Here is a 133,311-nt window from a genome sequence, read left to right as displayed (position 1 = left end):
TGGGCTAAACATGCCCAGTTCTTTCAGTCTCTCCTCATAAGGCTTTGTTTCCAGTGCCCTGATCATCTTTGTTGCCCTCCTCTGAACCTGTTTCAGCTTGTCTGCATCCTTCTTGAAGTGCAGAGACCAGAACTGGACGCAGCACTCAAGATGAGGCCTAACCAGTGCTGAATAGAGGGGAACTCGGGTAGAGCATCTGCTTTGTATGCAGACAGGCCCAAGTTCAATACTTGCAATCTCCAGGTCGGGCTGAGAAGTCTCCTGCCTGAAATCCTGAAAAGCCACTGCCAGTCAGTGCAGACAATACTGAGCTAGATGGACCAGCTGATCTGAGTCGGTATAAGGCGGCTCCCAATGTTCCTGTTTGGGAAAGGCCATCATAGATCAGTGGTGAGCATCTGGCTTGCATGCAGAAGGTCCCAGGTGCAATCAGGAGGTCCATTCTGCACAACATAGGAAGTGGACCTTAAGTGTGGCGGCACCAACCCTGTGGAATTCCCTCCCCTTAAATATTAGGTAGGCCGGCACCATCTCTGTTATCTTTTTGGCGTCTATTGAAGACTTTCCTCTTTCAACAAGCCTTTTAGTAGACACCTTATCCCAGTCTGCATAGGTGCTGGAATTGCTTTTAATATGTTTTTTAAAAACCTTTTCCCCTAAACAATATGTTTTTTAACCCTTTTTATTTAAGATGTTTTTAAAGCTTTTTTAAACTGTTTTTAAAGTTGTTTTGTTTTAATGTATTTTAAGGTCTGTTTTTATGATGTTTAAAGTGTCTTTAGTGCTTGTGTTTGCATTCCTGGGCGCCTGGTGGGAGGAAGGGCAGGATAGAAATCCAATGATAAATAATCCCCAAGAGCATCTCCAGGCAGGGCTGGGAGAGACTCCCTGTCTGAAAACCTGGAGAGCCCCTGCCAGTCAGTGCAAACAGTAATGAGTTGGGTGAACCAATTGGTCTGATGCAGCTTAAGGTAGCTTCTGTGTTCCTAACTAAGGCTTGCTTTCCAACTTCATCTCATTCTAGAAATGAGCTATTAAGAATTCTTCCCCCACCAAGAAGAATGGCTGCACAGGTTTCACAGGGTACATTTCCAGTGGATGAGAGAAAACACAGATGTAAGGTGTCCTTGTAATAATCATGTATTCTTCCTATTACGTATTTTTCTAAGTTGCTGTCACGCTGTAGGTCGCAGCCCCATCCACCAACTACAGCGTCATGACAGCCTTCTCTGGGCTGCTGGGCCATTGCAGCGGTGGAGGAGGGAGGTGGTGGGTGTCCTAGGCAAGCCATGGAGGAACAGTCATGACAGGTTGGGGCAGCTCCTCAGCAACAGTCCCGCTCTGCTATGCTGTTGTCTCCCTCACCAATGAGCCAAAAAGGTCCCGTCCCCTGGTCTAATGAGTTAGTGGGGGTTAGGGAGTTGGCGAGGTCTGGGGGTAGAGGTATTGGTGAAGGGTGGGGGTTTGGGTAGGGAGCAGGGTTGGTAAGCAATGTGAGCAGGCGCAGAGCCCCTAGTATCCTGTTATCAGGAAACTCATTCTCAGAATGTGGGTCTTCATGTAGCTGAAATGGCACCAGCCACAGCACCACAGGGTGGTATCAGTAGGTTTAAGGAAATGCTTGTTTGAAACATTTTTATACCACCCTTTAAAGAAAACCCTGGGTGCTTGACAACAATACAAACACAACTTAAGAAAGCCAATACAGTAAAACAAGGTAAACAAGGCACATCTAAGAAACAGACTCAAATACAAAGGAGCTAGACAATCTCTCAAGGCTTGCTATTAACAAACTGCCCAAACCCTGGCCAAAGAAATGTGCTTCCAGGAGGCACCAGAGACCTAATGAAATTGGCGCCTGCCTTATTTCTGGGGGAGAAATGGTTGTATGGACCAAGGATTGCAAGAGGACAGGCTCTGTCCTTTGGTTGCTGCCAGATGGACTTTGCTAGGCTCCACCACAACTAGCAGGGCCACCCTGAGATCTTGGGGCTCCTCTAGAGGGAAGGGTGTTTGCAAGTGTTTGTTCGCAACATGTTCTTGACACAGTAGCAGTGCATTTGTGGTGGATTTCTTTTGCTTTGGCTTCTTCTGTGATGCTTCCTCAATGCTACCACTTTATTGCTGTCCGGAGAGGCTACAGAACAACAAATTTCGGAGAAAAAACAACAACCCAGAACAGTTTTGGTATGAAAAGTTATGGGATTTCAGCAGGAAATTGCAGAATATGCCTTGATTGGCAGAGCTTGGAAAAGTTTTTTTTTTTTGAACTACAACTCCCATCAGCCCAATCCAGTGGCCATGCTGCCTGGGGCTGTTGGGAGTTGTAGTTCAAAAAAGTAACTTTTCCAAGCTCTGCTAATTGGAAATGAAGAAACATATCCGCCCCAAGGTTTTGCAGGTGCAAACAGCATTAAAAGTGGGAATGTGTATAACCGACCTGATAGCACAGCTAATCATGAATACACAATAAAAAAGATAGTCAGACAGGTGTGAATGGGGCAAGTTATTCCTTCAGTAATCAGAATGCTGGCTGGCTTGTGGGTGGCTGGGAGGCAGGAACGGACAACTGGGTGAAAACGGAACAGAGTATCTTGGAAGAGGGTATGGCTGGCTTGCTGGAACCCTGAACTGGAGCACGTTTTGTTTCAGGTCTGTCCCAGTTGACTGTTTCATCTCCAATCTACAGGTTAACCATGGAGGCTGGTCCATCTGGGTGAATCTCAGTCCGCCCTGGGTCAGCCTCCCTCTGCCCTCTCTTCCTACTTACTTCCAGTCCAGGTGGTGGCCCTGCCTGCCAGCTCCCTCCTCCTCCTCAGTGTCAGGGCTGCCATTGTAGAGCTCAGTGGGGGGGGGGGGATGACAAAACTAGAATTAGCTGGCACCGCCTGCCATTGGTTCTGGCTCCATGTCCGTCTGGAAGAACAGGCTGCACCTCCTTGCCTTCTGGCGTTCCGCTCCTGCACCTTTTGCTGATGGAAAGTCACTGGGATGATTTGATGGAACACCAGCTTTCCTTGCCAAGTGGCACCCAGCCCAGCAGGGGCAAAGAGGAGGGAGCAGAGGGAGGAAGACTCCAGTGTCCAAAAATGGTTTTATATCAGACCTCCTATGGAGCAATGTAGCATTAGCCTTAGTAGGAAGTTAACAAAGTGAGACGAGAGACTTGGCTCCCCAGATTTCCATGTTGGCATCTCTGCAGTGCTTCTCAGCTGGACCATCAGACAGGAGACATTCCCTGCCCTACCCGGAGGTGCCTGGGATTGAACCTGGGGCCTTCTGCATGCACAGCAGGTGTTCTGTACCACTGAGCATGGCCCTTCCCAAATAGGAAGATATGAAACTGTCTAATACAGTACTGAGTCAGACCAATTGGTCCATCTAGCTCAGTGTCGTCTCACTACAGTCAGTGACCACAGAGCGATGCCAGCCAGTGTTTGTTGAGACTCATGGTGGCCAATGACAGCTGTCCATTTAGGGTGGCTGCTTATGTATCATTTGCACACACACAAAGACAACAGAAGACACCGATTTGCTTCTGCTACTGTACATGAATAGACGCGAGTTTAGAAACAATGACTGCAATGTAAAATGGAACTACAATGCATTTCAGAGTAGCAGGGAAGACAGGAGTGGGGCACCTGTGCGCGCTGGCTGAGTCTGCTGTCCAGGTGTTTACTGTTAGGCAACTTCCAGGCCGCTGCAGCTATCCCTCCTTATGGATCTTTACCCTGGATTTAAACCAGGCACCCCTTCAAGCAAAGGATACCTTCAAGCAAATGGATGTCCACCGCAGAGTAGGCTACATGGCCACCCTATTTCAATTCATTTCTGGCCATTCAAGCTGTGATGGGGCATTTTGGTCTGTAATTCTTTTTCTCCTTAGAGGCAGGAAACTCCCAGGATGCCTTCCAGCTGCTGAGGCCTCCCTGACTGGTTGGTGCTTGCTTCTCTTCCCCCTCTCCTTCTTTTTTCTAAGGTCACCTGGAGGAGCCTTGCCCTGCTGTGTGGTGCACCCCCAGTGGAGTTAAAAAGGCACCATACAAGCAAGCCTTTTGTCACTGTGAAGAAAACAGAGCAGTCTGGATCCTTGGATCTCTGTCATTTTAATTGCAAACTGTGCAAAGACTGCCAAATATTTCAGAGTCTCTCGCCTTATTTGCAGTGTCCCCCTTCCCCAGAAACAAACGAACAACCCAGCCTCCTTGGAAAGGCACAAGCCCCTTCAGGCTCCATGGCTGGACATGGAGCGGGTGGCCAGTATTCCAACCTTCCGGAATGGAAGCCGAGGAAGAGTCAGCGTGTCTGTGGAGCGAAGCCCTCCCCTTTTGTGGGGTGAATTCTCTCTTCAGTCCTGTATCTGCAAGAGGAACAGGGCTAGACCCAGATTCTTTGGTGCCTGAGATAGAAAATCCGAAAGGGCAGACCATTCCCGCTCAGGAACATCGGGCCCAATCCAGTATGTGCCCCTGAGGGCATCTCCCTTGTGGAGGAGGACTTCCAATAGATTGGGCCCCATGGCTCAACTCCTTGCCCTTAACGGCAGCCCCAGATTCACTGCCGGAGGCAGCCTTCTCTCCTTGCTTTGTGGCTTCTGAGTGGCACACCCTCCTGGAATGGGACCCCCAAGCACCAGAAAAACAATCCTTAACAGCCAGCCATCAAGTGAGGCAAACATGCACAGACACAGGTTTGCTTTATGCACGCTGTTCCTCCAGAGGTGCTTCAGTGCACTGTGCATATAGAACCACACATCTTAACATGCCCCAGCAACTAGCGGCCTAAATGCAAGAGTCTTGAGCTGCTTCTGAGAAAGGGGGAGGAGTGGCTGTCTAGAAACATCACAGCAGACTCTCTGGAGTCTCCTCCTGAAGAAATCTAAAAGCCACTCTTGCATGCACAGGAAATACCAGTGGATGCAGAGTGTGCAGATTCATAGAACTGGAGAGGCACCTTGTCCAGCCTGCAGCTCTCAGACTGGGATGGCTTTTAGCTTCCAACATCTAGGCCGTCCAGATCACAAGGTGTCATATTCAGACAGCAGCTGCACAGGAGGAAAACAGCCTGTGGACTACTTCACCATACAGATAATGCTCATGTGCTTTTTCCGCAAGTGCACCTTTGCTCTTACTGGGTGCCTCCACCACCACCACCACATCCACCACCCTCCAGGATTCTTCCTCATGGCTTTCCCTGCTTCTTCTACACCACCTGTGGGATCTCATCTCCCCCCCATCCCCTCCCAGCCACTAGATGCTGTTGCCCTGCGGCTGTTGATCATGGACACAACGTGCAACAGATCCAGGCTCTTCTCATCACCTCCATGAACTCGTCATCTTTCCTCGTGCCTTCCACAAATTCCTCCAGGGACAGCTCACCTGCTGCAGGTGGAAAGGGACAGTGGGTTCAATCACATGGGAGCTCACCTTCGCAATAAAGATACAGCTTTTGCCATTGCGATAGAATTGCAAGGTTCATACTTCTTACCTTTAAATCCGCTGTTTTCTTTTCACACAAGTAGGAGCTCCTCTGGAAAGGTTTAGTATTACTGTTTCCTTGTGGCCCCGCCTCTAACTTTACATGCCTACTCCCTCTGGAGTACCCAGATTTCTAATGGAGAAGGGGAGGGCTTTTTTGTCAGTTTCATTGTTTCTTGTCAATTGCACACCTCTCCCACCTCAAGCAGGGATTGCCTGGGGGTGCAATTGACACCAAACTGTATGAAACTGAATAGAGGAGGGAGGGAGTGAAAGGCAGCTTTTGTGGATGGCAGAGAGGGAGAGAGCGGGGATGGGTCATAAGAGAGCCCGCCCACTAAAAAAACATCAAGGCAAAGCGCCTACACTGAGGAGCACAGCGCATCTGAGACAGTTTTTCCTTTCCTTGTTGCATTAAAATTGGATTGGTTTGATACGGGAAAACTGTGTGATAGCTGCTGATTGCCTGCAACGTCATGCGAACCATGCAGATTAAACAGGGATGCAAATAGCAGCAATCTCACAGTAAGTCACCATGTGAACCAGCCCAGTGTGAGAGGGAGGCAAGGGGTCCTCCACTCCAGTTTTGGGGCCGAAAGGGAAAGGAGTCCCTCCACCCTTCCACCCATCAGAGCAAGGCAGGCAAATCAGGGATCAAGGGCAAATCCAGAAAGGCGCAGCTACATGCATGCAAGGAAGGGAGTGAGAAACGCTTGCCAAATGGCATCCACACCTCGCATCGTATTCTCAGATGATGCCATCCAGGGCTGCTTTGGAGGAAGGGCGGATATAAATGTTATAGATGAGAGACAAAATCAAAATAAAAACAAATGGTTCTCCAAAGTACAACAGCTTTATGAATTCCCTGGTTGAAGTCTTTCCTGGTCTGTTTTCTTCACAGTCTGATCTAGGAATCTCCTTAAGGACCTATTGGATCAGACCAAAGCTTCATGTAGTGCAACATCCGTAAGCACACAAGCAATTGTCCTCTCCTGCTCTTTGAACCCTCCCAGCTGGTATTCAGAGGGAGACTGCCTCTCTGAGCCTGGAGGTTTCCTTTTAACTGCCAAGGCTGATAGCAGCTGAAGGACCTCTCCTCCATCATGAATTTGTCTAAATGCCTTTTAAAGTTATCTGAACCCATGGCCAACACATCTTAAGCTGCCTTATGCAGAGTCAGACCATTGGTATATGTAGTTCAATACTGACAACACTGACTGGCAGTGGATCTTGAGGGTGTCAGACCAGTGCTTTCCTGCCCCTACCTAGTGATGCCAGGGACTGACCCTGGGACCTTCTGCATGCAAAGTGGCTGCTCTACCCACTGAACTATGGCCTTTCCCCCTTTGGTGGGAGCAAATTCCATTAACTATAAGTCCTTCTTTCTTGCAGGTTTTCTCTGTAGAGCTCTGAGCTACTTAGCTGCTCTGGATTAATGAAGTTTATATTTGTTTGCAACGTGACCTTTTCATGAATGCCCTTGTGATACAATGGCTCAAGATTTGCAAGGCTCTTTTTCATTTCCTTGCACAGCAGCCTTCTTGGAAAGTGTTTGCTTTGGTCTAGCAACCTCCACTTTGAATAAAGCTCACTTCAACCCCAAGCCACGTTGTTTAAGTGATGCATTTGTCTGAAAGTGCTCTACCGTCTAGGGATGCTTTTATTTATTTATATTTTATTCTTAAAAATTGTAACCCACCCTTCAGCCCAAGATAAGTTCTCAGGGTGAGGAACAGTAAAGCTTCCTAATGACAACATATTAATCACATCTAATTAATCTTTCCATATCTGAGCTTCTGAGGAACCACCGTCCATTGTAAATGATTGTGGAGCAAGTTCTAATGCAGCCTTTGCCAAGCTGGTGCCCTCCAGATGTATTAGACTACAACTCCCATCAGCTGCAGCCAGCATGACCAATAGCCACGCTGGCTGGAGCTCATGGGTGTTGTAATCCCAAATACCTGGAAGGCACCAGGTTGGGAAGGCTGTTCCAAGGCCAGGTTATGTGGACCATTGGCCAGGCCTCCTGGGACACACTGTCATCCTGTGTACAGAGCATCCCCCTAATGACACCGAACACTCTGCATGATCAGAAGTGGTGAGCCATCTGTTTCTGGACCATGATGGTGACCATGAAGGCTCTTCTTTTTAAGGTCTCCCTGATCCCCTTTGGGCTCCCAGGAGCAGAAGCTGATGAAAGTGTGAAAACCGTTGAGATTAAATAATGAAACTGAGATTATCATACTTTGGACACTTAATGAGGAGACATGATTCCCTAGAAAAGACAATAATGCTGGGAAAAACAGCAGGGAGCAGAAAAAGAGGAAGGCCAAACAAGAGATGGATTGATTCCATCAAGGAAGCCACAGACCTGAACTTACAAGATCTGAACAGGGTGGTTCATGACAGATGCTCTTGGAGGTCGCTGATTCCTAGAGTCACCATAAGTCGTGATCGACTTGAAGGCAGATAACAACAACAACAAAAGTGATGGGCTCTTGCTGGGAGGAAGGGCGGGATAGAAATAAAATAATAAATAAATAAATATGTGAATGTAAAACCAACTAGAACAAAGGCCAAGCCAGACTTGGATCCTGTTTCAAAGTGGGAGATTCTCACACTCAGTGCAGGGATTAGGCCAGGGGAACCGTCACATTAACAAGCACAACCTATGCTCTCTCTCTCTCTCTCTCTCTCTGTGTGTGTATGTACATATGGTTGTATGGATGTAAGTGTAGCTGCTGCCATTTCCCAGCATGGAAAGACCTTCTTTCCGTCTGGCTCAAACCAGATGGGGACTGAATCCTCTCTAACTTTGCAACTGTCCTGTCAACTGAACTTTAACCAGAACTGAAAAGAGGAAATGTGGGTTACTGGTTAAAACACAGCTCAGCATTTTCAAAGCTCGGTAGAGCAAGAAACTAATTCGCAGTGATCTTAGCGTCACAACAAAACAAAGGTCTGCAGAAGCTTTTCCCAACCTGGTGCCTTCCAAATGTTTTTCGACAAAACTTTCCATCAGCCCTGGCTAGCATGACCAAAGGCCAATAGGGATTAAGGGAGTTGCAGGACCCCAAGTTCCTGGGCAAGGTCTTGGAACGGGTGGTTGCTGGCCAGCTCCAGGCGCTATTGGATGAAACTGATTATCTAGATCCATTTCAATCGGGTTTTAGGCCCGGTTTTGGCACTGAGACAGCCTTGGTCGCCCTGTACGATGACCTATGTCGGGAAAGAGACAGAGGGAGTGTAACTCTGTTGATTCTCCTTGATCTCTCAGCGGCTTTTGATACCATCGACCATGGTATCCTTCTGGAGAGGCTCGCGGAGTTGGGAGTTGGAGGTACTGCTTGGCAGTGGTTCCGCTCCTATTTGGCGGGTCGTCTCCAGAAGGTAGTGCTTGGGGAACATTGCTCGACACCGCGGGCTCTCCAATATGGGGTCCCGCAGGGGTCAGTTTTGTCCCCCCTGCTTTTTAATATCTACATGAAGCCGTTGGGAGAGGTCATCAGGAGTTTTGGAGTGCGTTGTCATCAGTATGCTGATGACACGCAGCTCTACTTCTCCTTTTCATCTTCTTCAGGTGAGGCTGTCGATTTGCTGAACCGTTGCCTGGCCTCGACAATGGACTGGATGAGAGTTAACAAACTGAAGCTCAATCCAGACAAGACTGAGATGCTGTTGGTGGACGGGTTCTCTGATCGGATGGTGGATATATACCCTGTCCTGGACGGGGTTATACTCCCCCTAAAGGACCGGGTTCGTAGTCTGGGAGTCTTTTTAGACTCTTCCCTCTCACTTGAGGCTCAAGTAGCCTCGGTGGTTAGGAATGCGTTTTACCAACTTCGGTTGGTAGCCCAGCTACGTCCCTATTTGAGTAAAGAGGACCTTACATCAGTGGTACATGCTCTGGTAACCTCACGTTTGGATTACTGTAATGCGCTTTACGTAGGGCTACCTCTGAAGACAGTTCGGAAGCTACAACTAGTGCAAAATGCGGCGGCCAGATTGCTGACAAGGACCAAGCGGTCCGAGCATATAACACCTGTTCTGGCCAGCTTGCACTGGTTGCCAATATGTTTCCGGGCTAGATTCAAAGTGTTGGTATTAACCTATAAAGCCTTATACGGTGCGGGACCACGATACCTTGCGGAACGCCTCTTCCGATATGAACCGGCCTGTGCACTACGTTCTGCTACGAAGGCCCTCCTCCAGGTTCCAACTCACAGGGAGGCCCGGAGGGTGATGACAAGATCTAGGGCCTTCTCAGTGGTGGCCCCCGAACTATGGAACAGTCTCCCTGAGGAAGTACGCCTGGCGCCGACTCTGCTCTCCTTCCGGCACCAGGTCAAAACCTTCCTATTCTCTGAAGCATTTTAAGTTACATTGATCTAATTTTAATAATGTTTATTGTATTGTTGATTGTATTTTAATATTATTTTGTTATTCATTGTATTTTTATACTATTTTATGTTCACCGCCCAGAGAGCTATCGCTAGTCGGGCGGTATATAAATTTAATAAATAAAATAAATAAATAAAATAAATAAGTTGGACTGATAGGCCGACCTAGAGAATAGAGGGCTAGCAAGGGCATGTAATAAAACCCAACTGATATAACAGAGAAACAGTGTGCACATGTGTGAAAGCTTGCTCTTCCCTTTGTCTGTCTGTCTCCCCTCAGTGCTATCCTGCCCCCCTCCCCAGCCAACAACAGTTTTCCTCTACAGAGTCCCAAATATTTTCTTGGCCCAGTTATATACATTTGCGTGTAACATGTGGTTAGCCCATCACTACAGACTACCTGTGGGATAGGTGAGAGGGCTGCTTTCTATTCAATAGCTTTTAAGGGGTCACAGAGAAAAATCAACTCATTTGAAATGTGGTGTTGAAGGAGAGCTTTGCGGATACCATAGACTGCAAAAAAGACGAATGATTGGGTGCTTACACAGGTAAGGCAACTCTAAAACTGCATGCCACAACAGCAAGTGGAAACAGCAAGCTAGAACAATCAAGCTGTTAAGCTATATGCAGCTTGCATACTTGCCAAAATAAAAAGGGGTTTGTAATCTTTTTGAAAAGTAAAAAGACAACCCCCCCTCTAATCTCAGTGGGGAGGTCATAAGAACATAAGAAGAGCCTGCTGGATCAGGCCAGCGGCCCATCTAGTCCAGTATCCTCTTCTCACAGTGGCCAACCAGGTGCCCCTGGGAAGCCCATAGACAGAACTTGACTACAACAGCAGTGCTTATGATTCCCAGGAACTGGTATTCAGAGTATATTGTCTCTGACAGTGGATGGAAAACCTTGTCCTCATGGCTAGTAACTGCTGAGGCTATTCCATAACTATGGTGCCACTACTGGGAAGGCCCTACTCCTAGGCATAGATGGGAGGGTACGCAGAGCAAAGGGCCAAATCTGCTGAACATAAACAGTGCACGGCTATTATAGAACAAGGCACACACACACACACCCCTTAAGGAGCCTGCGGGAGCAGGGAGATATGAAGCCTTTGTTTACAAGGTAAAACACACCAGTAAAATATTAACAGGTTGAGGAGGAAAACACAGTCAGGAGAGCTTCTCAAGGCACTTGTTGTGGCTTCTGCTTTGCCAGAGCTGTAGGATCAAAAGGCCTTGTTTGTTTTCAAACTGAGCGGCAGGATATAGCTGTCAGGGGGAACGCTGGGTGGAGTTTTAATCTGGTGCCAAGAAGGGACTAGGTGATTGGGCGGTAGGCAGAAAAAAAGTCTTCATGCTGTCCTTCTGGGGCTTGTTCCCTTCTTTGGGGAGTCTGCATGGATTCAGATAACATTTGCACTTATCACGATTGCCTGTTGATCTGAAGCCGTTAGCACATGGTGAAGGAAGCCTGCAAAGGGTCATTGTGGGAAAGGCTGGCTTCACTTCCCGTAAGGCTGCTGGCTGCCACCTTTTCTGAAAGGGACCCTGAACAGCAACACAATGGCTTCGTGCAGCTTCCTCCCAGCATGGGGAAAGTTGTCACCTTTTGAATCTTTGCTTCCTTGGTGTCTATGAAAGGCGAAGGAGCCACAGATGGAATAAAGGGAGATAGCCTTCATTTCTCCATGGGGCACCCCTCTGCATGTCGACCCGGGGACTGGTACGGCAGACTCCACAACCATCCCCTTGGGAAGAGGCAGGCCACAAGCGGAGACTGAAGAGGCAATGCAATGGCCCTCTTCTATGGGTCTTCCCTAGTGACTATTATGTGTTGGATCAACTGCTGCTTTTTGCAGTGCAAGATTTTAGCCTTCGAACGTGTGACAGTGGACAATTTAGTATCATCAGCAAACTTGGCCACTTCACTGCTCACCCCTAACTCTAGATCATGTATGAACTAGTTTATGAGGCAATAAGGCAACGAGGATGATCAAAGAATTGGAAACAAGGCCCTATGAGGAGAGACTGAAAGAACTGGGCATGCTTAGCCTGGAGAAGAGAGGGGAGATATGATAGCACTTTTCAAGTACATGAAAGGTTGTTACATAGAGGAGGGCCAGGATCTCTTCTCAATCGTCCCAGAATGCAGGACACAGAATAATGGGCTCAAGCTGCAGGAAGCCAGATTTCGACGGGACATCAGGAAAAACTTCCTCACTATTAAGAGTGGTATGACAGTGGAACCAATGACCTAGGGATATGGTGGGCTTTCTGACCCTGGAGGCATTCAAGAGGCAGCTGGACAGCCATCTGCCGGGAATGCTTTGATTTGGATTCCTGCATTGAGCAGGGGGTTGAGCTTGATGGCCTTATAGGCCCCTTCCAACTCTACTATCCTATGATTCTCTTATCCGCTTTTTTCGCTGTCCAACTTTCACATCCATACATGGAGATCGGAAATACCATGGTCTGAATTATCCTGACTTTAGTGTTCAGTGATACATCTTTATTTATTTATTTAATTCATTTATATACCACCCCATAGCTGAAGCTCTCTGGGTGGTTTACAGCAATTAAAAACAATAAAAACAAATATACAAACTTTAAAACACAAAAAACAATTTAAAAACCCAATTAAAAAATGTAAAAAGCAATTTAAAAACACATGCTAAAATGCCTGTCAGAAGAGGAAAGTCTTGCCTGGCGCCGGAAAGATAACAGTGTTGGCGTCAGGGAGATCATTCCGTAATTTGGGGTCCACCATCTCTGCATCTGAGGACCTTTTCCAGTTCTCCCACAGCTGCCCTCCCCACTCCCAGCCGCCTTCTGATTTCTTGACTCTCCTCTCCAGCCTGGCAAAGAGACTTTTCCTCCCACGTGCGCCACTGGAGGAAGAAAAAAATACAACTGCCGACTGCCTATGCGCATGCGCCCTGGGAGTGCCCTCAAGCAGCGGCCATCTCCAGACTTGCTTTCGTTATTGACCCGCTGTCAGCCATGGAGGGCGTGGCTTCCTCACAGACCCCGCTTGGGCTGAGGCGGCGCCTGAAGCCCCTGTCGCTCGCTCGGATTGGCTCCCAACTGTAACGTCTCCGCCGTGGCACGGCCGCTGATTGGTCCTCTGCGCAAAGGGTCTCCCTCCTGATTGGCTCGTTTTGCTTTGTTTTTGTGTGGCTCGAGCAAGGAAAACAGGACCCCGCCTGCGGAATCGTGGGCGAAGACGCGGCGCGGCGCCCCTACGCCAGCTGCGCAGTAACCGCGGCAACGGCAGAAGCTGTGCGCTGCAGTTGGAGGAGTGCCATGCCCGTCTCGGCGCTGCCGGAGTTCCGATTGGTCCGTAGCGTGGAGAAAGGGGCGTGAGCTAGAAGAAAGCACGCCGGAAGTGCCGAGGAGGCAGAGAGCAGCCACCTTCCGGTGCTGATGTGGCCGGAACTCGGAGAGGACGTGAGCTGTGGAGAGAACCGGTGAGTCCCGGAGGGGCCCAGCCAGGCAGCTCTTCCCGGCTGCGCCTTCCCAGGAAATGTCCCACCAATGACAAGCTGCTGCAGGCAGAAAGTCAGCAGAGGCAGTCCCGCGAGGGAGGGGGGGGTCCTCTCGGGGCTGCACCTGTTGAACATCCGCCTTCTGTGTGGCTGCTAAATGTGACCGGGGGCGGAGAAAGGGCAACTCTTTCCACAATGGAAGAAGGGAAAAATAAGCAAGGCCCTCCTTCTGCCTCCGCTCCAATAGGAGGCAGCCCCTTGAAGCTGCGTCGTCCCTCGGTGCACCCCCCCCGGTGCCCCCTGCCATCGCCCGGCCCCTTTTGCACCGCTCTGCTCGGGACCAGCCCTCCCCCTCCCATTCTGCCTGGTGCTGTAGGATAACCCACAGAGACACAGATGTCTCCCAGCACCCAGCTTCCAACCAGAATTCATGTTCTTTGCTCTCTGCGCCTTTGCCAAAAGCTTTGCTGGTTTGGGTCAGCGCCCTGTGCGAACTGGACCCTCGTGTGTAAAACAGGAGGCAGGTGAAGCAAGCCTGTCATCTTCCTTTTCATACTCAGTGGGGGCAGGGCAGGAAGTGGGAGACGCGCCCTGAGGTAGATGGAGCAGGCTGGCATCTCAGTTGCTTTGACACTCTGGAGTTGAGCAAGGTGCGTTGGCTTAAATGTTCTGGCAGATCAGAAGCAGATGGCTCCAGGGTTAGGTTATTAATCTCCTGCAGATGAAGCTGAAGGTGAGTGCCCCAAGGAAGCACTGCTTCGGTTGCCACTCAACCTGCCTGGCAAGTCATTCTCTCTGCTTACCTGACCGTAGGGCTACTTTGTACAAGATGGTTTTCCTTTGCTGATATCAGCTGCGGGTTAGAAAGCAACGTGCACGCTGCTCTGTGAGACATACAAACAGATGTTTCACCACATCTAAGCGTGGCTCTCCTACGCTGAAATGATACTTGTGCAATGATGTGGTCTTTTTTGCAAGATTTTCCAAATGTGTAACTGTAGCCATAGCGCAGCCTCGGCTGTAGATTCTTCTCCCCCTTGCTTGTAAGTCAGTCACCTGTATCATTCCCTGTGGCATGGAGGAATTGCCTCTACCTGGGCAAGCTAAGAGAAAATATTTCAGCCCCCTTACTTTTTAGGCCACTGATATCAGTTAAGCCTCCTGAGTATGTGTGAGCAGGGGCACTAGTAGAGATTCTTGTAGTTTGTGACTTCTTTGGACTTTTGTGTGGGTCCTACCCCAACTCATATATATTTCCAAAAGTCGGTTTCCCGATTTCTTAGCTATACAGACGTCTAGGAATTGTTCACTGTTCTGTGCAGAGGTTGCTTCTAGAAAGCAAATGCTGGCTTCCAAAAAATAAAATGTTTAGACTGGTGAATAAGAACATTAAATATTTCTCCCCAGTGTCCACACCTTCGGGATCTGATTCTTCCTTGTAGACATCTGGCAGTTACTTTTGGCAGTGCATGTAGTGGTAGCAGTAGTAATAGTAGTAATAATACCCGGCTCAGAGTGCTTCACATGCATTGTAATCCACATAACAGCCCAGTAAGTTCAGTCAGTATTATTATTCCCCTAGTGCAGCGGGTTGGGAATGATGTGGGGTAGAAAAATGTCCAGTGCTTTTTCTGCAGAAAAAAGTCTGTCTCATGCATTCCTTAGTAACAATGACAAGAAGGTCAGTTGCAAATAAACACTAGGCAAGTTTGGCAGTTTCATAGTATTTAGCTTTGTTTACTAAACACAAGTAAAATGTGATAAATTAGGCCACTCTCTACGGCGGGGGGAGCCTTTGACCCTCCAGATGTTGCAGAACTTCACCTCCCATTAGCCCCAGCAAGCAGGGCCCATGGCCAGGGATCTGTAGATCAGCAACATCTGGAAGTCAAAAGGTTCCCCCATCCCTGCTCAAGAGATTCAGAATATTTTCTGATGCAAATTGCCCTAATTTGCATTAGATTTCCCCCCCCGGAAAACCCACATCACAGGTTGGGCCAAAACTGAGACAGGTTCTGGCTTGCCTGGACCACACTTTGCAAATGTGCATAGCAGAGCTGAGACTTGGACTAGGGGCTTGCTGATTCACAGCACAGTTTCTTGACAACTCTCATGCCAATGAAGTCAAACAGCATTAACAGCCCCAGTAAAAGTGGCTGTTGCTCGCTGGCACAGCAGCCTCACCCAAAGGGCTAGGAGGAGTTCAGCGGGAAACTCTTACCGGTGTCCGGGTAACCTGGACAAGACTTCTGGAGAAGATGAACACTTCGCCTGAGTTGGAGGCTCTGTTTCGGCTGGGATGTGTCATCCTGGACAGGGACAGGCTGGGCAGTCCATTATTCCGTGTATGTCTGAAGTGTTGGTCTGCTGGATTCTGTATGCATCTTGGGGCATTTTGGCTCTTGCTATGACAGCATGGCAGAAACAAGTCCCCTGGGCGTTTGCTGAAACCAGCCAAGTCCTTCTCAGCCCTCCCTGGTGTTTCTGCTAACATCCCCTTTCCCCTTTCTCTCTGCTGCTGCTGCTGCTGCTGCTCACCTGGAGGCCCAAGATGCTGAGCCGTCTGTCAGGGCTGGCCAACACTGTTCTGCAAGAGCTGTCAGGGGAAGGAGAGGATGCGGAGGCTGCAGCTTTGCCTGCTGTAAGTAGCCCTTTCCCCACCCTCAGGCTTGCTGCACGTTTGGGGGAGGAAGGGTCTGCAACATGCATGTGTGCTACTTCCCTTGATGCTTGACTATTCAGTCAAGCTAGGACATCCTGGCTGCGCATAGGCAGCTTCTAAGCTATGTTGGGCCTAAAATCTGGAAGGCGCTTGCGCTCAAAGCCCAGTGCCTTGAATTGCCCTGGCAACAGATGGAAGCCATTGTATAAATACTGGAGCACTGGTGATGTTCTGCTTCAGACACTCTGTCCCTTTGAGGAGATGAACCGCCAGCTTCTGTGTTGGCTCCTGACTCCTTCATGTAGGCGTTGGGGCATTCCAGTAGACAAGTCTGAGGTACAAAAGCACAAGCAGGTAGATCCCCCATAGCTGTGCTTTCAGTTCCCAGCATAATTGCTCTCCAGTCTTAGCAAAATCACACCATTTAGAGTCACTTAATACGTGTGTGTTCACTGCTTGATTTCTCATCCCTTCGTTAATGACTAATGATTCACAGCTGAATGCTTGAATAAACTCCTCTCAGGAATGTGGCAACTGAGACAACGTGAAAGTTCTGTCTGTGATGCTTAATCTGAGATGGCTTATCCGCAGAGCTTCCTCTTCCAAAAAGCCTTTTAAGCAGCAGTCTTTCCAAGTCTGCGTCTGTATTGGAATTGTTAGATGTTTTGGTTGTTTCATTGCTTGTGTGTTTGCCAGCCTGAGCTCTTTTGGCCCTTTCTGCTCTTTCATGGAGTTTTTCTCTTTGTCCCTGCAGGGGCCAGAGTTGGATCCCAGGCAGCAGAATGGGGAGGAGGTGCCAGAGGATGTGCTGGAGCGGCTGGCCCACATGGAGAGGCTGGTGGTACAGCTGAAGGATCTGGTGCGGGAGAAGGACGCTCAGCTGCAGCAGAAGGAGGCCTTGCTCCAGGTGAGGTGTTGCTTGTGCTCACTCGACCTTTCCTTAGTTTGGAACCTTTCCTCTGCCGTGACAATTGGAACCACAAAGCTGACATTGTTTACGTGTTTCTGTTGTAAAATGAATGCAGCTGATCTACAATGTATTTTCTTGACTCCCCCCCCACCCTAAAGAAATTCTGGTGCGCAGTGATTAAAAAAAGATAGATAATTTCAGGGTATATACTTCCAATGGATCCATTAATTATACTTTTTGGGTATATTAAAGACTGTGTTCTAACAGATAATATAACAACCAAATTTCAGTTTATTAACTGCTGTTCCTATAACCATGCCATAATTGTGGGGTAGGAAAGCCTGACTGTACGGTGTGGGTCACAGTAAATTTATTTATTTATCTATTACGTTTATATACCGCATAGCCGAAGCTCTCTTGGCGGTTGACAGTAATTAAAGATATTAAAAACAAATATGATAAAACAAATATGATAAAATTGACTGATTAGTTAAAGTCAGAGCAGCCAGACAATCTTAGGTCACTTTATAGAAAAATGGAGCTCGTTTATAATGTGCTGGTGTGATAAAGTGCAGGAAAGTGTAAATCCACATATTTTATTAAGCATCTTATAATGCATACCTGTATAATTATATAGAGACTTCATATACATCAAGAAAGCAATGCGTAGTGTAAGTTTCTGCTATACTTTTTTGAAAAGGTACTTTTTGTTTTCTTAAATTAATATTGTATATACATGAAAAATGAGCAAAAAGGTTTTTTTTAAAAATCTCAAAGCTGAGAAAAGGCCAGAAGGCCACTGAGCCTGTCGTCTTTCCCCAACACAGAACTTAAACCAGCTTTCTTTTAGACAACTTTTTAAAACTGTATCGTTCAGACTGGCCTTTGGAATGTGAAAAATTTTTACCAACCAGTTTTTATTGATCTTTTTACAGTGCTATTGTATTGTGTTTTTCTGTTTTGTGCCACCTTGTTATGTTTTCTATGGAAGTGCAGTTTATAAATAGTTAAATAAATATAAAATCTTGACCCACATCAGCCTTTGTGGGATTGACCTACAGCAGCATACCACGGACGCAGAGCAAGAAAAAAAAATGTGTGGGACACTGGTGCCTCCAGATCTACTAGTCCAAAAATATTCAAGCAAGTGAGTTAAGCCATTTCTGTGGAGAAGGAAAGTGGCTCTCGGCATCCCTTGCCAGTCTGACTTGGGGAAAGACATTCTCTCCCGTCTCTAGATGTGTCCAAGCACTCCTCACCATTGTTTGTAAGGCGAGGTTCCTCTGACATCCTCCTGCAGATGTTAGGGGTACTTACCTTCCCCCTAGATAGGTGCGCCATGTTTTTGTGCTGCGCTGTTAAATATGTTGTCTTTCCTGTGTGTAATAATTCTGTACTTCAGGAAGAAAAACAGGCTGCTGAAGCCAAGCTGCTGAAGCTGAAACTGCAGGCCAAAGCTAAGCTGGCGTCTCTGAACAAGCGCATTGAGGAGCTAACAGAACGAGGAGGAGCATCCCCCACAAAGGACCCACCAGGAGAGCCTCTTCCTGCCACTAAGGTGGGCCTAGCCAGCTGCCTGGTCCAGAACGCCTGCCCACAAGCCTGCCTGCCTGCCTGCCTAAGGGCTGGGTCTCCTTTCCACATGGTTTACGTTCCGTATGGTTCATGTTATAGACCCCATCTGCCTTTGAGCCAGTCCCATAAATGCTCTGTGCTAACAGAATCCCTTCTTTGTGCAGGAAAGTTGAATTTTGCATAGCTCAGTCACGCAGCCCATAACTTAAATGCTTTTGCCTATATTTGTACTTTTGCATAGACTTGTCTCTACGTGCTAAACGCTGGTGAAAGCCAGTGAGCTTAGTGGACTTGTGCAGAACACTGAAGCTCCTTCCCTAGCCAGCGATAGGAAGTCTTGCTTCTGCGATGCCAACACTCAGTGCCAGTAGTTTTCAAGCTTAGCTCCCCAGCAATAAGGACTGGGAACTTGCCTGTTTTAAAAACCAAAAGCGAAGACTTTCTAGATGTGAAGTCTTGAGTCACAGAAATTCTGGTAACACTGGTTCAATAAGAGAAAAGCAGTCAATGCCTTTACATGTTTGGAGCTACTGTAGTATATCTTTGGGGACTGGGGCCTCTCTTCAAGCAAGAGAATAGCCAGAGCACATGCACCCGGGTCTCTTTCTCACTGAGGGCTGACCTTGGCTGAGGAAACAGGAGCAGCGGTGTGAAAGCACAGGAGAAGTACCCTGGGGATAGCAGAAACATTGCCGTCAGTAGCTATTTTGCTAGGGTTGGCATGCTGGTTACTTAACCAGTGAAATACTGTAATTTGACTGCACTCGGATATTGTCAAATATTCCACAAAGCCACACATGGCATTACTTAAGTGACAGTTTAGTTCTCCCCTTCCCCAGATGATGGTGCCATTTGTGAGGGCAAGAGTGAGGCTTGCTTGCTCCCTGTACCAGTCAAGCATAAGCCTGGCAGCATAGCAGAGCATCTCCTTGATGCCGAATATAACCACAGACATCGAGCAATCATCGGTGGCAAAAGTGTAGAGCCACCCAGAACTCCATGTTGCTTGCTGTAAGCACCAAGGAGCCCCCCACCCCATCCATGTTACATGGCTGTCTCCTTTGTAAAGCTAAAGAAAATTGGGCTTCATTCTTGAAAAACGGCAGCTCTCAAAAAAAATGAAGAGGCTGGTTGAATGAATTGCACACAAAATAATGCTGTGACTGAGGGTCGTATCCAGCAAAGGTGTCCTGTTCACACATAGACCTCCACTTGTTCAGTGGAACTTCCTCTACCTTTCACTCTGTGCACCCCTCCCCCAAATCTGCTCCAGAGAGTTGGGGGAACTGCCAGAACAGATTTGATGGGCCCCCAGGGGGAGGAGAGAGGGGGAAAGTTCCATTGCACAAGCGAAGGTTCTTGCATAAACTTCATTGGATGCAACCATGAAAGATTAAATTATGAAGAGCCAGGGAAAGGTTAGTGTTACAATAATGCTTTTTAAAATGCTCAAGCGTTTAGTGAATCAGTTGACCAAGACACTCTTGAACAGTCAGATTCATGCACAGATTGGTTTTTTTCAGTAACTCACTGCGACTCTTCTCCTTGCTGCCAGGTTCAGAGTGACGAAGGTGCATGTCACAAATGGGAAGAGGAGATGGAAACACTGCAAAGGCGGCTTCAGGAGCAGGAGGAAATGTTAGCGAAGCTGCAGCGACAGCTGGAGACAACTACAGGAAGCCTGAAGGAAGCGCAGGCCCAGGTACGGAGGAGGTTGTAAAGACTCTGTGTGTCTTACTCCTTTGGACATTCTGGGGCTCTCTTGTGGTGTGAGGGCAGAAACTGGAAATGAACTCTCTGCAAAAAGACTTGGGTACTAGCCACTCCCTCCCACCATGGGCTCATCAGTGATTTATTCTGAGACGGGGGCAAAAAGACATTAGGTAAATTTACAGCACATGGGACAGGACAGTCAAAAGAAAGGGCTTCTTGTAGGGCATAGTTAAACTCTGGAGGTCGCTCCCACAAGAGGCAGTGATGGCCACCAGTGTGGATGGCTTCAAAAGAGAGTTAGACAAATTCATGGAAGATAACACTGTCATTGTCTACTAGGCACAATGGTTATGCTCTGCCTCCAAATACCAGTCACTGGGAATCACAAGTGGGGAGCACGCTGTTTCGCTCAGATCTTGCTCGCTAGCTTCCCATTAGGGCATCTGGTGGGCCACTATGAGAACAGGATGGACTAGATGGGCTTTGGGGCAGATTCAGCTGGCCTCTCACAAGATCTGAACAGGGTGGTTCAGGACAGATGCTCTTGGAGGTCACTGATTCATAGGGTCGCCATAAATCGTAGCCGACTTGAAGGCACATAACAACAACAAACTTATGTTCTTAGAAATCATCTGAACCTCTTGGATCAGGCCAATGCAGTTTCCTCCTCCAGTTTCCAACCAACTGGTATTCAGAGTAGCTGGAAGAATATCTGCTGGTGAAACGAGCCGCAAAGCCTCAAAGGGTGTACAATTTCAGTAATTCTCTTGTGTAGCTCCCATCAGATTTTACATCTGTTTATACAAATCCAGCATGTATTGGTCTGCTGCATTTGAAATCGACAGCATTTTCACGGCAGCAAACTCATCTTCTTCCCCTTGCAAGGGGATTGTGTTAGGATGGTGTGGTCTTCTCAGAGACACTGTTAAGCTTTTTCTCTCTAGAACAGTGGTTCCCAGCCTGGGGCTCGGGAAGTCATCCCAGGGTGGTTGCAAAGACCTAGGAGAGAAATTATTTATTAATTTAAAAATTAATTAATGGCTGGTCTGTGCACCACCAGTTGCGAGCCTGCACTGTGGGTATGCACAGCTGCCTCCATCTCCCCTTCCTTCCAGCCAGGACAGTCAGTTCCTGCCACATGGAGGGCTGAACAGCATAGTGAGCAAGCGAGGCTTTGTGTGTGCGAATGTAACAAGAGAAGAGGCCAGCTGGGTTTATTTAAGCTCCAGTGCCTCTCCCCACCCTCTTTTGTCTGCGGCAGTGAGGGAAGATCGATCAAGCTGATTAGCTCTGGCTGCAGAGACAGAGGGACCCCGGGCGGCGGACACCTGCCAAAAAATAATGGTGTCCCGGAGCATCCCCACACGAATGCACACCTGGGCACTCATTCAAAATTCACTATATAGTTCTAGTACAGTGTATTCATGTCTACTCAGAAGTAAGTCTCTTCATGTTTAATGGACTTTACTCCCAGGTAAATCAAACTGCAATAATCAGACCAGATTAAGATTCTGTAGAAGCTTTGAAGCTGTACTACTTTTGGGGGAGTGGGGGGACATGGGGCTTTATAGTGGAAAGATGCATCATCCTGGTTAAAGGAGGTAAGTAATGCAAGGACTTAGAATGCAATCCTAACCAGGTCTACCCAGAAGTAAGTTCTATAGAATTCAATGGAGTTTTCTCCCAAGAAAGTCAGCTTAGGACTGCAGCTAGTCTTCTTTTGCAGCCATTTTTAATTCTGCCTTCTATATCTTCGCAATAGCCGTATGAGGTTGGTTAGGCTGAGAGTTGGCATCTAGCCCAAGGCAGTAAGTGAGGAAAAAAAGAAAAATGAGTGAATTTGCACATGCTCGTTGCATTTTTGTTGCTGTTTATCAAGGCTTTGAGTGAGTTTTTATACAGTTGCATATGTTCATTTTAAATATTTTTTATTTTAAAATATGTTAAGTTGCCCAAATTCTGTTGTTTTTATTCTTAATTTCTTTGCATTGTTTAGGGTTGGCATTGGTAGAGAGCAGGGCTCTTATGCCTTTAACAGCTGTGTGGCAGGCAGAAATTAATTATAAATTAAATTAAGCTCTTTCAAATTTGGAAATATAATTATGCGGAAAGTTTCACCTGTTGACATTCTGTGTGACTTGTGGTTATATGGAGTTTCTTGAGCTAAATGCTGAAAATGAGGCGCTGTCGTATACAGGTGGAAAACTTAAAACCAGAGTCCAAATGCCTGGCATCAGCCAGGCTCTGTTCACCACTCTGGGTGGTTTACTTTTATCTCCTTCCTTTCATTACCTTCAAAATTTGTTAAAAGTTGTTTATATTGCTGTAACCTTCCCGGGAACCTTCTAGTAATGGGCAGGTAATAAATATATTTGTTGTGATGAATAAAAAGTGACATTTAACATTTCACTGTGTTTTTGCAATTAACAGAGATTAAAATGACAATAATTAGAAGGTGGGGGTCGTGAATTTTTTTGTGGTTGCAAAGGGGGTCCCATACCTATCAAGGTTGGGAATCGCTGCTCTAGAATACTTACTTGGGCTTCTTCACTCCTTGAAAAACCTTTTCACTCCCAACACACACAGTGTTTCTGTTGACAGCTTTTTGGCTTCTGCATTCTGTTGGCAGGTCAGCTCTCTGGAAAAGGAAATTCAGAAGAAGGGCTCTCTCCTTGAGGAGCAGGCCCACCAGCACCAAGCTGAATTGCGCCAGCTAGAGGCCCGGTCGGCTCTGGAAGCAGAAATGCAGCAGGTGCGTTGGCCGTTGATTTGGGTGCCGGCCCTCTGCTTTCTTTGGGAGGTGGGGAGGGTGCCTGGCACTGGGAAGAAGAATGAGAGAGGCTCTCCTTTCCGAGCTAGCAAATGGGATGGGGGTCAGATGCGGAGAGGGGCATGAGTCAGTGGTCCATGCCCTGATCTCTGTGCTCATGCCTTTGAGGCTGGCTACTGGTGTCCTCTCTGTCTCTCAGAACCTGAGGCTGTTGCAGCGGAAGCTGGAGGAGCAAGAGGCAGCCTTGCTGGGGCGAACCCAGGTGGTGGAATTGCTGCAGCAGGAGTTGAACAGCGTAGAGGAGCAGAAGCAGGTACTTGCCCTCTGCTTTGTAACCACAGAGTTGGAAGGGTCCAGAAGCTCTCGGTCTAGCCCCTCTGCTCCAAGGTAGGATGGTCAACCCAACAGTCCCCCTCTTGTGCAGAGGGTTGCACTCAGTCCAGATCCCCAGTGTGTGGCAAGCTGTGAGGCAGCGCATTCTAGAAAATTGCCCACAGAGCGAATAGTTTCCACTGAACTGAACATTTTAGGGAAGTAGGAGAGCCCCACCCCACCCTCCTCCACCAGACTGCTGGGGGAGAATTCCTTCCGAAATCTCTGAGGTGCACAATTCCACAGCACTGAATAGTCTGTCCCTTGTTTCTGGTACATCATTTTGGCTGATTTTCTTCTCTGACAGTCTGTGGACATGCAGGACGTTCTGTTTGAGCTTCATAACTGGACAGGGCTGTGCATTTGGCCTTCCTCTTCCAAACCTCAGCCTCCATGCACTGTTCTCCCTGGAGGAGAGCAAGGAGCCTCCCTTCTCTCTCTGCTTGCTCACTATTTCCCCTCATTCCTCCCTGTCTTTGGCATAAATGCCTCCACCCCCACTTCTTGTGGAAGCCCTCTTAGCTCCAAGGTTTTTGGATCTGTGGCAAGAATCTGTTCTGCTTCTCTCTTCTTTCTGAGGTTCTGTTGGAGCAACTCCAGGAGGCGGAGGCCCAGTTGGATTCCCTGAGCAGCACCTCCGCTTCCGAGAGGCAGGAGTCCCAGAGCTTGGTGGAGCGGTTGGAACTGGACCTAGCGGAGCAGAAGCTGGCCTCCCATCGCTTGCAGGAGGAGGTCCAGCAGCTGTCTCAGGAGCTTACGCAAGCAAGAACACCTCAAGCAGATTCCGAGTGTCAGAGGCGGGTCGCGGAGGAGAGACATGCGCAGGAGATGGCAGAGAAGAACCAGGAAATTGCTGAGCTCCAAAGAGCAGAGGAGGATTTGCTTTCCAGCTATGAGGCTGTCCGAGCTGAGACTGCCAACGCACAGCAAGATGCTGATCGGCCACCGGAGTGCTCCACTCAGGACGGTTCTCCTGTCCAGCAAGGTCAGAAAACAGGCCTCTTGTCTGCAGAGAACTCTTCATGTAATGGGAATATGCCTGTATTCTTGAAAGGCCAAATTCTGTAGCCCAGGAGCCCTGGTGGTGGGAGCAATTTGGCAAGTGGTGCTTCAGTTCATTCTGATGGAATGCTCAGATCTAGTTATGCAGTGTGAAGCGTTGATTTGGCAGCACTTGATTATTTTTCATGTTGGGATGTAATGCGTTAACAACAGAGCGCACAGCCCCGTTGTCCTGATCACTGGGCTGGTTGGCAACTGCTGCCTTCAGGTTTTCAAGTGTATTCTCTCCCCAGGCATCAGAGCTGTGGAGTCGGTACGCCAAACCTTCGACTCCGAATCCTTCATAAATGGCAAATGTATATTAACTAGTAATAACAAATTTACTGCAGTAAAATGGTAGCACAAGGCATTTCATCACCACCACGTGAATCATCAGGCTAGATTGACAGAACATAACATATATTTATTTGATTAAAATTTCTGAACAAGAAAACTTTCCTAAATTCCTATGGAAGTTTTTATTTTGAAGCCGGAGTTGGAGTTGGTACATTTCTACCGACTCAGACTCCACCCAAAATTGCTTCTGACTCCACAACTCCGACTCCACAGTCTTGGCAATGTCAGCTCCATGATAGACAGCAAATGCCACCTGTGAAACATGTGGGATGGCACAGCTCTCTGTTGGCATCAGGGCAGAAGATGCATTGCTGCCGCCAAATATGGCTGGGAAACTAACCTTCAGCGTTTGTGTCCTAGGGGAGCTCTCAGAAAGGCCCAAGGAGTCTGGCTGTTCACAGGCTGAACCTGAAGTACTTACGGGTCAGGCAGCAGGGCAGGTCTCTACGCTGTGTGAGGTAACTGCTTCCCTAAAGGCCTCAGTGAACTAGGGAGAGACAAATCGGCCCGTTTCTGGCCTGTCAGTTTTGCATGTGTTCATAAGTCTACAAAAAGTAATCTGTATTTTATTTCAGGGTATGTATTTATTAATATATTTTATCTTAAAACACACATTTGTGGTACATGTTTTGAGCCAAGGTCTGTGAAAGTGTGAAACTATTTTCTGGTCCACTCATAAGTCTGGGAGCCGCAGATCAGCAGGTCAGTTTACACTGGAATGAACTGAACTCAAATGCGACCATACAAAGTAGCTTTTATGCCACCGAGTCAGAGCTTTGGTCCATCTGGACTGCTGTTTGCCTCCTCTCTCTGGCAGCAACTCTCCAGGCCTCAAGTAGAGGAGTCTCTCCTTCCTCTGCCTGAGTGAGTAGCCACTCCTGTTCTAACGGGGCAAGTAATAATTTGGTTTTTCTGTTCCTTACTTTTCATTCATACAAACATTTCAGGAATAGGACCTACTATTTGCCCTTGACAGAAAATATAGCCACCTCGTTAAGAAATCTAGGAAATCCCCGTGTGACTCTTGAGGTGGGAAACCATGCCTTTTCCTATTCAAACATTACCATGCACAGGACTACCTCAGTAAAACATGCCGTTCTGGAAATCTCCTACAAGAGTGCCGGGCACCATTGGCTTGCGTTCACATGAATTTATCTGCAGCAGGAGTTTAAGGCTTTAAGACTGGGCAGCTAATGTGGTGCCCTACAGATGTTTTGGGCAATAAATCCCATCACCCCCCAGCCAGCATGGCCATGGTGGGGTATGTAGTCCAAAATGTCAGGAGGGCACCATGTTGGTTACCCCTGCTTGACTTCAGTAAAACAGTCCCTTCAAAGTGAAAGCGTGGCTTCAGTTATTGGTCAGTCAGTTACTGTTTGCAGGTAGGAAGCAGCAGGCGCAGTTCTTGGTGGGAAGCTGTCTGCTCAAGTGCTCTCTTCTCCTCCTCCTCCTCCTCCCCAGCCCGTCGCTGAACAGGATGCAGCATCTCCCAGAAGAACTGCTGGACAAGACGAGCAGCACCAGAGTGTGGTGGAGGCTGCAAATGGTATCTTGCCTCTTCCTTTTTAGCCCTTTCCACTTCCTAACTCCTGCTTGCAATCTGCTTTGCCCAGCCAAGGCTCTCTCAGAGAATAGTAGAGTTGGAAGGGGCCTGTAAGACCATCAAGTCCAACCCCCTGCTCAATGGAGGAATCCAGTTTAAATCATACCTGACAGGTGGCTGTTGGGCTACCTCTTGAAGCTGCCGCCAGTGTCGGAGAGCCCACCACCTCCCTAGGTGATCGGTTCCATTGTCATACCTATTTATTTATTTAGTATCATTGTATGCCGGTTTTCATCACCAGGTGACTTCAAAGCAGCTTCCATATCAAGAACAAAATAATATAATTCAATTCAGAACATAATGTAATAAAAAACTACAAAACTCTTAGCAGTTAGTAGTTTTCCTGATGTGCAGTCGAAATCTGGCTTCCTGCAACTTGAGCCCATTGTTCCATGTCCTGCACTCTGGGACGATTGAGAAGAGATCCCGGCCGTCCTCTGTGTGACAACCTTTCATGTACTTGAAGAGTGCTATCATATCCCCCCTCAGTCTTCTCTTCTCCAGGCTAAACATGCCCAGTACTTTCAGTCTCTCCTCTAGGGCTTTGTTTCCAGTCCCCTGATCCTCCTGTGGGTATTGGTGCTTTCTCTCAGTTGGAGTGGAGACTTGGTGTCTCAAGTGACACCCTTCCCTCATGCACAAAGCAACAAGTAGTTGCCAGTCCCTAGAGCCTTCATTGGACTTTGTGCATAGACAGTTCCTCCCTCAGTCCCCTAGAGATGTTTTTCATTAGGTGACAATTAAATGCAGAACAACATCCTTCCAAGGGAGAGCGGCTGTCTAAATGTGCAAGGCCCTGGCTATTCTCCTGTGATCTCCTTCCTCAAGGCAAATGGATTCTGCTTGTTGGGAATTGAAAGATGATAAGCACATGGTCCCATTGACTTTTTGCTTGGCCAGTGCGCTCCACCTGAGATGGAGGCCCTGCATTCCTTCACTTGGGGGCTGAAGGGCGGATCAATTCGTAACCCAAGTCTCAGGCAGTGGAAGTTGGACCATTTCCCTAAATTCTGCCCTCCTTCTCGAGCCTCCGTCCTGGTGAGCTTTTACTTTCCCTTGGAAAATAAGAATAGTCAGGGTCTGGAACTGTGTCCTGGTGACGTAACCCCCCCCCCCCCAGGCAACCTGTAGCCCTCTTTTCTCCAGAGGAGGGTATGACTTGTGGCCTGGCCTGGCACCTCTCTCCATTTGTGCTTCTATTCCTAACTTTTGGACTCCTTTCAGATCCTTGCCTGCTGCTGTTTAACACTTATCTCCTGCCTCCCTTTCCAGAAACAATCTGCTCCAAACTTGCCATGCTGGAAAAGAGGCTTGAATTCCCAGCAGTTGCTGCAGCGTCAGACCAGGTAAACTCCGAGCAACTAAAATGAATGAAATGTTATGGTAGGCAAAGTGCTTGGCCTGCAAACTGCTCCTCCTAACCTGCCCTCTTGGCCACATCCAGCAATCCTCAGCCTAATATGGGGGCAGGAGAGAAAGAGAGAGAGTGCTTCTGAATTTGGCTCGGGCTTTGGCCAGCCCTCTTATGTGGGCTTTTGGAGCTCTTCTGTTGCTTCCTCAAAGGTGAACCTCCTCTTGTGTTTTACATACACTTTCAATGTGCATAGTACTTTGTGCTCTCCGGTTGTGGTTTTGGCAAGCCACTTGTCACATTTTGTTTCCACCGCTGGGGAAATAAATTAAGGAAAGAGCCCCTGGGCTTATCTGAGGCCAAGCTGTGCAGCAAATCCGTGGTTGAGGTGGGGCAGAGAATTTTTTGAGAGAGCCAAAATGTACAGCCCCCTCTCGCATCAAGAGACAAAGAGCATCTCTTCTCCCCAGATCCTTAATGAGAAATTCCTGTGATGTTCACTTTTGCAGCTTCTCATTTTTTCCTTGTTTTTTTCCTTGTAGCTCTGATGTCCACATTATGTATTAAAAGGATATCTTAGCCTTTTTAGGATAAATTCTCAGACAAGAAGATTAAACTCTGCCATAATATCCCTGAATCTATGAAACGAGTTCGGTGTGTCTGGGTGTCTCAGAGAAAAGCAAAGAATTCTGGGAGTCATGTAAAGCATTTTGCTTTGCCATGCCATTGCCTAATTAACCCTAATCCCTTAACCCTAATTCTGGCAATGTCAGCCTATTACTGTTGTCTAAGGGAGCCTGACTCTTGGGTGTTAACTGCTTTGTGGAGGGGAGTTGTTGGTGTCTCCTGAGGATTTTCTCTGACCTGGAGGGGAAAACTGGTAACTCTTTTCCCATGGGATTTTATTCATTTATTCATTACACATTCCTCCTTCCCACCCTCCAACGAAGCCTGTTTCAGGCTTAGCAGAGGTGTCATCGTCATATCTGCAGGCAGAGAGTCTGTGTCATCTGGTTACTGACGAGTTGCAGAAGTGAGAGTGTGTTGCTGCTGTTTGCAAGGAGCTTTGAGACTGAGATGATGGGCGTGTGGAATTAATCCACACAGAAAAAGAAACCTGCATTAAAAAGAAAACGCCCCTCTGAGATTATACGGATTCTCCATATGCATGTAGACTGTCTCCTTGATATCTGTTCTCCAAGCTGATTTGGGTGTAGCGCTGGAGGCAGTAAGATTGGTGGTAAAATCCGTACTTTATCCTTTTTTCTCCTCAAAGGTCAGCTGTGCTGAAATAGGCCTTGAAGGGCAATCTCAGGTGGCTTTGAGGCTGTCGTCTGGCACTGATGACAGCGCAGCTGGGCCTGGTGGTAAGCATCTTGAAGGTGCGGGTCGCAGAAATAGGGGAGGAGGCACCCGGGGGGCAGATGAAAGGGCTCCAATATCGTGCCTTCATCAGAGGCATTTCAGCGGGACGGAGCGTGGAGACTGGACTGGAAGCCAAAAATGCTGCAGAGCTACCTGGGAGCACTCCTTTTTAATCCTCTTTGGGGTACGAAGGTACCCCTGTACAGCCAAGGCACGCACAGGGATGACGTTGTGATGGCGATGGTGTCTTCACTCTTTGTGGCTTGTAATCACGGTGGCTGCGTACTACCTCCAGGATGAGAGGCAGCTGTTGCCCTCGTGTCTTACTGGCCAGCTTCCCGGGGGCACCTCTTTGGCCACTGGGGAAACAGGATGCAGGAGTAGGTGGGCCTTAACTCTCATCCAGCTATAAGGCTCTTCCAATGGTGGTGTGCTATGCCCCAGGAGGGTTAGAGGAGACTGGCAGGTTAGAGGAAACCACTTTGCTGCCTGTTCTCCCCATCCGTGCTGTGACTCTCACCTCTCCAGTGATGCTCCTGTTGCCCTTTGCAGAGGAAGCAAGAAGACTGTGATCAGCCCCACTTCCTCCCATCCACCTCCAGCTCCTTTTCCTGTTTAGGCAGGAAACGTACCATCAGTGAATGTGTGGGAAGCTGTAACTGCAGATTTCAGCAAATCCAAACAGCCTTGCAGTACAGAAACTGGCTTGTTGGATTTCGGGTTTCCTGCTCCAGAAAGTAACCCCCTCTTGAGCAAAGGGATAATCCAAAAATGGCTGGACGTTGTCTCACATTAGTCCCCTCCCCCTCCCCCAGTTAACCCACCAGCAGAGGGGCTTGACCTGGGCCCTTGCAACAAGGCTGGCCGCTTCTGCAGTTGACTCTTCCGTGTCCTTTTGCTAGACTTACTGGATGGTGTGGGAAGCGCCAGGATCGGAGGCCTACCCTTGGCAGATGTTCCTGCTGCCCTTGCTCAGGTAGGCCACCACCACCCCCGCTCCGTTCTACTCTCCCAGCTTTGCTTCTTTGCATTATCTCTTCCCCCTACCAAATGGGCCCCTTGCATCTCCTTAATGCCATTGTGGTGGTGGTGGGAGCCCTTAATCTCAGTGCTGTGCCAGTACCTCAGACTTTGCCTTGCTGGAGGACTAACTCCTTCCTTTCCGCATTTCAGGCCAGCCCATGCGGGAGCCCTGTGAAGCCGCTTGCCCCAGAGAATGGTCCCCCTGATGTCCTGGAGTACCTCTCCGCAAAGAAACACAAAGACCTCTCTGTCTTGCTGCTGGAGCTAGAGGAGGCTCAGGAAGAGATAGCGCTTCTGAAGGGGCAGCTTCGGGACTCCAGCAGCCTGGACCCTGTTGGAGATGAGCAGCCCCAAGGGGAGTCACGAGCCAGTGACGGAGGAAAAGGAGGAGAAGGGGCGGTCCTCATCCAGAGCGATTCAAGTAGCAGTTCACTGGTAACCATAGAAATCCAGGAGTTGTTCTCTCCCCTTCCAGGGACTCTCTTGGGGCAAGATGGCCCCTGCACAGAGGGCAGAGAAGCAGATCAGGAGCCGCCTTCAGCCCCTGCGTTGCACCCACAAGAGCTGGCAAAGTTGCATCTTGAAATTGCTGAGCTGCAGGCGAGGCAGCAGGAGGCGGAGGAGCTGCACCAGCGAGTGTTGGAAGAGAGAGCTGCAGAGATTGGGAGGCTCCAGCAGTTGGCGGAGGGCTCCGGAAAGGCCTTGGACACTCTGCGTGCTGAGAGAGATCAGCTCCTGTCCCAGCTGAAGGAGCTCTGCTGCCTGGCCGAGCTGAAGGAGCAGGTGAGGCAGCTGGAGGGCGACCTGGCCGATTCGGAGAAGCGACGGCTCTCCGACCATGAAAGTGGGATCTCCCGGCTGGCCCTGTTGAAGGAGCAACTCCAGAGCCTGAAAAACGAGGCCAAGTCCAAAGAGGTGAAAATTGCAGCTTTGCAAAAGGACCTGGATGAGTCCCAGCAACGTCTGGCGGAACAGGAGCTGTGTGGCAGACGTCTGAGCAGCCAGCTCCAGGAGGAGGAGCAGGAAACGCGTGCCCTGGCGGGACGCCTGAAGGACACCTCCGCAAAGGCCGCAGAGCTCTCCCAGGGCCTCGCCTCAAAGGAGCTGGAGGCGGCCAGGCTGGAGAGGCTCCTCTCGGAACGCTCTGCGGAGATAGAGCGGCTCCAGCAGCAGGCGGCAGAAGTCAGCGCCAGCTTGTCTGACCGGATGGTCCAGCTGAGCGAGGAGAAGTTTTTGCTGGGGAAGGAGGTGAAGAGCCTGACAGAGCGGCTGCGCCTGGTTGTGCAAGGAAAGCAGACCAGGGAGCAGGGGGTGGGGACGGAGGAGGAGCCGCCCCCTGAGCAGCCGGCTGAGAGAGCGACCCCCCCCAGCCAGGAGATGGAGACGCTGAGGAAGGAAAACGAGCTGGTGCGGAAGAAGCTGCAAGCGGCTCTCGCGAGCAGGAAGGAACTCCTGAGCAAGGCCCACAAGTTGGAGAGGGAGCTGGAAGCGGGGGGAGGCCTGCCCGGGAGGCTTGGGGCCAGCGCCTGGGAGGCCTGCCAGGTGGAAGCAGAAGAGAAACCCCTCGAGAGCAGCGGCATAAATGCAGATGGCGCCGTGCACCCTGCAAGGCGGGGCAGAGCTGCCTCTCTGAGCCAGCTGCTGCCTGCAAAAGAGGCCCAGCAGCAGCGCATCCTCGGAGAAAAAGAATCTGCAGTGAGTGCACTGCAGGCCGTGGTTGGGGAGATGCAGCAGAGTCTGCAGGAGAAGGACCTCCTCATCAGTTCCCTGCGAGCCAAACTTGAGGATCGCTGTTCAGCCCCTGAGAAACAGGCGCCCCCAGCATCAGGCCAGAGCTCGGGGGTGTCTGGTGCTCTTGCTCCTCCTCTAGCACACGGGGCGAGTGGCACCACTGACTGTGATCCGGAAGGGGAGCCGAGGAGTGCCCTGGAAGAGAAGGCCTGTGCTCTGGAGCAGGAGAGGGAGCAACTGCAGAAGAAGCTCCAGGAAGCATTGGCCTCCCGCAAGGAGACCATCAAGAAAGCTCAGCAGAAGGACCGTCGCCACCGAGAGCAGCTGAAGCAGCAGCAGGACGATTACAGCCTCCTGCAAGAGCAGTTTGATCAGCAAAGCAGGGAGAAGGAGAGGATGCAGCATCAGCTCCAGGCCCTGAGCAGGACTCTGGAGGAGAACTCCCCTCTCCCTCCTGAAGACCCGGCACTGGAGGCCGCTCAGGAGCCTGGCCAGGAGGTTCCTGCAGAGAGTGCTGCGGCCAGTGGAAGCTCCCCGGCAGCTGGAGACATTGCTGCTGTGGAACAGCTGAAGGCCGACCTGGAGAAACTTCGAGCTGAGAAAGGGGAGGCGGAAGCGCAGGTCAGCCGCCTGGAAGGAGAGCTCCTGAGGAAGTCTGAGGCAGCTGGGCAGCTCCAGGAGCAGGTCAGGCAACTGCTCGCTGAGATGGAGACGGCGAAGGCAGCCTGCAGTCAGGCTGAAACCCAGGTGGTGAGTCTTCGGCAAGAGCTGGAGGAGACCCGAGCAGAGGTGGCCAGGCAGGAGAGTCTGAGACTCCATCAGGTGGACCTCGAGGAGCAAAAGGAAATTGCCAGCAAAGAAGAAATCGAAAGGCTGAACTCCCAGCTAGCAGATAAAAGTGAGTCTCTGCGTAGCCTCCAGACAGAGCTGGAGGAAAGAGCAGGTGCAGTCAAGGCCCTGCAAGGCCAGCTGGAGGCCCAGAACAAGGAGCGGACCCAGCACCTGGAAGCGGAAGCTCAGCAGAAATCGGCAGAGGAAGCTGCAGAGCATCAGACTAGGGCCCAGGTGCAAAGGAAACTGCAGGCTGCGCTCATCTCCAGGAAGGAGGTGCTTAAAGAGAGCAAGGCGCTTAAGGAGGAGCTGGCCAGCACCAAGGCAGCCCTGGGAAGTGCATCCCTCCGCCTGTCGGATGCGGAGAGTCGGGCCTCTGAGCTGGAGAAGGAGAAGGAGGTCCTTTTGAAGAAGCTGGTGGACCTCGGAGAAGAGCGGGAGAAGCTCATTACTGAAGTGGACAAAGCCCTGGTGGAAAACCAGAATGTGTCTGGCTCCTGCGAGAGCTTGAAGCTAGCCCTGGAGGGGATGACCCAGGAGAAGATGAAGCTGGAGGAGGAGGTTGACTCCTTGCGGCGTTCCCAGGCCCAGGAGCTGTCCGAGTGGCAGAGGAAGCACACGGAGCTGCAGGCCGAGTATGAAACCCTCCTGCAGTCGTACGAGAACATCAGCAACGAGGCCGAGAGGATCCAGCGGGTAGTGGAGGGGGTCCGGCAGGAGAAACAGGAGCTCTTCCTCAAGCTGAAAGGCACGGAGGCAGAGAAGAAGGAGGCGGACGCACGCCTTCAGGGGGCTGAGCAGGAGATGGAAGGGATGAGAGAGAAAATGAGGAAGTTTGCAAAATCCAAGCAGCAGAAGATCCTGGAGCTGGAGGAGGAGAATGAGCGGCTGAGGACAGAGGTTCCTCCTGTGGATGGTGGCCTGGGAGGGACAGAAGAGATGAGCACCTGCCTCCAAGAAGAGCTGGAGGACTCCAGGAAGAACTGTGAGTCCCTTTCCAGTCAACTGAAGGAGCTGAAGGCTGAGAAGGACTCTCTGAACCAGCAGATCCAGGACCTGAGGCAGATGGTGCACAGCAAGGTAGAGGTGGTGGGAACAAGCAGTGTGGAAGAGGAGGAGGTGGCAGAAAGTGAGGCAGCCAGTTCCACCACCTTGGCAAAGGCCCCGGAAGCCACTGAAGCTCAGGTGGATCTGGGTGCAGGCTGTGAACCTCCATCAGCAAGCTTCGATGCAGAGGCAAAAGACACCGGCCAAGCCAGCTCTTCTCGTGGTGAAATGGATGTGTCTCTGGCACAACTCGCAGAGCAGGTTGCAGAACTGGAGGAGAAGAGGAGGGTGGCAGTGGAGGAACTGAGCAGAGTCCTGAGGGACGTGGAGACCCTGGGAGAGGAGAAGAGAGGCCTGGAGGACCTGCTGACTATGAAAGGCCAGGAAGTGGAAGCTCTGCAGGAGAAGGTCCTCGCAATGGAGCAAGCCAACCAGCAAATGGAGGGGGAGCTTTCCGGAGCGATGAGGCTGAAAGGCACTCTGGAAGCTGAGAAGGACGACCTGGAGGAGAGGCTCATGAACCAGCTTGCCGAGCTGAACGGGAGCATTGGGAACTACCAGCAAGACGTGGCGGACTTGCAGAGCCAAAACCAGCAGCTCCAGGCTGAGGTGGAGAGTCTTCAAGGGGCGCTAAGTCGCCTGGAGGATGAGAAGCGGCACCTTCTGAGGGAGAAGGTGGAAGTGGAAGTAGAGAAGAAGAAGGAGCACGTGGAGAAGCTGAAGAGCACCTGGAAGGGCGACCATGGCCGGGCTCAGGCAAAAGAGCTTCAGGAGTTGCTGAAGGCGAAGCAGCAGGAGGTGAGACAGCTCCAAAAGGGCTGCATTAAAAGCCAGGAGAAAGCCAGCAGCTTGGAGAGAAGCGTCAAAGCCCTGGAGTTTGTCCAGAGCGAGTCCCAGAAGGAGCTGGAGGCCGCCAAGAGGAGCTTGGCAAAGGCCGAGGAGGACACCGGGAGGGCGCAGGTGGAGCTGGCCGCCTGCAGAGTCTTGCTGGACGACACTCGGAGCGAGGCGGCTCGAGCGCTGGCCGAGAGCCTGAAGGTGCAAGAGGCGCTCCGAGCGAACAAAGCGCAGGGCAAAGCACAGCTGAGGGAGAAGGAGAGAGCCTGGGAGAGGCGCCTGGAGCAAGAGGCGGACAAGCACGCCCAGGCGCTGAGGGAGGCGGAGGAGCGGCTGGAGACCTTGCAGAGGGAGCAGGCGCGCTCGGAGGGGGCAGTGCAAGGCCTCCGGGACTCCCTGCGCCAGAAGGACCAGGAAGCCAAGCAGCTGCAAGGCAGCCTGAACCACACCTTAGCCCAGCTGGCAGCCTTCAGCCGGAGCATGTCCTCCTTGCAGGACGACAGGGACCGCGTGATAGACCAGTCCAGGCAGTGGGAGAAGAAGTTCAGCGAGGCCATTGAGAAGATGGAGCAGGAGGTGCACGCCAGGGAGCAGGCCTGCGCTGCCCTGGAGGAGCAGGCGAAGCGGACGGCTGCCCAGGTGGAGGAACTGCAGAGCCGCATCGCCAGGTAAAGGGTGGTGGTGGGAGGGTTAGGGGTGGGGTGGGGGTTGCTTCTCCCCAAATGACCTCAAGCGCACATGGGCAACGTCTTCCAGTTCATCTCTGAAATCTCAACAGGAAGCCGGAGGGGAAGCTTCTGGCTTCTCTTTGTACGGGCCTTTGCACCTCACCGCAGCTAGCAGAAACAGAACAAATCGTGTGTGTGAGGTGGATGCCTATCGACTTCCATGTTTATTATAGTGGATTTTGTACTCTGTAGTGCAGAGGGATGAGGCGACAGGGGCAGAAACATTTGCTGTTGTCTCTACATTGACAGGATGAGTTGGTACTAAAAGGCCACGCTGGGGAACTTGAGTGGTTCTCCGGATGTTTCTGGGTTGCTATGATTCCTGGCCATTAGCCATCAGGGGCTGCTGGGAGTTGGAGTCCAACAGCATCTGAACAGCCGCAGATTTCCCTTACTCTTGCTAGAAGCTCTTGTCTGCATGCAGAGGAGCCTGTGTGCACTGTCTTCTCTGCTGTGATGTTGCATGACACCTTGCAGCGTTCGCCCGCCCACCTGTTGCTGGCGTGGAAGCCTGTCATGTAATGCCCTGCACAGATAGCAGAAAGCATGGACAGACTTGCCGCAGGGGAGGTTACTTGCATGACACAAAGTTCCCTGTGGTCACCAGGCCTGAGGCAGGAGCTCTTTCTCAAGGTGGAAGGCTGATGTCAGAGAGAGCCTGGGGCTCGTCAGAGTGCAGCCGCCTCTCCTCAGAAAGATTCGTCCTGTACCTACAGCACCCAGTGCAGGTCTGCCCAGCCCACCTTGGAAACTTCCCTGGAGAGCTTGTTCCATCTTCGGAGCGATTCTCAAAGGCATTCCTGAGGCAGAACCTGACTACCACCACCCCACCACCCCGAACACACCCATGCTTCAAAACAAGATTCTTTTTGTCCTGTGTGCAGCAGGGACAATGGCCAGGTGATGTTAAACTCATCCCTTCATCTTAGTTTGTTTTCTGGGTTCAACATACTCCGTCCCATTAGCCGGACCTCATAGAATTGGTGTGCTGGATCCCATTATTATTGTTATTATTATTATTATTATTATAGATTTATATCCTGCCCTTCCTCCCAGCAGGAGCCCAGGGCGGCAAACAAAAGCACCAAAAACATTAAAACATCATAAAAAACAAACTTTAAAACACATTAAAACAAAACATCTTCAAAAAGTTACTTAAAAAAAGTTTTCAAAACATCTAAGATTAAAAATATTTTAAAAAGAAGGTTTAAGAACATATTAAAAAGCAATTCCAATGCAGACTGGGATAGGTCTCCTCTTGTTGAAAGAGGAAAGTCTTCAAAAGGCGCCGAAAAGATGGTGCCTTCCTAATATTTTAATATTTAAAGGTCCACTAAAGGTCCACTTCCTGTGTTGTGTGGAACAGACCTCCCGATATGATGGTGTCTGCAGGAGGCCCTCACCTGCAGAGCACAGTGATCAGCTGGGTATATAAGGGGTAAGACGGTCTTTCAGGTATCCTGGTCCCAAGCTGTACAGGGCTTTGTACACCAAAACTAGAACCTTGAACTTGGCCTGGTAGCACATGGGCAGCCTTTATGGGTCTTCCCTTAGCAGTGAGGCCCTGGGTGTGTTTTGATCTGTTGTGAGGACAGGCAGGGAAGAAGGAGGGGGGCTTGCCAGGGTGATGTCTGATGCCGCCATCTCTGTTTTGCAGCCTGGAACAGAGCAAGCTGGCTCAGGAGTCCAGTGCCCAGAAGGAGCTCCAGCGTCTCCTAGGAGAAGCCGAGCTGCTGCAGGAGGAGAAGAGGAGTCTTGCAGTCCAGCTTGAGGAGGCGCAGCAGCTGCTGGGTGACTCTCAGAAACAGATGCAGAAGCAGGAGACAGAACTTCGGGGCCTGAGAGAGCGGCTTGCCGGCCTGCAGGACTCCTTCTCAAAGTGCCAGGAGGAGCGAGACCAACTGGGGAACACGGTGAGAAGTCGAGAGGCCGACCTCCGAGAGAGCCAGTTCAGCCGTGAGCAGTTGGAGGCTGACCTGCAGGCATCCAAGGAGCTGACGGACAGGCTCCATGAAGAGACGAGCAACAAGGACCACCAGATCATTGGCCTACTCGCCGCCAAGGAGGAGGCTGTTTCTGCGGCTGTGTCGGAGCTGCAGCGGCGGCACAGGGAGGAGCGGCAGGCGCTGGAGGGCAGGATTAGCCAGGCGGAAGAGGAGAGGACAGCCGTGGAAGCCGAGAAGACGAAAGCGCTAGAGAGGGCCAGCCAGCTCGTGGGGAAGCTGAAGAGCGCTCGGGAGGAGAGCAGGCGCCACAAGGCCCAGCTCGACTCCTTCACCAAGTCCATGTCCTCCCTGCAGGATGACCGGGACCGCGTCCTGGAAGAGTACCAGCAGCTGGAGCGGCGGCACCTGGCAGCCATCCTGGAGAAAGACCAGCTGATCCAGGAAGCAGCCTCCGAGAGCAACACCTTGAAGGAGGAGATCCGGAGCCTCCACGGCCAGAGGGACGACCTGCATGCCGAGAATGCCAAGTTGGACGCAGAGCTGGTGCGCTACCGGGAGGACCTCCAGCAGCTCATCTCCATCAAGGATTGCCAGCAGAAGCAGTTGCTGGGGACCCAGCTGGAGCGCATCCAGGCGTTGGAGAAGGAGAAGGCAGGCGTGGAGGGCCGTCTGAGAGAGTCCGAGCGCGCCCTGGAGGCCCTGCGGCTGGAGAAGCAGAGCGTGGGGCAGGAGGCGGAGGCCCTCGCAGCCTCCCTCTCCCGGGTGCAAAACGAGATGGCAGCGCTGCAGGAGGGTGGCCCCGTCTTGGAACTGCAGGCGCAGTTGCAGGGCAAGATGGACGAAGTGCAGGAGCGGAGCGGCCAGCTCTCGCTCACCCAGCAGCGGGTGACGGAGCTTCAGGAGGAGCTGGCTGTCCTTCGGCAGAGCACGGCCCAGCAGTTGCAGGAGGCGGAAACCAAGATGAAGAAGGAGCTGAAGAGCCTTCATCACGACTCCGGGCTCATGCGCAACGAGACGGAGACGGCGGAGGAGCGGGTGGCCGAACTGGCAAAGGACCTCCTGGAAATGGAGCAGAGCCTCCTTGCTGTCACGGAGGAGAACCAGGACTTGAAGGTCCAAATCCAGTCCTTCAGGAAGGCCATGAGCTCCCTCCAAGACAGCTGGGACCAGTGCAATGAGGAGCTGCGTGCCTTGGAAAAGAAATACTCCATGGACTTGGAAGAGCAGCGGCGGCTGGTTCAGGGCCTCCGAGAGGAGAATGCTCAGTCCCAGGAGGAGCAGAAGAACCTTGCAGGGCAAAGAGACGCTCTGGCCTCTGAGCTGGCCGCCCTGCGGGACTCTGTGGAGGAAAAGGGTCTCCTAGCCCGGCTGGAGAAGCTCAGTCAGCAGCTCCAGGCCAAAGATGTGGAGCTTCTGCGCCTGACCGCTGAGCTGGAGGGGACCTCTAGCCAAGTGACGTCCTTCTCCAAGGCCATGGCGAGCCTGCAGGACGAGCGAGACCGCCTGCTGAGTGAGCTGGACAAAGCCCGCAGAGTGGAGGAGGGGAAGCTGCAGTCGGCAGCCGGCACTTCTTCCGCCAGCCTCGCTGAAGTGCCGAGCCTCAAGAAGGCGCTGTCCTCCCTGCAGAGTGACCGAGACAGGCTGGTGAGGCTTCGCTGCTTGCTGTGTGACGTGTATCCGCTCCCCTCTCCCTCTTCCCCTCCCTCTCTCATGAATGCATGAGGGTCTCCCTGGAATTCTTGGGCCCTCAGCACGTCCTGCTGTCTAGACAGTCTCTTCCACTTCTTGCCTGACAGCAGCTCTACTTGTTGAGGGAAACAACAATGCTGAGGGCTGTGCCACTTTCTAATGCAACTGGCAGATTCTGCAGGACTGGTCCTGCACATTTTTTTAAAAAAAGCCACCCAAAACAAAGCATCCTTGCATGTAGAAAACTAGCTTTCCACAAGCAGGGAGTCTATGTATTAGGGATACATTTAAATCATGCAGTCTCGCCAGTCTGAAGTCAGGCAGCAACTTTATGAAGGCTGTTAACTGCATTTTATTTTGCTGTCTCGAGCCAGGTTGACAGGCAGATCATCTTGCAGCAGCGTTCTGGGTAGCACTGGAAAGCTTCACTGGGTACAGGCGAGTTCCTTGGGTTATTCTCATGGAGGTGAATATTTGCTGTTAGCTCACATTTAAGACTAAGGTCTAAATCAGCACACCCATGAGAATATTTACTTGGCCAGGCTTTGTCTTTGTCTTCATGGACTGAGGTGGAGTCTCATGGTGCCGGGTGGGGGGAGCCTAAATTAGCCAGTCAGGTAATTAGCACATCCACATTTTTTTAGCCTTCTGTTAATGAGGGTGGCCCTGGAATAGCTGCATCTTCTCTTCACTGAAAACAACATATTAAAAATAATGCTGTTTGCAGAGTGCAAGGCCTGCTAATATGCCAATTAAAATGTAAATGTACTGCCTTCAAGTTGATTCCGACTTATGGCACCCTTGTGAATAGGGTTTCCATGGTAAGCGGTATTCAGAAGTGGTTTACCATTGCCTTCCTCTGCGGCTGAGAGGCAGTGACTGGCCCAAGGTCACCCAGTGAGCTTCGTGGCTGTGCGGGGATTCGAACCCGGGTCTCCCAGGGCGTAGTCCAGCACCTTAACCACTACACCACAATAATTTTCCCATTAATATTATCATAATTAATGATTACATTACCCACCCTTCATCATAAGGTCACATTAGGACGGATTGCAGCAATTTAAAAATAAAGTATTACAAGCAGTTTAAAACAAATTGCAGTCACATGACCATACAGCCCATGCCACTCACAGAGGTGTCAGGTGTGTGGGAAGTTCCTGGGACATCTTGGCTGCTCATGCCTGTAGTTACTACAGTAGCCACCGGGTTTGGCTCATACAGGTTTTGAACCTGCCGTTACAGCTCTTAAGTGATTGGAAACTGCCAGTTGTGTTTCTTGGGGAGGTGAATTCTGCACCCCTGTTGCCTACCCTATTCTCTTTCCTGCAGGACCTTGCGTGGGGTGCAGACAGACCAGTCTCTTGGGTTTCTTATCGCAAACCTCAAGTGTTTTTATATACACCGCTTTGGAATTTATTTTTTATTAAGCACTTCATGCATTCTAAATAAATAAATAGGGAGATTCAGCATTCTAACTCTGAAGTATTTTATTTTAGTCAGATGCGGGAAGAGCAATCAAAGGCAACAGGGGAGAAAGTATGCAATAATTCATGCTTTTGTGGGAGGAAATGGTAACGAGATCAATGATGTAAAGATCCAGGAGCATCCCATTCTGGCTTAACCTGACCAGCTCCCAGGCTTGGCTAGATGTTCTCTGGCTGGGACCAAGAGGTAGCGAGTGTCTCCTAAAAGGGTCATGTTGGGAGGGTCTAGATTCTTCAATCCTGGCCCTCCCAGTGGCAGAAATAACCTGGCTCTTCTCTTTCTCTTTCCTTCTATTTTTCCTTTCCACCTAAAGCCAAGGAAGCTGTCCTGGTCCTGAACCGGTGCCTGGCATCAGTGATGGACTGGATGAGGGCGAACAAATTGAAATTAAATCCAGACAAGACAGAGGTGCTCCTGGTTAGTCGAAAGGCAAATCGGGGAATAGGGATTCAGCCTGTGCTGGATGGGGTTACACTCCCCCTGAAGACACAGGTTCGCAGTTTGGGTGTGCTCCTGGACTCAGCTTTGAACTGGGAGGCCCAGGTCTCTGCAGTGGCCAGGAGTGCTTTTGCCCAGCTAAGACTGGGGCGCCAGCTGTGCCCGTTCCTGGAGATGCCTGATTTGACTACAGTGAGGCATGCCTTAGTTACATCCTGTTTAGATTACTGTACGCGCTCTACGTGGGGCTGCCTGTGAAGACTGTTCGGAAACTTAAACTGGTACAAACAGCTGCAGCCAGAGTGCTAACTGGAGCTGGTTACAGGGACCATACAACCCCCTTGTTGCGACAGCTCCACTGGCTGCCAGTTTGTTTCCGGTCACAATTCAAAGTGCTGGTTTTGACCTATGAAGCTCTATACTGCCTAGGTCCAGGCTGTTTGTCAGACCGTATCTCCCCATATGAGCTTGCCCGGGCATTGAGATCCTCAGGAGAGGCCCTTCTCTCAGTCCCAACACCTTTGCAAGCGCGATTGGTGGGGACACGAGATAGGGCCTTCTTGGTGGCTGCCCCCAGGTTCTGGAACTCTCTTCCTAGGGAAGCACGAATGGCCCCTTCCTTGCTATCCTTCCGTCGGCAGGCAAAGACTTTTTTATTCCAACAGGCTTTCGGACTAGAAGATGTTTCAGGTAGGGCCTCATAAGGTCTGTTGTATTGTTCTATGGTCCTATTCTTAATGTTTTAAATTGTTTTAGTATCTTAAGTGTATGTTTCATGATTTTAATGTTACAAATAGTTTAATTCTATTTTAATTGTATATTTTTGTATGTTTTTTACCTATTTGTAAGCCGCCCTGAGTTCCAGTTTTGGAAAAAGGGCGGGGTAAAAATATTAAATTATTATTAATATTAATATTAATAATATTAATAATAATAATAATAATAATAATAATAATAATCTCTCCAAACGCCCAAGCTGGTGGAGCTGAAGAACCTGCAGCAGCAGTACCTGCAGGTTGGGGTGGACACTGCTGAGATCATGCGGTTGAAGGCCCAGCTGCAGGAGCAGAAGCAAGAGGTGGAGCACCGGCAACGTCTCCAGGAGCAGCTGAATCAGGAGGGGGCCTCTTGGCAGCTCGAGCTCCAGAAGCTCAGGTGAGAGCAGCCCTTCCAGGGAGGGAGGGAAACAGGGAAGGGCCTAAAACTCTGCCAGCTCTGTCTAATTTTGCTCATTGTCTTCTGGGCAGCTGTACAACCTTGCAGGGCAGGGTGGAAATGGGGGAAGGACAATCCCCCTCTTACACAGCTCTGGGAAGAGAGAGAGCAGCAGCCCCTGTCATCAGTGTAGATCTCAGCAGCTGACATAGACAGAATCCAGCATCCTGGATATGTTTCACTTTTTATTTATTCTGGCTTTTGTCAGATTTGCCCTCCATCCTTCTTCCAACCTGGTGCAGAGACTGGCTAATGCCATTTTGGCATATAAGCAGCATATAAATCAATAAATCATCATCCTTTTAGCAGCCTTTGGCTCATGATCAAGCAATGTGTTTCCTGGCTGAGTTAGGATTCGAACTCAGGCATCCTTACATCCAAGCCCAATACTGGAACGATTGTCTTATCCCTTACATACCCAGTCGATCACTGTGCTCTGCAGGCGAGGGCCTCCTGCAGACACCATCTTATCAGGAGGTCTTTTAAGTACAACATAGGAGACGAACCTTTAGTGTGGCGGCACCTACCCTGTGGAATTCCCTCCCCTTAAATATTAGGCAGGCGCCATCTCTGCTATCTTTTTGGTGCCTACTGAAGACTTTCCTCTTTCAACAAGACTTTTAGGTCGAGACCTCATCCCAGTCTGCTGGAATTGCTTTTTAAGATGTTTTTAAAGCTTTTTTAAAAAAGATTTTTCAAAGAGGTTTTGTTTTAATAAGTTTTTAAATATGCCTTATTTAAACATATTTTAAAGTCTTTTGTTTTTAAGATGTTTTGTTTTTGTTTGCTGCCCTGGGCTCCTTCTGAGACAAAGGGAGGGATATAAATTTAATTAATAAATAAACATTCCACCTGCTGTACCACACTAGCTTCTGTGCTTGTTCATTTGGCTAGCAAAACTCCTCTCTCTGGACCTTTCCTGCTGGAGCTGAAGACGAAACAGGCTCCCCTGCTTGTGTGAATTCAGTACCAAAGCAAACTGAGCTGAGCTTGGCCTCCTGCATGCCTTTATGAAAGTTTACTTAAGAACATAAGAACATAAGAAGAGCCTGCTGGATCAGGCCAGAGGCCCATCTAGTCCAGCATCCTGTTCTCACAGTGGCCAACCAGGTGCCTGGGGGAAGCCCGCAAACAGAACCCGAGTGCAAGAACACTCTCCCCTCCTGAGGCTTCCGGCAACTGGTCTTCAGAAGCATGCTGCCTCTGACTAGGGTGGCACAGCACAGCCATCATGGCTAGTAGCCATTGATAGCCCTGTCCTCCATGAATTTGTCTAATCTTCTTTTAAAGCCGTCCAAGCTGGTGGCCATTACTGCATCTTGTGGGAGCAAATTCCATAGTTTAACTATGCGCTGAGTAAAGAAGTACTTCCTTTTGTCTGTCCTGAATCTTCCAACATTCAGCTTCTTTGAATGTCCACGAGTTCTAGTATTATGAGAGAGGGAGAAGAACTTTTCTCTATCCACTTTCTCAATGCCATGCATAATTTTATACACTTCTATCATGTCTCCTCTGACCCGCCTTTTCTCTAAACTAAAAAGCCCCAAATGCTGCAACCTTTCCTCATAAGGGAGTCGCTCCATCCCCTTGATCATTCTGGTTGCCCTCTTCTGAACCTTTTCCAACTCTAGAATATCCTTTTTGAGATGAGGCGACCAGAACTGTACACAGCATTCCAAATGCGGCTTCACATATACACTTCACGTATATGCACTTGTATTGCCACATTGGTTCCGCTGATGATGAGAATGATTGCCAGGAGCTATGCAGGCTGCTTAAGGCCTACCTCCTGACTACAGGAAGATTTTCTTCACCTCCTCTCTTCCCTCTGAGATTGGCCACCCACCTTATAGGCCTCTCTGACCAAGGCTTAAGGTGGGGAAATTGAAGATGTTGGATCCTTGTCCCGTATGTTTGCATAGCTGAATCACAGGATGCGCAGAGCCCCGGCCAAGCCAGCTGATGACACAGTCTTGGCTCCCGGCTGAAGCCTTGTGGCATCCTCCTTTATGATGCCACAGAATTCTGTTGGTTTTGCTACAACAGTCTCCAGTGCCCAAACTTGTCGGTGCCTTGGCAGGAAACATACGTGGGGTTTTGCGAGCAGCTCACCTTCTACGCCATCCTACTGCCCCATGGCACAAAGTGTTCCCGCTGATGCAGCTCTGCTCTTCTGGTGTGTTGCAGGGAGGAGAAGGCAGCTTGGGAGCTGGAGGCCAAGGGAAAGCAGCTCAGCCACGTGCAGAGAGCTGCCCGGGAGGAGAGAGCCCGTGTGCGGATCGTGGAGGAGCAGCAGCATGAGAGACAGGTGAGCCCAGAGGGCCGTGAGTGGCCCACAGCGTGGGCCAAAGATTTCTAGCGAAGACTTTCCCCCCAATTATGCCACCCTGGTTTGTTAAGATAGCAGTGTGAGATGCAATCCTGGTCCATTTCTAACAAGGCCTTGTCCCCCCATTCCTAAGCATGAGTTCTGTAGAATCTGCCACCGTTTTCTAACATTTTGTTTTGCTGCCGCTGCTGACATCTGTTCACGGTAATATCTGTGTACTTTGAGGATGGGAGCAGCATCCAAGCGGTGGGCTGTATCTTTACATTCACACGTCCTGCAGACCGGGTTTGAGAGGTGAGCTGGGCTGTCCACCTGACATCGCAGTGACATCAGGCAACTCTCTTTTGCCTGCGCAGTTGGAAATTAAGCCATGAGGACAAAACCGAGTGCACAGCATTTCCCAAGCGCCGGCAGTCATCTGATCCGTGGTGCCTGGGAAGCCTTTTTTTTGTCTGAGCCCTGCCTTTACTTGCTCCATGCCTGATGTCAGGTGTACAGCAGATGGGCGTCATTTGCGGGCCAAATGGGGAGGCCTGATGGGCCTAATTGGGCCCCTGGGCTGGAGGTTCCCCACCTCTTTGGTGTATTTAAAATCCACCGTTGTTGGTGGCTGACCTGAGGGCTCTACGAAGCCATTTTAGAAGGGGATAAACTTTAAAATAAAAAATAAAAGGACATATATAATGGTTACCTGCCCCAGACCCCTGAGATCAGGCAGTCTCCAAATTTATGTTAATAAAACGTAGCAGTGATTAGAATGTTAGTATGTGTAAGTCAGGCAGAGAGACATGATGAATGCCTAGGACTTGGCTGGGATCTTGGGGGTGCTGAATCCTTGCTGGACAACTCCCCAGGCATGGCTGAATCGCTCCGTGCAAGGGCTGAGTGTGTGCTTCCCTACAGGCTACTCCAGAGGTCACCAATTCAAGCAAGACTTTGCAGGGAGCTGTATCCAGCCAAGAGGTCGATGCAGACCATCTCCAGGCCCAGTTGAGGACCAGCCTGAAGGAGCTGCACCTGAAAGAGATGCGGATCCAGCAGCTGAACAGCAAGGCATGAGGGGTGGGGTGGGGTGTGAGGTTCTTCAGACTGTGCATATTGATCATCTATCGTTCTTGTACTGTTCATATCCCTGCAGTGACCAAGTATGCTCTCATTGCTTCAAAAGTATTTATTTTATAAAGAGGATTTAGGTACTCAAGCTTGTTTCCACAGTCACGAAGGCTGGAAATTGGCATTAAAATAAACTAAACTCTCCAGAGGCTAAGGCTCGTGCAACGTGCTGCCATATACCCTCAGTCTGGTGAGAGCCCTGCTGGTTGTGGCCCAGAGTGGAGGATGTTGTTTGTGTTTATTTTAAAATGTTTATATACTGCTTGGTTGCAACAAAACCTCTAAGATTCAGCTATACCGCTAGTATGATGATGTCCCTAACTACAAGTTTTCATTATAACACGGAACCTCTGTAACACAGGTACATCCCTTGTCCCCCAACCCCGGTGGTGGACTGGATGAGGGCCAATAAACTGAGTCTCAGTATGAGCAAGACGGAGGCGCTGTGGGTTGGTGGTTTCAAAGTCTGGATAATTGCTCACTTGCCTGCTTTGGATGTGGTCGTACTCCCTCTGAAAGAGCAGGTCCATAGTCTGGGGGTGCTCCTGGATCCATATTTGTTGCTAGAGGCCCAGGTGACCTCCGTGGCTAGGAGTGCCTTTCACCAGCTTTGGCTGGTAGAGCAGCTGGACCGAGATAGCCTGACCACTGTTGTCCATGCACTGGTAATCTCCAGGCTGGATTACTTTAATGTGCTTTATGTGGGGCTGCTCTTTTTTTTTTATCATTAATTTTATTCAAATTTTCAAACACAAAACAAAACAAAACAAAAAAGAAACAGATTAAACAATAAAATAAAATGTTGACTTCCGATTTGTGGCAGATCAGTTATAGGTCTATGATATATAACAAACCTGTCTCTTAATATATTACAAAATCACTTTCCTCCAGTAGTTATCTTAATTAATCATCAAATCTCATTAACATCACTTTATTCTTTCTGCAAAAAGTCAAAGAGAGGTTTCCACTCCTTGAGAAATATATCCATCGATTTTTCTCCAAATAAACATGTCAATTAATCCATCTCATCAAGTCTGCTAGGTCCAGTAATTTCAATAGCCATTTTTCCATTATCAGTGTTAATTCCATCTTCCAACTTCCATCCTTGCACCCATAATAATCTTGCTGTCGTAGTCATATAGTAAGAGTCTGATGGGAATTTCCTTCATCACAAATATTTCCTTGCCGTCAATTCTGAATGTGTTGCTGAAATATTGTTGTAAAGTCATATCTCTGTTCCTCTTTTTTACGAAATGCACTAGCACATCTCTTGAGAGTTTTTCCATTGTCACATATCTGGAATTAATTCTATAAATTTTCTCTTTTTCAAGTTCCATCAAATCATTCCAGTCCAGAAATTCCATCGAAGCATTGATAACTTTATCTCTGATATCTTCATCAATTTCTCCAGGGACAATGCCGAATTCCAAACAGTAATCTTTATCTCCAGGATCCACAAACTCCAAATATTTTTCCAGTTCCACACTTGATATATCTGTTCCAATCTCCAGGACTTGCATCCTCCCTTTAATTTTTGCCATAAAGTCCAAATCTTTTTCCAATTCCAAATTTGATATATCTGATCCAATCTCCAGAATTTGCTCCTTCCCTTTAATTTCTTTTTCATCTTCTATTGCTTGTCCATCTGCTCCTTTTCTCATATAATCCTTTATTTCTTTCAGCTCCTGTTTCACTTTACCAAATTCAGTTGCCATCTCTTGTCTACTCTGTCCCAGTTCTTGTTTCGTTATCTTAGTCTCATCCATTATCTTCTGAAACGTATCCAGAGGGGAAAACCCTTCCAGGGATACATCCAGGGTCTCTGCCACTTCTTTGATTGTCATTCTTAAAGCCGAAGAAAAAAACCTTCAAATTTCCAATATAGCCACAATTCCCAAGCAAAGAGTAATTTGCTTCTTTTTCCAGCAATAAGGGAGTTAATATTCCAGGCCTGTTGACATCATCTGGCCAGCACAGTTCTTATCTCCCACACATCCAAGAATGCAAAACAAATTTGGTTCACAGCGCCGAACAATTAGTAACATACACAAACAGTAGATTCGTCTAAAGAAAGTAGTCCAAGAAAAAGTAGTCCCAGACATATATCAATCAAATAATCATCTAGATCAGATTTTCTCTTCGGGTAAGTTGCCCCTCATCCGTTTTAATCTTTATAGTTTCCAAATTCAGGCCAGCTTTTTGCCATAAAAAATAAGATAAGCTTTTTAAATTTTCTTTCCTCCTCCTTAATTCCTTGTATAAAAGAGAGAAGTGTAACTCACCTAGGTATCTTGATTTCTGATTCTTAAACAAATCTCTTTTACTGTAGTAATTTAAGCCAAATGATAAGATTAGACAGAAGAAAGCTCGCCCGTTGTGGATCGTTTAAAAGAAAAAACGTCTCGCTTTTTTCAGCCCAGCTTGCTGGAAGTCCTAACTCCGTCCTCGGCTGCTAGGTATGCCTTCTTTTCCCAGGGAATTCCTGATCGATTCCAGCCACCGACAGCCTAACGAAGTTTCTGTGGATAATCTTCGGTTCACCCTTGCCTGGGAGAACATTTATACCAGTCAAAGTTCCCTTTTGACTGATTTTAAACTGAAAAAAGCTTCTTCTGAGACAGAGCTCATCTCAGAGGCAGCCACAGGCGGAGCAATCCTTCCGGGAAGCCTATGTGGGGCTGCTCTGGAGGTTGGTCCGGAAGCTGCAGCTGGTGCAAAATGCGGCGGTGAGACTGCTCACTGGGGCAGGATATTGCCAACATGTCACCCCGTTGCTGCAAGAATTGCACTGGCTGCCCATTTGCTACTGGGCTTAAGTTCAAGGTGCTGTTTTTGGTATATAAAGCTAATATACAGCTTGCGATCAGGATATATGAAAGATCGTCTTGCCCTTATATACCCAGTCGATCATTGCGCTGTGCAGGTGAGGGCCTCCTGCAGATACCATTTTATCAGGAGGTCCATTCGGCACAGCATAGGAAGCGGACCTTTAGTGTGGCGGCACCTACCCTGTGGAACTCCCTCCCCTTAAACATTAGACAGGCGCCATCTCTGTTATCTTTTCGGTGCCTGTTGAAGACCTTCCTCTTTCAACAAGCCTTTTAAGTAGAAACCTTATCCCACTCTGCATCTGTGCTAGAATTGCTTTTTAATATGTTTTTAGTTACTTTTTAAATATGTTTTTAAGATGTTTTGTTATAATATTTTTTTCGTTGTTTTAAAATCTGGTTTTAAGATGTTTTAAAGTTGTTTTGGTGTTTGCCGCCCTGGGCTCCAAATTTAATAAATAAATAAAAATTAAATAAACCCCGTGTTATAACAAGGTTCTACTCTGTTTAAAGTTAGCAATAAAAACAGTTTAAAAACAAGTAATTAAAACATTTCAGAGGGCATTAAAATCAGCAGTAAACTAAAAAGATTAAGACACATCAATATTTACGTGTCTGGGTAGGCTTGTCTAAACAAATGTTTTAAGCAGGTGCTGAAAAGAAAACAGTGAAGGTGGCATGCCTTTAAGGGCCTTCCCATTTGGGGGCACAGTCTTCAGCTGCAAAATGTGGGGAGTGTTGCCTGAGGGAGGGATCTCAGTCTCTGTGTTTGTCCTGTCTCCAGCTCTCACAGGTTTTTGAGGAGAAGAACTCCCTCTCCCTCCAGCTACGAGGAAGTAGCCGCAACCTGCGTGAGAGCCACCAGCACTACAGCGAGGTCCTTGCCCGCTGTGAGGCACTTGAGAAGCAGATGCAGGAGCTCCAGTCTCCAGTGAAGGATGCGGTAAGGCCAAAGAGTGGCCTGAGAGGCTGCTGGGTAGCAGAGGTTGGCCAACACATGTCATTCTCAGCCTTCCAAGTGCTGTTGCTGGCCAGTTCATTCTTATCTTTCAGAATTCAGGGGAGCACTGCCTGTTTTGATCATCCAAAAAGCACTTTGGGATCCCTTGGATGTTAATATTGGCCTCTGACTACCAGGGTCAGTTGTGTCCATCAGTTGTCTCTCCCAAGACTGAACTATGGGAGGGCCCACAGCTCACTGGTAGACCACAGATTACGCATGCAGAAGGTCCCAAGCTCAGTCCCAACAGCAGCGCCTCCAGCGGAGAAGTATGTCAGGTAGCAGAGCTGGAAGCAACCCTTGGTGAGCTTTCAGAGAGATGGCAGGAACAGACGACGCTGGTCTAAGCGAGATTGAACATAGCATATTTATTACTACTACAATTTATTACCCACCCCTCACCATAGGTTCTCAGCAATTTAAAAATAGAACATTAAAAACAGTTTTAAAGAAGTACAGTCTCAGCAACAGGATGGGTCCTAAAAGCCTCTCTCTCAAGTGACAAGGACTGAGATAAAGAGGTGCATCTTCAGTGAATGATGGAAAACTCTTGAGGGAGCTCCCCTGCCACAGAGGATGCCTTCTCCTGGGCCAACAGAACCCCCAAACTTCTGAGGGCAGTGGAACTACTAAGAGGGGCCCCTCTGCTGAGCTGAATCACCAAGAGGGCTGCCTTTCATATTATTTATGAAGCTTTCTTACTCCGAGTCATAAATCTGTTCCTTCCTCTCTCCCCAACCCCCCATTATTATTATTATGATTATTATTATTTTGCCCTTTCCTGCACCTTCTCCAGCTCTCAAATTCCTTTTTTTAAACATGAGGGTGGCCAGAACTGTACACAGGACCTTCTACCTGGGAGTTACCCCTTTTCACTGCACGGAGCTGTGGGTCCAGGTGGTTGTTGTTATGTGCCTTCAAGTCGACTACGACTTAGGGTGACCCTATGAATCAGTGACCTCCACGAGCATCTGTCATGAACCACCCTGTTCAGGTCTCGTACGTTCAGGGCCCAGGCTAGACCCTGTCAGAACACAAGTGTTTAATTCAGCCTTGTGAGGCTGTAGCTATCTGGTCATCTCTACCAAGTGAGACTTGCCTTGAAGCAGCTAGTTGAGATACAGGTGGTGCTCTTGAGCTGGATCAGTGGCACCGTGCACATGTTTCATGCCTTAATGTGTGCTCTTCTGCCCCAGGGGTCCCTGCCAACAGATGCTGCTCCTGGAGCCCCCCAGGAAAGAAGTGAACACCCCAGGGAGACCTATACACCAGATCTACAGGAACTGCAGATGAAGTGAGTGCTACAGGGTAATCAGAAGACCTCTAGAGGTCACGGGGAGATGGTGATTTTTTTGCTGTCAGAGGAGAGAGGGAAAGACTCATCCTTTTGTGGTGCCCAAGTGATCTTGGACACCCACTGCACATTTATACAAGATCACACCCTTATACTCTTTGGGGGGGGGCTTACTCTAGAGTATCCACCATCCCCTGGTTCCCTGTCCCAGGTCACTAACACAGAGTCTGAACTGGATCCAGCCCATTTGTACTGGAAGGAAAAGTCTTCTCTCTTAACTCCTCTTTAATGAGGGCAGTTACCTTCCTCTTTAAAAACAGCAACCAACGAGAGCTGTATTTGTGGTCTTGTGAATGGGCCATCGGGGTCGCTGCGAAGGGCTGCGCTCCTCACAGTCCCCTTTTCTTTGCAGGCTCTCAGAGGCCAAGCAGCAGCAAAGTAGCGCAAAGCAGGGCCTGTGGCAGTTGGAGGAACAGCTGCAGGAAGAGCGGGACCGGCGCCTGGCGGCCGAGGAGGCCTTCTCCACGGCCCAGGATCACATCCGCAGGTGAGCAGGCTGGCTGGGAAGACCCAGCATCCTCGTTGCTTTAGTCAACGCGCCTTAAAATTGCTAGCTGATTCATAGTCGCCATAAGTCATAACCGACTGTGAAGGCACATAAGAACAACAAACGAAATGACTAAGCAAAGAAAGAAAGAAAGAAACTATTATCTGACAGTCCTCCCGCTATGGGGAAGTACTGGTGGGCACTTGAGCCTTGGGGTGGTATTCGGTGCTACTCCTACTCAGAGTAGATCCACTGAAGTTAATGGGCATGACTAACTTGGGTTAATTCATTACAGTGGGTCTACTGTGAGTAGGGTTTAGTGGGATACCACCCTTGGTTCTTTATGTCTGGCCCTTGACTATAGAAGCCTCCCGGTTGGGTTGGGGAGGGTGTCCCCTTCCGTAACACAGGTGCTGACTCCATCCTGCAATCCAGGTATACGGTCCCAAGCTCTCAGTTGGGGGGGGGGAGTGATGAGAACACAGTCCTGAGGTGATAAAATCAGAAAAGGAAAAGAAATTTTCTGCTGAATTTTTCTTGGGAATCAGCATTTTTATATAGGCAGTGAGAAAGGTGCTCAGGATCCACTAAGATTTTGAATTCATGCAGCAAATCGGATATTTGGCTACTTCAGTCTTTCCTTCCATTTCCTCCCTGACCACAGAGGGGCAGACCTGAGGCTGAGAGAGGTTTATTTAGCTACATCTGCCTCCTGCCCTTCTTCAAAATGTTCAGAACAGTGCGCAAGCTTCACAACAATCCTGTCAAGTATTTATAGCACAGTGGGGAGGAGAGCCTAGCTGGGAGTCCAGAGTCTGTGAGTTCAAATCCCCACTCGTGTCTCCTGGGTGTCAAGGGCCAGCTAAAGATCACCCCACTGTGAGTGACTCAGGGATTACGTGCCCTGCCACCTGTGCAGCCGTGGGCAAGCTGCATAGCCCCAAGGAGCCCAGTTGCCCCCCAGCTGGCAGTTGCGGACAAGGAAGGGCCTGGCTTGTGCAGCTGTGGCAAGCTGAGCAGGCCCTAGCCAGCTGGGGAGGACTAGCCTCAGAGGGAGGCCATGGGAAACCCCCTCTGAACACCGCTTACCATGAAATCCCTATTCATAGGGTCGCCATAAATTGGGATTGAGTTGAAGGCAGTCCAATAAGGATAGATTCATATTCTGTCCTTCCTCCCAGCAGGAGCCCAGGGCGGCAAACAAAAGCACTAAAAACACTCTAAAACATAATAAAAACAGACTTTTAAAATATATTAGAACAAAACATTTTTTAAAAAAAGCTTTAAAACCATGGGCTAAGCTTAGGGCTAGTGACTGACTCAAAGCCACCTGAATCTGACTCCCCACATCTGTACCTGGCATTCACACACACACACACACACTCTTGAGCAGGAGGCAAGGAGAGTCAGTGGCTGCTACGCTCCTGATTGTTAGAAAACACAGGAAACATTTCAGCCTTTTTTTAATGGCTCCTCTGCCTTTTTTTTATTAGCCTAAATATCCACCCTCCCTGTTGAGGTATGTGGAGAGAGTTTGTGATATTGCCCTTCAGGCTTCCTTTTTCTCAATTCTTGGTTGCTGTTGTGGTCCCCAGGCACAGGTGTGGACTGATGCAGCAGCCTAGGAAAGTGTGTGTGTTGGGGGGGCTGAAGTGGGGGGATTTGCAAAGATTTGAAGGTGACGCAGAAGCAGGAAAGGCCCTTGCAGTGAGGATGCTGAAGGACAGCAAAGTGCCTGTTTTCTGGGTGGCTGAGGGAGAAGCAGGCAGAAGTGGCCTTCCAAAATGGCTTGTGCAACCCACGACCAGAGGTTGCTGGCCCCCAGTTCAGGAGCCTGATGCAGTCCCCCAAGACCCCACTGAGTTTGGCAGCAGAAAGCACAAAACAACCCAAGTGGGTTCATCACTGAGGTGGTCAGAGCCCTGATGGACCCCCCCCCCCCCAGTCACCAGATGGACTGGTTGACCAGCAAGGGGTGATATTAGCTGGTAAGATGAGGAAGGGGGACTCTGTGTCTGTTTTGGTGGCCACATCCACCACTGATGCAGCCCAGCGGGGGGCTGGACATGGGTGGTGTTGCCCCTGGGTCAAAAAGGAGTCAGCCACCCTCGATGGAGGCTTTGTGCCTGTTTACCCAAGCACCTTGGCTGACCTTCTTTTCGGAGGTCCTGGGGCACTGATCTGTGTCTGTCCCTGCCCAGGTTGGAATCGAGCGAGTGGGCACACCCTTTGGAGACCAACATTGACATGCCCCCCAGCCCTGAGCATGCACTGCTCGTAGGCCCTGCGGACGGCTCCTTCAGCAAGGTAAGGCTCTTCCCGGCATGTGAGCGCACGCAGCTCCTCCTGCAAGGAAGCCTCAGCTCCTGTTGTTGTGTTTCATGCCTTGCTCTTGTAGAGGTGGTAACCTTGGCCTGCTGTTTGGGGGTATTATTCATTTATTGATAAAAATATTTATATACCGCTATTCGTAAACAAAAATATCAGTGGTTTACAACAGTCATTCAGACATACACGCACACAGAGAGAGAATATGAAATATACATACATGCAAATCACTCACAAATTTTAAGTCAGCTCACCATACATATGCACACCCTCTAGCTGAGAAAGCAAAGCCAAACCACCCACTCCTGTCACCCCTTCTCCCACCTGGCCATGAACAGCCACTTCTCTGCCTCCATCGCACACGCGGAAAGCGCCTTTGAAATAGGTTCGCCTGTAGATTTGCCTTCTCCCAGTGCAGGCAAGCCAAGACGCTGTTTTCTTGGCTGGAACGCCGATTGCCCACAGTCAGGGTTCCTCTTTAAATCTGTGACTGTCCACCAGAAGAGGAAGCCCCATGCCCCACTGGGTCATTGGGATGTGAGATCTGCCTTTTTCACTTACAATGGCTCCTTCTGGCCCTCCCTGCCACACCGTATATATAACCGCCTGCAGACTGCAGGGGCATCCCTCCTGCGCACATGTGCGTGTAGCTTGCAGTGCTTGCAACCTGCCCAGCCTGCTTCCCTTCACAGCAGGAGCCGTCAGTTGGAGTCACCCCACCGTGGCCTGCCTCTTAACCTCTTTTCCCCCCTCCCTTCTTTCTCCTCAGGCTCGAGGGGCCACGGGGCTGCGGCGTGTCCTGCGCTCGCTCTGCTGTTCCCGCCGGCGCTTGCCTCTGCTGCCGACTCTCTACCTCCTCACGGTCCACGTGCTGCTCCTCCTGTGCTTCACGGGCCACTTGTGAGAACCACCCCAGGGTCAGAGAGAGCCCTGCTCCTCCCCAAGGGGAGGGCAGAGGGGGCACATGACTACTTCGGGGCACTGCAGCGCCTCTGCCTGGAGGATCCTGCTGCGCTGTGGTGGATGATGCAGCCGTAGCTTGGGAGCATCCGGAGCCCCTTGCAGGCTGGCCTGATGACAAGGGGAGTGAGTGGTGCAGAGAGCTCAGGACAGCCCCCGCCTGTGGGAGATGGGGCCAGCGGGGGGCTTCCCTCCTCATTAACTACACCATGTTGGTTTTGTTTCTGTTCTTCAAAGGAGGCGTTGGGGTTCTACAGTTCGCTTTGCACACCGAATTGGGGCAAAGCCAGTTCACAGTCCTAAGTTGCCCTTCCCCAACCTGGTGCCCTCCAGATACTTTGGAATACTGAGCCCATCAGCACGGCCGTATGATGCTGGGGCTGATAGGAGTCTGGGAGTCCAAAATGCCTGGGGGTCACAAGGTTGAGGAAGGCTGCTCTAAGTTAATTTTTCTTCCGTTTCTAACATGCTGCTCAGTTGTAATCTGCAGATGAAGGGCTGGAATTCTTCAGCGTTCCAGTCTTCTCGGGGGCTGCGTCTGTTCTCTGTGCCTCGGCAAAGGTCTTCTTGAACTTGATTCTGGGAAGGGACCAAGTGAACTTGCCATAAGGACCTTTTTTTTTGCACCTGCTGTTCGTGTTCTGTGGTTTTGGCACTGGGGAAGGTTGCACTGAAAGGGATGGGAGCCTCAGGCGTAAACCTCGCTCCCTCCTCCATAGAGAGGTGGAGGAGGCCTTGTGCTCAAGAATGAGGGGGAAGGTGACTGTGTGGCCACTGAGCCTGCTCCTTGCATTGCACGGGGGGGGGAGAGGGGGGAGCAGAGGTCTGAGCCCCCTCCCCCCCCGTCCCTTTGGATGGGGTTGGCCAGGTGGGACAGAATATCTGGGGTGTTTCACAGCCTCCTTTGTGCCCAGGCAGTTTGGGAAAGCTCTTCCCTTTCAGTTCAGGCTGCTAGATCTGCTGGATGAGTCCAGAGTGGGGGAGATCTTCAGTGGATGTGGATTTTGAGGCTGAGTCTCTGTCAGCCACTATTGGTGGGGGGGTCCCCAGTGCAGTCTGTACATTTTCCTTACATCTCCCAAATCCAGTCTTCTAACCCTCTGAAAATCCCATCCTGGTGCAATAAAGATTATTATTTTTCTGAGTGAGTTTAGTGAATAGCGTGATTTGGTCAGACTCGTCTGGTGGGCTCAGTTACGAATGGTGCGGCTCTCACAAAAGCTTGCAATATTCTCACGAGCAAGCCTGACAGCCCTTTTTTAGGATATTTTGACACCAAGACCTGAAGGCACTCCAGAATATGACACCCCAAGGGTTAACAAGGACAACAAAGAGAAGCAATAGGATAACTTTAAGGAGTTAATCATGCAAGCTGTCAGTTTTAAAAGCATGCATGAAAACACAAACTGGAATGCAGTTATATTGGTCAGAGAGAGTTGCTGGGGGAGAGGAATGTCGGCAGGGCAAGGAGAAGGGATTCAGCTAAAGGAGGGCAAAGGTGTTCTCAGATGCAGCCGCTTGCGAGTCTGAGAGGGTGCTGTCCTAAAATGCCCAGGAACATGCCTCTTCCTGATACAACATGGGTAAAAGTTAAACCTTCAGCCGAAGCAATGCTTCCAGACAACTACTAGGTGGAAACCCTCGGGCGCGATGTCTGTTTAGCCAGTGATTTGTCTAGAGGGGCACAGGGCATCACAGATTAAGTTTTGGAAAAATGGAGCTGCCAGGGGCATTATGCTTTGAGTCACATACAGAACAGCATTGCCCAAGACATTTTCTGCTCGCCTGTGGATAACGTCTGAGGGGGCTCTCCTTCTATGCCTGAAATGAAACCACATCCTGGTCAAAATTAATCAGAAATCCACTTTGTTCTATAGTAGCTCAGGATCCTAAGGGGAAACCTGTGCTAGGGACTCTGTAGAGGCTGATGGGAGCAGGTACAAAAGCCAACTAGTTTTTAAGTTTATTTTGGTGTGCATTTGATTAGCATGTTAGATTATTAAAAGCTGATGGCCTTTAAAATTGAGTGAGCTCAAAAATAACCACAGACAGTTGTCTTTATTAGACTACTAAGCGGACGTGTACTGGAGGTGATACAAGTGGCAATGAGACGCCAGGGGGCCCTGATTCAGATCCAAGCTCCGCATCCCATGCTCTGATACAATTTTACCAATCCCCTCTCCAAAAAGTTGCACGGGACTAACATCCCATTTATGTTGTGGGTGTGCATCCTATATAAAATATGGCCTGTGGCTTGGCAGTGTTTGGACTTAGGCTGTTTATAGCCAACCAGCAGCAAGATCTAGGAGATCATGGTGCCCACTGCAGACCTTTCCATAAGACCAAGCTTGGACTGTGCACAGTTCCTGCTGTGCATACTGGCAGCATCTCCTGAGCAGAATTCCTCATTCCTCCTATGCATGATCTGGCATTGCTGCATCTCTGCAACGGATTCTGGGCCAGTTCTTCTCACTGAGGAAGTAAAACCTGTGTCTGGTCTCTGTCACTTCAGAGTGCAGGTGGGAGTTGGCGTGATTGCTTTGTCTGGAAGAGCTTTCAATCCCCTGCACATAGAAACTCAGAAGAGCCCTGCTGGATCTGACCATAAGTCCATGTGCTCTAGCATCTTGATCTCCAGATTTCCAGATGCCTCTCGGGAAGTCATGTGAGGGAATGAAGGCAACAGCAATCTCCCACTGTTGCTCCAAAGTGCCTGGTTGCCTGGTGGTTGCATATTATTATTATTAGTAGTAGTAGTTATGTGCCTTCAAGTCGATTTTTATTTTTATTTTTATTAATTTCAAAGCCTTTTTATTGGTTGATGTCATTTGATGGTGAAGACAGCCTTTTGTGTTTCAGACTGGAGGTTATGCTCCATTTCTATTTTGGGTGCATTAACCGTTGAATCTGAAACTGCAGTTTGATGTCAAATCAGACTGATTATAATGTTGCTACCTAAGCAATGAATCCAGCTATTGGAGAAAACAATATTGGCCTGCACAAGATGCATGTTTTCAGCCTGCTATGCTTAAACCACTCCACTAAAGGAAAGGTGGGCATGGTCAATTAAAAACATAGAGCACACCTAGAATTTTGCTAGAACAGATTTCACCTCCCACTGTTTTATCTGGTGCAAAGTGACACTCCTCATGCCCATTGGAAACTATTCTGCTGAACAGTCAGTGCCATTATTCCACAATTGTTTTGGAGCTTTTTTTTAGTGTTGCAAAGTGTTGCTGTACTTCACATATTCACAGAAACAGAAGCAAAAGGAAGTGATTTACTATAGAAAACTTCACTAAAATTGCAAAACCAATCAAACATATGCCCAATTTCCCTGCTTTTTAAAGTTTGATCAAAATACCTGTTGGCTACAGGTACGTTCTTAAACCGCAAGGTTTTTTGCCTATTAGTGGATATACATCTCAGGTATTGAAGGCCAGGATAAAGAGGTGCATCTTCAGCATTCGCCGAAAGTTGTACAATGAAGTTGCCACACGCACCTCTGTGGGGAGGGAGTTCCACAGTTTAGGGGCTGCCATGGGGAATGCCTTCTCCTGGGACGCCACCCCCCAAACGCCTGAGGGTTGTGGGACTACCAAAAGGGCCCCCTCTGCTGTTCTCACCACCCGGGAGGCTCTGTGGGGAAGGGGGCGGTCTTTCAGATATTTGGGGCCTAAGTCGTTTAGGGCTTTCAACACTAACGTGAGCACCTTGAACTGGGCCTGGAAACGAACCGGCAACCAATGCGGCTGTTCTACAATGGGGGTTATATGAGTTGTAAAGGGATCCCCCGCCAGGAATAGAATCATAGAATCATAGAGTTGGAAGTGGCCTTGTAGGCCATCGAGTCCAACCCCCTGCTCACAGCAGGAAATCCACAGCTAGAGCATCTCCAGCAGATAGCTGTCCAGCCTCTGCTTGAAGACATCCAGTGAAGGGGATCCCACCACCTCCCTAGGCAGTCGGTTCCATTGCCGAACCGCCCTTACTGTCAAGCAGTTCCTTCTAATGTCCAATCTGAATCTACGCTCCTGCAACTTAAAACCATTAGACCGAGTCCTACCCTCTGGGGCAGCAGAGAACAAATCTGTACCCTCCTCTATGTGACAGCCCTTCAGGTACTTAAAGAGTGCAATCATGTCGCCCCTCAGCCTTCTCTTCACCAGACTGAACATGCCAAGTTCCTTCAACCTTTCCTCATAAGACTTGTTCTCCATACCGGCTATCATCCTCGTCGCCCTCTTCTGAACCGCTCTAACTTGTCTATATCTTTCTTAAAAAGGCGCCCAAAACTGAACGCAGTATTCCAGATGAGGCCTGACCAATGCAGAATATAGTGGGACTATTACTTCCCTCAACCTGGAAACTATAGCTCTGTTTATGCAGCCCAAAACTGTGTTTGCCTTTTTTGCCGCAGCATCACACTGCTGGGTCATGTTCAACTTGCGATCCACTACAATTCCAAGGTCCTTCTCACACGCACTACTGCTAAGACGGGTATTTCCCATCCTGTACCTGTGCATTTTGTTTTTGTGGCCTAAATGCAGAATCCTGCATTTGTCTTTATTGAATGTCATTTTATTAATTTCAGCCCAATTTTCTAGTCTATCCAGGTCCCTTTGGATTTTATTCCTTTCTTCCATTGTGTTAGCTATCCCTCCCAGTTTCGTATCATCCGCAAACTTCATAAGGCTTCCCTCCACCCCATCATCTAAGTCATTGATAAAAATGTTGAAGAGTATCGGCCCCAGGACAGAGCTCTGTGGCACTCCACTCGAAACTTCCTTCCAGTCCGAAGCAGAGCCACCGACGACCACTCTTTGAGTACGGTTTTCCAACCAGTTGTGAATCCACCTGACAGTATTTCCATCTAGTCCGCACTTGACGAGTTTGCTAATCAAAAGGTCGTGGGGGACTTTGTCAAACACCTTGCTGAAATCTAGATAGATGACATCTCCAGCATTTCCACCATCTACTAGGCTAGTGACCCGATCAAAAAAAGAGATGAGATTAGTTTGACAGGATTTTTTCTTGACAAACCCATGCTGGCTCCTGCTAATCACAGCATTGTCATCTAGATAGTTGCCAATGGACTCTTTTATTATCTGGCTGCTGCTTGGCCCTTGTGGCTAACAGCCATTGATGGCGTTCTCCCCTGTGAAGTTGTGTAATCCCCTTTAAAGGCATCTCATTCACCACAGGTTGAAAAGCTCAGGGCGCATTGTGTGGCGGAGAAGGCCTTCCTTTCGTCTGTCCTGAATCTACTGCCAGTCATTTTCACTGGGTTCTAATGCTACGAGCAGAGAAGGAAAAATGTGTGTGCTGTGAACTCTTCACTTTCCCCACATCACACGTACTTTAAAAGCCTCAAACGTTGAAGCTTTCGCACACAGGGAAAGGAACGAGGTGCTTTCTCTGCACAAGCACATCCCCAAGGGTGTGTGATTAAGCATCCTGGCGCCATCTTGTGTGGTGTGATTGTGTGTGTGTATTCTGCCGTGAAGCTTCCTCAAGGGACTGGCCTACAGGAAATGAGCGAGTTGGGTGAAGTTTAAAACAGGAACTTTGGGTGAGCTCAGCTTCACAGCGGAAACCAAGGTTAAAGTACACAGATCGGCCGTGGAATTGAGGTGTCCCAGCCAAGGTACAAATTTGGGGGTGAGGTGGGGGAGGGAGCTGTGAGCATGTTTGCAGGCGTTGCTGGTGGTGGGGACACCGCCTGGCCCTGTTCTTTGGGTGGTGCTGGAAGGGCACCGGCCCCTTCAGAGCCCTCCCCTCCCCGGATAGGGAACTGGTGCCAAAGACGACGGCAGCAGCAGCCATTGAGCGGTGGGGACTCAGTGATGGGCTGGGGAAAGACAGATGTGTTGGAAGGCAGATGTGCTGCCCTTTCCAATGTGGCCAGAGAGGAGCGATAGCTGCACATCTTTGGCTGGTGTGTCACAATTCAATCCAAAGATTGTGTGTCTTTAATGCACTCTACAGGGGCGCTGGGACGTGGGGTAGGGGCACAACTGTATAGATCTCTGCAGAGCTGAAGATTTTTTGGGGTCATAGACCCCTTTGAAAGTCTGATGAAAGCTGTGGTCTCCATTCCATCCATCCATCCGTCCATCCATCCATGCAATTAATTTTATTGGAAATTGATTTTTTTTGCGCACTCCTCAAACCCCATCCATGGACCACAAGTTAAGAACTACTGCTGTAGAGCATGTCTGAGTCTCCAGAAGCAGGCAGCCCAGGAGGGCCAAGCCAGATCTCCGTCTGTGCCGCAAGTGCGCCACCACCATATGCATGCTGCCAGTTGGCCACTAATGACGTTGCAAGCGACCTGGGCTCCTCCTGGGGCAGGGGCATTTGATGGATGATGAAAAGCTGGTTGATGGGCTTGTGTTGTATGAAACATTCTTGCTGCTGAAATTTGTGTTGCCTTTCTGCTGAGTTTGTTTGTGGGTTGGTGGAAGGGTTTTACTGAAATGCATTTTTTTTATCTTAGGCCTTTTTGGCATTTAACCTCTTTGTAAGTTGGTTAGAGGCTTTTTTTGCTGTTGGCGACTAATCAGACAAATAAATAAATCAGCAAGCCCTTTTCTGAATGGACAATGTAGGTATACCCCAAATATCTGGATAAAAAGGGATTGTTGCTCATGCAAATTAGGCTGCCTCAGACTCTGGGGGAAGACAGTCAGTCAAGGGCAGAAGATCGGTCAACTCTCCTCTGCGACAAGCTCAGGCAACCATCTGCCAGGTCTTGCGTTCAGTCCTCTTATGTTGCTACTCTGCCCACAGGCCTTGTTCACTTGCTTCGTCCCCTAATACAATACCCTGAAAATCGACTGCAGTGTGTAATGTGTGGGCCAGTTAACAAGCACAACTTGTGTTGGAATTGCTTTTTAATATGTTTTTAAAGCTTTTTATTTAAAGAAGTTTTGTTTTAATATATTTTAAAGTCTGTTTTTAAGATCTTTTAGAATGTTTTTAGTGTTTTGTTTGCTGCCCTGGGCTACTGGGACGAAGGGCGGAATATTATTATGATCATCATCATCACCAACAACACTATTACTACATAACAACAATAATAACAATATCCCGCCCTTCCTCCCAGGAGCAGCTCTGATTGCAGGTTGAGACTCGCACAACTGAATGTTCCTTCACGCAAAAACACTCCTCACAAATTGAACGTGTCAGGGAGGAGGTTCAGGCCTGGGTTCCTCACTGGCCAGATGCCGTGTGCTTATGTGCAAATATATATATTTTTAATATATGGGAAAATGTTATCTCTCTCTCTTTGTCTCTGAGCTGGTGCAGTTGAGATGCTGGTTTGTCTGTGTTTTAATGGCTTTTGGAAACCATTACTGTGTCTGACAACCTGGGGGCACTTCCAGACTGTTGCTGTTTTGGGGTTGGATTCAATCACATCCTGGCAAATTTAGGTTGCACAATTATAGCTGAGAGGTCTTGCACAACAAACCCACTTCTCCAAAACAGCAGAAGTTTTTGCAGTCAGGAAAATTATAGAAAAGTGCCCCAGAAAGTATGGATTAGCACTTGCTTTGATGCAGTGATATCTAATCTCTCCACAAACGAACCAGGATAAATGCACAATAAACCAGTAATCTAGAAATGACCTCTGAGGGAGGTATTTTTCAGATTCTCTGTTGGGCCTGTCCTGTCCTGTCCCAGGAGTGCAAAACCTTAAATGTTCCAAAGCTTATTGGGTGCTGCAATAGAAAAGGCCCCTTCACCTCAGGGTGTCACTGTCCCACTCTGGACAACCAAAGGGTGCGGGAGGGCAGAGCCCCACAGATTTCTGAGCAATGTTTGTGCATGTTGAGATACTTAGGATAATGCCACAAAAGCTGGTTGGTTTTTCTTTTTTACCTGCCTCTGGCTATTTCCGATGCTCCCTTGCCTCAACCCAAATCCTGCACTTATTTAATACTCCCCTATTCAGGCTTTGCTTTTGCATGAAAGTCAGCACTGCCTGAAAGGTGACACGTGGGGGGGGGCGTCATACCTCATAAGGGGGCACCTGCTTTGCCCCGGGGTCAGCCAGTGGGATTTCCAGTTCAAACAGATCACCTAGCGAACCTGGGGAAGGCTTTGTGGCCCTGCCTGAGGCCGCGGAGAGCCACTGCGGCCAGTCAGAGAAGAGAATGCAGAGCTAGGTGAAGCATCTTCCTATGTTCATGTGTGTAGCTGGTCTTTAGTTACAGACCACGAGGGGTTAGTCTGGGGTATGGGACCCACAGGGGGTTGTCCTGGGGTCTGTTTCAGAGCTACCACCTCTCCCTCCTGGGCTGGTGTCCGTCCCCTGGTTCAATAGACAAGGCAACACTGGAGTTGATTCTACGCTGCAGTCTTAAGCACTGCCCCAGAGAAGACAGGCTGCCCTGGACAGCAGCCTTTGCCAACCTGGTGCCCTCTGGATATTTGGACTCCCGCTGCCATCAGCTCAAGCATCCCATGGCCTGGCTGGCTGGGGCTGAGGGGAGGTGCACCGAAATAGGAAAGGCCACTGTGAAGGTTGGCTTGCTTGCTCTAACTCTCAGCAAGCAGAAGCGCACACATACACACACCCTGGCATGGATGTGCACCGACTTGGCAGGGGAGGGCAAGCCCAGGTGCGGCAACCCCTGGAAAGCAGCTCCGGTCGGTCCTGAGGTTGTCGCTGCAGGAAGCCACTGCCTTGGCTCTGCCTTGGGTCCACGTTTCCGTTTCTCTGTCCCAAGCAGGGCTGGCGGAAGAAACGCTCCACATCTCACTTTCGGTTTGCAGACCACGTCCTCTTTCCACGCCTGCAGCTCCATGCTGTGTCTCTGTCTCTTGGCATATATTGCATTGGCTTGGGTGGGGAAGGTCTTCTGCCCCCTCCCCGCCCTCTCTCTCTCTCTCTGCTGAAGCAGCATATTCCTCAGTGGGCCAAGAATGCTGGTAGAGGCAAATGCTTCCAATTTCTGGGCGCTAATATGCCACCTTCAGGGGTGTGCCTTGGCCTTTAAGGCAGGGCTGGCCAGCCTGTGGCCTGTGGGCTGTCGATGGCCCCCTCAGAAGCTTGTCTGTGGCCTCCTCAAACTCCTGTTTACCCACAGCAGGTGTGGCAGCAACATTTTAACAAGTAAAGAACTTTGGTTTTGTAGCATCATCCTTGTGAATGTTCAGTCATTTGCTAAACGTTGTCACTTGCTAAAAATCTCCCTCTTCCACACACACACCCTCCACAACATATTTAAAACTCCAGCCCTTTCCAGGTGACTCTCGGTAGATAGCCTGCCTTACTGTTGGTCCGTCTAGGTTAGTATTGTCCATTCTCACGTGCAGCAGCTCTGCAGGGTTTAGGAGTCTACTGTTAGGACTTGGGGGCTGCACTTGAAAACTCCTTCCCTTAATTATCCCTCATCCTCCTTGGCCTTCCCCATCTCAACCTTGACCCACACCTCTGTTGTCCAAGTATTCCATTTTCCTAGCTGTTTTGATGTGTGCTAGAAGCCCACCATTGCTGGAGGGCTCAGTACTTTCTGGGTCCAAGCACGGAAAGAGTGCAAACATGGGAAGCTCAGCTTCCTCTGAGAATCTCGGCATGGCTACCTGACCTTGTATTCTAGTTCTCTCTCTCTCTCCCCCCTAGATGTGGAAGGCCGGCGTGGGCCACAATGTGTCCGTGAAGGTGGAGTCCCAAGGAGATGACTGGGATACAGACCCGGATTTTGTGGTGAGATTTCCTCGCTCCCTTGGGAGCACCACTTTCACCACCATAGGGCTCTGTCCCTCACGCGCCTTCCCAAAGGTGCTGATTGGAGCAGGCACAGCCTTATCAAAGGAAGGCAGTCTATTCCCTGCCCTTGCCAGGAACTGGTGGATGGCCAGGGCTAGCAGGAAACAGAAGGAACTGAAAAGAGTTGGCATTCACCTGTGAGTGTTGGCCGTTTTCCTAGGTAGATTTATGTCAGGGCTGTGTGGGGAACCTCGAGTCTGGGGGCCAAATGCGGCCTTGCAGGCCTCTCCATCTGGCTCTTGGAAAGTTCCCCAGGTCACAGCCCTCACTGGCCAAATGCGGCCCTGCAGGCCTGTCCGTCTGGCCCATGGAGAGTTCCCCAGGTCACAGCCCTCACTGGCCAAATGCGGCCCTGCAGGCCTGTCCGTCTGGCCCTTGGAGAGTTCCCCAGGTCACAGCCCTCATTGGCAAAATGCGGCCCTGCAGGCCTGTCCGTCTGGCCCTTGGAGAGTTCCCCAGGTCACAGCCCTCACTGGCCAAATGCGGCCCTGCAGGCCTCTCCGTCTGGCCCTTGGAGAGTTCCCCAGATCACAGCCCTCACTGGCCAAATGCAGCCCTGCAGGCCTCTCCATCTGGCCCTTGGAGAGTTCCCCAGGTCACAGCTCTCACTGGCCAAATGCGGCCCTGCAGGCCTCTCCGTCTGGCCTTTGGAGAGTTCCCCAGGTCACAGCCCTCACTGGCCCTGCTCTGCTTGGCAGCAAGGTGTCCTTGGACTCTGGCAATGCTCCTCACTTACCTGGATGGAGGACACAGAGGGCTGTGTGAGCCTGTGTAGAAACCATCTCACCATACCAAGGTAACCATTATGCAGAGCTTGGAAAAGTTACTTTTTTGAACTATTATTTATTATTTAATTTGTATCCCGCCCTTCCTCCCAGCAGGAGCCCAGGGTGGCAAACAAAGCACTAAAACACTTCAAAACATCATAAAAACAGATCTTAAAATACATTAAAACAAAACAGCATTAAAAACATTTTAAAAATAACGTTTAAAAAGGGTTAAAAACATTATTAAAAGAACATATTAAATCATTGTAACACAGATGCAGACTGGGATAGGTCTCAACTTAAAAGGCTTGTTGGAAGAGGAAACTGGCCGTGTTGGCTGGGGCTGATGGGAGTTGTAGTTTAAAAAAGTAACTTTTCCAAGCTCTGCAATTACGTTCATTGCTCTGCTCACTTTAACCTCTGTCTCCTGCCACTGCTGGCATGTGGCCCTTGGAAGGTTGAAGGGAATGTGGCCCTTGGCCGGAAAAAGATCCCCTCCCCGTGATTTATGTGGATAGCCATGGTTGAGTTTTACTTTTTAAAGTGGAGTCCAGCATGAATCAACTCTCCTTGCTTACATGGGCAGGGAATGCCAGAAAGTCATCCAGAGATGTTTGTCCCCTTTGCTTAGGCATTAAACATCTGAGAGAAGGTCGATGAAGGTCGACTTCAAGGACTTACAGTGGTACCGATTAATGATAACGATTGTGAACATTTATTTCCCTAATAACTGAATTCTGATTTTTTTAAAATTTTAAACTTATTTTTATTTTATCTTGCATTTTTGTGTACACCACTTAGAGACAATTGCAATTAAGCAGTGTATAAATTGTCAAATTAAATCAGTTGCCTTAATAATATCAATTGGGTGGGTCTCTCTTGCAGAATGACATTTCAGAGAAAGAACAGAGGTGGGGAGCGAAAACTATCGAAGGCTCTGGCCGTGCAGAGCATATTGAGTGAGTGATTTTTCTCCACTGGCCCCCAGTCCCTGTCACAAACCTGCTTCCCATGACTGTCCAATATAACTAGACCCAGTTACTGTATGTTGCATGAAAGGCCAGTCCGAGACCTTTTGTGGCTGCAAGTGGCTGTGCTGAGTGTGATCCGAGAGGTGGGCCCTGGGCCACAAGATCTTCCATTGTCCCAAAAGGTGCTGCTCTGGGGGTGGTGGTGGCTGGCTCTTATTTCCTTCATGGAGTGGCTGTGCACATCCTTGGTGATACTGCATTACCTCTCAAAACTTGCATGGCTGCTTCATTAGTGCCTCTAGAAATATTGCCACCTGGAGAGGGAAGGATCTATTGATTTCAGCTCTCTCAGTTCCTCCGTCTTCCAAACTTAAATTTAGTTCTCCAGGTTTCTGCAGCAATTTGCAATTTAAAAAAAAAATATCATGAAAAACTTCAGCATTATTGTGTGAATTTCTGCTAATAAACACATTCTTGTCTGCAGTTTTGACTAATGTACACATTTTTGCAAACAGTTTCTCCTAATAGAATACATTTTTGTGTTACTTTCACTAAGATATTCATTTTTACGCGCATTTCCCCTCATATATGCATTTTTGTAAACATTGGTTGGTTGGCGAACTGCATCCCACAATTCTAATGAATGCGAATTTCGAAGGATGGCTGTGTTTCTGTCCTCATGTTGTTTTGGAAAGTGTAGATTTGATTGATTCAGCTTGAAATGCAAACTGAATCAATCTTCTCCACCATCTTTATTCCTGAATAATTGTCCTGGGCTGCTTGTTCTGTCAGGGCCCCAGTTACACCAGAGAGTAGCCCTTACTCTGTTGCAGGGGTGGGAGGGCTGGCCTTTCAGTGGAACATGCTGCAGGGAGGGGGCAATATGTCTCTTCCTCCATCTGCCTTCTGTGTATTATTGAACCTGGGCACGGGAGGGACATCATTTTGTCTTTTGAACAGGGCGGCCATTTAGGCATCACCCCCCAAAATGGACACATTTGCATACAATTCGCATATACTACTACATGTGAATAGATAAGAACATAAGAACATAAGAACAAAAGAAGACCCTGCTGGATCAGGCCAGTGGCCCATCTAGTCCAGCATCCTGTTCTCACAGTGGCCAACCAGGTGCCTGGGGGAAGCCCGCAAGCAGGACCCGAGTGCAAGAACACTCTCCCCTCCTGAGGCTTCCGGCAACTGGTTTTCAGAAGCATGCTGCCTCTGACTAGGGTGGCAGAGCACAGCCATCACGGCTAGTAGCCATTGATAGCCCTGTCCTCCATGAATTTGTCTAATCTTCTTTTAAAGACGTCCAAGCTGGTGGCCATTACTGCGTCTTGTGGGAGCAAATTCCATAGTTTAACTATGCGCTGAGTAAAGAAGTACTTCCTTGCCAGTTTAGAAATTATTACTATACTTTAAATACTATTACTATAATTTAAGTACACTGCATTTCACCATAGTGGGGAAGACTAATGACCAGATGATCTATGTGCCTGCTCCGTTGGCTGTTCCAGGTGCTAATTGGCATCTTCAAGGCCCCTGCAGCAGCTCTGCCTTCTTAGTGGTCTTTATCTTTAACATGGACTTGGACAGGACAGACTTCCAAACAGAGGTCCCCTTCACACAGAGGATTGTTCCCTGGCAGCCCTTCAAGTAGAGAATTGCCCTCTGTAAAGCACAAGGCCACTCTGCTACTGAATAGAGGTGCAGGAAGGTCTGAGATCAGCAGCACAGGGTGATTGATCCCATGGAGACTGGTACTGGATGCTCCTCCACCCACCCCAGGCAGTATCACCTCTAGACTGAGGTTGGGGGGGGTGTATTCTGTGCACTTGGGGGTCATAGAATCACAGAACCATAGAGTTGGAAGGGGCCTTTAAGGCCATCGAGCCCAACCCCCTGCTCAGTGCAGGAATCCAACTTGACAACATCCCCGACAGGTTGTGGTGGTGCTGATGGAAACTGAGGTTCCTGTTGTGCGTCATGTTGGGGGTTGCCATGGCAGCGTCCGCTTCTTGAAGGAAAAGGAAGTGGCATGTCTTCAGTGGGCAGTTCGCCAGATTAGGGCTTTCGTAAGAGGCCAGCCGCAAAGGAGGCCAGCCGCAAAGGAGGCCAGCCGCTGTGGAGGAGAAAGCGGAGGAGGGTATGCAGCTTATAGGAGCAGCAGGTTGTTTTGTCCCCCATCCCCCCCCCCGGCTGAAGAGGTAATTCTCTTTTTACTCCTTGGGCAAAGGCCACTTGTGTCCACAAAATGTGTGTGCCATTTTGGGCACTATTTCCAGGGGTAAAGAAAGACACACACACAGACACACACCCTCTCTCTGTCTCTGCATTTGTGAGGCTCAGATTGCCCTCTTAGCTCTTCAGATGAGCATTCAGAGAGGTAATCACTGGAAAGGAAAGGGAGAGACCCAGAGGCATAGGAAGTTGGCTTATCCTGAGTCAGGGCGCTTCCACATGACCTGTTTACTGAGTTTGTTGTGGTTGTTATGTGCCTTCAAGTCTATTACGACTTATGGCGACCCTATGAATCAGTGATCTCCAATAGGATCTGTCGTGAACCACCCTGTTCAGATCTTGTAAGTTCAGGTCTGTGGCTTCCTTTATGGAATCAATCCATCTCTTGTTTGGCCTTCCTCTTTTTCTACTCCCTTCTTTTTTCCCAGCATTATTGTCTTTTCTAGTGAATCGTGTCTTCTCATGATGTGTCCAAAGTATGACAACCTCAGTTTCATCATTTGAGCTACTAGTGATAGTTCTGGTTTAATTTGTTCTAACACCCAATTATTGGTCTTTTTCGCAGTCCATGGTATCCGCAAAGCTCTTCTCCAACACATTTCAAATGAGTTGATTTTTTTCTTATCCCCTTTTTTCACTGTCCAACTTTCACATCCATACATAGAGATCAGGAATACCATGGTCTGAATGATCCTGACTTTCGTGTTCAGTGATACATCTTTACATTTGAGGACCTTTTCTAGTTCTCTCACTGCTGCCCTCCCCAGTCCTAGCCTTCTTCTGATTTCTTGACTATTGTCTCCATTTTGGTTAATGATTGTGCGAAGGTATTGCTAATCCTTGACAAGTTCAATGTCCTCATTGTCAACTTTAAAGGTACATTACCCAGGGCAGGTTACAACACTTTAAAAACATATCATTAAAAAGGGTTAAAAACAACCTAAACAACATCACAGAAAATAGGGTGTTGTCATTACTTTAGTCTTCTTGACGTTCAGCTGTAGTCCTGCTTTCCTGCTTTCCTCTTTAAGTTTCAGTTTACTGAGTAGTCATCCTGATTTGTTTGCAAGGAGTTTAGATGATTTCGTGTCAAAGCAATTGTCACCCCACACTTTCTGGTGCAGACTCACTTTCCTTATTGCAAAAAATCCAATTTGGAGAAGGGGGAGTGAGCAGGTTTGTTGCACAAGACCTCCCACTCAACTATAAATGCTCAACCTGGATTTGACGGTATGTGATTGAATCTCACCCCACCAGTCTGAAAGCACTTCAGTCCCTTGTGTCCAGCGCAGTGTATTGCCTGACTGACTTGAGGTGGCTCTCCAGGGTTCCAGGCAGGGGATGTATCCCAACCCTGCTTGGAGAGGCAGAGATTGCACCTCAAATCTTCTGCATGCAAAGCAGATCAGCTGCCACTGAGCTGTGACGGCTCTTCCCAAACAGAAACATGGGAAGTCGCCTTATACTGAGGCATTAATCCGTTACTCCATCTGGCTCCATCATGTCTACAGGCAGCGGCACTCCAGGGTTTGAGATTCAGGTCCTCCTTCCCAGCCCTACTTGTAGATGCCGGAGATTAAGCTAGGGGCCTTCTGAACACAAACCTGGAGCTCTGCCACTGAGCTACAACCTTTCCCCAACTTTCAGCCCTGGGGCAGGAAATGCAGAGTGCCTGAAAGCTCGTCCCAGATTCTTGCTCAGCCTCGCCTTGAAGATCTGAAAGGGAAGAGAAGGTATGCACCCACACTGAGGTCCGGCAGCCTGTTCCATTGCTGCATCAACCTGAGAGTGAGGAAGCTCCACTTTCGTAGCTGTACACCCCTATAATTTTCAGCCACTCGTTCCTTGTTCTGTCCTCAGAAAACCAAATGAGCAAATGGTTTCCTTCCTCCTCCTGACAGACTTCTTTATTTTTTATTTAGTTATAGAAATGTATATATGTATGTATGTATGTATGTATGAGTCACTTCTCTGTTTCAGCCTATATTAGGGCAATATCCTTATTGGGCCAACTAAAATGTCACAAAAAAAGCGTGCCTGCTTTCGTCTCCTCCAGAAGCCAAGGGAGACCCAATGCAATGGCAAGAATTACAGTCACGTTACGATCCGACAGACTGTGTAGCTTAGGCCTCAACTGCAGTCAAGCTAATCCAGCCATTTCTTCAGGGCCCAGGGAATCTGATGCACACACCAAACATGATTCCACCTTCATTGCAATGGAGGTGAGACCTTCCTTCATACCTGCAAAGTGGCTTGACATTTGTAGACTCTCTTCCAATTGGGATTCGACAAACTCCATCTCTACAGTCCTTTATGAGCACTCCCAGACTACTGTGATTTTTGGGTGGGATTCGATCTCATACCAGCAAATTCTGGTTGTGTAATTATAGTGGATTGGAGGTCTTGAGCTATAATCCTGATTCCCCAAAAGATCAGATTTCTTCTTCTTCTTTTTGCAGTTAGGAAATTTATGGGAAAATGTACTGGAAAGTGTGCGATAAAACTTAAGAACATAAGAACATAAGAAGAGCCTGCTGGATCAGGCCAGTGGCCCATCTAGTCCAGCATCCTGTTCTCACAGTGGCCAACCAGGTGCCTGGGGGAAGCCCACAAGGAGGACCCGAGTGCAAGAACACTCTCCCCTCCTGAGGCTTCCAGCAACTGGTTTTCAGAAGCATGCTGCCTCTGACTAGGGTGGCAGAGCACAGCCATCACAGCTAGTAGCCATTGATAGCCCTGTCCTCCATGAATTTGTCTAATCTTCTTTTAAAGCCATCCAAGCTGGTGGCCATTACTGCATCTTGTGGGAGCAAATTCCATAGTTTAACTATGCGCTGAGTAAAGAAGTACTTCCTTTTGTCTGTCCTGAATCTTCCAACATTCAGCTTCTTTGAATGTCCACGAGTTCTAGTATTATGAGAGAGGGAGAAGAACTTTTCTCTATCCACTTTCTCAATGCCATGCATAATTTTATACACTTCTATCATGTCTCCTCTGACCCGCCTTTTCTCTAAACTAAAAAGCCCCAAATGCTGCAACCTTTCCTTGTAAGGGAGTCGCTCCATCCCCTTGATCATTCTGGTTGCCCTCTTCTGAACCTTTTCCAACTCTATAATATCATTTCTGAGATGAGGCGACCAGAACTGTACACAGTATTCCAAATGCGGCCGCACCATAGGTTTATACAACGGCATTATTGTTTTATTTTCAATACCTTTCCTAATTATCGCTAGCATGGAATTTGCCTTTTTCACAGCTGCCGCACACTGGGTCGACATTTTCATCGTGCTGTCCACTACAACCCCGAGGTCTCTCTCCTGGTCGGTCACCGCCAGTTCAGACCCCATGAGCGTATATGTGAAATTCAGATTTTTTGCTCCAATATGCATAATTTTACACTTGTTTATATTGAATTGCATTTGCCATTTTTCTGCCCATTCACTCAGTTTGGAGAGGTCTTTTTGGAGCTCTTCGCAATCCCTTTTTGTTTTAACAGCCCTGAACAATTTAGTGTCATCAGCAAACTTGGCCACTTCACTGCTCACTCCTAATTCTAGGTCATTAATGAACAAGTTGAAAAGTACAGGTCCCAATACCGATCCTTGAGGGACTCCACTTTCTACAGCCCTCCATTGGGAGAACTGTCCATTTATTCCTACTCTCTGCTTTCTGCTTCTTAACCAATTCCTTATCCACAAGAGGACCTCTCCTCTTATTCCATGACTGCTAAGCTTCCTCAGAAGCCTTTGGTGAGGTACCTTGTCAAACGCTTTTTGAAAGTCTAAGTAAACTATGTCCACTGGATCACCTCTATCTATATGCTTGTTGACACTCTCAAAGAATTCTAATAGGTTACTGAGACAGGACTTTCCCTTGCAGAAGCCATGCTGGCTCTGCTTCAGCAAGGCTTGTTCTTCTATGTGCTTAGTTAATCTAGCTTTAATCATACTTTCTACCAGTTTTCCAGGGACAGAAGTTAAGCTAACTGGCCTGTAATTTCCGGGATCCCCTCTGGATCCCTTTTTGAAGATTGGCGTTACATTTGCCACTTTCCAGTCCTCAGGCTTTGAGATAATGCCATCTAACCTTCCTGCAAACAAATCAGCATGAATACTCATTAAATAACCAATGTAGACAGCTGCGTACACACCATATATTTAAAGCACATTGAAAATATATTATTTTCCCCAAAGAATCCTGGGAACTGTAGTTTACCCTCACAGAGTTACAATTCCCGGCACCCTTAACAAGCTACAGTTCCCAGGGTTCTTTGGGGGAAATAGTGTGATTTAAATATATGGTGTGTATGCAACCGTGGTCTAATCTCCCCACAGACACATCAGCTCAATAAACAGGCGATCTGGAAGCGGCCTTAGTTCTGCATGAAGACCCCTGTCCACTGCACCCAACATTTCTAAGTCTGCTTCAATTTTGGGAAGGGGGGAGAGAATAAATAAAGAAACCGAACCTTTCTATCTTGGCTGCCTTTTAAGCTCTCTTTGGTGCTTTGCCTCTCTAGCATCCACCAGCTGAGAAGCAAAGTGTCCGAGGAACACGAAACCCTCAAGAAGAAGGAGCTGGAGACAGCGCCCAAGGCCTCCTATGGCTACGGGGGCAAGTTCGGCACAGAGAAGGACCGCATGGACAAGGTGCAACAGGAGGGGCGGGTGGCCGGGCAGGTTGTTCTTTGGTTGCTGCAGAAGTCTGGGGTTTGTGTGTGGATGTTGTGTGGGCATGTGCAACAAGCAAGGGCCTGTTGCACCCATTAAGAATCTGGACCCTCATACTCACCACCACCCATGGAGGCATCCGGCTCCTCCCCCGCTCGTCCTCCCGTGAAAGTCAAGTCAATGATGAGGTCACATCCACACCATATATTTAAAGGACATGGCTTTCCCCAAAGAACCCTGGGAACTGTAAAATGCAGTTCCCAGTATTGTTTGGGAGAATCCACATGCTTGAGATTGATTTTTTATTTATTTATTTAGTTTTATTCATATGCTGCTTTTCCACAGTGAGCTGTGCCGAAAGCAGCTCACAAGAAACATTCACTTATCAAAATGAAATGCAGCTAAGTGCTTTGGAAAAGAAGTTGGTTTATAAAACATCCCACAAATTCAAACAGGACAAAAAAACCCAACAATTTAGTAAACATAAATTGAGTATGACAAAAGAACTAGTCTAGACTTAAGCACAGAGCAAAAAGCAAGTTAACAAACAATGAAGTTCCATCTGCTAGTGCGGGTCTTTTGGTGCTAAATGTGGATACGAACCACCCCAGCCCTTATATCCCTGGCCAAATACAGAGATTTGGCGCGGGGGAGTCACTGTTAGTGGTCCCCCATAGCTCAGATGCAAAGCTTGTGTCCACCAGGAGCCACACATCCTGTATTGTGGGCCCAATTTTATGGAACAGTTGAAGTGAGGCAAGCTCTCCTCCCTACTGAATTTCTGTTGCCTACTGAAGACGTTTTAATTATTATTCCAGCTAGGGATGGACAATTCTGTCAATTTCGGTCAATTTGCCTGTTGTTGTTGTTTAAACCCTCTTGAAAATTCTCCAGCATTTTAGTGTGAATTTCTCCTAATAAACACATTTTTGTAGACAGTTTCTCATCATATAATGCATTTCTGAATGTTGTTTTCACTCATATATTCATCTTTATGGAAACTTTCCCCTAATTTATGCATTTTTGTAAACATTGGTTGGTTGGTGAACTGCAATATCTGAATAAGGGCGAATTTAGAAGGATGTTTTGGTTCTCATATTGTTTTGGAAAGTGCAAATTTGATAAATTCAGCTTGAAATGCGAACTGAATCAAATTTCTCATCCATCCCTAATTCCAGCAGACATTTTAAATGAATTATAATTGCATAATTCTAACAGATTTTTATGTTTATTTTATTGAGCTTTTTGTATGCCGCTTAGAGACAATAGTAATTAGGCTGTATATAAATTGTCAAAATAAAATAATTTAAATGTATGGTGTGGATGTGACCCTCAGATTTCAGCCCTTTGTCTGCTTACTGGAGAGCAGGTCCTGATGACCAGGCATTGAACTGGGCTGCCCTGCAGGTGTGTATGTGCATGGTTCAGCATATTATGTGTGCATGGAAACACAATTACAGGGTGAGGCTCTGCTATAATTTCTCTTAGAGAAAACTCACCGCAAGGTGAGAAATCCTTCTTCTACTCCTACTTGGTTTATTGTTCTTTTGCACAAGTTCCCACAGGGTAAAATAAAGATCCAGCCAAGGAATTTCCTCTAGTGGCCATCTGCAGTGCCTTTTCCTGCAGCTAGGTCTCTCTTTTGCCCGTGAGATTCATAAAAGGCATTCATGAAATCAAGCAGTCAAGGAAATATTACAGGGATTTCTTTGCAAAAAGTGTTTGTGCAAATTTACATACAGTATCAAGGCTGAACAGTATCTTTTTTTGTCCACCTCCCCAAGTTCTATTCTCTTTTACAAACTTTCTCTTTTGTGTTGCAGTTGACTTTCAGAGGGATCAAACACGAGTAAACAGCTGGCTTGCGGGGAAACCTGACAAGCGAGCCTTTTGAAGTTGTCCATTTGCAGATGTGGTTTGGATTCAAACCATGCCTGCAAATCAACCTTTTTCCTCTTTGCAGACAGCTTTGTCACTCTCCTGAGGAAACATGTCCATTTGCAGGTGTGGTTTGAATTCAAACAATGCTTGCAAATGGACAGAGCAGGGCTTCCTGTCAATCAACTGATTGGTGCTGACAGCAAGGCCCTTTGAAGGCTTACATCTGACAGCATCATGGCATCAGATGATTGACAGGTAGGTGATCTCATCCACCTGTCAAAGTGGCCTGAACTGGGGAGGTGAGGATCTGGCTTGCAGTGCTGAAAAGGTTTCCCACCACTAGGCTAGGGCACTCTCTGGATTATCTGCCCTGTCAACAGAATGGGTGACCACGGCAGATTTTGACACCTTCCTGTCTTGATTTCCCAGAGTGCACTGGGTCATGAGTACGTTGCCAAAGTTGGGATGCACTCGTCTCAGACAGATGCGGCCAAAGGCTTTGGAGGAAAGTTTGGGGTGCAGAGGGACCGAGCAGACAAGGTCAGTGTTGCACTCTCTTTCTCTCTCTTGTTGGGTTTACCTTTGGGAGGGCTGCGAATAGGAATGGAAAGATCTGTCAACTGCAGTTCTCAGTTTCTCATCTTTCCAATTTGAAATTCAGTTCTTATCTCTGCAGCCATTTGCCATTTTTTTTTTAAAAAAAACCTCTTCAGCATTTTATTGCAAATTTATTCTAATAAATGCATTTTATATGCTGTTTTGACTAATGTACACATTTTTGCAAGCAATTGTTCCTAATATAATGTAATTGTGTGTGCTACTTTCACTAATTTGTTGTTGTTGTTATGTGCCTCTAAGTCGACTACGACTTATGGCGACCCTATGAATCAGTGACCTCCAAGAGCATCTGTCATGGACCACTAATGCATTCCTTTTTATGTACACGTTCCTCTAGTACATGCATTTTTGTAAGCATTGCTTGATTGGTCAACTACATCGCACAATAAGTGAGAATTTCAAAGGACGGCTGTGTTTTGGTTCTCATATTGTTCCAGAAAGTGCAAATTTGATAAATTCGCCCTTAAATGAGAGATGATACATCTTCTTCCCCCTCCTTAGCTGTACCATGATGCCACCTCACCTCTTAGGCCATAAGAACTCTTGGCCAAGTGTTTGATGCAGGGAGGGAACACAGCGTGTAAAATATGGACTCTGGCAAGTTAATATTTATTTAAAGCCTTGAAAATGTGTCAAGACTTGACTGTCCTTATATTTTCTTGTGTTACTCCTATGGGGCTCTTGATAAAGCTCTCAGCAAAGAGCACTTATAACTTGTCTCACTTTCCCTTCTCCGCAGTCGGCTCTCGGTTTTGAGTACAAGGGTGAGGTGGAAAAGCACACCTCACAGAAAGGTAAGTCTGGAGAGCCCCACTGTGTGCGATTGTTCCTCCTTTGCCTTCCTTCAGGCACCCCACTCCTGCTATGATACAGTTTCCACAGCAGTTCTCCAGAAGGATACCTTGCAGCTAAGGATGGCTCGATCTGCTCGTTCCAAACCTTAAGTTCATTTTGCCTCATTTCTATTCATCAGGTTCTGATTTTTTTCAAGTCCATATGATTTGTGTCTATTTTCATGCACATTCCTTCAAATGTATGCACTTTTGTACACAATTTTGCATTATATATATATATATATATATATATATATATATATATATATATATATATATATATATATATATATAAAGCATTTCCCCCTAATATAATGTAGCTTGTATGTTATACTCAGTATACTCACTTTTTGGATGGAGACCTGCATCACAAAATTTGGAGACATGCAAATTGCGATGGATAGTTCAAATGAGGAAGTGCAAATGAGGTAGGCTTGCATTAAAATGTGAACCAAAGACTTTTCTACTCCATCCTTACCTGCAGCCATTCCTCTGCCTCCCTCTGAACAACACATCCAGCACGTTTAAAGTACATTATTGTTGTTGTTATGTGCCTTGAAGTCGACTGTGACTTATGAATCAGCACCCTCCAACAGCATCTGTCGTGAGCCTCCCCTAAAGAATTCTGGGGGAGTTCACAGAGCTACAAATTCCCAGCACTCTTAACAAATGACAGTTCCCATGATTCTATGGGGGAAGTCACATGCTTTAGATGTGGGTTGGATGTGCTTTAAATGCATGGCATGGACCTGCCCATTCTCTTTTATCAGATTTTGGCACATCATGAAATACAGAGGGCACACCATGAGAGTGAAATGGTTCAACTCTGTTCGCTTGGGGCTGGGCTGGGTCTGCAGTTTTCTAGAGTTCACTGTTTCCCCCTCCCCCCGCCCCTTGCAGACTATGCTGTTGGCTTTGGGGGGAAGTTTGGCATTCAGAAGGACCGTCAAGACAAATCTGCCTTGAGCTGGGCACACAAGGAGGAATCGAAACCCCATGAATCCCAGACAGGTGGGTGTCCACTGCCTTGTGGGGTTCAGAGAGCAATTTGGGGTGGGGAGTGAAGCTCTTGGAAAGAGACAATCAAAGGTACAATCCAGTCTTCATCATACCCTTGAGGTTATTTGTTTACTTTTATTTATTTGTAAGATTTCTTACATGCCCTTCACCGCAAGGTCCAGGGCAGGCTATGATGATAAATATACTATTATACAAATGTAAAACCAATAAAAGAGTTACAACCGTAACACAGGAAAAGTGAAAATTCCAAAGTGTCGGTGCCACCACAATAAAGGCCCAATTCCTGTGATGTGCGGAACGGACCTCCTGATATGATGGTATCTGCAGGAGCCCCTCACCTGCACTGACTGGGTATACAAGGGCCGAGATGATCGTTCAGGGATCCTGGTTATGTCTTTGTTTAGGCCAGGCTTCCCAAACCTGCTGGGCTCCCAATATTGCTGGGCTACAACTCCCATCACCCCTGACGATTGGCCATGAGGGCGGCTGGGAGTTGGAAGCCATCAGCCTCTGGAAGGCAACCAGTTGGTGCAGACTGATTGGGACCCATGTGTAGCTCAGTGGTATTATCTATTTATTTATTAGATTTATATCCCGCCCTTCCTCCCAGTAGAAGCCCAGGCAGAGGAAACTATGGTAGTTCATGGGGGTAGGGCAGCAGTAGCTAACCTCCCACCCATGGGAAAGACGTGCCCCCATCCCACCAATTTGTGCAGTGGCAGCCAGGAAAAAATTAGAAGGCGGTTCAGCTGCTCCACTCAGTCCAGGGATGCAAATCAATCCCTCCCCAGTCATCTAAGGCCCTCCTCCGAGTACCATCCCATCGAGAAGCTCGGAGGGTAATGACTAGAACTAGGGCCTTTTCAGTGGTGGCCCCCGAACTGTGGAATAGTCCCCCCGATGAGGTGCGCCTGGCGCCAACGCTGCTATCTTTTCGGCGCCAGGTGAAAACTTTTTTATACTCCCAGGCATTTTAAACTGTATCTTATGTGTATTTTATAGTGTATTTTAACAGTATTGCATTATTGTTGTATTTTGGTGTAGTTTGGTTCCCTGCTTGTTTGTTTGGTTTTTGATTCTGTTATATCTATTGTATTTATATATTGTGCTTGTTTTATTTCTGATGTACACCGCCCAGAGAGCCTTTTAGGCTTAGGGCGGTATATAAATTAAATTAAATAAATAAATAAATAAATAAAATTGTTTGATGAGCAGGGAGAGAGTGATGCAAGGATCGACTGAAGGGAGGGGCTGGGTGTGTGTGTCCTGTGTGGGTGTCCATGAGAATGTGGACTGGCCACACCCACTGCTGGCATGAGGCCCCCACAGGGCTGGCCAAGATGAATGCGGCCCTCAAGCCAGAAAACTTGCTGCTGCTATGCAGCATGGGAAAGCTTGAAGAGGGCTGTGTGCCAGGAGATGGGGCAAATGCTGGGGGTGGAACTGGGTGGCTGGGGTCAAGGCCAGGTATAGGCTGTAAGCAGTGTGTAGGACGTGGGAATCCCACAGTGTGTGGCCCTGTGAGCAGATTTCTTCTGGAGAGTGTTCTGTGTGTTGCATCAGTGCCATCTGATATCAGACTTTAGCCCACTAGGAAATATAGATGGCTATTTTCGACCTCCTCTGTCGGAGACAGTGTGCCTCTGAATTCCAGCTGCTGGGAATCGCAGATGGGGAGAGTGGCCATTGCTCTCAGGTCCTGCTTGCAGGCTTCCTGTGGGAGTCTGGCTGGCCACTGTGAGAACAGGATGCTGGCCTAGATGGGCCCCCTTAGGCCTGATCCAGCTGTGGGGCTCTTCTTATGCTCTTATGGGGTGAGGCAAAGCAGAATAGGTCAGCCCTTGTGGGTTGGGGCTGCATCTGCATCTTTCTGAAATTCACTATCTGCTCTCCCCCCCCCCCCCGCAGACTACACTGTTGGCTTTGGGGGGAAGTTTGGCGTTCAGAAGGACCGTCAAGACAAATCTGCCTTGAGCTGGGCACACAAGGAGGAATCGAAACCCCACGAGTCTCAGACAGGTGGGTGTCCACTGCCTTGTGGGGTTCAGAGAGCAATGTGGGGTGGGGAGTGAAGCTCTTGGAAAGAGACAATCAAAGGTACAATCCAGTCTTCATCATATCCTTGCGGTTATTTGTTTAATTTTATTTATTTATAAGATTTCCTACCCACGCTTCACCGCAAGGTCCAGGGCAGGCTATGATGATAAATATACTATTATACAAATGTAAAACCAATAAAAGAGTTACAACCATAACTCAGGAAAAGTGAAAATTCCAAAGTGTCGGTGCCACCACAATAAAGGCCCAATTCCTGTGATGTGCGGAACGGACCTCCTGATATGATGGTATCTGCAGGAGCCCCTCACCTGCACTGACTGGGTATACAAGGGCCGAGATGATCATTCAGGGATCCTGGTTATGTCTTTGTTTAGGCCAGGCTTCCCAAACCTGCTGGGCTCCCAATATTGCTGGGCTACAACTCCCATCACCCCTGACGATTGGCCATGAGGGCGGCTGGGAGTTGGAAGCCATCAGCCTCTGGAAGGCAACCAGTTGGTGCAGACTGATTGGGACCCATGTGTAGCTCAGTGGTATTATCTATTTATTTATTAGATTTATATCCCACCCTTCCTCCCAGTAGGAGCCCAGGCAGAGGAAACTATGGTAGTTCATGGGGGTAGGGCAGCAGTAGCTAACCTCCCACCCATCGGAAAGACGTGCCCCCATCCCACCAATTTGTGCAGTGGCAGCCAGGAAAAAATTAGAAGGCGGTTCAGCTGCTCCACTCAGTCCAGGGATGCAAATCAGTCTCTCCCTAGTCATTGTTTGATGAGCAGGGAAAGCGTGATGCAAGGATCGTCTGAAGGGAGGGGCTGGGTGTGTGTGTCCTGTGTGGGCGTGTATGAGAATGTGGACTGACTACACCCACTGCTGGCATGAGGCCCCCACAGGGCTGGCCAAGATGAATGTGGCCCTCAAGCCAAAAAACTTGGTCGCACCTGCTATGGGGCATGGGAAAGGTTGAAGAGGGCTGCGTGCCAGGAGATGGGGCAAATGCTGGGGGTGGAACTGGATGGGTGGGGTCAAGGCCAGGTATAGGCTGTAAGCAGTGTGTAGGATGTGGGAATCCCACAGCGTGTGGCCCTGTGAGCAGATTTCTTCCAGAGAGTGTTCTGTGTGTTGCATCAGTGCCATCTGATATCAGACTTTAGCCCACCAGGAAATATAGATGGCTATTCTCTACCTCCTCTGTCGGAGACAGCGTGCCTCTGAATTCCAGCTGCTGGGAATCGCAGATGGGGAGAGTGGCCATTGCTCTCAGGTCCTGCTTGCAGGCTTCCTGTGGGAACAGGATGCTGGCCTAGATGGGCCCCCTTAGGCCTGACCCAGCTGTGGGGCTCTTCTTATGCTCTTATGGGGTGAGGCAAAGCAAAATAGGTCAGCCCTTGTGGGTTGGGGCTGCATCTGCATCTTTCTGAAATTCACTATCTGTCCCCCCCTTGCAGACTACACTGTTGGCTTTGGGGGGAAGTTTGGCGTTCAGAAGGACCGTCAAGACAAATCTGCCTTGAGCTGGGCACACAAGGAGGAATCGAAACCTCACGAGTCTCAGACAGGTGGGTGCCTTCTGGCTCAGTGAACAATATGGGGTGAGGGGGGAGATCTTGGAAAGATGATCAAACAAACCAACAAGCCCCCATCGTGCCCTTTAGTTCAGGCCCATCCGTAGCTCAGTGGCTGGGTGTCTGCTCTGTAAGCAGAAGGTCCCAGGGTCAATTTCTGTCCTTTCCAGTTGGAAGGGTCTTCAGTCGTAGGGTTGGGAAGGGTCCCGGAGAAGTGCTACCGGCCAGAGCAGGCAATACTGAGGATGCAGGTGGACCTTGCAGGCCACTTTAGACAACCATAACTTATTTCTCTTTTGGATTTGTAGCCTGACTGTCTTAAGACAGCATACCTGAGGGTCTCCCATACAGCCCTCACAACTGTGTCTTGAGAGGGAGCCGCTTGCCAACCCACCCAGAAGGTTGAGCTCCTTGGTCTGAGTCCGGTGCTCTTTCCTTGCACCACAGCAGGGATGGGGAGCATCTGCGGCCCTCCAGAAGTTGCAGGACTACACTTCCAATTATCATCCCTGGCCATTGGCCATGTTGGGAGGCCAACAACCTACGGAAGGCAACAGAGGTTCGCCATCCCTGCCTAGAGTGTGTCTCGGCGGTAGTGAACAAGGTCAAGCAGCTGGGGATGCCTCTGGGAAGCACACAAGCAGGACGAGGGTTGCCAGGCCCAGCCTCCAAGAGGTCTTCTGTACCTTTAAAAGTTGTGCAGGGGGAAGGGAGAATTTCACCTTGTGGTTTTTCCCATTACAATGTTGCAAGAACACCTGCCCTTGGTTGAATTTCCTCTTCTCTTAAAGATACAGAATAATTCTCAGGCCTTGAGCCTGGCAACCCTACTTCTCAGTCATGTGACCTGGCTTGTGGGCCAGCAAGCAGGCTGTGGGTTTGTCTTCATTTTAGGTGGTGAGCCTGAGCTCGGCTGGACTTGCACACTTGCACATCTCAGCATGTGCTGAACCGCTGTCCAATGAAAGGCTTCATCATATGATTAGAGGAAGGGATGGAGCTCAGGGGTAGAGCGTCTGCTTTGCATGCAGAAGGTCCAAAGTTCTATCTCTGGCATCTCCAGGTACGGCTGGGAGTGGACCCTGCCCTGAAACCCTGAAGAACTGCTGCCAGTCAGTGTAGACATTACTGAGCTAGATGGACCAATTAGTCAGAGTCAGTATAAGGCCCCTTCCTCTGTTCCTGTGATCAACTTATTAGAATCATAGAACAGTAGAGCCGGAAGAGGCCTGTAAGGCTATCCAGGCTGACCCCCTGTTCAATGCAGGAAACCAACGTAAAGTGTAGAATGCAGGATTATGTAGGACTTAACCCATCACAGAGTTGGCTTACCTGACACCTTGTCTTTCTGGGATTGGCTGGAAGGGTCCAGAGGCTGAACTTCTTGAATGCAATTACTTTCCTCTGGCTCTCCATCAAGGCGACCCTTTTTTGTATTGCAGATTATGCCAAGGGCTTTGGAGGCCGCTATGGAGTACAGAAGGACCGAGTGGACAAGGTAAACAGGAAACTCTGCCCCACTGCAGTGCCTGAAAGAGCTGTGATGACAGGAGAAGTAGAATGCGAGGGGGGGGGACATACTTAGGGACATTTCAGAAGAGCTCCCCTCTTAACCCTTGTTCTAATGTAAGTTTGTTTGCTTGATTTTGTTCTCACAAATACTAGAACTGATGCGGCTTTAGGATATATTAGCTTAGCATGGATGAAAAACAACAGGTTTTCCCCAAATAAGTTTTACTCAGCGTAGATCCACTGAAATTCACATACCTAAATTAGTCATGAGCAGGGACTAAATCCTGCTCAGTTTGGCTGTGCTCCCAATACAGGATTTAATCCCACCCTTGAGTGCATCAGATGATTGGCCTGTAGGCTAGAGGTTCCCCATCCATGGTTTATGACCCTGATATCCAGCTCTGTGTCTATGGAACTCAATCAAGGCATCAGCATCAACAGGGATTCCTGGATGGTATGCCGTGCAGGCACTGATCAGACCCCAACCCACCTGGTGCTGGCTGGCCTGTGTATCCAACCTGTGCAAGGTGGCTACATCATGTGTAGGGATGGGATCTGCTTGTTGCTGCCAGTTATTATTTTTATTATTACTCCTCTTTATTTTTACCCCGCCCTTTTCCCAAAACTGGAACTCAGGGCAGCTCACAAATAAAAACTACACACAGGTAAAAAACATACAAAAATATACAATCAAAATACAATTAAACTATTCGTAATATTAAAATCATGAAACATACACTTAAGATACTAAGACAATTTAAAACATTAAGAATAGGACCAGTTCAATGGCATTCCATTGAAGTGGCAGGCAGGTTCATTCTGTGTTTGTTTGTTTCCCATTATCTTTTGCTTTTACCATTATGGTAAGGTCAGTTTCATGTTAGCAAAGGAAAGACTAAGACTGGTCAGTTTCATGTTAGCAAAAATCTGGTGTAGGGAAAAGCCACAGCAGATAGCTATTCCAAGTGCCAACAAAGGAAAATCCACGTCAATTGACCTTGTGAATCCTAGAATCCTAGAGTTGGAAGGGGCCTTGTAGGCCATCGAGTCCAACCCCCTGCTCACAGCAGGAAATCCACAGCTAGAGCATCTCCCGCAGATAGCTGTCCAGCCTCTGCTTGAAGACATCCAGCGAAGGGGATCCCACCACCTCCCTAGGCAGTCGGTTCCATTGCCAAACTGCCCTTACTGTCAAGAAGTTCCTTCTAATGTCCAATCTGAATCTACGCTCCTGCAACTTAAAACCATTAGACCTAGTCCTACCCTCTGGGGCAGCAGAGAACAAATCTGTACCCTCCTCTATGTGACAGCCCTTCAGGTACTTAAACAGTGCAATCATGTCACCCCTCAGCCTTCTCTTCACCAGACTGAACATGCCAAGTTCCTTCAACCTTTCCTCATAAGACTTGTTCTCCATACTGGCTATCATCCTCGTCGCCCTCTTCTGAACCCGCTCCAACTTGTCTATATCTTTCTTAAAATGAGGTGCCCAGAACTGAACGCAGTATTCCAGATGAGGCCTGACTAATGCAGAATATAGTGGGACTATTACTTCCCTCAACCTGGAAACTATAGCTCTGTTTATGCAGCCCAAAACTGTGTTTGCCTTTTTTGCCGCAGCATCACACTGCTGGGTCATGTTCATCTTGCGATCCACTACAATTCCAAAGTCCTTCTCACACGCACTACTGCTAAGCCGGGTATTTCCCATCCTGTACCCATGCATTTTGTTTTTGTGGCCTAAATGCAGAATCCTGCATTTGTCTTTATTGAATGTCATTTTATTAATTTCAGCCCAATTTTCTAGTCTATCCAGGTCCCTTTGGATTTTATTCCTGTCTTCCATTGTGTTAGCTATCCCTCCCAGTTTCGTATCATCCGCAAACTTCATAAGGCTTCCCTCCACCCCATCATCTAAGTCATTGATAAAAATGTTGAAGAGTATCGGCCCCAGGACAGAACCCTGTGGCACTCCACTCGAGACCTCCTTCCAGTCCGAAGCAGAGCCACTGACGACCACTCTTTGAGTACGGTTTTCCAACCAGTTGTGAATCCACCTGACAGTATTTCCATGTAGTCTGCATTTGACGAGTTTGCTAATCAAAAGGTCGTGGGGGACTTTGTCAAACGCTTTGCTGAAATCTAGATAGATGACATCTCCAGCATTTCCACCATCTACTAGGCTAGTGACCCGATCAAAAAAAGAGATGAGATTAGTTTGACAGGATTTTTTCTTGACCAACCCATGCTGGCTCCTACCAATCACAGCACTGTCATCTAGATAGTTGCCAATGGACTCTTTTATTATCCGTTCTAATATCTTTCCCGGTATTGAAGTCAGACTGACCCACCCTGACATGACTGACCTTCTCAAAATCTAGTTATGGGGAGGAATTACGTGCCTCTTTTCCAGAGGTTGGAAAAGTTACTTTTTTGAACTACAGCTCGCATCAGCCTAATCCAGTGGCCATGTTGCCTAGGGCTGATGGGAGTTGTAGTTCAAAAAAGTAACTTTTCCAAGCTCTGCTCTTTTCATTTATTTATTTACTTACTTACTTACTGCTGTTTCATTAAAAAACATCAGAACAGTTTATAGGAAGCAAAATAAACTACACTAAAGCCATTAAAATACAGTAAAAACAAAGGTCACCTGTTGCAAAAAGATATACTCTTAGTTCCCTGCATAAGCCTGGCAGAACAGAAAGGTTTCCAGCAGGCTCTCAACAGTTAAAACAGAAGGTGCCTGCTGAATCTCTGTTGGCAGAGCAATCCAGAGAACTGGGCCAAAGACACCGAAGGCTCAATTTCATGTCAGTGTTAAATGAGCCTCGCACACTCGGGGGATGACCAGAGCCGCTCCCACATATGATCTCAGTGACTGAGCTGGGATAGAAGGGTTCAGATGGTCCCTAACATACCCTGGACCTAAGTTGTTGAGGGCTTTGTAAATTAATGCAAGGGCCTTCAACCTGGCTCTTCAGTGCCCTCTTGTGGTAAGGTCCCAGCTGTGGAACCTGAGGCATCTCCGTTTTGGCTAGCTGGGCCTTCTGTAGACTTCTCTTTGCAGAGTGCTGCTGGTTTCAGTGAGATGGAAGCACCAACATCCTCATATGAGAAGACGAAACCCCTGGAGGCCGGTAAGTCTTTCTCCAGACCAACCTGTGCAATTTTGTGAGAAGATGCATCATGGGATAGAGCAAGGTCTCCTTCATCCATGGCAATGCCCCACAAGGGTCCATGATGAATGGTACACCTCTAGGGAAAGATAGATATCTGCATCAGCACCTTAGAGCGGCACTGAGTAGGGGCTGGACTAGATGACCTCAAAAGTCCACCAAATCTATTATCTACTATATATATTGGAATATTGTTTGTTTGTCAACTATACATTTGGACGCCTCTTGAGATATTGTATCCAAGTTTTGCATGATGGTTCCTGAGATCAAGTGGCAGGTTTCTGTCTTTGGATACAACTGGACCCCATTTTGAATCCACATGGCGGACTGAACCTTTCAAAACTGCACTGATTTTAACCAAATTTTGCCTGGTGGTTCTTTTAATTGAGGAGCAGGTTTATCATCGTAGGGCTGTATCCAAAGTAGCACAATGTGAATGTTTCATCAGTACCAGGATTTCTGCTTGTGCAACCGAACGTTATGCCCCTCCCCCCATGCACCCCTGGAGCAGATTTGGGGAGGGTGTGAGATGCATGCTGGGGAAGAAGAGGAAACTTCTATTTCATTAGCAGGTCCAGCACCAGAGGGTGGCCAGGTCAGGCCCTGGCTGAGGGCCCCTGGAATCCAAGGGTCTCCTGAAGGGCCCCTCTTTAGCATGGGTGGGTAGAGCTCCCTTCCACGATCTGTGGCAGCATCAGCTCCCGACACTACCACAGATCACAGAGAGCGACCTCTCAGGCACCCCCTCTACTACTGCACAGACCCACGATGCCCACCTGCACACACCACCTACTTTCCCCTTGAAGTAAATTCTGGCTGCATTGTGGGTGCATGCCTGCCAACAACCAAAATGGTGGCCAAAGCTTCTTGGTTGATGGCATGCATGCACAGACCAGCATTCACTTCAAAGGAAAGGTAGTGGGGCGTGCGGGCAGGTGATTTTAACACTGGTTTCAAAACAGCACTGATGTTGTGGCTTCATAGAATTCCTGAGCAATGCCAGGGATGAGGCTACTAGTTCTTTAATAAACCGTGTCCTTGGCCGAGGGGAGGTGCAGCGGAGGGGGGGCTCCCGATTGCCAGGTCCTCACCCCCCGTCATTGGCACCATCAACAGCTTCTGGCGGAGCAGGTAACCTGAGGCAGCGTTTTGAGAGCATGGCCAAGTCAGCAGAGGAAGAGAACAAGAAGAGGGCAGAGGAGGAGCGAGCACGAAGGCAAGCGCGGGAGAAGCAGGAGCGCCAGGCGGCCCAGCAGCGGCAGCAGGAGGAGCAGGAGGTGAGGAGCCTGGCTTTGCCTGTCCCTGATGCTCCAGGCCAAGCCCACTCTGTGGCAGATCCCAAGGCATCGCCCTCTCAGCAGATCCCTGTCTAGCAACATCACAGGTCACATCCACACCACACATTGAAACACGCTGAATGCACGTGTGAAGCTCATGGCTTCCCCCCAACAATCCTGTGGACTGTAGTTTGTTAAGGGCTCTGGGAATTGTATCTCTGTGAGGGGCAAACTACAGTTCCCAGGGTTCTATGGTGTGGGTGTGACCACACTCGGCTGCAATCAGGATGCGTTATGCAAAGCCGATGCATTTTCATGCACATGCTCATCGTGACTGACAGTCGTTAACAGATCTCTCCTCTCCCATGAATTTCCCTAATTCTCTTTTTTTGGGACCTTAAGCCATTGGTCAAGCACTCGCTTTGCATGCAGCTTGCTATTTTCTTCAAGCCATCTCAGCTAATAGTCCTCATTACATGTTGTGGCTATGAGTTCCATAAGACTGACTTGTGCTCTTCCTTGCACAGTTGGTTTGTAACATTTACACCATAACCTGCCCCCGAGCTGAGCCTGTTGCAGTCTGGCCCCTAGGAGGGTTGTGGACCCTTCCCAAAGAGTTTATCCGCTTCTGTGGGATGGCTTGGCTCTGGCTGGCTTGGGGGAGGGCAGCTGGTGGTAGGATCTCCTCCCACTGGCATAGGGGGATTTTGAAGATATGAAAACTTAAGGTTGCCCTTTGCTTAGCACTGAGGCTGAACTTAACAACAGCCTGGCTAACATGCCAGATGGGTGATGGGACGGACTCTCAGATGGACCCGTTAAAGCCATGGAGGCTGGTCCATCTGGGAGAATCTCAGTCTGCCCTGGGACAGCCGCCCCCTGCCCTGTCTTCTTACTTACTTCCAGTCCAGGTGGTGGCCCTGCCTGCCAGCCCCCTCCTCGTCCTCCTCAGTCTCAGGGTTGCCGTTGTGGAACTCTGCAGGGAGGAGGAGGAGGATGGAGACAAAACTAGAATTAGCTGGCTCTGCCTGTCATTGGCTCTGGCTCCGCCTCCTGTGTGGGCTCCCTGTCTTCTGCCCTACCAGAAGCTTGGGGGGGGGGGCAGGAGGACCTTCTCTGTGGCAGCCCCGAAGTTGTGGGACTCCCTCCCCACACAGCTGCGTCTGGCATCATCACTGTATGCTTTTCGGCAAATGCTGAAGACGCACCTCTCGACCCTGGCCTTTGACACCTGGGATATGCATCTTTAGGACCCACCCTATTTTCTGTGATTTAATTTTAGGTTGTTTTTAATGAAGTATTTTTAAACTGTTGTGACTTGCCCTGAGGCCTTTGGGTGAAGGGTGGGTTTATCATCATCATCTTCATCAAAGATTGCCCCCTGGGGTCCTTTGACTTCAGCAACCCAAGGGGGGTCTTTGCTTCCAAGAACAGTCCTCACTTCCTGGACCCCTGCTTCCTGGGCAAACTCACCTTTCCAGGGCCAAGTTACACCCAATGCCAACCTTGGGAGGAGGTAGATTGCCACCACCCCTTTTAACTAGCTTTCCACTCTGAGTAAGGGGAAACTCAGAGTACTAACTTAAATCCCTAACTTTCTTCTTTCAACAAGCCTTTCAACAAGCCTTTTAAGTTGAGACCTATCCCAGTCTGTGTTAGAATTGCTTTTGATATGTTTTCTTTAATAATATGTTTTTAACCCTTTTTTTAAAAAAAAGATGTTTTTAAAGCTTTTTTAAAAATGTTTTTAACCTGTTTTAATGTATTTTAAAGTCTTTTTATGATGTTTTAAAGTGTTTTTAGCATTTCTGTTTGCCGCCCTGGACTCCTGCTGGGAGGAAGGGCGGGATATAAATCAAATAATAAATAAGTAAATCAAATAAATAAATCCTAGAGCAAACCAAGTGTTAAACTCTTTGCTCTGGAGCATTAACCTAAATTAACCATCAGTAGTCAGTAGCTTCGTGGTCAAGATCTGGATTTAGAGCCATTAACTCCAAGTAATACACACCAAACAGAGAAGGTAGTTTATTTACTAAGAAAAGGAGGATACCTGTAAAACAGAGCGCAGCATTACTTTCCTTTAAAGCCAATTACCCACAACTGGGCTGAGCAAGACATATATTTACATAACATGGTGAGAGATTCAAAACAGGCAAAGAAAAGTAACAAAGCTTGCCTATCCTTGCTAATACTCACGTTGGAGTCTGATAGCCTGGCTCCCAAAGGCTTTGACTGAAATCCATAGACAAAATGAGATAGATGAAAGGGAGAACAAGTAACTGAAGGATCACCCTTCATTTTATGGGGTTTAGCTGGCAACAGGGAGGGGGCCATTTAGCCATCCTAGGCACCCCTTCCGTGATCACCTTCTTTGAAGAGAAGGAGGACTAGACAATTCACACCAAGCGGTCCCTGATCTGCAATACCCAAACTCCTGACTTTGATGTCAGGAAGCAGATAAGAGATAACATATAGGACTCAGCTGCATCTTCTTGACATTCGCAATTTGCAGCTGTCTGGCACTAAAACACTTGGGTTTCCCCAGCTCAGGGTATCCCAGAGGTCTTTGCAATAAAGCCCCCCAGAACTCCCTCTGGGTGAGCCATTTTAGCTTGACCAAACTTAGCTATTCTTCTTCTTCTTCTTCTTCTTCTTCTTCTTCTTCTTCTTCTTCTTCTTCTTCTTCTTCTTCTTCTTCTTCTTCTTCTTCTTCTTCTTCTTCTTCTTCTTCTTCTATGAATATTGAATATTAGGCAGGCGCCATCCCTGCTATCTTTTCGGCGCCTTTTGAAGACTTTCCTCTTTCAACAAGCCTTTTAAGTGGAGACCTATCCCAGTCTGCGTCTGTGTCAGAATTGCTTAATAGGTTCTTAATAATGTTTTTAACCCTTTTTTAAGGGTGTTTTTTTAAAAATGTTTTTAATGCTGTTTTGTTTTAATGTATTTTAAGATCTGTTTTTATGATGTTTTGAAGTTTTTTAGCACTTTGTTTGCTGCCCTGGGCTCCTGCTGGGAGGAAAGGCGGGATACAAATTAAATAAATAAATTATTATTATTATTACTACTACTACTACTACTACTATTATTATTATTATTATTATTATTATTATTATTATCACCCAAAGGCCTCAGGGCAGGTCACAACAGTTTAAAAATACTTCATTAAAAACAACCTAAAATTAAATCACAGAAAATAGGGTGGGTCCTAAAGATGCATATCCCAGGTGTCAAAGGCCAGGGTCGAGAGGTGCGTCTTCAGCATTTGCCGAAAAGCATACAGTGATGATGCCAGATGCAGCTGTGTGGGGAGGGAGTCCCACAACTTTGGGGCTGCCACAGAGAATAACAACAGGAGCAGCGGCAACAATATTAGTCCCAATGGGCACCAGCTGCCACTGCTTCAGCAACGTTAAAGTGTTAAACAAATGTTAACATTACTGTATAAACGTCTGTTATGAGGTTGGATAAGACATGGGCTTGATTTCTGACACATATTTTGCCAGCATATGGTAGTTAGGGATAATGTCCAAATAGTAGGATCACAAAAGAAGCTATGTGAAGCTGCCCTTCTTGCCCGGGGAGTAAGCCATTGAGTTTCTTTGCCCTTTAAGGAAACCCAGAGAAGGGAAGAGTCAAGCAACAAGGATCCAGCCCCCAAACTGGGGTCCATGAAGGTGTGCAGGGAGGACCTCAGCTTGCCCCCTGTGCCACCACCAGAGCACCAGGTAAGGGCTCATCATGCAATCTCAAGACGACCATGTTTTCAGGGACAGCAATGGAGGAAGCCTGGCCAGTGGCCACGGATGATGATAGGAGCTGTAGTTCACCAACATCTGGAGGACCAAAGGTTCCACACACCTGGCCTGTAGATTGGTCGTGCCACATCAAATGTGCCAGTTCTTCAAGAGCCACAAGGTGGAGCTCTTGATGTTTCCACTAGATTGATAGGCTGACAAAAAAAGGGGAGTCAACATATTCCATTTACCATCTTAACCTTTAAAAAACATTAGTTTTGTTTGTTTTAAAAGTGCTCCTCAACATTTCTGTTGTTGCTGTCGTTACTGGAGAAAGAACTTCAAGCTAGACAGGTGAATTGCTTTCAGCTGGCAAGGATCTTTTTCTTTTTCGTTCTTTTAAAGGCCGATGTCCAGGGAGCATCAGAGGTGCAAGAGGAACCTCCCCCAGCCCTTCCCGTACAGAGCCTGGACTTGGGTGAGGGCACCAGAGGGCTGCCCAAACCCCCTTGCCCGCAGCAGGAGCCCATCTACACCGAAAGTTCAGACTATGGCGGCGACTATGAGGAGGTGGCTGTGCCGTTGGACTGCTGGGAGCCTCCGAGCTTCAATGACGAGGATGACGGGGGCGACTATGAGGTGATGCCTGGTCGTGTAGATGAGGAGGAAAGCGTCTACGACAACACCACTGATGCTGACCAGGAGGACTACGAGGAGATCCCAGATGTGAATCCTGGCACCTGTGGGGGAGCGCCCTTGCCAGGTGAGAGCAGGGATGGCTGCAGTATTGGTAGGGTGGGCCTCACCTTCATGCCAGAGACCTCGTGCCTGCCTGACTGCCTGAGGAAAGGGGCACAAAAAGTGTCATCTCGGCTTTCTGGAAACATGTACAGGGAAGGTGTAGGGCCAGCCCTACTGTTAGGCAGAGAGAGGCATCCACCTCAGGCAGCAGATTCTGGCCGTGGTCGGCAGGGATGGATGGATCTGTCAGTTTTAATTCTCCCAAGTTCTCATTTCTCCAATCTTACGTTTTCCACATCTTATAGCAATTTGCGATTTAAACAATAATCCCTTATGGAAATTCCATCAACGATTTAGTGTGATTTTCCTCACCTCTAATAAACACATTTTTGTATGCAATTTCCCTGAATACACAGATTTTTGGCAAAGCAATTTCCCCTACATTTTTGAATGCTTCTTTCATTCTTGTGCACGTTTTACCCTACCGAGTATATGCATTTTTCGTTTGAGAACTGCGTTGCAAAATCTGGAGAAGTGTGAATTGTGAAGGATGGCTGTGTTTCAGTCTGCATATCGTTGTGGAAAGTGCGGATTTGGCAGGTTCGCCTTTTAATGCGAACTGATTCAAACATCTCCCCCATCTCCAGCAGAGGTGGTGGGGTGGCAGTGAGGCCTGGAGGGCATGAGCTTTGTCTGTGTACCACGTGGCTGGCCTTCCTCTCCCAAAGCGTATGATAGCTGGCTTTGGACGTGGATCGGAGAAGGCGGGGGGGGAGGGTGCGTCCTCTTGTCCTTCAGCTCAGGCAGCAAAATGTCTTGGGCCATCCCTGGGAAGGTGGGGTTGTAACAGGCTTGACATGAGAATGAGACACCCCTTCAAAAGCACCCATGCTCTTCCTCTCCCCCCCCCAATTTACGTGTCTCAGAGCACCCCATGGATCCATGTTACAGCTGAGACTGGAGTTCTTAAAGCAAAGTCCTTCACGCTATTATTTATTTATTTTATTTAACAAGATTTATATACTGCTTAATCAACAAAAACCTCAAAATTGGTTTACATAAAAATTATAAATGTAACCATCAGTTTCACAACAAATGTACACAATAAAATGAAACGTCTGGGCAGGATTGCCTTAAACAAAAGAGTCAGAAACTCAGCGAGGGTGACTGCCTGCTGCTATTATTTATTTATTTACTAAGTTTATTAGTCAATATACTTCATAAAAATGAACCCAAAGAGACACACAATAAAATATTAAAAATCAATATAAAACTAACACAAATAAAAAGTTTTTTTAAAAAAATACATAGATAAGATGGTGGAACAATCTACCCCCTAACAGAGGCCACAACATTAAAAGCCCTCCAAAATATCAAGAGTGGAATGCCTGAAGAAGAGGAACGTTTTTGCCTGGTCCCTAAAGTTAGATAACGATGGTGCCAGGCGTGCCTCGCTGGGGAGAGCATTCCATGAGCAGGGCATGGCGGGCACCACTGAGAAGCCCTCTTCTCGTGTCACCGTCTTCTGCAGCTCCCTCGGAGGAGGCACACAAGAAGGGAGTTCCAGAGAATAGATGCTGCCATGCTGAAAGATGGTTTCCATCCTGTGGCATGGTTAAAAGTGCCAGCTCTGCGCTATGCCTTGGATGATCGCCAAGGCTCTCCAGCCCCAGAGGAATGGCTTTTTCTTTCCTTCTTGCTCCCCTGACACAGACAGAAGCAAAGAGCATTTACCTGGGTGTGCGTGCAGGGGGCAAAAGTCCTTCTCACATACATGCCAAGCACAGTAGGGCAGAATTCTCCCTAGGGTCAGCTGGCAACTGAGATGCCCCTAGCCACAGATCACAGACAGCAGTGGGGCTGGGCTCGGGGAGCAACTAGGAGGTACTCTTTCAATCCATCTGGGGTTGGTAAGAGCCTAGCATGCTCCTCCGTGTTTGGGGTAGGTTAATTCACACCCCCTCCTTTTACTTCCACCCCTACAGGAGGGCCCATGAACCAAGTGAGCAAATCAGGCCTGTGTGCTGTGGCCATCTATGATTACCAAGGAGGTCAGTCAAGTGTTTTGCTTGCAAGGGGGGTAGGTGAGGGCTGGTGGTACATGAGGGTGGTGGTGATGGAGCCTGACTACAGTTTTGGGAGGTTCCTCGGGGTGGGTACAGTCAGGGAGAGGATGGGGACGAGAGAGGTGGCTACTCTAGGTGGTTGAGCAAGGATGGTTCAGAGTGGGAGGAGGAAGAGTCATGTGTCACACAATCATGTGTTACGGGTTCGGGGTTGCTGCTTTGGGTCCCTAACCAAAAAGCCAGAGTCAGTAAGCAAAGCTACATTGGCCCACCGCAGACTTTCTACTTGGAAGGATGGTGGGGGACGGGACCGATCCTGTTGAGAGGGAGGATCTCCCCTCCTTCACCCTGCTGGTGCCCACACGGCTGCAAGGGAAGTGATTGCATACTGACTGACACCCCCTATCCCCCTTTTTGACAGATGGGGACGATGAGATTTCCTTCGACCCTGGAGACACCATCACGGACATCGAGCAAGTGGATGAGGGCTGGTGGCGTGGACGCTGCCATGGGAGAGATGGCCTTTTCCCTGCCAACTACGTGGAGCTTCTGCCGTGATGCTCTCCGCGATGTGGAAACCCCACAGGCTGCATCCCTGTTGTCTCCTGCTCCTGTGTCACAAGAGGCCCCAATCCAGCCCCCCCAAGGTGGGGGAATTGGAGAAGAGCCTTGCTTCCTCTCCCCCTCGTTTCCCAATTAAGCCAAAAGGATGCTCTCCTCAGACCAAGCCAGCAGCATGAAAATGAAGAACGCAAATGGACGCAGGAGATCTCTGGGGAGGAGCCAGCATGCTGGAGTGGCCAGAAGGAAGTACTCCAGAGGCCAAACCCCCCACCTTGGGCGTCCTCACGTGCAAGGAGGTTAGCAGCTCCACAGCTGGCTCTTGTGTGCTCGCTGTCTCGCTCTCTCACTGTGAAACACGGGGAAGAGTTGCTTCTCTTTTTGTATGTCTGTTTCTCCTGTGGTAGGTGCTCCCAGGTGAAAAATAGATGTTGCTCCACACACAATGTACATAGAAGGATTAATAAACACATAAAGACTTCTGTATTAACGCAGAACTCTTTTGCATGTGATTGATATAGTATGTCAGCCAGCCATAGGAAGCTGGGGCTGATGGGAGCTGTAGTTCAAAACATCTGAAGGGCAACGGGTTGGGGAAGGCTGCTGCAATATGCATTGGTGCTCTCGGTTTCTGCAGGTGGAGGCTCTGCACTTTGCCACTGAGAATGGTGTGCTTCCAAATAGGTCCTCAGGGGTCCTAGGAATCCTCACACATCATTCCCTCAGCCATTGAAAATAAAGCTTTGCGTTAGTCAAGCATTAATCAAGTTTGTTTCTGAATGTCCCATGATGCCCCCTGGCTCTGGCAGACGCAAGTTCCTCTTTCTGGTGAGCATAAGACCTCCTTTCATTGCAAGCCCCTTAAATGTCATATACAGTGAAGCTCCTCTCTAGCGATGGGGGAGAAATTTGATTCAGTTCACATTATAGGTGAACCTCCTAATTTGCACTTTCCAAAACAAAGTGGGAATTGAAGCACAGCCATCCTTCAAGTTCCCACTGCTCTGAATTTTGCAATGCCATTCTCCAGCCAGAAAACGTGTACAAAAATGCATATATTTGGGCCAAGTGTGCATAAAAAGTCATATATTAGTGGAAGTTGCATACAAAAGCCAAGTGAAAAACACACAAACAAAATTAAGGTCGCATCCACACCATACATGGCTTCTGCCAGAGAATTCTGGGAGCTGTAGTTTGTCAAAGATGCTGGAAATAACAGCTCTGTGAGGGATAAACTACAGTTCCCAGGATTCTTTGGGGGAAGCCATGACCATTACAGTGGTATGAATGTGCTTTAAATGTACAGGTCAGATGTGACCTAAGAAAGCCATACACAAATAAACACAAACACAACTTTTAGTTGTCTGAGAAATCCAGTCCACTTCCGCCTCCCACCCCCTTTGTTCCTCTACTTCCCACCCTTCCCTTGTCCCACCTCAGTCCATCACTCTACCCGATCCTCGCCCTCATTCTCCCGCGCCCTTAAAATGGTTCTGCTTCTTAACTCCATTCTTCCACCTGCCCCCCTTGGCCTAGTAATCCTTTCCCCCCAGAAGTATTACTAGGATCATCCATGAGTGATCTCACACTTATTATGTCATCATCACCATATCCCTTCCTCTACATCCACCACAGACAGTGGAAACTAGAAGCTCCAATGTCCGTGGGGCTGTGAATCCACTCCACATTAGTCTGAACTTTCAAGGAAAGAGCAGAGCAGAATCTTGACCTAAAATTTCACTCCGGGCTGTCAATGGAAATTATTCCCTGCCTTCTGGCCACCCAGAACCTTCCTCAGGGCTTCCTTCACCTCCTTGTTGCGGAGGCTGTAGATGAGGGGGTTCAGCATGGGGGTGATTACACAATACAGTATGGAGATCAAGGTGTCGATCTCCAAGGAGTAGCCGGCACTTGAGCGGTTGTAGTTCAGGTTTATCATCCCAAAATAGATGATGACCACAGTCAAGTGGGCCGCGCAGGTGGAGAAGGCCTTGCGCCTGCCAGTGTTTGAGCGGATCCGCAAGATGGCTAACAGGATGTAGATGTATGAGATGACAACAAGCAGGAAGGGGCTCAGCCCCCAAATAACACTTGCCGTGTGAAGGGCCATCTCGTTGATGTAGGTGTCACTGCAGGCGATTTTCAGAAGCGGAGGGACGTCACAGAAGATGTGGTCAATCTGGTTGGCCCCACAGAAGGCCAAGTTGGTGGCCAGTGCAGTGTGAATGACAGAGTCCAGGAGACCCCAGATCCAAGAAGTGGTGGCCAGGGGTACACGCACTGTCCTGCTCATCAGGTGAGCATAGTGCAAGGGTTGGCAAATGGCAGTGTAGCGGTCATAGGCCATGACGGCCAGCAGGGCACACTCAGTCCCTGCAAACGTCATCAGGAAGAACATCTGGGCCATGCACTGGTTGTATGAAATGGTGTGTCTCTCACGCAAGAAGTTCACCAGGATCTTCGGGACGGTGACGGAGGAGTAGCAAATGTCCAAGCAGGACAAGTGGCTGAGGAAATAGTACATGGGGGTGTGAAGGCGGGAATCCAGCTGGATCAGGGTGAAGATCACAGAGTTTCCCACCAGGGTGATGAGGTAGATGACCAGAAACAGCAGGAAGAGGAAGGCCTGACCCTTGTGGACCCCAGAGAAACCCAGGAAGAAGAATTCAGTCACCGCTGTCTGATTGCCACCTCCCCTGGGTTCCATCGAGGTCAGCTCTGAGAAGAGAACCAGGAAGGCCAGAGAGATTAATATGGATGGATTGCCTATTCCTCGCAAACAGGTGTATGTGGAATCCCACACAGAGTTGGATCCCCAAGGATCTCTCTGCTGTCATTATTTTTGTCATGGCTTCAGCAAGACTACGTTTCTACGTCTTGTGTTACGGAGACCCCTTTGGAAAAACCAGGGGCCTGCAACCCCCCTAATCCTGTAGCTTCAGTGTCTGCATGACCAGCAATTTCCCACTTACTTTAATGCTGGGGCCAATTCTGAGTGCCTGTACAGACCCAGCAGATTGTAGCTAAGCTCCCAGGCTCTGCCCAGCAGTTCTTTTGCAAATGAGGCTGCTCCAGAGATAAGCTCACACGATTGTCAGCAGGACAGGCTCTGCACAGTGTCACACTGCACACCTGCCTGCATTGCACATGTAGGCACACACACACGCCCTTACAGGTGCTCCATCGATGGAGACTGGAACAGCCAGGGCTAAACAAAGGGCAGAGACGTGAGATTCAAGTAAACTGGCCACTGGGAAAGATAAAAATCTCACACATACAGGAGCTACCTGTGCACCCACTCAGAGGGTCTTTTTGGTATAAATAAAGGCCCTAGATCTGGGAAGATAAGCCTCAACACCAGCTTGAAGAGGTGTGGCGTGGTGTAAATCCAAACAGGCCATAAAGGGGATCTCTTCGCTGTTGTAGGAAAAAGGAGAACGTAAGATATGACCTGTGCTCATAATTTATTATTTATTTATTATTTGATTTATATCCCACCTTTCCTCCCAGCAGCAGCCCAGGGCAGCAAACAAAAGCACTAGAAACAACCCAACAGCTTTGCTCCAATAAAGTACTAAATTTTCTTTCTTCACAAGTGTGTTTCATGGTCTTTGAGATCCCGAACTTTCTTGCCTCTGGCAAAACCGCCTTTGCAAAACAACACCTGCATGCATTCCAGGTGCACACAAACACACACCCCCTTACAGGTGCTCCATCAATGGAGACTGGAACAGCCAGCCTTGGGGTTAGAGGGCACCCGCTCACTTACGCTATGGACACACTAGTCACTTTTTCAAAAGCCGGAGAATGTTTTTTCTGGTTGCTTTTTGAAGCTGCTCTGCCCTCAGCTGGACACACCTCCCTTACCCACTGGGGGATTTCAGATCTTTCAGGACTACCAACAGCAAATTGTTGGGCCAATCACCGTCTGTGCCTGAGCCTAAAGCAAAGCGTTTCCATTGGCCACACCTGGATGGGCAATGGGTTGATCTACAAATCAGTTGTGAAATCTGTCTGAAGCTAAATTTTAAAAAATGTACTTGAGCTGATCCGATCAGGTTTTAGAGTAAAAAGGAGCAGAATTTGACTAGCGCCATGTGCCCCTGTTTTAAAAAAACAGAGATGGAGACACACTGGGAGCAGCACACCAGTAACTGTGTCTCTACCCTTACAGGGCGAATATATAGGGATGTCTTAGTGGATGAAAGAGGGAGCTAGATCTGCAGGAGAGAGATCTGTAGAGCAAAGAGATCACTCCTGCATTCTGCTATTAATGCCTTCCCCTTCGAAAGTATGAATTATATATCAGCCTACTCCCTACCACTCCTCTGTGCGCCCTCTGATCCTAAAATCCTGCTTTTTAATCACTAGATCTAGATATGTTTCCATAGGAGCCCCACACTGAAAGAAACACAGGGCAAGATTAATCCCAGCTAGGCAATTTCCCCTATCTTCAAATGCAAACAACAGCTCTAAATGCAAGAGGGAATGAAGGCAACCATCCCCACATTGCCTTTAGGAGGGAAAGAGAGAGAGAGAAGATACCAATCAAAGGAGCGAGAAAGAAGGGGCAATGCAGAGAGACTGGAGGAGAGAGGAGATGACCCCCCCTAAAACACACACACAGCTGCTAAAGCTCCTTTTTCATCCCAAAGCTACCACTGCAGAGTAGGAATGGGTGAGAAATCTGATTCAGCTTGCATTTAAAGCCGAATTTGTCGAATCCGCACTTTCCGAAACTGCATCAGAACCAAAACACAGACAACCTTTGAAATCTGCACTTATCCGAGTTTTGTGGTGCAGTTTTCCAAATAAGCAACGTTTGCAAAAATGACTATATTGGGGAAAGCATGCAAAAAATGAGTATCTTAGTGAAAATAACAGACAAAGATGCATCACATTAGGAGAAAATGCTAGCAGAAATGTGTGCATTAGTCAAAACTGCATACAAAACTACATATTTAGTAGGAGAAATTCTCACTGAAATGCTGGAGAAGTTTTGCAAACTGCTGCAGAAATGTGGAGGACGAAATTTAAGATTGGAAAAATAACAGAGAACCGAAATTGGCAGCTCCTCCCATCCCTACTGCAGAGCAGCCCCCGTTCTCCCCTCCCACAATTTCTCCCTGGCGACTATAAAAGCAAGGGAAGTTCCCTCTGCTGGGATACTTGCTAAAGGCTTTCTCTGTGAGGAATTGGAATTGTTTGGGGGAAATGGAGACGGATGGGTCAACATATAGGGACAGACTGTTGATTGGATGCATGTGTGTGCGCAGGCTCAGAGCAGAGGCAGAGACTGAAAATGGACTCCAAAGGGACTGTGTGAATGAACTGATTGCCATGATTTATTTATTTATTATTTTATTTATATCCTGCCCTTCCTCCCAGCAAGAGCCCAGGGCGGCAAACAAAAGCATTAAAAACACTTTAAAACATAAAACATGACTGATGAATATGTGTGTGCTGAGAGGGGTAGGAAAGAGGGGAGCCGTTCTAGTTCTGGATCTTTGTGTAGCCTCATCTGCACAAGCTGAAAACCATAGCCCAGTGGGAGAGCATCTGATTAGCACGAAGAAGATCCCAGGTTCAATCCCTGGCATCTCCAATGGGGCAAGGGCTGCATCCACTCTATCTGCCCCTGCAGGGCACTTCACGTATCAGGCTTAAAGTTGTATCCAGGGTGAGTCCTATTCAAAGCAGACCCACTGAAATAAATGGGTATATCTAGGGCCTGCTAGTTTTTAATAGGCGAATTCTAAATCTAACTTAGTTTGGATACAATTCTGCTTGGCACAGACAACATGCAAATGTGGCTCCACAGAGTCCTTTTTGGTGTCAGGTGTGAGAAAGTCCTAGGTTCTCTCCAGCCCTACCCCCCCAACTCCTTGCTCCATGTCTGCTGCCAGTTTTGCTTGGAATAGCCTTCCTCCCCTCCCCCACGCACATCTCTGCTCAACAGGCAGTTTCTCCCTCCTCCTTTAAGGTCCCCTGCAGAGTGGCGTTTTTTAGCAGGTGTAACAGGTCATTGGCACAGCAATAGTGCTTTCATGATGGACTGTCTGCACATCATTTGGGGGGACTTCTTGTGTTATGGTGCAACAAAAGCAGGACACACACACACATGCAACCCCCCCCAACCGGGAACATTGCGATATAGAAAGTTACAGAATTTCAGCAGGAAGTTACGGGATGTTCACTGATTGGAAACGAAGCAGTCTGTCCGCCCCAAGACCTGTACAGGTGCAAACACGTGGGATTGCGTATAACCTCCTCAGTGCCCTCATGAGCACAAATAATCATGAAGGCACTTTAGAAAAGATATCTAGGGGGGGCCCTCAGCCTTTCCACCCACCTCACATCTCAAGGGTGGCACCTTTCCTGGCACCCTCTTTGCTTTTCTGCCTCTGCTGCCCTCTGATGCTCCCCTTCTGCACAGCTGGGAGTCGGGGGATGAAAAGGTTTGAGGGAGCCACATTTCCTGCCCTGCAGATGCCCACAGGCCGCCACTTCCCTCCCCAAATGTACATTTGACTCCCAACCATCAGTACCAACTGGAGTAATCAGAAACTTTCATTATCTTTCTGCCCCCAAGAATTTATCGGATAGCAAAAAGGATTATCCAGTGTGGTGCAGTGGTTAGAGCCCTGGACTTGGACTGAGGACAGAGACCCAGGTGCAAACCCCACTCAGCTATAAACCTCACTGGGTGAGCTTGAGCCCCCATCACTTATCTCTCCTCCAAGTCTACCTTACAAGGTTGTTATTTATTACTGGAGCAATTTATTTGCCACTTAATCACCAGCACTTCTAAATGGTGTACATAAAGATGACAAAAAGCATACCGTGGATAAAATCAATTAATAAAATTAATCATAAAACTTCTGCCTGCTGAAATAGAAAAGACTTTGTTGAGCACCTGCCTGATCTCAGCTGGGAGAGAATTCCATGGAACTAGGTTCATGATACTGAATGCACGGCTTCTACAGCCGTCCATCTGAGTCGTGGGGATCCACTAAGAGGGACTCCCCACAAAATCTCAGGTGAGGGCCTCCTGCAGACACCATCTTATCAGGAGGTCTGTTCGGCACAACATAGGAAATGGACCTTTAGTGTGGTGGCACCTAACTTGCAGAATTCCCTCTCCTTAAATATTAGACAGGCGCCATCTCTGTTATCTTTTCATCACCTATTGAAGACTTTCCTCTTTCAACAAGCCTTTTAAGTAGAGATCTTGTCCCAGTCTGCGTCTGTGTTGGAATTGCTTTTTAAGATGTGTTTTAAAAAGGTGTTTTTAAAGATGTTTCAAATATGTTTTGTTTTTAAGATGTTTTCCATGTTGCCACCTTGTGCTCCTAATGGGAGCAAGGGTGAGATAGAAATTTAATAAATAATAAATAAAAATAATATAAGGGATCAGGCAGTCTCCAGGTAGGTCATCTCCAGGTAGGGCTGGGAGAGACCCCTGCCTGTTATCTTTTCATCACCTATTGAAGACTTTCCTCTTTCAACAAGCCTTTTAAGTAGAGACCTTATCCCAGTCTGTGTCTGTGTTGGAATTGCTTTATAAGATGTTTTTAACCCTTCTTTTTAAAAAAAAACAAATATATGTTTTTAAAGCTTTTTTTTATAGAAAAGATGTTTTGTTTTAATATGTTTTAAAGGATGTTTTGTTGTAAAGTCTGTTTTTATGATGTTTCAGAGTGTTTTTAGTGCGTTTGTTTGCCACCCTGGGCTCCTGCTGGGAGGAAGGGTGGGATATAAATCTGATAAATAAACAAACAAACAAATTTGTCTAAGACCCTTTTACAGCATCTTGTGGCAGCCAAACCTATCAATGTCTTGGGGAAGGGCCATAGCTCAGTAGCAGAGCATCTGCTGTGCGTGCAGAAGGTCCCAGATTCAGTCCCCAATTTCTTTGGAATTCCCTCCCCTTAAATATTAGACAGGTGCCATCTCTGTTATCTTTTCCGCACCTACAGAAAACTTTCCTCTTTCAACAAGCCTTTTAAGTAGAGACCTTATCCCAGTCCGTGTCTGTGTTGGATTGCTTTTTAAGATGTGTTTTTTAAAAAGGTGTTTTTAAAGATGTTTTGTTTTTAAGATGTTTTCAGTGTTTTATCCCATGATTGCTACCTTGGGCTCCTTCTGGGAGGAAGGACGATAGAAATTTAATAAATAAAAATAATATAAGGGATGAGGCAGTCTTTAAGGCAACATGGACCGAAGGTGTTAAGGGCCTTGGAGATTAACACCAGGACCCTATGCTTAACCCAGTAACATATGGGCAGCCAGTGTAAGCTCTTATGCACCGGAGTTAGGTGCTGGGGGTAGTCTGTCCCCAGCAATTGTAATAAATACACAACACAGTTTGTGGCTGGGTCTTGGGAGATGTCAGACTTTGCTAAGTTGCCTAACAAATGACTTGACCTGCCCTGCCCCTCTCCAGTTAATGGGATGGCTGGAGTTTATCATCCATTGAATGGATTTCTAACATCTCCAAAGGCTGCAACTCAGGTTTTCAACCATTTAGAGGTAACTTATGCACTTAAATATATATCCTGAGAGAACATGTACACTTAAATACATATTTAAACAATAGTTTTTATTTAAATATGTATTTGAGGTGTTTTTTAAAAATAACTTTTAGTAATTTTATTATTTATTTATTATTAAATTTATATATTATTAAAATTATCACTTGGCAGGTGGCTGCAAAATAGAGCAGAATTATAGGCAGAAAGCAGGTGAGACAGAGCAGAAATATATTTGCCTGCAGTGGCCAATCAGATGCTGCCGGCTGAGGAAGGCCACTATCAGGGCACAAGGACCACAGTGCTCCCCAGCGGTTGCTGTTCAGCCCCCTGCTACCTCAGGCTAATATTTAGCTACCCAGGCTAAAAGCCATCAATTGACTTACCTTCCTCAATGAATTTGTCTCAGATCATTTTAAAGCTGTCTAGGCCAGTGGCCATCACTGCATCTTGTGGCAGCCAAACCTATAGATGCTGCCATATTGCCCAGTTAGCCAGGTTTTATCCAGCTTCTAGCCATGCTACCCGGTGCCCACTTAGCCCATCAGGTGGCCCAGATTCTCAGCTTCCATTTTTCTTTTAAAAAAGCAAGTCTCTAGCCCTTGTCGGTCCAGAGAAACAAAGCAAAATGTGGAAGCAGTTTTCTGCCCATTTTGTGAGAAATCAGCCTACTCCCGCCTTCCATTGTTCTTAGCCAATGTGGGACACTGCAGCTGTCTTGTGAAAATGAAGAATTTTAGCCTGCCCGCCTGTTGTAGAATCCATTCAGTTTAGAAGACTGCACATGTTCACTTAATCAACACATGCAGCTCTGCCCCTTATCAAGATACTTTCTAGCTGAATCCGCAAGGAGAATCAGCCTTCATCTCCTTTCCCCCTGTGTCTCAAGTTATGTGTCTTAAGAGATGAATGCAATGGGAGCGTCTGCAATGGGAAGATGGAAGAAAGGGGTCTGAATCCACCAAACTCTCCCTCCCCTGCAGAACTACAAAATATAAAAGCAAACCTCCATGTAGAAAAGGCTGAGGTATTCGTATTTGCATTTTTTGGCCCTGCCCCCACCCTGTTCAATGGTGCTTACTCCCAAGTAAAGTTGCCTTGAAATGCAGCCTCAGTCACCCTGTTGCCCAGCAGAGGCTCTGTTCAGCAAATCAGAAAAGGCTAAAAGGTATTCTTCAAAATGACCAGTGCTTGGAAAAGTTACTTTTTTGAACTACAACTCCCATCAGCCCCAGCCAGTCACTGGATTGGGCTGATGGGAGTTATTGTTCAAAGAAGTAACTTTTCCAAGCTCTGAAAATGACTGGCAGGCATCTTCCAACCAAAGATCACCCTACTTCATTTCCTCCGCAGGGATGGATATGTGTGTGTGTATACATATATGCACATGTACATATATACACAGAGACAGAATCTATCTATCTATCTATCTATCTATCTATCTATCTATCTATCTATCTATCTATCTGTCTGTCTGTCTGTCTGTCTGTCTGTCTGTCTATTTAATGCAGGGGGTGCAACATTCCTCCCCGTAAGACCAATAGGAATGGAACAGCTGACCTGACTAATGCTAGCACAGCTTGACAGGTCTCTAGAATTCACTGTGTTTATTTATTTATTTACAAAAGAGGTGCCAGCTCTCACATCTCAATCACATTCCAGCCTTTATGATAGAAAGCTGTTTCGCCTTTCCTGATCTGATATGTGAGAATCAGTGTACTAAAGACATTTTTCACATGCTCAGACGCTGCTCTCTGTAGATAAGATGACTGACTGCACTGATAATATTGAAATCTTGATTTCTATCTGTGTTGCGAGGTGTAGCAGTTTTAATTGACGTTTTGCTGGCTTTTTGCTTTAAACTGGATTTGTAGACCGCTGCACTGGCTTGTTTTATGTTGGTTCCTATCTTGTGTTTTTATATTGGTTGTGTATTTTTCTTGATTTTGTTATGTTTGTAGGATAGAAATCCTCTTCATAAATAAATAGATAAGAACATAAGAACATAAGAAGAGCCTGCTGGATCAGGCCAGTGGCCCATCTAGTCCAGCATCCTGTTCTCACAGTGGCCAACCAGGTGCCTGGGGGAAGCCCGCAAGCAGGACCCGAGTGCAAGAACACTCTCCCCTCCTGAGGCTTCCGGCAACTGGTTTTCAGAAGCATGCTGCCTCTGACTAGGGTGGCAGAGCACAGCCATCATGGCTAGTAGCCATTGATAGCCCTGTCCTCCATGAATTTGTCTAATCTTCTTTTAAAGCCGTCCAAGCTGGTGGCCATTACTGCATCTTGTGGGAGCAAATTCCATAGTTTAACTATGCGCTGAGTAAAGAAGTACTTCCTTTTGTCTGTCCTGAATCTTCCAACATTCAGCTTCTTTGAATGTCCACGAGTTCTAGCATTATGAGAGAGGGAGAAGAACTTTTCTCTATCCACTTTCTCAATGCCATGCATAATTTTATACACTTCTATCATGTCTCCTCTGACCCGCCTTTTCTCTAAACTAAAAAGCCCCAAATGCTGCAACCTTTCCTCGTAAGGGAGTCGCTCCATCCCCTTGATCATTCTGGTTGCCCTCTTCTGAACCTTTTCCAACTCTATAATATCCTTTTTGAGATGAGGCGACCAGAACTGTACACAGTATTCCAAATGCGGCCACACCATAGATTTATACAATGGCATTATGATATTGGCTGTTTTATTTTCAATACCTTTCCTAATTATCGCTAGCATGGAATTTGCCTTTTTCACAGCTGCCGCACACTGGGTCGACATTTTCATCGTGCTGTCCACTACAACCCCGAAGTCTCTCTCCTGGTCGGTCACCGCCAGTTCAGACCCCATGAGCGTATATGTGAAATTAAGATTTTTTGCTCCAATATATATAATTTTACACTTGTTTATATTGAATTGCATTTGCCATTTTTCCGCCCATTCACTCAGTTTGGAGAGGTCTTTTTGGAGCTCTTCGCAATCCCTTTTTGTTTTAACAACCCTGAACAATTTAGTGTCGTCAGCAAACTTGGCCACTTCACTGCTCACTCCTAATTCTAGGTCATTAATGAACAAGTTGAAAAGTACAGGTCCCAATACCGATCCTTGAGGGACTCCACTTTCTACAGCCCTCCATTGGGAGAACTGTCCGTTTATTCCTACTCTCTGCTTTCTGCTTCTTAACCAATTCCTTATCCACAAGAGGACCTCTCCTCTTATTCCATGACTGCTAAGCTTCCTCAGAAGTCTTTGGTGAGGTACCTTGTCAAACGCTTTTTGAAAGTCTAAGTACACTATGTCCGCTGGATCACCTCTATCTATATGCTTGTTGACACTCTCAAAGAATTCTAATAAGTTACTGAGACAGGACTTTCCCTTCCAGAAGCCATGCTGGCTTCCATAGTGTTGGAAACGAGAGTCTACGCATTGAAGACTGAAGATGTAAGGTTTAAAAAAAGATTCCTCACATCCTCTCTCACTTTTTGGTGGTAATTACTAGGCACAAAACTAAGCAACTGGACAACCCTCATGGAGGGTGAGAGTGCCTGTCCTGAATCTGCAGCCAGAGAATGAAGCTGATGCATAAAATAACTCTGGATGGCAGATGTGATTCAAGGTGAATCTGATCTTCACCTTCTGAAACCAGCCACCCTGCGAAATCCTCACTTCTCTGAAATTTGCAATGCAGTTTTCCAGCCAAGAAATCTGCAGAAATTGCTGGGGCCACATGTGCATTCAAATGCATATATTACTACAAATAACATAGAAACATGCATGATATCAGGAAAACTGCCTTGCAAGAAATGTGTATATTAAGAAATGTTTGCATACAAATGTGTACATTGGGAGAGCTTTTTTGTTATTTAATCACAAATTGAGGTGGGAATGAGAGAGAAACCAAAATGGACAGATTCTCTCTCTCTCTCTCTCTCTCTCTCTCTCACACACACACACACACACTGGAGACAGGGATGCTGAGCAAGCAGATTGCTAAACACGGCGACTATTTCTAAGCATCACTCCTGCATGGAGCACTGCATGGCTGTGTGGCCAGCTATAAATGAGACAGCCGCCCTAGATCATTTCCCCATTTCCCAGGTTTATGTGTTTGAGTGTCTGATTGATTTAAGCATCCCGCACAGTGTAAGATGAAGGTCAATTTAAATTTTTCATGCCTTTACCCAAATGGGTGTGTGCAGATGAACTATTCCTCCCCCACCCCATTGCAAATGGGACCTTTCCTAGTCTGGGGAGGACTTTGTTTATCTGCTCCTCACCTGGCATCTTCCTGCTGAATGAACTCGGGTTCTTGCTGTTGCTCTTGGAAGGATGTGGAGATGGTCAATTTTGGATGCTGCTTCTTCCAGCTGACCTGGTCAGGGGGCCGGCTAGGAGGATCTCAGGGCAGGAGTCAGTGAGGGGAATAGAGAGGGCAGGAAGGTTGAGGGTTCCCACCTTCCCCTTGTCAGGACCGGAGACAGACCAAGACTGGCCCTGAAGGTCTCCCCAAGAAAGGTCCTGCTTTCTGGCTACTTCTGGACCTTCAGACGCCACCATGTGCCCCAGAAGAGGCTGTCTTCTGCCTGTGTCCTGTAGGGCCAACTCTGGCAGGGAAGAGGGCTTTTATTGAGAGCTTGAGCAGCCCCTGGAGAAGATTCCTCTGCATCACAAGGAAGGAAAATCAAGAAGCTCAGGAAAAGACATCTCCCCCTTGGCACAGGCAGTTTGTTTTTCCTGGCAGAAAAGGGTGGGGCCAAGAACAAAGGGTGGGGCCTCGGTAGTCAGCGAATAGCAATGTTCAAGCCAGAAGGGGCTGGCTCTTAGTTAACACTGGGGAAGAAGTTCAGTAATCTCACATTTGAAGGTGAAGCCCCTTAATTTGCACTTTCCAAAACAATAAGTGAACTGAAACAATTATCCTTCGAAACTGAATTTTGCAATGCAGTTCTCTAGCCAAGTTATGTGTACAGAAATGTACCTTGGTACACCAGTGAACAAAGGGCAATGAAACAGGCTGGATGACAGCTAGAGCGCAAGTGGTGAAAGACGTGCTGTGATGACGATCAGGCATGAGTTAAACATCATAAATATTCCTACTATGTGGCAGCGAGGGTGGTGAAGAAGGCCCACGTCTCTGCCACCGTTGCATCCTCAAGTAATTCTCCAGTGGAGATTTTCCATATTGTCAGCGGTCTATTGTCATCAACTCCAAGAAATGGAGTTTTAGACCCTTCAGAGGCCCACTGGGAATTGTTTAAAAGGCACTTTGAGGGTAAAGGTGCTCACCTCTATTGCTATCTTGATGCGCCATCCACATCTACTGTAGTCCCAGTGAGCTGTCCAGTGCAACATCTGCTGCAATTTCTTGGGATTGGTTTCAGGTGATGTAGCCTGATGATGTGGATAAGGTGCTTGCAACAATGTAGCCAGCAAGGTATTCTCTAGACCAGCCTTTCCCAACCAGTGTGCCTCCAGATGTTGTTGCACCACAACTCCCATCAGCCTCAGCCAGCATTGCCAATGGTCAGGAAAGATGGGAGTAGTGGTCCAACAACACCTGGAGGCACACTGGTTGGGAAAGGCTGCTCTAGTCCCTTGCCCTTCTTGGCTTATTAAAGCTTGCCAAAGGGCAGAGCTTAGAAAAGTTACTTTTTTGAACTACAACTCCCATCAGCCCAATCCAGTGGCCATGCTGGCTGGGGCTAATGGGAGTTGTAGTTCAAAAAAGTAACGTTTCCAAGCTCTGCCAAAGGGATATGACTGAGTGGATTCAGGGTGTGGCCAACATGTCTTTGTGGGAGGCAGTAGTCCCACCCACCCTGAAAATGTCAGTGATCCCATCCTCCTGGAAAAGCCCACCGTGGGCCCATTGGTTTGTGACAATTACCGTGCAGTTGCAAATACCCCCTTTTTAGGGCAGGTGATTGAGAGGGTTGTGCCGCAGCATTTGAAAGTACTCTTGAATGAAACAGATAATCTTGACCTATCCCATTCTGGGTTCAGGCCTCGTTATGTGACTGAATCCACCTTGGTCACCATGGTGGATGACCTTTATTGGGAAAAGGATGGGGGGAGTGCGACTCTTCTTACTTGATCACTCCGCGGGTTTTGATACCATTGACCATGGTATCCTTCTGAGCTGACTTGGTGAGATGGGTATTGGAGTCACAATTTAGCATTGGGTGATTGCCATTCAGCCCCCTGGCAGTTGTGCTGTAGGGTGTGGCAAGTTTTATCAAAGCTGTTGAACATCTATATGAAGTCTTTGGGAGTGATCATCAGGAGATTTGGGGTGAGCTGTCAGGAGTACACTGATGATACCCAGCTCTATTTTTCTGTAACATCTGAATTGGGAGTGGCCGTGCAAGCCCTGGGCCACTGCCTGGACTTGGTGGTGGGCTGGGTGAGGGCCAATAAATTATGTATGAATCCTAGCAAGGTAGAAGCGTTGTAGGTTGGTGGTTCCTGAGTTCGGATAATTGGTCAGCTGCCTGATATGGATGGGGTCATACTCCCTCTGAAAGAGCAGGTTCATAGTCTGGGGGTGCTCCTGGATCCATCTTTGTCGCTAGAGGCCCATGTGACGTCAGTGGCTAGGAGTGCCTTTCACCAGCTTCAGCTAGTAAGACAGCTGTGGCCATTTCTGGACCAGAATAGCTTGACCTCTGTTGTCCATTCACTGGTAAACTCCAGGCTGGATTACTCTAATGCACTCTATGTGGGGTTGCCCTTGAGGTTGGGTCGGAAGCTGCAGCTGGTGCAAAATGTGGCAGCGAGACTGCTCACTGGGGCAGGATATCACCAACATGTTACCCCCTTGCTGAAAGAGTTGCACTAGTTGTCCATTAGCTACCAGGATAAGTTCAAGGTTCTGGTTTTGTTGCACAAAGCCCAATGCAACTTGGGACCAGGATACCTGAAAGACTGTCTGACTCCTTATATACCCAGTCGATCACTGCACTCTGCAGGTAAGTGCCAATCAAAAGTACAAGTCAGTGTCCATCGTACCCTTCAGTTTATTTATTTATAAGATTTCTTAACCGCACTTCACTGCAAGGTCCCAGGGCAGGCTATGATGATAAATATACTATTATACAATTGTAAAACCAATAAAAGAGATGTTTAGAGAAAAACCTCTCCTTTCCCCATATGTTTTTCAGGGGGCTATACCAAAATAGGAGGGCACAGCAACAGTTAAAGGATTTGAGGCTTCTCTGAGGTTCAGGACTGGACCCCCTCACAGTGGTAAGATTGAGCAGGCTGCTCAGACTGGGAGACAATTGAGTTGTTGAATGGGATGTTTTGTGCTAGAACAGAGCAGAATCTTGACCTAACACGTTGCTCCTGGTTGTCAATGGAAATTATTCCCCGCCTTCTGGCCACCCAGAACCTTCCTCAGGGCTTCCTTCACCTCCTTGTTGCGGAGGCTGTAGATGAGGGGGTTCAGCATGGGGGTGATTACACAATACAGTATGGAGATCAAGGTGTCGATCTCCAAGGAGTAGCCAGTGCTAGGGCGGTTGTAGTTCAGGTTTGCCATCCCAAAATAGATGATGACCACAATCAAGTGGGCTGCGCAGGTGGAGAAGGCCTTGTGCCTGCCAGTGTCTGAGTGGATTCTGAAGATGGCCAACAGGATGTAGATGTATGAGATGACGACAAGTATGAAAGGGCTCAGCCCCACAAAAACACTTGCTGTGTGAAGGGCCATCTCGTTGACATAGGTGTCACTGCAGGCAATTTTCAGAAGCTGTGGGACGTCGCAGAAGATGTGGTCAATCTGGTCGGCGCCACAGAAGGCCAAGTTGGTGGCCAGTGCAGTGTGAATGGCAGAGTCCAGGAGACCCCAAATCCAAGAACTGGTAGCGAGGGGGACACACACCCTCCAGCTCATCAGGTGAGAGTAGCGCAAGGGTTGGCAAATGGCAGCATAGCGATCATAGGCCATGACGGCCAGCAGGGCACACTCAGACCCTGCAAACGTCATCAGGAAGAACATCTGGGCCATGCACTGGTTGTACAAAATGGTGTGTCTCTGGCGCAAGAAGTTCACCAGGATCTTCGGGATGGTGACGGAGGAGTAGCAAATGTCCAAGCAAGACAAGTGGCTGAGGAAAAAGTACATGGGGCTGTGAAGGCGGGAATCCAGCTGGATCAGGGTGAAGATCACAGAGTTTCCCACCAGGGTGATGAGGTAGATGACCAGAAACAGCAGGAAGAGGAAGGCCTGACCCTTGTGGACCCCAGAGAAACCCAGGAAGAAGAATTCAGTCACCGCTGTCTGATTGCCACCTCCCCTGGGTTCCATCAAGGTCAGCTCTGAGAAGAGAACAAGGAAGGCCAGAGGGATTAATGTGGGCGGGTTGCCTATTCCTCGCAAACAGGTGCATGTGGAATCCCACACAGAGTTTGGTTTGGAACAGCCAGCCTTGGGGTTAGAGGGCACCCGCTCACTTACGCTATGGACACACCAGTTGCTTTTTCAAAAGCCGGAGAATGTTTTTTCTGGCTGCTTTTTGAAGCTACTCTGCCCTCAGCTGGACACACCTCCCTTCCCCACTGGGGACTTCAGATCTTTCAGGACTACCAACAGCAAAGTGTTGGGCCAATCACTGTCTGTGCCTGAGCCTAAAGCAAAGCGTTTCCATTGGCCACATCTGGATGGGCAATGGGTTGATCTACAAATCAGTTGTGAAATCTGTCTGAAGCTGAATTTTAAAAAATGTACTTGAGCTGATCCAATCAGGTTTTAGGGTAAAAAGGGGCAAAATTTGACTAGCGTCGTGTGCCCCCGTTTTAAAAAAACAGAGATGGAGACACACTGGGACCAGCACACCAATAACTGTGTCTCTACCCTTACAGGGCAAAAATATAGGGATGACTTTGTGGATGAAAGAGGGAGCTAGATCTGCAGGAGAGAGATCTGTAGAGCAAAGAGATCACTCCTGCATTCTGCTATTAATGCCTTCCCCTTCGAAAGTATGAATTATATATCAGTCTACTCCCTACCACTCCTCTGTGCACCCTCTGATCTTAAAATCCTGCTTTTTAATCACTAGATCTAGATATGTTTCCATAGGAGCCCCACACTGAAAGAAACACAGGGCAAGATTAATCCCAGCTAGGCAATTTCCCCTATCTTCAAATGCAAACAACAGCTCTAAATGCAAGAGGGAATGAAGGCAACCATCCCCACCTTGCCTTTAGGAGGGAAAGAGAGAGAGAGAAGATACCAATCAAAGGAGCGAGAAAGAAGGGGGAATGCAGAGACTGGGGGAGAGAGGAGATGACCTCCCCCCCAAAACACACACAGAGCTGCTAAAGCTCCTTTTTCATCCCACAGCTACAGCTGCAAAGTAGGAATGGGTGAGAAAACTGATCCAGCTTGCATTTAAAGCCAAATTTGTCAAATCTGCACTTTCTGAAACAGCATGAGAACTGAAACAGGGACATCCTTTGAAATTTGCACTTAGCCGAATTTTGTGGTGCAATTCTCCAACTAAGCAACGTTTGCAAAAATGACTATATTGGGGAAAGCATGCAAAAAATGAGTATCAGTGAAAATAACAGACAAAAATGCATCACATTAGGAGAAATTGCTAGCAGAAATGTGTGCATTAGTCAAAACTGCATACAAAACTACATATTTAGTAGGAGAAATTCTCATTGAAATGCTGGAGAAGTTTTGCAAATTGCTGCAGAAATGTGGAGGACGAAATTTAAGATTGGAAAAATAACAGAGAACCGAAATTGGCAGCTCCCTACTGCAGAGCAGCCCCCGTTCTCCCCTCCCATAATTTCTCCCTGGCGACTATAAAAGCAAGGGAAGTTCCCTCTGCTGGGATACCCGCTTCTGTTTCTGCCTGTGTAACCCCTATGGGTTATTGGTTTGGTCCAGTGGGTGGAGAAACCTTAAGGAAGGATTGTACTTGGGAGTTTGAGACTAGCAAACGTGAGGGCTGAAGAGAAAAGGAGCTGTTATTGCCAGGGAGTAAGGATTAGGCCCTTGCCACCTTGAATTAGGTAATAGGGTTTTAAATTATGTGTGTAAAAGGGAATGGAAGAGTAAATTCTTTCTTTTTTTTGTGGCTTTATGTATTTGAATTCATTTTATATTTTATTTAGGGCTTTAAGATTGTGTATGGGAAACTTCTGAACTTTCTCTCCTGGACCTTCTACAAGCAACGTCTTCATTGATACCTTGCTGGATGCATAGGACTTTGGGGGTTATTATGTTATGAAGACACATGATATATTCTGTTGGCATATATTGTGTTATGTTCTTTTCAATTATTACTTAATATATATATATAAAACAATTTTGTAATTGTGTTTGCAGTATTTATTTCAAAGAGCCCCATAGGACCCAAGAAAGAGGTACACCTGCTTCCCTCCAGTTTCGGGAGTCTGCTGGGCTGTCCTCCTTTGCTCTTCAGCAGTTGCCTCGCTCAACAGCACACCACTGCACTTAGAGGAAAGGAGGCAGCTCAGTCAGGAGCCTGTTACAGTGCACCACACAGGCACAGGGAAGTTGAAACTTCAGAGCAAGCCCATGTTTGGCTGTGGACTTAAGGCAGAAGCGCCCCCTTTCATGCAAATGACTGTGTTCCAAGGATTCCTGATTGGCGAAGTGCTGCCAGTCACAAGGAAAGGTGGCTGAATGGAGGATTGTCAAGTTTGGCCTCCCTACCAGGCTATTTTGAATGGAAACTGCTAAAGGCTTTCTCTGTGAGGGAAGCAATTGTTTGCGGTGGGCCAACATATAGGGACAGACTGTTGATTGGATGCATGTGTGTGCAGAGCAGAATCAGAGACTCAAAATGGGCTCCAAAGGGAGTGTCTGAATGAACTGATTGCCATGATTGATGAATATGTTTGTGTGGAGAGGGTGGGAGAGAGGGGAGCAGTTCTGCTTCTGGATTTTTGTGTAGCCTCATCTGCACAAGCTGAAAATCCATAGCTCAGTGGGAAAGCTTGGGGTGTGGACTGCTTTGCATACTGTAACTGCAATGAATTGGAAGCTGGAGAGTTCAAAAAGCAGGCTGTCTGACATTAATGTTTCACTCTGTGTTCAAAAAACAGCACTTTGGAAAAAGTTATTCAGTTAATCAAAACAATCCAGATTGTCTCCCCCTCCTGTTTATCAGGTGGGCTTCTTTGTAGCTTTCTCAAGCTTTGATGGGACAGTGAGGTAATTAGCTTACGAATGTTCTCACTCTGCTAATGTAAACAAAACCACTTAATAGTTAAAACAAGCCATTAAGTTGTGTGTGCGCAGGCTCAGAGCAAAGCAAAATCAGAGACTCAAAATGGACTCCAAAGGGAGTGTTTGAATGAACTGATTGCCGTGACTGATGAATATGTTTGTGCGGAGAGGGGTGGGAGAGAGGGGAGCAGTTCTGCTTCTGGATTTTTGTGTAGCCTTATCTGCATAAGCTGAAAATCCATAGCTTAGTGGGAGAGTATCTGCTTAGCACAAAGAAGATCCCAGGTTCAATCCCCAGCAACTCCAGGTAGGGCTGGCCTGAAACCCTGGAATGCTCTTGCCAGTCAGTGTAGACAATCCTAAACTAGATGAACCAATGGTCTGACTCAGTATACTGCAGCTTCCTATGTACCCTGGATTTATCCTTTACAAGAAGTGTTTCTGCCACTGTCTCAACTGGCCATTGTCAGCTTCAATGATCTGTTCTTTATTTGTAAAAAGAAGCTCTAGTCATCTCAGCCTGAAAAGTCAAAATATCAGTTAGTTCTGGCTACAAGCTGGAAATAAACACCATCTTGGGGGGGGGGACGTCCAGTATTTCATGATGCCTGTATTGCCAATCTGCGGAAGAATCTAGATGTACGATCAAAGAGGCTTAGAAATGGCATGTGAATGGCTTCTGTCCCCTGATTCATGCTTCATACTCCTGATTGATTTATTGGGGTGTTGATTACTTTGCATTTGTAACTGCAATGAATTGGAAACTGGAGAGTTCAAAAAGCAGGCTCTCTGACATTAAGTTTCATAATGTTTCACTCTGTGTTCAAAAAACAGCACTTTGGGAAAAGTTATTCAGTTAAACAAAACAATCCAGATTGTCTCACACTCCTGTTTATCAGGTGGGCTTGTGTATAGGTTTCTCAAGCTTTGAAGGGACAGTGAGGTAATTAGCCTACCAATGTTCTCACTCTGCTAATGTAAACAAAAGCACTTGATAGTCAAAACTAGGCTGGGGGTGCAGCTGAGTTCTCAAGCTGAAATTGTACCACGTGCAGGGTCAGGAGACATCACCCGATGGTTAAATCAGCAATCTGGATGATGGGAAGATAATGATCTAATAGGTGTAAGGTGTGCCCTCCCAAGGGGTTTTGAGCTATAAATATAGGACCCCTAGATCAGGGAGATTAAGCCTTCAGGGGGCTGAAGAAGCCCCAAGGTATAGAACAAGCCTCCAGGGGTCTCAAGAGCCCCAATCAGCCTCAGTACTGGCTTGAAGATCAAGAAGACTGAAGAGCAGTGATCCCTCCCAGGCTGTGCTGTTCAAAGGCTTCCAGCACATGTAAGATGGGGTGGGGGGAGATAGAGACTTGCTAGCTATTAGTTCCATTTTAGTGTTTTACTGCTTGCAAATAATGACAGCCTAAATGCTGTCAAAAACAGAAGGGAGTAGAAAAAGAGGAAGGCCAGACAAGAGATGGATTGATTCCATCAAGGAAGCCACAGACCTGAACTTTCAAGATCTGAACATGGTGGTTCATGACAGATGCTATTGGAGGTTGCTGATTCATAGGGTCGCCATAAGTCATAGTCGACTTGAAGGCAGATGCTGGCAGCCTAGATGCAAACAGTTTGCTCTAATAAACCTTTAACCTTTTTCACCACCAGCGTGTTCATTGTCCTTTTGAGATTCCAAACTCAATTGTCTTGTGCTTGGCCAGAGTTAGGCATTTGACGTTACAATGCCTTTGTAGAAATGCATGGTGTGACCACACTTGAATACTATGGACAGTTCTGGTTGCCAGACGTTTAAAAATTGGAGATTCTGGAGGTCCAAAAGCTGCAGAAAAGGGTAATTATGTGCTAAATTAGATGGTGCTGAAAGGGGACTATGCAAGACCAATGAATTGGTGATGGGCACCAACTTAGCTGCCTTTAAAAGGGAATTAGAGAAATACATGAAGTACAAATTTATCAGTGGCTGCTAGCCAGGATGGCTATCTTCTGCCTTCACTGGTGGAGACATTATCATCATGTCACTTTTTTCAAAATATTAACTTACAGTGACTTACAAAACCAAATAAAAAAGTAGATATGAAAAAAAGTAGATATGAAAAAAAACAAGCATAAATACAACCTAAAATAGCCAGGATGGTTATGTTCTGCCTTTACTGTCGGAGGCATTATCATCATCATCATCTTCATGTCACTGTTTTAAAAAAATTAACTCAATGTGACTTACAAAATCAAATAAAAAAATAGATATAAAAAACCCAAGCAGAAATACAACCTAAAATACTCACAATGCTACGAACAAAGGAGCAAATCCAAAAAGCCTCCGAATGCCAGTTTCTGGGAAACGGCAAGAGAGGAGAGCGCTGCTGCTGTGTGCTCAGGTCTTGCTCGTGGGCTTCCCATAACGGCCACTGTGAGAGGAACAGGATGGTGGACTGGGTGGGACTAGAGTCTGCTCCAGCTGTGGGGCTCTTCTCACAGTGAGTTCCCATCTGGCAGCCAACCTTCCTGCCAACCATCTGATGCTCCCAACACACTGCTTTGGGTATGAGAAGGACCCAGCTCTGCCTAGGACTTAACAGGTGAACTGAACTCAGCCCCGGGGGTCTTTCCTCAGGAAGCCTCTCTGGCTTTTCCCAGGCGGATAGAACGGCTGAAGGTGTCACTGTCACCAGTGGCGACTATTTCCTCTGAAGGGGATGGTGGTCTCCTGTCTTTACTGAACAATGGCGCAAGGAGGGGCTGCTTCCTTTACCTGCCCCTGCAGGGCACTTCACGTATCAGGCTTAAAGTTGTATCCAAGGTGAGTCCTATTCAAAGCAGACCCACTGAAATAAATGGGCATATCTAAGGCCTGCTAGTTTTTAATAGGCCTATTCTAAATCTAACTTAGTTTGGCTACAGTTCTAAGATTGTTTGGCACAGACAACATGCAAATATAGCTTCAAAGGGGCTCCACAGAGTCCTTTTTGGTGTCAGCTAAAAAGGTTTGAGAGAGTCACATTTTCTGCCTGGCAGATGCCCACAGGCTACCACTCCCCAAAGGTACATTTGACTCCACACCATCAGTACAAATTGGAGAAATTTAAGATTTAATGACAGAAGACCGAAATTGACAGCTCCTCCCATCCCTGTTCTCCCCTCCCACAATTTCTCCCTGGCAAAGGGGAATATAAAAGCAAGGGCATTTCCCTCTGCTGGGATACTTGTTAAAGGCTTTCTCTGTGAGGAATTGGAATTGTATGAGGGAAATGGAGATGGGTGGGTCAACATATAGTCTGAAAATGGACTCCAAAGGGGACTGTGTGAATGAACTGATTCCTATGATTGATGACTATGTGTGTATGGAGAGGGGTGGGAGAGAGGGGAGCAGTTCTGGATTTTTGTGTAGCCTCATCTGCACAAGCTGAAAACCATAGCCCAGTGGGAGAGCATCTGATTAGCACGAAGAAGATCCCAGGTTCAATCCCTGGCATCTCCAATGGGGCAAGGGCTGCATCCACTCTATCTGCCCCTGCAGGGCACTTCACATATCAGGCTTAAAGTTGTATCCAGGGTGAGTCCTATTCAAAGCAGACCCACTGCAATAAATGGGCATATCTAAGGCCTGCTAGTTTTTAATAGGCGAATTCTAAATCTAACCTAATTTGGATACAATTCTGCATGGCACAGGCAACATGCAAATGTGGCTCCACAGAGTCCTTTTTGGTGTCACGTGTGAGAAAGTCGTAGTCATTCTCCAGCCCTACCCCCCCCCAACCCCTGGCTCCATGTCTCCTGCCAGTTTTGCTTGTAATTGCCTCCTGCCGCCCCAATGCCCATCTCTGCTCAACAGGCAGTTTCTCCCTCCTCCTTTCAAGGTCCCGCCAGACTGCCATTTTTTAGCGGGCGTATTCTGCAACAGGTCATCAGCAAAGCCATAGTGCCTTTGTGATGGATTGATACTGGACCGCCTGCACATCATTCTGCTCCGTCAGTTGTTCCGCAATGCTTCCTCAATGCAATCTCGTGCCCTCTGGAGGGGCACTCTTGCGCTATGGTGTAACAAAAGTTGGACACACACACACACCCAACCCCCCCCACACCTGGAACGTTTGTGGCATACAAAGTGACAGAATTTCAGCAGGAAGTTACAGGACATGCACTAATTGGAAACGAAGCAGTCTGTCCGCCCCAAGATTTGTACAGGTGTAAACACATGGGATCACGTATAACCTCCCCAGTGCCATCTTGAGCACAAATAATCATGAAGGCACATTAGAAAGGATATCTAGGGGGGGCCCAGCCTTTCCACCCGCCCCACATCTCAAGGGTGGCACCTTTCCTGGCACCCTCTTTGCTTTTCTGCCTCTGCTGCCCTCTGCTGCTCCCCTTCCGCACAGTCGGGAGTCGGGGGGGGCTGAAAAGATCTGAGAGAGTCACATTTCCTGCCTGGCAGATGCCCACAGGCCACCACTCCCCTCCCCAAATGTACATTTGACTCCACACCATCAGTACAAATTGGAGAAATGAGAAACTGTTTCTTTATCTTCCTGTCCTCAAGAATTTATAGAATAACAAAAAGGGATTATGTATTAATCCAGTGTGGTACAGAGGTTAGTGCCCTGGACTTGGACTGAGGATGGAGACCCAGGTTCAAACCCCCACTCAGCTATAAACTTCACTGGGTGAGCTTGAGCCCCCATCGCTTATCTCTCCTCCGAGTCTACCTTACAAGGTTGTTATTTATTACCAAAGCTATTTATTTATTGCTTAATCACCAGCTCTTCTACGTGGTGTACATAAAGATGACAAAAAGCATACCGTGGATAAAATCAATTAATAAAATTAATCATAAAAACAGAAAACTTCCTTAAAATGCCTGGTAAAATAGAAAGGGTTTTGTCGAGCACTTGCCTGATCTCAGTTGGGAGAGAATGCCGCCCTGGGCTCCTGCTGGGGGGAAGGGTGGGATATAAATCAAATAATAAATAAATAAATAAATTCCAGAGAACTAGGCTCACGATACTGAACATAAGACTGGAGAAATGAGAGACAAACCAAAATGGACAGATTCTCTCTCTCTCTCTCTCTCTCTCTCTCTCTCTCTCTCTCTCAGTTTGCAATGCAGTTTTCCAGCCAAGAAATCTGCAGAAATTGCTGGGGCCACATGTGCATTCAAAGGCATATATTACTACAAATAACATAGAAACATGCATGATATCAGGAAAACTGCCTTGCAAAAAATGTGTATATTAAGAAATGTTTGCATACAAATGTGTACATTGGGAGAGCTTTTTTGTTATTTAATCACAAATTGAGGTGGCAATGAGAGAGAAACCAAAATGGACAGATTCTCTCTCTCTCACTCACTCTCTCTCTCACACACACACCCTCACTGGAGACAGGGAAGCTGTGCCAAGCAGATTGCTAAACACGGCGACTATTTCTAAGCATCACTCCGCTGCATGGAGCACTGCATGGCTGTGTGGCCAGCTATAAATGAGACAGCCGCCCTAGATCATTTCCCCATTTCCCAGGTTTATGTGTTTGAGTGTCTGATTGATTTAAGCATCCCGCACAGTGTAAGATGAAGGTCAATTTAAATTTTTCATGCCTTTACCCAAATGGGTGTGTGCAGATGAACTATTCCTCCCCCACCCCCATTGCAAATGGGACCTTTCCTAGTCTGGGGATGACTTTGTTTATCTGCTCCTCACCTGGCATCTTCCTGCTGAATGAACTCGGGTTCTTGCTGTTGCTCTTGGAAGGATGTGGAGATGGTCAATTTTGGATGCTGCTTCTTCCAGCTGACCTGCTCAGGGGGCCGGCTAGGAGGATCTCAGGGCAAGAGTCAGTGAGGGGAACAGAGAGGGCAGGGAGGTTAGGGTTCCCACCTTCCCCTTGTCAGGACAGGAGACAGACCAAGACTGGCCCTGAAGGTCTCCCCAAGAAAGGTCCTGGTTTCTGGCTACTTCTGGACCTTCAGACGCCACCATGTGCCCCAGAAGAGGCTGTCTTCTGCTTGTGTCCTGTAGGGCCAACTCTGGCAGGGAAGAGGGCTTTTATCGAGAGCTTGAGCAGCCCCTGGAGAAGATTCCTCTGCATCACAAGGAAGGAAAATCAAGAAGCTCAGGAAAAGACATCTCCCCCTTGGCACAGGCAGTTTTTTCTCCTGGCAGAAAAGGGTGGGGCCAAGAACAAAGGGTGGGGCCTCGGTAGTCAGCGAATAGCAATGTTCAAGCCAGAAGGGGCTGGCTCTTAGTTAACACTGGGGAAGAAGTTCAATTCTACTTACATTTAATGATGAACCCACTTTATTTGCACTTTCCAAAACAATATGTGAACTGAAACACAGCCTTCCTTCGAAACTGAATTTTGCAATGCAGTTCTCTAGCCAAGCTATGTGTACAGAAATGTACCTTGGTACACCAGTGAACAAAGGGCAATGAAACAGGCTGGATGACAGCTAGAGCGCAAGTGGTGAAAGACGTGCTGTGATGACGATCAGGCATGAGTGAAACATCATAAATATGCCTACTATGTGGCAGCGAGGGTGGTGAAGAAGGCCCACGTCTCTGCCACCGTTGCATCCTCAAGTAATTCTCCAGTGGAGATTTTCCATATTGTCAGCGGTCTATTGTCATCAACTCCAGGAAATGGAGTTTTAGACCCTTCGGAGTCCCACTGTGAATTGTTTGCAAGGCACTTTGAGGGTAAAGGTGCTCACCTCCATAGCAATCTTGATGCCCCATCCACATCTACTGTAGTCCCCAATGAGGTGTCCAGTGCAACATCTGCTGCAACTTCTTGGGAGTAGTTTCAGTTGATGCAGCCACTGATGTGAACAAGGTGCTTGTGAAGATGCGGCCAGCAGTGTGTCTTCTTGACGCTTGCCCATCTTGGCTTATTGAAGCTTGCCAAAGAGGTATGACCAAGTAGATTCAGGGCATGGTCAACATGTCTTTGTGGGAGGGAGTGGTCCCAGTCACCATGAAAAAGTCGGTGATCCGACTGCTTCTGAAAAAGCCCACCATGGTTTGTTACAATTACTGACCGGTCGCAAATAACAGCTTCTTAGTGCAGGTGACTGACAGGGTTGTGGCACAGCAATTGCAAACACTTTTGGATGAGACAGATTATCTTGACCCATTCCAGTCTGGGTCCAGGTCTGGTTATGGAACTGAATTGGCCTTGGTTGGCTTGATGGATGACCTTCATCAGGAGAAGGACAAGGGGAATGTGACCCTGTTTTTCTTACTTGATCTCTTGGCGACTTTTGATACCATTGACCATGGTATCCTTCTGAGCTGACTTGGTGAGATAGGTGTTGGAGGCAAAATTTAGCATTGGTGATTGTCTTTCAGCCCCCTGGCATTTGTGCTGTGGAGTGCAGCTTATCCCCAAAGCTATTGAACATCTATATGAAGTCTTTGGGAGTGATCATCAGGAGATTTGGGGTGAGCTGTCAGGAGTACACTGATGATACCCAGCTCTATTTTTCTGTAACATCTGAATTGGGAGAGGCCGTGCAAGCCCTGGGCCACTGCCTGGACTCGGTGGTGGGCTGGGTGAGGGCCAATAAATTGTGTATGAATCCTAGCAAGGTGGAGGCACTGAGAGTTGGTGGTTCCTGATTTCAGATAATTGGTCAGCTGTCTGCTTTGAATGGGGTCGTACTCCCTCTGAAAGAGCAGGTTCATAGTCTCGAGGGTTCTCCTGGATCCATCTTTTTCACTAGAGGCCCAGGTGACCTCCGTGGCTAGGAGGGTTTCTTACCAGCTTTGGCTGGTAAGACAGCTGCGGCCATTTTTGGACCAGGATAGCATGACCATTCTTGTCCATGCACTGGTAAACTCCAGGCTGGATTACTGCAATGTGCTCTATGTGGGGCTGCCCTTGAGGTTGGGTCGGAAGCTGCAGATGGTGCAAAATGTGGCAGGTTGCCTGCTCACTGGGGCAGGGTATCACCAACATATCACCCCCCCCCCGCTGAAAGAATTGGATTAGTTGCCCATCAGTTACTGGGCCAAGTTCAAGGTTCTGGTTTTGGTGTACAAAGCCCTATGCAACTTGGGACCAGGATACCTGAAAGACTGTCTTACCCCTTATATACCCAGTCGATGACTGTGCTCTGCAGGTGAGGGCCAATCAAAGGTACAATCCAGTCTCCATCGTAACCTTGAGGTTATTTGTTTACTTTTATTTATTTATAAGATTTCTTACCTGCCCTTCACCGCAAGGTCCCACAGCAGGCTATGATGATAAATATATTATTATACAATAATATGCCACCCTTCCTCCCAGTAGAAGCCCAGGCAGAGGAAACTATGGCAGTTCATGGGAATAGGGCAGCAGTATCTAACCTCCCACCCATGGGAAAGACGTAACCCCATCCCACCAATTTGTGCAGTGGCAGCCAGGAAAAAATTAGAAGGCGGTTCAGCCTCTCCACTCAGCCCAGGGATGCAAATCAATCCCTCCCCAGTCATCGTTTGATGAGCAGGGAGAGCGTGATGCAAGGATCGACTGAAGGGAGGGGCTGGGTGTGTGTGTCCTGTATAGATGTGTATGAGAATGTGGACTGGCCACACCCACTGCTGGCATGAGGCCCCCACAGGGCTGGCCAAGATGAATGTGGCCCTCAAGCCAAAAAACTTGGTCGCACCTGCTATGGGGCATGGGAAAGGTTGAAGAGGGCTGTGTGCCAGGAGATGGGGCAAATGCTGGGGGTGGAACTGGGTGGGTGGGGTCAAGGCCAGGTATAGGCTGTAAGCAGTGTGTAGGACGTGGGAATCCCACAGCGTGTGGCCCTGTGAGCAGATTCCTTCCGGAGAGTGTTCTGTGTGTTGCATCAGTGCCATCTGATATCAGACTTTAGCCCACCAGGAAATATAGATGGCTATTCTCTACCTCCTCTGTTGGAGACAGCGTGCCTCTGAAATCCAGCTGCTGGGGATCGCAGATGGGGAGAGTGGCCGTTGCTCTCAGGTCCTGCTTGCGGGCTTCCCGTGGGAGTCTGGCTGGCCACTGTGAGAACAGGATGCTGGCCTAGATGGGCCCCCTTAGGCCTGATCCAGCTGTGGGGCTCTTCTTATGCTCTTATGGGGTGAGGCAAAGCAAAATAGGTCAGCCTTTGTGGGTTGGGGCTGCATCTGCATCTTTCTGAAATTCACTATCTGCTCCCCCCCCCCCCCTGCAGACTACACTGTTGGCTTTGGGGGGAAGTTTGGCGTTCAGAAGGACCATCTCATGTAAGTGTGTTTGCTTGAGTTTGTTCTCATGAATACAAGAACTAACTGATGTGACCTTAGGGTGTGTCAGCTTAGTATGGATGAAAAATAACAGGGTTTCTCCAAATAACTTTACTCAGAGTAGACCCTCTGAAATTCACATACCTAAGTTAGCCATGAGTAGAGATTAGATGCAGCTCAGTTTGCCTGTGCTCCCAGTACAGGATTTAACCACACCCTCGCACCCATCAGATGATTGGCCCACAGGCTAGAGGTTCCCCACCCATGGTTTATGACACTGATATCCAGCTCTGCGTCTATGGAACTCAATCAAGGCATCAGCATCAATAGGATTTCCCGGATGGTATGCCATGCAGGCACTGATCAGACTCCAACCCACCCAGGGGTGGCTGGCTTCCACTGAACTGGCAGGCGGTTCCATTCAGTGTTCGTTTGTTTTCTGTTATCTTCTGCTTTTACTGTTATAGTAAGGTCAGTTTCATGTTAGCCAAGCATAGACTCAGGCTGGTCGGTTTCATGTTTGGAAAAATCCGGTGTCAGGAAAAGCTATGGAAGCTTGCAGCATTCAGGATCAGGCTGCAAAGGTAGCAAACGCGCAAACTATTGGGAAGTCCAGTGCCAAGTTCAATTTTAGTGAATTCTTACCCATCCTTAATCATATGCCTTCTCTGCCCGGGCTCTCTTAATTACTGCTAGTCTCTCTTAATTACTGCTAGTGAAGTGGGGATTTACAGAAACCTGAAGCTGTAGGAAAAATGATCCAAAAGACCAATTGTATTGCAAACCCCAAAGTCTACTGTGGAGAAAGCTACTGTTTGGACATAGATGCTCTTTGAAGGCATGCAGAAGACACACCTTTTTTGCACATTTTAAGCATCCTGAAAGCATGTGATCAAGATAGCTATTCCATTCCTGCAGATGATCTCAGTGAGTATTCTAAGGGGTAGAAAATCCATGTTAATTGACCTTGTGAACACCCTGACATGACTGACCTTCTCAAAATCTAGTTATGGGAGGAAATGACGTGCCTCTATTTATTTATTTACTTACTTACTGCTGTTTCATTAAAAAACATCAGAACAGTTTATAGGAAGCAAAATAAACTACGCTAAAGCCATTAAAATACAGTAAAAACAAAGGTCACCTGTTGCAAAAAGATATACTCTTAGTTCCCTGCATAAGCCTGGCAGAACAGAAAGGTTTCCAGCAGGCTCTCAACAGTTAAAACAGAAGGTGCCTGCTGAATCTCTGTTGGCAGAGCAATCCAGAGAACTGGGCCAAAGACACCGAAGGCTCAATTTCATGTCAGTGTTAAATGAGCCTCGCACACTCGGGGGATGACCAGAGCCGTTCCCACAGATGATCTCAGTGACTGAGCTGGGATAGAAGGGTTCAGATGGTCCCTAACATACCCTGGACCTAAGTTGTTGAGGGCTTTGTAAATTAATGCAAGGGCCTTCAACCTGGCTCTTCAGTGCCCTCTTGTGGTAAGGTCCCAGCTGTGGAACCTGAGGCATCTCCGTTTTGGCTAGCTGGGCCTTCTGTAGACTTCTCTTTGCAGAGTGCTGCTGGTTTCAGTGAGATGGAAGCACCAACATCCTCATATGAGAAGACGAAACCCCTGGAGGCCGGTAAGTCTTTCTCCAGACCAACCTGTGCAATTTTGTGAGAAGATGCATCATGGGATAGAGCAAGGTCTCCTTCATCCATGGCAATGCCCCACAAGGGTCCATGATGAATGGTACACCTCTAGGGAAAGATAGATATCTGCATCAGCACCTTAGAGCGGCACTGAGTAGGGGCTGGACTAGATGACCTCAAAAGTCCACCAAATCTATTATCTACTATATATATTGGAATATTGTTTGTTTGTCAACTATACATTTGGACGCCTCTTGAGATATTGTTTCCAGGTTTTGCATGATGGTTCCTGAGATCAAGTGGCAGGTTTCTGTCTTTGCTTGGATACAACCTTTTGAATCCACATGGCGAACTGGACCTTTCAAAACTGCACTGATTTTAACCAAATTTTGCCTGGTGGTTCCTTTAATTGAGGAGCAGGTTTATCATTGTAGGGCTGTATCCAAAGTAGCACAATGTGAATGTTTCCTCAATACAAGGATTTCTGCTTGTGCAACCGAACGTTATCCCCCACTCCCCGCCTGCACCCCTTAAATGTGTTCTAGCATCATGCTTAAAATAGGTAAAACTGACCATGTGGGAAGAGGAGTGGGAGGGGAGAGGGAGAAGGAAGGTGGGGCAAGAGGGAGGGGATAGGAGGGAGGAGGAGGGAAGGGCAGGTTTGATCATTTGCATGCTTTCTGAGTTCAATGGGATTAATTCCTGTGCAATCACGCTTAGGATAGGTGAAACTGATGAAGTGGCAGGTTTCCGTCTTTGGATACAACTGGACCCCATTTTGAATCCACATGGCGGACTGAACCTTTCAAAACTGCACTGATTTTAACCAAATTTTGCCTGGTGGTTCTTTTAATTGAGGAGCAGGTTTATCATCGTAGGGCTGTATCCAAAGTAACACAATGTGAATGTTTCATCAGTACCAGGATTTCTGCTTGTGCAACCGAATGTTATGCCCCTCCCCCCCTGCACCCCTTAAATATGTTCTAGGGTCATGCTTAAGATAGGTAAAACTGACCATGCGGGAAGAGGAATGGGAGGGGAGAGGGAGAAGGAACGTGGGGCAAGAGGGAGGGGATAGGAGGGAGGAGGAGGGAAGGGCAGGTTTGATCATCTACATGCTTTCTGAGTTCAATGGGATTAATTCCCGTGCAATCATGCTTAGGATAGGTGAAACTGACGTGAGGGAGGGCCGGAGGAGGGCAGGAAGGGGACGGGGAGGGAGAAAGGGGGAGTGGGAGGGGAGGAGATTGGGTGGGGGGCACTGGGCAGAGTGGAAGACCCTTTCCTTTCCAAACGAAAACATTGTGAGCAGTATCATTGCTTTTCAGCGTTTCCCCCACCTTTTTATTCTACAGCAGGCACCTGTAGCCTCCCATTCAAATTTAAACCAGAGCTGTCCCTGGCCACATCCACACCAGGCCTTTATTTCACTTTGGACTGTCATGGCTTCTCCCAAAGAATCCTGGGAAGTGTAGTTAGTGAAGGGTGCTGAGATTTGCTAGGGGACGCCCTGTTCCCCTCACAGACCTTCAATCAGACTGACTGACTATTAAACCAGTCTGGCCACTGAAGCTCTGTCAGTGGAATAGGACTCTTCTCTCAGCATGCTGCAGTGGCTAGGAAGAAGTACTCAAGAGGCAAGCCCAACCCCCCACACACACTTTGGGCATCGTCACATGCTCCTGTGTCACAAGAGGCCCCAATCCAGCCCCCCCAAGGTGGGGGAATTGGAGAAGAGCCTCGCTTCCTCTCCCCCTCGTTTCCCAATTAAGCCAAAAGGATGCTCTCCTCAGACCAAGCCAGCAGCACGAAAATGAAGAACGCAAATGGAAGCAGGAGATCTCTGGGGAGGAGCCAGCATGCTGGAGTGGCCAGAAGGAAGTACTCCAGAGGCCAAACCCCCCACCTTGGGCGTCCTCACGTGCAAGGAGGTTAGCAGCTCCACAGCTGGCTCTTGTGTGCTCGCTCTCTCGCTCTCTCGCTGTGAAACACGGGGAAGAGTTGCTTCTCTTTTTGTATGTCTGTTTCTCCTGTGGTAGGTGCTCCCAGGTGAAAAATAGATGTTGCTCCACACACAATGTACATAGAAGGATTAACAAACACATAAAGACTTCTGTATTAACGCAAAACTCTTTTGCATGTGATTGATATAGTATGTCAGCCAGCCATAGGAAGCTGGGGCTGATGGGAGCTGTAGTTCCAAACATCTGGAGGGCAACGGGTTGGGGAAGGCTGCTGCAATATGCATTGGCGCTCCCGGTTTCTGCAGGTGGAGGCTGCCTTAAAGCTTTGCCTTAGTCAAGCATTAATCAAGTTTGTTTCTGAATGTCCCATGATGCCCCCTGGCTCTGGCAGACGCAAGTTCCTCTTTCTGGTGAGCATAAGACCTCCTTTCATTGCAAGCCCCTTAAATGTCATATACAGCGAAGCTCCTCTCTAGTGATGGGGGAGAACATAAGAACATAAGAACATAAGAAGAGCCTGCTGGATCAGGCCAGTGGCCCATCTAGTCCAGCATCCTGTTCTCACAGTGGCCAACCAGGTGCCACTGGTTGAAATTTGATTCAGTTCACATTATAGGTGAACCTCCTAATTTGCACTTTCCAAAACAAAGTGCGAATTGAAGCACAGCCATCCTTCAAATTCACACTGCTCTGAATTTTGCAATGCCATTCTCCAGCCAGAAAACGTCTACAAAAATGCATATAATTGGGCCAAGTATGCATAAAAAGGCATATATTACCGGAAGTTGCATACAAAAGCCAAGTGAAAAACACACAAACAAAATTAAGGTCGCATCCACACCATACATGGCTTCTGCCAGAGAATTCTGGGAACTGTAGTTTGTCAAAGACGCTGGAAATAACAGCACTGTGAGGGATAAACTACAGTTTCCAGGATTCTTTGGGGGAAGCCATGACCATTACAGTGGTATGAATGTGCTTTAAATGTACAGGTCAGATGTGACCTAAGAAAGCTATACAGAAATAAACACAAATACAACTTTTAGTTGTCTGAGAAATCCAGTCCACTTCCGCCTCCCACCCACTTTGTTCCTCTACTTCCCACCCTTCCCTTGTCCCACCTCAGTCCATCACTCTACCCGATCCTCGCCCTCATTCTCCCGCGCCCTTAAAATGGTTCTGCTTCTTAACTCCATTCTTCCACCTGCCCTCCTTGGCCTAGTAATCCTTTCCCCCAGAAGTATTACTGGGATCATCCAAGACTGAACTTACTCATTCTGTGTCACCCATCACCCTGTGTCTGCATTCACCACACACAGTGGACACTGTTAGCTCCAATGTCCATGGGGCCGTGAATCCGCTCAACGTTAATCTGAACTTTCAAGGAAAGTTCAGACTAAAATTTAGAAAGGAGCAGAATCTTGACCTAACATTTCACTCTGGGTTGTCAATGGAAATTATTCCCCGCCTTCTGGCCACCCAGAACCTTCTTCAGGGCTTCCTTCACCTCCTTGTTGCGGAGGCTGTAGATGATGGGGTTCAGCATTGGGGTGATTACACAATACAGTATGGAGATCAAGGTGTCGATCTCCAAGGAGTAGCCGGCACTTGGGCGGTTGTAGTTCAGATTTATCATCCCAAAATAGATGATGACCGCAGTCAAGTGGGCCCCGCAGGTGGAGAAGGCCTTGCGCCTGCCAGTGTCTGAGTGGATCCGCAAGATGGAGGACAGGATGTAGATGTACGAGATGACGACAAGTAGGAAAGGGCCAGCCGACACAAAAACACTTGCCGTGTGAAGGGTCATCTCGTTGATGTAGGTGTCACTGCAGGCGATTTTCAGAAGTGGTGGGACATCACAGAAGATGTGGTCAATCTGGTCGGCCCCACAGAAGGCCAAGTTGGTGGCCAGTGCAGTGTGAATGACAGAGTCCAGGAGACCCCAGATCCAAGAAGTGGTGGCCAGGGGGACACACACCTTCCTGCTCATCAGGTGAGAGTAGCGCAAGGGTTGGCAAATGGCAGCATAGCGGTCATAGGCCATGACGGCAAGCAGGACACACTCAGACCCTGCAAATGTCATCAGGAAGAACATCTGGGCCATGCAGTGGTTGTATGAAATGGAATGTCTGTCACGCAAGAAGTTCACCAGGATCTTCGGGACGGTGACGGAGGAGTGGCAAATGTCCAAGCAAGACAAGTGGCTGAGGAAATAGTACATGGGGCTGTGAAGGCGGGAATCCAGCTGGATCAGGGTGAAGATCACAGAGTTTCCCACCAGGGTGATGAGGTAGATGACCAGAAACAGCAGGAAGAGGAAGGCCTGACCCTTCTGGACCCCAGAGAAACCCAGGAAGAAGAATTCAGTCACCGCTGTCTGATTGCCACCTCCCCTGGGTTCCATCGAGGTCAGCTCTGAGAAGAGAACCAGGAAGGCCAGAGAGATTAATATGGATGGATTGCCTATTCCTCGCAAACAGGTGTATGTGGAATCCCACACAGAGTTGGATCCCCAAGGATCTCTCTGCTGTCATTATTTTTGTCACTGCTTCAGCAAGACTACGTTTCTACGTCTTGTGTTACGGAGACCCCTTTGGAAAAACCAGGGGCCTGCAACCCCCCTAATCCTGTAGCTTCAGTGTCTGCATGAACAGCAATTTCCCACTTACTTTAATGCTGGGGCCAATTCTGAGTGCCTGCACAGACCCAGCAGATTGTAGCTAAGCTCCCAGGCTCTGCCCAGCAGTTCTTTTGCTGAATGAGGCTGCTCCAGAAATAAGCTCACACTGTTGTCAGCAGGACAGGTTCTGCACAGTGTCACACTGCACACCTGTAGGGGCAAACAAACCCGCAAGACATCTAGATGTACCGACTGGCATGCCCTATTTCCCCATCACATATTCTTGTCTCACACCCCTGTTTTTCCTGTTTTTTAGGGTTGTTTATTGCTTACTCAGGCGGCTTGCATGGTATAGTAGTCTGAGAAGCTCTGTTTGGGACAGTAAGCTCAATTTGCAGGCATTCTAACTCTGTATATGTAAACAAAAGCTGGAAAAAGGCTCTTTAATTAGCCAAAAGCTTCACAGCTGTATTCCCAGCCCTGGCTAGCACAAATCCAAGGCCACTGAGTGCTAATAAAGGGCAGAGATGTGAGATTCAAGTAAACTGGCCACTGGGAAAGATAAAAATAAAGTATAGGAGCCACCAGTGCCCCCTCCCAGAGGGTCTTTTAGGTATAAATAAAGGGCCCTAGATCTGGGAAGATGAGCCTCAACACCGGCCTGAAGAGAAGTGTGGCGTGGTGTAAATCCAAACGGGGCCATAAAGGGGATCTCTCCACTGTTGTAGGAAAAAGGAGAACGTAAGATAAGACCTGTGCTCATAATATATTTATTTATTATTTGATTTATATCCCGCCCTTCCTCCCAGCAGGAGCCCAGGCTGGCAAACAATCAAATAACAAAATTATATAAATAAAATAACAAAATAAATAAAATAATAAATAAATAAAAACACTAAAAACATTTTAAAACATCATAAAAAGAAACTTTAAAATACATTACAATAAGACATCCTTAAAAACATTTTTAAAAGCCTTCAAGACATATATAAAAAAGGTTAAAAACATAGTTTTTTAAAAAAAGGTTTAAAAAATATTAAAAACATTAGCTTCTTTAAGTGTTTTAGTGCTTGCCTGCCAAAAAAAAAATCCAACAGCTTTGCTTCAATAAAGTACTAAATTTTCTTTCTTCACAAGTGTGTTTCATGGTCTTTGAGATCCCGAACTTTCTTGCCTCTGGCAAAACCGCCTTTGCAAAACAACACCTGCATGCATTGCACGTGCACAAACACACACCCTTACAGGTGCTCCATCAATGGAGACTGGAACAGCCAGCCTTGGGGTTAGAGGGCACCCGCTCACTTACACTATGGACACACTAGTCACTTTTTCAAAAGCCGGAGAATGTTTTTTCTGGTTGCTTTTTGAAGCTGCTCTGCCCTCAGCTGGACATACCTCCCTTACCCACTGGGGGATTTCAGATCTTTCAAGACTACCAACAGCAAATTGTTGGGCCAATCACCGTCTGTGCCTGAGCCTAAAGCAAAACGTTTCCATTGGCCACACCTGGATGGGCAATGGGTTGATCTACAAATCAGTTGTGAAATCTGTCTGAAGCTGAATTTTAAAAAATGTACTTGAGCTGATCCGATCAGGTTTTAGAGTAAAAAGGAGCAGAATTTGACTAGCGCCATGTGCCCCTGTTTTAAAAAAAACAGAGATGGAGACACACTGGGACCAGCACAACAGTAACTGTGTCTCTACCCTTACAGGGCGAATATATAGGGATGTCTTAGTGGATGAAAGAGGGAGCTAGATCTGCAGGAGAGAGATCTGTAGAGCAAAGAGATCACTCCTCTGTGCACCCTCCGATCTTAAAATCCTGCTTTTTAATCACTAGATCTAGATATGTTTCCATAGGAGCCCCACACTGAAAGAAACACAGGGCAAGATTAATCCCAGCTAGGCAATTTCCCCTATCTTCAAATGCAAACAACAGCTCTAAATGCAAGAGGGAATGAAGGCAACCATCCCCACCTTGCCTTTAGGAGGGAAAGAGAGAGAGAGAAGATACCAATCAAAGGAGCGAGAAAGAAGGGGGAATGCAGAGAGACTGGAGGAGAGAGGAGATGACCTCCCCCTAAAACGCACACACAGCTGCTAAAGCTCCTTTTTCATCCCACAGCTACCACTGCAGAGTAGGAATGGGTGAGAAATCTGATTCAGCTTGCATTTAAAGCCGAATTTGTTGAATCCGCACTTTCCGAAACTGCATCAGGACCAAAACACAGACAACCTTTGAAATCTGCACTTATCCGAGTTTTGTGGTGCAGTTTTCCAAATAAGCAACGTTTGCAAAAATGACTATATTGGGGAAAGCATGCAAAAAAAAAAAAGAATATCTTAGTGAATATAACAGACAAAAATGCATCAGATTAGGAGAATTTGCTTGCAAAAATGTGTGCATTAGTCAAAACTGCATACAAAAATGTGATCATAGGAGAAATTCTCACTAAAATGCTCGGAACTTTTGCAAATTGCTGAAGAAATGTGGAGAACCAAATTTATTTATTTATTCTTGGATTTATTAGTTGCCCATCTGGCTGGTTACCCAGCCACTCTGGGCGATGTACAAAACAGAATAATGCATTAAACATTAGGCATACATTAAGCATTAAAATTATTAAAACATACAGTAAAAGTTTCAACCCATCCCAAAAGCCTGCCTGAAGAGCCAGGTCTTTAAAGTCTGGCAGAAGCTCATAAGAACATAAGAACATAAGAAGAGCCTGCTGGATCAGGCCAGTGGCCCATCTAGTCCAGCATCCTGTTCTCACAGTGGCCAACCAGGTGCCTGGGGGAAGCCCGCAAGCAGGACCCGAGTGCAAGAACACTCTCCCCTCCTGAGGCTTCCGGCAACTGGTTTTCAGAAGCATGCTGCCTCTGACTAGGGTGGCACAGCACAGCCATCATGGCTAGTAGCCATTGATAGCCCTGTCCTCCATGAATTTGTCTAATCTTCTTTTAAAGCCATCCAAGCTGGTGGCCATTACTGCATCTTGTGGGAGCAAATTCCATAGTTTAACTATGCGCTGAGTAAAGAAGTACTTCCTTTTGTCTGTCCTGAATCTTCCAACATTCAGCTTCTTTGAATGTCCACGAGTTCTAGTATTATGAGAGAGGGAGAAGAATTTTCTCTATCCACTTTCTCAATGCCATGCATAATTTTATACACTTCTATCATGTCTCCTCTGACCCGCCTTTTCTCTCAACTAAAAAGCCCCAAATGCTGCAACCTTTCCTCGTAAGGGAGTCGCTCCATCCCCTTGATCATTCTGGTTGCCCTCTTCTGAACCTTTTCCAACTCTGGCGACCAGAACTGTACACAGTATTCCAAATGTGGCCGCACCATAGATTTATACAATGGCATTATGATATTGGCTGTTTTATTTTCAATACCTTTCCTAATTATCGCTAGCATGGAATTTGCCTTTTTCACAGCTGCCGCACACTGGGTCGACATTTTCATCGTGCTGTCCACTACAACCCCGAAGTCTCTCTCCTGGTCGGTCACTGCCAGTTCAGACCCCATGAGCGTATATGTGAAATTAAGATTTTTTGCTCCAATATGCATAATTTTACGCTTGTTTATATTGAATTGCATTTGCCATTTTTCCGCCCATTCACTCAGTTTGGAGAGGTCTTTTTGGAGCTCTTCGCAATCCCTTTTTGTTTTAACAACCCTGAACAATTTAGTGTCGTCAGCAAACTTGGCCACTTCACTGCCCACTCCTAATTCTAGGTCATTAATGAACAAGTTGAAAAGTACAGGTCCCAATACCGATCCTTGAGGGACTCCAGTTTCTACAGCCCTCCATTGGGAGAACTGTCCGTTTATTCCTACTCTCTGCTTTCTGCTTCTTAACCAATTCCTTATCCACAAGAGGACCTCTCCTCTTATTCCATGACTGCTAAGCTTCCTCAGAAGTCTTTGGTGAGGTACCTGGTCAAACAAGTCTAAGTACACTATGTCCACTGGATCACCTCTATCTATATGCTTGTTGACACTCTCAAAGAATTCTAATAGGTTACTGAGACAGGACTTTCCCTTGCAGAAGCCATGCTGGCTCTGCTTCAGCAAGGCTTGTTCTTCTATGTGCTTAGTTAATGTAGCTTTAATAATACTTTCTACCAGTTTTCCAGGGACAGAAGTTAAGCTAACTGGCCTGTAATTTCCGGGATCCCCTCTGGA

At 47.8% G+C, this 133,311-nt stretch overlaps 5 protein-coding genes across 6 annotated transcripts; 2 read left to right on the top strand and 3 right to left on the bottom strand.

Moving 5' to 3' along the window:
• Positions 1-13,179: 13,179 nt before the first annotated feature.
• GOLGB1 (golgin B1) lies at positions 13,180-55,590 on the top strand. The gene is made up of 23 exons (XM_061637987.1): positions 13,180-13,340; positions 15,903-15,999; positions 16,775-16,927; positions 18,333-18,488; positions 20,061-20,207; positions 22,848-22,970; positions 23,188-23,301; positions 23,940-24,345; positions 25,119-25,216; positions 26,220-26,304; positions 27,634-27,707; positions 28,989-29,079; positions 29,980-30,053; positions 30,251-35,214; positions 36,932-38,864; positions 41,809-41,987; positions 44,235-44,355; positions 45,280-45,429; positions 49,102-49,260; positions 50,514-50,611; positions 51,024-51,158; positions 53,360-53,465; positions 54,256-55,590. The coding sequence occupies exons 1-23, from the start codon at positions 13,297-13,299 to the stop codon at positions 54,388-54,390; spliced, it is 9,642 nt and encodes a 3,213-aa protein (XP_061493971.1). The 5' UTR covers positions 13,180-13,296; the 3' UTR covers positions 54,391-55,590.
• A 4,260-nt stretch (positions 55,591-59,850) lies between these two features.
• LOC133390086 (src substrate cortactin-like) lies at positions 59,851-94,573 on the top strand. Of its 2 annotated transcripts, XM_061637985.1 has the most exons (16): positions 59,877-60,093; positions 64,078-64,161; positions 65,877-65,950; positions 72,726-72,855; positions 75,187-75,297; positions 76,115-76,169; positions 77,109-77,219; positions 79,137-79,247; positions 80,735-80,845; positions 82,294-82,349; positions 85,431-85,500; positions 86,656-86,816; positions 90,431-90,544; positions 90,959-91,316; positions 93,280-93,345; positions 93,782-94,573. In XM_061637985.1, exons 2-16 carry the CDS (start codon positions 64,078-64,080, stop codon positions 93,916-93,918), a joined length of 1,749 nt encoding a protein of 582 aa, XP_061493969.1. In that variant the 5' UTR covers positions 59,877-60,093; the 3' UTR covers positions 93,919-94,573. The 2 variants fall into 2 exon arrangements, with proteins under 2 accessions (XP_061493970.1, XP_061493969.1); XM_061637986.1 differs by lacking the exon at positions 90,431-90,544 and having other exon boundaries at positions 59,851-60,093.
• Positions 94,574-95,671: 1,098 nt separating this feature from the next.
• Positions 95,672-96,706, bottom strand: LOC133390854 (olfactory receptor 5V1-like). Its single transcript, XM_061640273.1, has one exon. The coding sequence runs from the start codon at positions 96,626-96,628 to the stop codon at positions 95,672-95,674; it is 957 nt and encodes a 318-aa protein (XP_061496257.1). The 5' UTR covers positions 96,629-96,706.
• Positions 96,707-109,794: 13,088 nt separating this feature from the next.
• Positions 109,795-110,751, bottom strand: LOC133390853 (olfactory receptor 5V1-like). Its single transcript, XM_061640272.1, has one exon. It carries the CDS (start codon positions 110,749-110,751, stop codon positions 109,795-109,797), a length of 957 nt encoding a protein of 318 aa, XP_061496256.1.
• A 17,195-nt stretch (positions 110,752-127,946) lies between these two features.
• On the bottom strand, positions 127,947-128,903 carry LOC133390851 (olfactory receptor 5V1-like). Its single transcript, XM_061640271.1, has one exon. The coding sequence runs from the start codon at positions 128,901-128,903 to the stop codon at positions 127,947-127,949; it is 957 nt and encodes a 318-aa protein (XP_061496255.1).
• Positions 128,904-133,311: the final 4,408 nt, after the last annotated feature.

The sequence above is a fragment of the Rhineura floridana genome, chromosome 8, assembly GCF_030035675.1.
Source record: "Rhineura floridana isolate rRhiFlo1 chromosome 8, rRhiFlo1.hap2, whole genome shotgun sequence".
NCBI classification, from domain to species: Eukaryota; Metazoa; Chordata; class Lepidosauria; order Squamata; family Rhineuridae; genus Rhineura; species Rhineura floridana.
The sequence above is the reverse complement of the archived record's forward strand: the minus strand, read 5'-3'. Positions and strand labels throughout refer to the sequence as shown.

Coding starts and splice junctions, on each gene's coding strand:
- GOLGB1 (XM_061637987.1), top strand. CDS start 13,297: ATGTGGCCGGAACTCGGAGAGGACGTGAGCTGTGGAGAGAACCG. Junction 29,080..29,979: donor CAGCGCAGCTGGGCCTGGTG/GTAAGCATCTTG, acceptor TCCTTTTGCTAG/ACTTACTGGATGGTGTGGGA. Junction 44,356..45,279: donor AGCAGCAGCATGAGAGACAG/GTGAGCCCAGAG, acceptor GCTTCCCTACAG/GCTACTCCAGAGGTCACCAA.
- LOC133390853 (XM_061640272.1), bottom strand. CDS start 110,751: ATGGAACCCAGGGGAGGTGGCAATCAGACAGCGGTGACTGAATTCTTC.
- LOC133390086 (XM_061637985.1), top strand. CDS start 64,078: ATGTGGAAGGCCGGCGTGGGCCACAATGTGTCCGTGAAGGTGGAGTCC. Junction 86,817..90,430: donor GGCAGCAGGAGGAGCAGGAG/GTGAGGAGCCTG, acceptor TTGCCCTTTAAG/GAAACCCAGAGAAGGGAAGA. Junction 93,346..93,781: donor CATCTATGATTACCAAGGAG/GTCAGTCAAGTG, acceptor CCTTTTTGACAG/ATGGGGACGATGAGATTTCC.
- LOC133390851 (XM_061640271.1), bottom strand. CDS start 128,903: ATGGAACCCAGGGGAGGTGGCAATCAGACAGCGGTGACTGAATTCTTC.
- LOC133390854 (XM_061640273.1), bottom strand. CDS start 96,628: ATGGAACCCAGGGGAGGTGGCAATCAGACAGCGGTGACTGAATTCTTC.